We start from the raw sequence: 115,223 nt of genomic DNA, 5'->3' as shown, positions 1-115,223 counted from the left end.
GTACATCAAAACTTTACCAACACAAGCGCGCTGCAGTTTTCCCAACTAAACTTGTTGAGAGTGCTCGCAGTACGTAAACACATTCTTTGTATCAGCCCTCTGCTGTAAAGCTCATTTGATCTCTTCATAATACATTGTGCTCGCTCTGAGCGACAGCGACTGTTCTTGACCTTCAGCTAGACTGTAATCATTTCAAGCGAAACATACATAGCTGAGGTCAGAACATCCTCTGTTTACATTCTTCCATCCCAGCGCATTCGGAACCTGCAACGGCGCACATTGCGCTGCTAAATCAACAAGTTTGTGAATTATGATGCACAGTCGCACTGCAAAATGGGAAAATCCCAGTGAAGAAAACATCCCAAGTTGAATGTTTAATGAATCCGAAGGCTTTTTTTTTTTTCAAGAGTGTTCTTGTCCTTTTTTTTTAATTATTTCCACTTGATCGAAATTCTGTAAGTCTAACCCCTTTGCATTTCTTTATTCCCTTTTCTTCAGGGTGCCTGACATATCTTCATAACCGTGAGCTGCTGCGGAGACAGCGAGCGGCCCCCTTTGTCATCCCAGCCTCCGTTTCAAGGTCCTTCATTATGTCTGCGGATGACAGATGTAGATACAGCAGTGCTCTCCCCCTCCGGCTCCGTAGCATGAGGCCTGACCTTGCTCCCGACGCAGGTAATGGCCCACACCTTTAATTGTCACGAGCTGTTAATCTTTGCTAACAATAGCGGTAAGCAATAGGTCTGACAAAGACGGGCAGCCCTGGCTGAAAAAGAAGTGATTTAGCTCGGCGGTGATTTGCAAGTGGCCATTGCAGGGCCGGCCCCTTAACCACCCGTGTGTGTGTGTGTGTGTGTGTGTGTGTGTGTGTGTGTGTGTGTGTGTGTGTGTGTGTGTGTGTGTGTGTGTGTGTGTGTGTGTGTGCAGGGATGACGAGGTGTGTAGTGTAGTGTAGCGTAGCGGAAACAAAAACCAAAGACCAAAACCACAAAGCAAAGGTGTCATTTGCAGGCAGCAGGCAGGAAGTACATGGACGTGTACGGATGTTGCAGATGAGTTGTTGGCGATGTTTTGAAGTTGAAAGCCTTCTATTTACAGTGCAGGGATGGTCGTCTGGTTTTTTTTTATTGTTTTGTTTGTTGTTTGTACGGATTTTGCTGTTTCCCCATTACTTTAGTCGATGTCTCAAACGTCACCTGGTGTTCCGCGATCACAAGTCGGCTTCAGTTTGCGCATTTGTCACCACGAGAGACGACGGAGCTCCGGCGAGAAAAGAAGGAACACCAGCTCACTGGTCAAACTAGACGTGCTGCATTTTTTAAAAGAAAGGAAACAAGCGTTGATGGCAAATTAAATCGTGCAGAGGCCCATTAGAGCGACGAGACGGGAGAGCCAACGCATGTGCGAAAGCGGGATTCTTCCCTGCGCCGGCGGGGGGAGAAGAAAAAAGAAACGCCGCCTAATTGCATTCGCTCTCGTACGTCCGCAAATGTTGGTCGTAGATTCGCGACGGGAGACGGCCGACGACTGGCTTCAAGCGGGAGTGGGGGGGGGGCGTGGAATCCTGACAAACAGCGAGAGCAGTGTCCACATCGTTTCTCGCCCCTGACAGGCCTCCCCATGCATGAATTCAAAGCTGGTACAAAACCGCGGCTGGATTGGTTTCGATCTGACATCCATCATGTAGATCAGTGTTGTGCCTCCACTGTTCTGTGTCCACAATAAGACGTTGCTGGCAATCGGCCCGTGACATCTGTTAAAGCCCCTCCAGAGAACCCGGGACCAGTCTGGCGTGTGAGCTCCCGGCTCTGAGCTGTTATTTGTTCGTGTTGGAGCAGTCGCACGACGCCTATGTACAGTATCTCGGAACTCCGCGATCAAGTCGGCGTATTTTGAGCTAAACTCGCGAATTTGCGATTCTTTCAAAGAATCTTGTCCGGGGTTTCTTTCCGGTCATCCGGTGCGACAGATGGAACCTTCCCTCAATCCTCTTGAATCCATCAGATGGAGAGGAAGAGGGAGGAAAAAGCTTATAGGTGATTGGACGAGCCTTCTGTTGCGTTCAGGCCGACTGATCGGGATCTTCGCTGCTGGCTCAGCCAGGTAGCCGCAGCTCAGGGTTTCCCGTCGGTTGGTGCGAGGGGCCGGCATTAGCGGCTCTCTCCGCTGGCGCTGTGGCGGGATGCGGCGTCCAGCAGCGTTTGACTAAACTTGCCAAAAAGAATAAACAAAAGCAAAAACATTCAGGAGAGAAGAAACTGTGCTGTCCAGCGAGAAAAGCCTCCAGTGCCGTCCTTTCCTCTCCTTTTAGCATGAAAATGCCATCCATCTTTGCAAAAACAGACGGCGCTGCTCATTCATGCTAATCTCTTTGGCAGCAGCGAAGCTTTTTAGCCGCTCCCCGCACATTTCTTCTTCATCCTCTTCTTCTTCCAGGGCTTTTTAAGGGCAGCGAGTAGCAGCTGCTCCCCAGTTTTTCGTCCCAACTTGGAAAGTCGTTTTCTGACGCGAGAGCGAAAGCGCGTTTGATTGAATGTTTTGGCAGTGGAGTGAGTTTTTTTTTTCTCCTTAAATCTAAAACTGTAAAACGAGGTTGAAATCTTTAAAAAATAAATAAATAAATAAAAGTTTAAAAAAAAAATGGAATGATGACTGCATTCTGCCTCTCAGAAAAAGGCAGTCGCTGCAGGGGTCAGTCGTAGTGGTGGGAATTCCCGCTCTTTTCAGAGAACCGGTTCTTTTGGCTCGGCTCACTAAAAAGAGCCGGCTCTTTTGACTCCCAAGCGGCTCCTGAGATTTTTTTTTGAGTGGTTATATTATTTTACACACATCCACAAAACATCACAAGGTAAAAACAATAATTTGCAAAACAAACCCTGTTTCTCCTTCGAGTAATCAAAAAACACTGTGAAAAGCCGCAAGCCAACCACTGTCAGGTGATGGAGACCTTTAGTTAGCAGCGTCCGTACTGAGCACGCTCAGCCGAGATTTGGGATTGCCGATACCCCGTGCGGTATTTCTGCAGCGCCGTCTGTTGCTGAGGCAAGGTGGCGTGCGTGCGTGCGTGCGTGCGTGCGTGCGTGCGTGCGTGTGCGTGCGGAGGGCGCGAGGCAGATGGGACGTGTCTGATATCTCTCAGTCAACGTAATGAGACGGGAACGGGCCTCACCAATCTTCGGGCCCGTCTGATGGCGAGAGACACTGCGCCCACTCAGACGGGAGGGGATCTCTCCCCTCTTCAAAGATAATGAGATGACAATGTATTCAATGTATCATTAGGCAGAGGCGTGGGCGGGGCTTGGTTTGGTTTGGGGTGGGGAGGGGGTGGTGGGCGTGCGTGCGTGCGTGGGGGGGGGGATACACATTCTGCGGCCGCTTGTCTGATGCCTTTGATCAGACGAGAAAAAGCAACTGTCACTCGGCGAAGCCGGACTGAGGGAAGCTCGGCTAACTGCTTCATCACTGTCAGCCTCGGTTAGCGGCTACAGTTTCCCCAGAGCCGCTCCTCAGGTGATTCTTCAAGTTCGCTCCCCCAGACTGTTTAAGCCGAACGGGAGCCCAGATAGCGACCCCCAGCCCCACCCCCGCCCGACCCCCTCCGACACCTGTGCGCCCCCCCCCGTTAAATCTCGTGTCATTCTCACAAGCCGGCCGCTTGAAGGGTGAAGACGAGGCAGGAAGAAAAGAAAAAAAAAACAATTTTAAGAGTTTTAAAATCAATCTGCCATCATCTGGGATGAAAAGGCGCCGCGCCAGACAATGCTCCAATACGAGATGTCAAAAAAGTGCCACGTTAACGGGCTTGTTTGAGGCGGCTCTGACGAGACGGCCTTTTTCTTGGCTGACAGTCTGCCGTGGCACCGGCAGACGGACTCCTCTTGTCTTTTGTCCCCGCGGTGAAAATCATCCCCTCTCTTCCTCGACTTCTCGTTCTTTCGCGAGAAACTAGAACGGCCTCGTGTTGTGACAAATAAATCATCAAATCCTTTTTTCGTACCCGTGCATTTCTCCCCGTGCGTTAAGGCAACCGATCCACAGGAGGCATACGGTGTTTTGACAGCAAACAATTACTCAGTAGTCGTTATTTTTTATTCAGGAATCCCAAAGTCTTTTTTTCCTCTAGCATGCTCGCTTTGATCAAACCGGCGTAATCCAGCGCGCTGCCAAGACTTCTCACTCCTACCAAATCCCAAAAATACCAACGCTAAAAACAATCAATCTGGTCCGACGTTTGCAACTTGCGCTGCACTGTTGCGTCGTTCCCTCGCCACTTTTCATCTGTGCTCAACTGTCAGAAAGAGAAGAAGAAGAAGGAGAAGAAGGAGATACGAGAGAGAAGAGAGAGGGGGAGAGAGAGAGAGAGAGAGAGAGAGGGAGAGAGCGGCTCCCTCACAATATCGACAGGCCGGGACGAGAGCTGAAGAATTAAATACTCCGCCTGCATTTGTCACACAACCGCGAGAGATTGTTCCAACCGTCGTGACGACGAAAATCCCCCACTGAAGCCTGACAAATCATGCTGCAAGACTTGGGCTCCGTCTCTTCCTGGTAGACTTCATGCCTCCCCCCACCGAAAAAACTCAGCCAGATTTGGAAGTAAGAGGAGGCGCCTTAACATCTAATTTCCTTATATTTCATCAGCCTGTCTCAATAATTATGCAGGGTTATTAGCTCAAGTATTTGTCCTTGGCATTCTTAATGCCGGTTGACATTTATTATGAACAGTAACGGTATTGGAGATCTTTGATACGCGGCTCTTTGTGGCGGCGCGGCGGGCGCAGCGCGATCACTGCGGTGCAACAGCACCCCCTCTTGATAATTTATGATATGATGACATCACCGTGAAGGCGGCGGCGGATGTGAGCGTGTGATGGTGATGAATGCGTAACAAGTCGTCCCAAACTGCTCGCCGTGATCATAAGGGGGGATTAAAGGAGATCAAGATATTAATTTGCACGCCTTTAGTTGCACTTTCAGCACCTCCTGTAACACATTTGGCATTTCTTCATTCAACCTTGATGCCAACTGGATACATTTAGTACACACAATCGACTTTACTTAACAATATGTGTTGGATGAATTGGAAAGACATGAGAAGAATTTTGTTGTTGTTGTTGTTGTTGTTGTTGCTCTTTATTTACTCTCAAAAACTGCTCCGGAAGTCTGAAAGAATTAGTGATGTCACAAAGAGCCCTGATAGGTCACCCACAATTAAGACATCACCCCTGGTTATGGTGTCGGCTCTACTTTCTGAGGCCACCTCAGGTCCTCTTTGTTTTCGTCCTCTTTGGGCAAGGGCAGCGTCACGGCTAGACCAAAAGCGTCACTTTTAACAAGAAGCAAATTGAAGCGTTGCTGCAGAAAGTTGCAAACAGAGGACAGTTAAACTGGTGGAGCTGAAGGAATGAAAATAATGTCAAGCTGCTCTCGTAAAAGTCTGACTGAAGGAGGAAATAATGGGACCTTTACAGTAATGGCATTTGGAGTGTAAAACAAAAACAACTTTGTACATCGTTCTATTAATGTGCTCAGTTCTGCAGCTCATAACCACCAAGGCCATGGACACTGGGATCTTTTAGTCATGTATAGCTGGCGAAGAGTTTTGCGGTGTCCTTTTCAAAGATAGGCCAAGTACAATATGTCATGCTGTCTTTAAAGTGTTACACAACAAAAAAAAAAAATCTAACTGAGCATTATAACTACGCTCCACTTTGCAGATATCATTTGGATCCTTTTAGCCACAATAAGGCTTACAAACATGTGGAAGGGTTTGAGGTTTAACACCACAGTCAATTGACATCACTACGGTTCTAAACAAGAGTTGCAAACCAGCACAGACTGGACTGAACCGACACGGCCGCGACCCAAAGGCAAATTTTCCACATTAGCTTCTCACAAAAGAGACAATTTGAACAGAGATATCTGCCTCATTATATCTTCATGTTTCCGCAGCTATTGCACTTCCTTATTAACTGGGCTGCAAATGCACCGAGATAAGTATTTTACTTTGGGCTTGTTGGTAATATTCCATTCCACAGAACCTGGGCGATCCTTTATTAATTTCAATTACAATAGTATCTGGCAGGAGCGGATGCAGATTATTCGAAGTAATACATTCCAAAACCTCAGTTTTGGCTTTAAAAAAAAATGGAAAACACATTGGAGGCCTGATTCTTTGTCACTCTTTAGCAACTACATATTTCTCAATAATGTTTTCAAAATGAAAGATTGAGACGCTCTATTCAACAATTAATAGGAAGAGGGCTATTTTTTTTTTCTTCTGTAATTGGAACAATGCATAAAACATATGTCTCATAAGCTCTGCTGATTGTTTGGTAATGTGCATTATGCTCATTGTGAATGTCATGCTGGTAACTGGACTTACAACTAGAGGGAGACAAACTGATCCACTCAGATAACTGGCAGTTCAACACATCGGCAGATGCCTAAATTTTTGAGGCTAATTAAAAACAAATATGCCTCGTGTCTGCTTGTGTTGGTTCAAGAAGACGCTGCAGTTTAATGCAATACTACTTTTTTATTCATTTTATGCACTTATGTATATTTTCACAGTGTAGATTACTTTTAGACAATTTGAGTTTAAAAAATAAGAAGCAAATTGCTGAGTGCATCTACTTAAAAAAAAAAAAAAAAAAAAACAGACAGTGCACATTTTCTATTTTCCAATATTTCAAGCAAAGTCTTCAAATTTTTTTATCAAAAGCAAAAATGAAACATTTCGAAACATCAGCAGCTGCGGCCACTAGCGATAACATTCCACCGATGAGATGATAAGTTAACAGTGATCAACATCGAGTATTGCTATCAAAACCTTTCATCCGACTTCTTGGACTTCCGGGATGGATTAAAGTGGATAATCATCCTTTGGTCTTAAAGCGTCTGCATTACGGTGAATCAGGAAATGTGTTGCACAACATTCAAATTATTACCAATGCCAATGTAAAATCAGCCATCTGGTACATGACGAGAACGTGTCGGCGTTGCTGACAAATCTGTCACGGCACCATCAGGTGGTTACAGCAGCGCTCAGGTTTTGCAACAGCACACACATGGTTGTAAATGGGGACATTTAACCCTCGTTTTGGATTCGGAACCATCCAAGTCCAACGGAGCAAGACAGATTAGACATAAACATATTTGGAGGGTAAATAGTGGAAAAGGCAAAGACAAACAAGAGCAGCTGGTTTGGCCCTCTGTCTGTTAATGAGATGAGATGGCACGAAGAGAGCTTTGTTTAAAAAGTCAAGATAGCTTCAAAGGGTCCGTTTCGCCAAAGACTGAATCAAGTTTACTAAAAGCAGTACAAGTGGAACCAAAAGAGAACACATTCAGTTTGAAACACATGCACAGGAGTCTTTTTTTTATTTCTAAGTTTGCATGCTGTACAAAACTATGATAAAATCTTACAAAGCAACACCCAGCTACCCAAAACTCGGCATTATCAGTTACAAATTACCCCTCTATCCCTGCCCCGTATCTAATATGAGCACAATCAGCCTACAAATCTGAAGTTTTAATTAAGGTCACATCAGTGAGGTCATAAACTCATAAACAAGAGTTCTGGTTGTTTCTTGTGTGAGACGTGAAAACGACGTTATCTCACAGCTGGTTTGGGTTCAGCTGGTGCCACTCCTGGTTCATTTTTGCAATAATTCAGTTCATGTTCCATCAGTAAAAATCCCTCGGAATAGCGCAAAGAGAATAGCGACCCGGGGAAAAAAAAAACAACACACAGATACACATCAGTAAAGAATATTATATCGAATAAAACATTTGCTTAGCTTGGCATGCCCAGAAGAAAAGTCCTACCCGGGTGCAGGTGTGACTGTGACCCAATTAACTCAAAGTTCATTCAAAGAATTAAAAAAAAGAGACAAAAAAAAAACCTGTACAACAATGTATAAATATCAATATGATATATCTTGCATCATTCACAATTTTGTAAACTTTATTTGAATGCGTTACAAGACGTCAGAGACAAGCAAATGACTTTGGTGTTCAGTAGCTACCGGCTCGTAGAAAAACAAGAAAAAGAAATATGTCCTTTTTTTTTTTTTTTCAAATACTCAGCAAAAACGTTTGACTTTAATTCTCTTTTGGAATCAGTCATGGTGGACAATGTTCATGTTCAGACCACTCAAGCAAGGGAAGACGCTGGCAAAAAAATTAAACATAAAAAGTGTCTTCATTGAATTGATGAAAAAAAAACAACAAAACAAAATACATCTGGTGTGATGGCACTGATAGAAACGTCTCCGACGCTCAATGCTGTTGACGACACCGCCGCCTTTTCTTCAAATCTAACTTTCATATTTAACCTCCAGCTCAAACACTGAACTTTATAGAGAGAGAGCGAGCGAGGGAGGAAAGAAAGATAGAAAACTAGAACAAACTGGAACAACAAAGGCTTGGCTTTTGCCACAGCTTAGCCCAGTCTGGGAAAATTCTTGATCGGTTGAGAATGTGGAGAATGTGCAGCCCTCCCCAGAGGCTGGCCGTGTCCACTAATGATAGAGACAATGGTTTATAGGCTCAGCGCTCGTCTGTGTTCCCTCTGAAAAATCTGGAGAGCCGAGTTAAAGGGGGAGGAGGGAAGGGTGGCGTGGAGATGGGAAAAAAAAACTGAAAACAAAACAGAAAAATATCTTGCTTTGTTTTTGTCCGCCCCGCTCTGCTCTGCTCTTGCTTGTTTCCAGCGCCGCCGTGAGAGAAAAGCGCTCAAGGCAATTTCACCACGACCACGCAGGCGCCGGCCCGGCCGATGTTGAGGGGGACCTCCTACAGGAAGACAGAGAGGTTAACAGGCAGCATATCATGTTGGGCCACATTTGAGATGGAGATAACAGCTCAAAACTGTTCGACTGCACGCAGACAGCAAGGCTACAGCAATTAAATGCATACAGTGCAAAAGAGGAAAGACAGAAAATGTTCACAGCACTTAGTGTCTTGAGAAAAGTGTTTCCTGACCCCAAGAAAAACCCAATTTCACCCGCAGAAAACAAGCTCGGTACTTAAAAGATCCCAGATTACAAGTACTGGACTGCTGTGGAGCAGCTTCTCATGATCCAAAGGGAAAAAAAACGTCTTCTACTCTTCTCCAAAAAACAGCATGTTTAGCACTCTGTTTACAGCCTGCCAGTAAAAACATTTATTTCACTTCCTGCTAAAACCGATGCTCAGTTTGACCTTCCACATGTTTGAAAGGGAACGAAAACAAAGCAGTCTCACCCTTTGTGACATCACAAAGGCTGATATCTAAAACTTGAAAGAGGAAAAGGATGGGCATTTTTCTCATTGACAACCCTGGAGAGGTATAATCCTTTACAATACATTGTCACATGTGACTATGAGGCTCGACTGCCGATCTGACGTCCACAGCCAATCATCTGGCACCATCGAACCCAATCTCCTGCATGATCTTCCCTCATATACCAATCTCCTCTTTGGTCGTCCTCTAGACCTCCTGCCTGCCCTCAGCATCCTTCCACTGATGCACTCCCTGTCCCTCCTCTGCAAATGTACCATCTCAGTCCAACCTCCCTGAATATCTAACATGAAGGCCTTCCCCCTGATGCGCTCACCACTGATCCCATCCATCCTGGTCGCTGCCAAAGACAGGCTCAACATTTTTATCTCTGCATCCCTGCTCAGTTTCGCGACTGGAGCAAACCGGTTGGAGCGTTACCTCTGTCCACTCGTTATTCTGTGCGTCGTAGGACTCCACGGTGCTCAGGTAGGACTGGCCGTCGTATCCACCCACAGCGTAGAGCCGGTCGCCCAGCAGGCAAACACCCACAGCATCCCGGGCGATGCTCAGGGAGGCCACAGTGGTCCACGTGTCGGTCTTTGGGTCGTACCTGCAATTACAATTAGGCGATTGTTTATCCACAGTAAGAGACGGGTGATGAAAGGGGGAGAAATCTTTCATCCAATCAGCCCGGCCCGCCAAGAGGGAAACACGGAGACGTCTGTCTGCGAGCGTCGCCTGATTGCTCTCTGCTTTCAGCACCTTTCGGAGCAGACGGAAAACTAAGGTGGAATTCAGATGCAAAGTAAAATGTCCCTCAAAAATAAGCAGCTGGGGATACTTGCAGAGACAGCAGGGTGCATTAGTGACACATTAGTGTCATTAGTGTACATTAGTGAGAGAGACTTTTGATGGCTGTGGCTGTCCAGGAAAGTAAAGAAAAGGACAATATTGTGTTAAAATGTCTGAGTTCGTTTTTTTTTTTTTTGATGACAATTTGTGTAATTAAAAATCATAAATCAGCTAATGGGTTTGAAGGATAACTATGCAAATAAATTTCACGTAAACCTGAAATTAAAGGAATATCAAAACATTAGTGTAGATAGATTATAACCGTCATTGCATTACAATACAACAGAACTGTGGCACTCATTAACAGCATAAAACACCAATGAATATTATTCATTTTATTTTATCTATAAGATAAAATCTACATAAAAAATGTAAAATTTCGGCTTTGTTTTATTTACAGCGCAATGTTAAAAATCATGATTGTTATCCCACTATTAAAGGTACAAGGTTCAAAGGAGGGGGGGGGGGGGGATCTAAAATCTATTTTCTTTCTTTCCGTTAGTTAATCTACTGCGCACGCTCTGCTGCGAGTTCCATGTGGGGACGCTACAGATGGGTGTAGTGACCAGCAGATGGTGCCAGATACTGCAACATGCGATCCTGGGAGGAAACTGTGACCTCCCCGACTGAGAATCCCACAGTGGAGCCCGGACACGACTTGAAATGTGGGAGCAGCGAGTCCAGGTCCTCGTTCCCACACAGGAACCCATACAACTCGCTTATCGTGTGTGTGTGTGTGTGTGTGTGTGTGTGTGTGTGTGTGTGTGCTGGCCTGCACGGTGCTCCGTCGTACCTCTCCACACAGTCGGAGAGCCGGGAGCAGTGGTTGGAGGCGGGGGCGTCGTGTCCTCCCACGGCGTACAGGAAGTTGTTGTACGTGGCCACGCCCACCCCCCCTCTCCTCTTGGACATGTGCGCGCACATGCTCCACTTGTTGGTGTGCGGATCAAAGCACTCCATCGACCTCAGGCACGAGCTGCCGTCTCGGCCTCCCACTGCAAAAAGCCTGGGAGGGAGAGAGGGGGAGGGGAAAATGGGTTGAAATAATGTCAGGCTAACCTCATATGGAGTGGATGCAGCAGCAGCAGACGTGGCGGGAGGAGGAGGGGGGGGGGAGGAGGAGGAGGGGGAGTGGGGGAGGGGGGGTTCCAACAGCTGTCAGATGTTGACGTGAGACGCGATGACAGAACAGTGACAGCGTGACGGCACAGACACAGCGGCGAGTCACGGCTAACATTCGTCAAAGGCTCTTTCCTTGAGAGCGTCTCTCTCTCTCTCTCTCTCCCTCTCTCTCTCTCTCTCTCGAAAAGATCACACTACGCTTGTAGCTTGCGCAGGCCGACAGCGATGAAAGCAGAGGCTACAGGGAAACGCTTCCCGCCGTCTATTTTTGACCCAGATGCAGGAATAACTCGGCGGAGTCGACTTCAACCGCCTCACGCTGGATGGAATCTTCGCCCCTTCGGCGCGGTCGCCTGCCGCTTTGATTTATTTACTCTTAAATGTGAGGAGACGCATTAAATCAGGTCTCGGTGTTTTGTAAGCGCGCAGCCAAACGGCTGCGCTAATCATAACAGGAGCGCGCGCGCAACAATAACACGGCGGTCGATGTCGTTCAGTCCGCAAGTGACTGTTTACTGCCTTTGAACCACTCCTGCTCTTCAGTTTTTCCTGGATCGGCCCAGCGAGAGTTACATAAGGCCCAAAGTGACGTGTTAGTGTTACTGCTGAAAACTTTCCACAGCAAAAAAAAAAAAAAACAAAACCAAAAAAACACCCTGCTGTTTATTTATACGACTGGATTTGTGTGTGAGTTTATGTTTTAAGTGGGAGTTAAAACACAGACTCTGTGTGTGTGTGTGTGTGTGTGTGTGTGTGTGTGTGTGTGTGTGTGTGCAGAATATTCCAGTGATACATGTCGAGCTCCTTTAAGATTCAATGTATGCTGATGTATGCAAACAAACACAACTTCTTTTTAAAGGCTCCTATACTGTATTTTTCTCAAATAAAGTGTCAGTGAACTCCTCCAAAGAAGTCCATCCTTCATTTCTTTCCCTGGCTGCACCTTTGAGAAAGTTAATGCTCAGCCACACGTTTACAGAAATCAGCTCTTTGTGATGTCACACAGGGCACTGACATGCCAGAACGATGTCGTTGAATCCTCTGAATCATCTTAATGAACATGTGGACGGTTAAAAACAACAACATGGAACCAGGAAGCTAAAACAGATGAGATAAACCCGAGGTTTGTTGTGGGAGGCTGTAAACAGAGGGCTAAACATGCTGCCCAATGTGGTTGATGACGCCAGCAGCCTCAGCCCTCAGATCCAGAAGGGAGAACCTACTTTCCATTAAGGGCCGTGACTCCCATGGTGCTCCTCGGTGTCGACATGCTGGCCACGTAGTTCCACTGGCGGGCCTGCGGGTCCCAGCGCTCCACCGTGTTGAGGTAGCTCCAGCCGTCGTGGCCGCCCACGGCGTACATCGGCCCCTCCAGCACGGCGATACCTGCACAGAGGGTAAACAGGAAGTGGACGTCAGGACAAACACCTCGTCACTGTACTTCAGCGGATGTTTCAAGTGTCTGTACTTTGCTTTTTTCTTTTTCTGTCGACTTTTTACTTTCACTCGCTGCATTTCTTTGTTTTTCGACACTGGAAAAACATGCTGTTATTTTTGTCATTAAAAATCATTAAATGATACAATTTCCAATCACAGTAATTGACTCATTATTATTATTTATAGTTGCTGTTGCTTGAAGTGGAGCTATTTGAACTATGCTGTTGTGTCATCCAATATAGAAGTGGGTCATATTTTAGAGGGAGATTATTTTAGAGTACCTCAACGTTTTACTTCAATACATTTCAGAACCTGTGCCTTCTTACTTTTACTAGAGTAAAGACATTGAAGTAGTTTTATTTTTATCTATACTTTTAAGTAAAGATTTTTGCCCCCTCTGGTGGACATGCTGCTTTTCAAAACCTTTGTAACTTTATTCAACATTTGACATGGACAGAATTTCCGACTCTTTGATATTTGACCTTCAAATATTCTAATCGTGATACCGCTGCCGCTCAAATGCTAAAGCTGCGGTGCATGCCGTCGTGACTTGAGGCCTCCTCATGATTCCCCTGCAGTTCCACTAAATCCCTTGAGCAGACCCGGCGCTTTCTGCAGAGGTGTTTCTTCGACAGTCGGCGGGCGGTTGTTGTGGAAGTTGGAGGACACGGAGTCACACAGCTGAGCAAATCTCTTCAGGAAACAGGAGGTCCATAAAAACGTGTTGTTGCTTCAGCGCTTTGCCCGCTCACAGGGGAAACGGGGGGGAATGGCAGAGGAAGTTTTCACACAATGGATCTTTCTATTACCACCCATTTCCTTTGGTGAGAGTGTATTGTTTTGGCGGAAACGCCGCAGCAAGGACGCATTCGCGGAATTTCGAACCAACCGGGACGCGTTTGGAAAGCAGCTCCGTTTCATTACGAGCAGTAGTTTTCCGCAGGAGAAAGGAATCCTTTTTTTTGTCACCGTATTCAATAACACACACATACAAAACAGGCAACAGTTGGGTACGGCGCTGGCAGACTCTATCTAACGTATTCAGAACACACACCACTGGCAAAGCAGTGGGAGACGTATTTGGTGCAGGAAGGATCAAAGCCGACACAGGTAATCTGCAGAGTGCGATCTCCCGGGCGCGCCGACACCGGACGGCCACACGGGGTGAGAGCCGAAAGCTTTGACAAGATCTCGCTGTTCGGTTCCGCGGGTCTGTTTCAACTGCGAATCAAAAAGTGCCTCCGATATGAGATTTACTGCGCGGGGGTGGAGGGTGGGGGAGGAGGATGGCAGAAGAGAGAACAGCTGGCGCAGTCTGCCGGAGCCTGATAGGGAAATGGGTAAATACCAGGAGGTCTATCTCCAAAAGAAACCGGATTTTATTCTATTTCTCCTTCTTCTGGATTTCTCCCATCTGTGCACGCCGCGACTTCTTTGATGATTTTGAAACACCAGGTAGCCTGACTAAGGGAAGGGAAATTGCTCGAAGGTATCGCAGCCAGTAAACATAGTAGCAGGGCAACAAATAAAAAATTCCATTTCTGTCCCGCTTGTACGTTAGCAACTGTAACTATGCATGCGAGGAGCCTGACGAGCTGGAGGCAGTCGGGTCGCCAATCCAGGAGAGCAGCGCGCTTACAGGACCTGACGCTTGGTTCAGAAAAGGTTTCGGGAGGGCTGTCGGATTCAATGCATTCTCGGCGAAACCCAAGAAGCACACTGTTGAATATGGAGAGTGCTGAATAACGACGCCGCATGAATAAAAATTAAACTGAACACCTCTGGTTTCCGTCCCCGGGTTGAAATTGTGTTTGCGTTCAGGTGATTCAGGTTTTGGTAAAAAAAATAAGTAAATAAATAGAATAAAAAAAGAACGTTAATTTCTGTTGCTGATTTTCTTTCGTGCAGAAAAGAAAAACGAACCACATTCTGAGGTGCTCAGCTAACGTTAGGTTGCGTGGTGCGTTGACACCTGATTATTAGTTTAACATTCCGAAAATACTGCTCCATCAAATGTTTGTCCTTCCTCGGTTGCACATTCTCTTCATGTGCAGTGACTTGGAAACCTGATGAACATGTTTCAATGACTGTGTTTAGTGTTCAGAGTTGATTGCCACTCAGAACTGAAGACCGATAATGTGCGATTCAGTGTCACTAAGCAGCTGCAATTATAAACACCCAAACATTTTTAAAGCTCAGTTTTCTCAACATGTCAATCATTATATACAAGTGAAAGTAGGATCATACAGCATGAACAGTGGAGGAGCTATACCTTTATCAGTTTCACATTGGCTGTATGTGAGATTAATGCCACAAACTCTAAAAACACAACTGTGCGTCTACAATCACGGTTAAGGTTTGTTTCTTAGAATTTTTTTAACATTGCTTGTTGTGTGTGTGTGTGTGTGTGTGTGTGTGTGTGTGTGTTATCCAACTGCAGCCAAAAGACGTTTTAGTTTGCAGCAAGATCTGACATGACAGTCCTAAGAAAATACTTTCCTATGTTTCCATCTGTGTGTTTGCTGTGTCTGATGCCTTTGTTCAGCCCTCTGTCTTTGTCTTTTGGAAAATGAGACAGTAAAGAATGTGACGCTGCAGACATTCTAGCGCTTCCCGCTCAGCCAGAAATTACATTCTGGCAGACAATCAGTTTAGGGCACGGCAGCAACCCTCACCCCTGTCGGGCCCACCCTCATTTAAATCACTTTGGTGGTGAAGTCATGAGCAACCCGGGCCCAAACAAACAGACCCGGACCACCCTTGCAGCTCGGCCTGTGTCGCTACCAACAGCGTCCTCAAGGAGACTCGCCGGATCTGCGGCAGCAGATTGCGACTCATCACACGCCTACAGAGCCACGGCAGTAATAAATCTGCCCGCTGATCGTAGCCCCCCATTCGGAGTGTGATCCTCGCATTTGTCGGTGAACACGACGTACTCGTGCGTTCATCTGGAAACCATTGTCGGGCCACGCGCGCTGCTGTTAAAAGCCGTTTGTTGTAATTGTTTTCCCTGCCCTGTGTACTTAGTCGCTTCATTGGAGCCCATTATGAACTCCGTGACAGTGATCAGATAGTACAAGCCCAAAATAATTACTGCATAATCAGCCTCCACCCACCCACCCCCCTCCCTCACCCGCACACACCCTCACGCCATTGCATTTATTCATAATTCACCGCGCTCCGTTGATTTGCTGTGTAATATTTATAATGTTTCAAATCACTTATTGCTTCATAAAGTCTTTGCGACAAGGCAAACAACACTCAGTGGTTTTCCGACTGATCAGGACTGACAATAACAACTCTCTAGACTGGTCACTGATGAATAAAAATCTTGCTGAAATGAAATCAAATTATGTGAAACGTCTTGTCGAAGCAGGTTTAACTTTTACTCACAGACAGATTTTAGCAGAAGCTTTTTTCATGTTTTACAAAGAAAATCCACATGATTCTGGCTTCTGGTGAGGACTTTATAGAGAAAATGTTCCCTTTCCGGTCTTGCCAATATTACTTTAAATAACGCCCTGCTCGTGAAGTCCAGAGCCAAATTTTCCACGTCATCATTTTCAAAATTGAAAGCGAGACTGAAAACCGTGAATTGGGAGCAGGACCCATGTATGAAACCACGCTTCACCTGTCTGTCGTGATGTTATTCGCCACGGGTCTTAAACCTGACCGAGGACATGTCACTCACCAAGTCCGTGCCTGTGTGTTGACATCGGGGGCATGGTGGACCAGACTTTGTTGATGGGGTTGTAGCACTCCACCATGTTGGAGGTCTTGAGTCCGTCCCTCCCTCCGACCACGTACAGCTTGTTGTCTATGACCGCCACGCCGAACTGCAGCCGCCGTCCGTTCATCACCCCCACCTGGACCCAGGTGTTGGTCCGCAGGTCGTACTTCTCCACGGTGGTGGAGCCTTTGATAACCACACGGCGGCACACACACACACACACACACACACACACACACACACACACACACACACACACACACACACACACACACACACACACACACACACACACACACACACACACACACACACACGTTTGTTTGTGTACAGTTTAAACGCCGTTGCTGCGTTTTTGACCGTCGCTGCCCGAGCGCTGCACCTTTGGTGGCGTCCATCCCTCCGACAGCGTAAAGGGCGCCCACAGTGGACTTCCTGGGTTTGGTCCTGGGGCTCTGGAACATGGGCCGTCTCTCTGGCAGGAGGTGGTACTTCATGGCCTCCATCAGCAGCTTTTGGCACTCAAGGTCGTCGGAGAACATCCTGTTGTTTTCCAGATCAGCAAGAAGCTGGACGAAACCAGACGAGAAGGAAAGTAACAAACGTGTCACGTGTTGTGAAAGCAATGCATCACATCCGCCTCTCATCGCTGCTGTATTCTTGGAACAACAAAACCGATTGCTCTCTGATTCTCTGAGAATAAAACCAAATGCTCACTACACTTATGCAGAAATATGTCTTAAATATCATTGGCGTCACGCTGAAGACAGAGCCAGCTGCTTTTGAAATGGAACATTTTTAATGTGGTTTCGCTAAATATTTCAGAGTACATTTAATTTTCATCTTGTTGGGGCTGCCAGTGAAGCACTGCCCCGCTCACATTTCAAGTCTAAGCTCAGCTTTGACAAACAGTGTGATGACATTCTGGTGTTTATTTGCCTCGCAGCGACCGTCCCAGTCGACTCAGGGCCTGTTTCATTGTTGTTTACGAAGAACAATGCAGCGCCTTCTGCTTCTCTCACTCATGACATTAAAGTCACATGGGTTTGCTCGGGTTGGGGAAGTATCGTGCCAGTGAAATCAATGCTGCGCTCACATGCTAACAGATGCGTTTTCCTGCTTTATTGTTCTTGCTAAATAAAGTAGAAAATTAGCATTCCTCATAAATGTGAGTTGCAGCGGTTGATGTAGTAACAATGCAAATATAGGGCAGCTATTTATAGCCTAATGATATAAAATCCCACATGGCGTGGTTGTCATTTTGTCAGCTTGATTTATAACTGTAAGAGAAGCGTTGAGTTTTTCATGGTGTTCACTTTCAGCGCTGTGACAACACGAGAAAATTCATAATAAATTTAAAGCTGTAACAAAAAATTAAAGAGCAGACTGCTGTTATATTCACAAACTGCATATGTGTGTACATATGTGTGTAGGTGTATATACTGTATATATATATTTAAAAAAAAAGAAAAGATTTTCTTAAACTAACATCAAACTGAGAGGACCTTTTTTTAGTTTCTTGTATTTTGCACACTAAACATCTTGTTTTTAATTTTACATAAATGTATTTGATTAAAATCAGTCCAATATTCAGCACTCTTTTCCCAGACAGACAGACAAACATAGATAGATAGATAGATAGATAGATGCTTATGTCGATTGTGTGTTTGTCCTTTTCACCCGCTACCTCACCTGCGGAGGGAGAAGAGGAAGTCGGATGAAGGCCAGGAGCACCCCGAGGTCCTGCTGCCGGTGCTGGACGTCGTGCCGCACCCACATCATGAGGGACTGAAAGATGGTCTCCTCGTCGGGTACGTTGATGTCATCGCTGGACAGCAGTTTGACGATCTCAGCCGTGGGGAGCAACAGGAACTCCTGGTTCTGAATGACCTCCAGAAAGTGTTCCTGGAAGACAGAGGAGACGTGGAGGAGGCAGATAATCATCAGTCATTAGCTGGGGGCCGGTTGGGGAGGGGTACCGGTGCCGCACTGTGTGTGTGCGTGTGCATGTGTGTGTGTTTCTGTATCAACAGCACAAGGACAGAGAGGTGACAAAGGAAAGCGACGCAAGCGGGCAGAAAACACAATCAGACGGCTCCGTCTCTGTTGTCTCGCATGAGCAGCAGTCGAAGACTCTCAATTCCATTGTTTCAATGTTTCTCGCAAACAGATGAAGCCGTCCGTCTGTTTTGCCGTTGCTCGGCGAACACAATTATCCACGCAACAGCGGGTACAAATCAATCTGGCATCTCTCGTCGCCACCAAAAAAAAAAAGAAAAGGGGGAAGAAGAAGAAGTGGAAGAAGCTGCCTCTTAAGCTTGTAAGCTCTGATAGCTAATGATCATACACGCCAGCGTTGGGCAATTACAAGAGCTTTAATGAGAAACAGAAAAGCCCTGCAAACCAACATTACATCACGCCGACTCAGCGCTCCACCTCTGAGTTTCAGTGGAAGACGTTCTGGGCTTATTAAAGATTGATCTCGCATTCAACAGCCAGAAGCTCCAGCAATATCACAGCTCTGCTCGGCTGCCCGCTCAAGGACACCGTCTCATGGGCAGCTCCATTAGGGATGATGATATATAAAACATGCCCGCCACACGCGCGCGCGCAAGCACGCACACACATGCACGCACAGTAAATCCAAAACATATTAACGCACATGAAAGACATGTAGAGCAATCACTCGCCCGTAATCACGCCCCGCTTGGAGCAGTCAAGCATTAAATATTAAGCTGCCAGCACAACTTTGACAAATCGTGCACTCAGTGCTAGCGGATGTTTAACAATTACTGAAAACAAGCAGAGTATTGATCATCGACTCGCAGCAAATCACGGCGACTCGCGCCAGTCTATTAGCGGGGCAGGTTTTAAGAGTGTAACACTGACAGCCTAAATGAGACGAGGCACGTTTATTGATTTGCCGTGGAGACTCTATGCAAAAAATAGAAGAAGCGGAACAACAACAACGACAACAACCTCCAGCCGACCCCCCTCCCCCCTTGTTGTCAGTGTGGAGCAACAAGCCAATTATTTGCAATTACCAGGCGGAAAAAGCCGACAACTTAATTAAAAAACATTTTTCCCCTCCCTTATAATCATTTAAAAGGAAGCGTTTTCAGAAAACGGCGATCTTTGGTGGGTAAACCGTTCGGAAAACAAGATCAGCGGGACGAGACGCTAATTTATTCAACCAACGTAAGAGAGAAATTTGTGCGATGACAGCTTTTCCTTGGGGAGGGGGCCAGTGATGAAAGGGCTGGAGATCATTCACTCTAAAGAACTTGGAATGAAAAGGTCATTTTCAGAGGCAGGAAAGACCCTTTTTCCACATGCGCATGCGTGCGCGGTGTCGATGCACGAGTGTCACGCTTCTTCAGCCAAAACCATAAAAGTGCCAGTTGTGTAAAAGGAGCTCTCGTGCTGCCACAACAGGACAAGGAGAGGCGACCTCAGGATATCCTGAGCCATCTGGCACTGGGACATTACTGATGTAAAATGGGGCCGTGGCGGTCTGTCCGTGATCACCGTTCTAACACTGTCCCGAGGCTTTAATGTTCTGGCTGATCATCTGGTATCAGCGTACGCTGCTCACAGGTTTTAAAGGACCCATATCATGAAAAACAAACTCTGAATGTTTTTTTTTTTTTGTACTCTGCCTGTGAACCTAACTGAAATGAAAAAAGTCTGTCCTCTACTTCTTCTGGCTTGACTGTCCACATTAAAAGACCCTTTGTGACGTCACGAATGGCACTGACATCTCAATGGCTATATGGCTAAGCTGGGAGACCTTTGGAATGAAGGTATTCTTCTTGAAAGTATTTCCCTTGGAGGACAAACAGACAACAAAGCGAACCGGGATGTCACAGCGGGGTCTCAGCTGCTGCCCTCCAACAGGAAAAGCAGGCTTATCAAAACACTGCACGCTCTGCTCGGGACCCGGGCCGTGGGCTTCCAGGAAGCTCGGTTCTCGCTCCTCGTTAGCGAGGTGATTGAAGAGGAAGCTGGCCCTCTTGTGCAGCTTGATGATTAGATTAACCCCCTTGCTCCTGGATACGGTTTGTGTAAACAGGCCGAGCAGATGTCCTTTAGGAGATAAGGCTCGCCTCTCGCCATCACGCCGGCAAGAAGTTATCGGACAGATGTGTGCGTGAATCTTAATCCAATGCAAATATCCAAATATTGCCTCGTGCGCACACACGCACACACGCGCACACACGCACACACACAGACACTAGGGCTGCATCTAATGACACTGAATTTTTGTTGTCAACTAATTACTAAACTAAACTAAGTCACAAATTTCTTCTTTATTGTCACCGCCTATTTTGGCGTTCTGGTTAAACTAAATTGCATAAATCTTCACATCTGTGTTATACTGTTGTACTCTGACAGCATTCCTTTTATGACAAATATAACAAAAGCATTTACCTGTGACATAGATGTTATATTTTTCAACGTAAAATATGATATTAATTCACGATTTAAAGGTTATTTGCAATGTATGTTCTATTGCACAGTTAAACACCTTCAACAGATTTGTGATCATTTAAATATCGAATTAACATGCCCTAAATAACACAGTTGAGTTAAGTGATGAGTAAAAGAGTGTTCCAATTCAGTATAGACGATAGTACTGACAGGGGCGGTAATTCACTAATTACTGCCGTAAAGTACGCATTCACCTCAGTGAACTATCGTGCTTGTACCATGACTTTCCGACGTGCCAAAAAACAAAAAACTACTTGCGTCAGAGGCTGACTGTCAATTAATAAATAGGCTTGTAATTCAAAACATAACTCACAAATATCTATCCTCGACGTTATTTGGTGCGTGACGATACAGCAACTCCAGGGTGTCGGCGTTTAATGTGTTGGCGTATCACCGTAGTGCTAACTCAGGAACGCTAGGTGAGCTTCACAGAGTTTGCACCTAACGTGTTTCGCTGCTTCATTTTCTATGAAATTTTCCGAAACTTTAGTGATTTTGGGTCGGCCTTTAAGAGGAGAAGAAGAAGAAGAAGAAGCCGTTCTTCTTCTTCTCTGTTTTTTGCAGGATGTAAACAACGAGCGACACTGCCGCCCTCGGCGCTCAGTATTGCACTGCAGGTACAAATGAGCATAGCGGCCGGAGTGTGATTTTATCATTCAGCAATTAACAATAACACGACGCGTCGACGCTTCAATTTTCGGTCGACGAATTTTAGGTTGTCGACGTAATCGATTACGTCGACTAATCGTTGCAGCCCTAACACACGCGCACATGAAGATCTCTCTCACACACACACACATTCTATATCCAGCACCATACGCCATCCAACCGCCTCTCTGTGGATACTCCTTTACCACTCTGTCTGGGGCAGCAGACTAATCCTAATCAATGACTTGCAAAACTGCATTTCTCACCCACAGTCACGTAATCGTATAAGACCAGGTGAAAGCATGAAACCATTCCAGTTATATTTAAATATGCGGCACAGGACAGTTTTTCAGCTGGAATGAGGCGATGTGACAGATTCCTGAACAGAACCGTTCTGAGAACAGGGGGGAGTTGCTGTGCATGTGTTCTCCCCCACACCCACCCACCCACCGACCCACCGACCCAACCCTCCCCTCACGTATTCTCGGAAAATTGCATTTGCGGCCCAAATTAACAAAACAATCGTTATTACGGCACGGGGTGCAATCAGAGTTGATGCATGGGAAATTAAAGACATAAAGCACAGAAGAGAAGGCTGCTCCGAGTAAATCCTGTCAGCGCCATTAGATTAGGTCAGCGGGGTTCGCTCCATTCACTCGCGGGCCTCCTTTCATGTGAGAGCGCATGCGGCGGCAATTAAAAGCACATTTTTAAACACTCTTGATGCTGCTGGAGCTCATCATTACCGCCGCAGCGGTTGTGTATTCATGCGAATGGGAGTGACTTTTGAGAGCCCCGACCCCCTATCCCTCCTTATTACGAAATAAATAATTTAGCTCACTCATCCATGTCAATAGGGTATTAGCCAGCCCCCCACATCCAATATGGCGGTCCGTTCATTTCAATGGAGTTGCTCCAAAACAAAACCGCTGCGCCGCCATATTGCTAGTGTGGTATTCAATTATTATATTACATCCATAGTCTCAGCCTCCCTACCATTGTGTAGTTGTGAGCCACGGCGAGCAGGTCCGCACAGCCCTGGGCGTCGGCGAAGGAGCGTATGCCGAGGCAGTTGGAGGGATGGAGCTGCTTCATGAGGAAGTTGCAGCAGACCTGGATGACCTGCGAGAGCTGCAGGAGGCACGCCGCCGCCAATAAACTCTCAATGGTTTCCTCTTTCAGCTCAAGGACACCTGCAATGTCAGGAGACGTAAAATATATGTGTGTCAGGGCCAGGGGTGGACGGTAATGGCGGAATTTTTAATCGCACAGGGACATAAACAGTCGTTTTGCTGACAGAATCATTGGGTTATTCCACGCAGTCTAGATTCATTAGAACCCCCCCACCCCCCACCCCGCCCACGGCAGCACGTTCAAACATTCAAACAAGCATCACTTATCAAAGTGGACTTGCATTAGTTAAGTGCTGCGCCGTCAGTCACGGCGGTGATAAAGGGCCCTTATTGATCATTTTTAATCACGGCAGATTCCAAGACGTCTCATAACTACTTATAAGAGCCAGTGAATGCGTTTATGAGCACTCACCCGTGTAGGCGAAATGAACCAGAGATCGGAGGGCCTCTGGATCGACTCCCTCCATCTTGATCTCCTCCTGCTTCGCCTCCCGCACGTCGCTGGTGAACATGGCAGCAAAGTAGTCCGACACGGCGCTCAAGACAAGCCTGCCGCAGAGGAAATGTAATTGAATTAATGCTTATGTTTCACAGGCCGGGCGCGGACTATTTTGAGTGGTCACTGAATCGATATAGACCGGGCTTAAGAAAGTGACTGTGCTGACTTTCATCTTCCCGCGACGCACTGTTTCTAACGATGATTTATACAGCCTCAGCGGCTGCTGCGATGATAAACTGTGCTCCGTGTTCTGTATCATTCCTCCATGTCAGATAAATTAAATTCCCCCACATACGTCACGCTGCTAATAGCCACACCAGTCAAACCCATAATCATGCAAACTCGTTTGTCTAGCTCACAGAAAACTCTACTTGATTCATGGCAGTGCGGACAGATGAGCTGGCTGGACACGGAACTGAGAGAGAAAATTACATGATATAGTGCAGAAATACCCCCCCGCCCCCCGCCGCCGCCGCCGCTTCTCAGACGATAAAGCCTATTGTAAAATGCATCAGATTGTATTCTATTACCTCTGCAAGTCTTTGAAACCTTAAGCTCTAGTTCAGTCATTCACACTTTTCTCTGTCAAGGTTTTTTATTTCATAAGTCAGTCTGGATTGACTAAGAACACTTGGCTGTGTGGACAGGTTTACTGGCACATACACTGAGTGAAAATGCGATTGCATAGCTTTCCGTGTGTGTGTCGTGCAATCTTTTCATCACAGCCAGTGAAGTGTGCACCGGATGCCTGAATATCGACACCTTCATGGCTGACTGCAGTGTCTGCGATTGGCCGTAGCTCAGATGCAATGTGAAAATTGGGAGGGGAGGAGATGCAATTAAATCTCAGTTGAGTGCATTATTTTGATGGAAACCACTGAGCATGGAGTTTGCATATCTCCCCTGTCAAGTGAGGTTATTAAAAGCAGATGAATCTTTCTTTCCATCTCCAGGATTATTTTATTATTTCTGTGATGGACTGAACCATGGTTGGGGTGACGGCCTGACTGCACACAGCAACAGTCTAATCAACTGAATCCAGATGGACTCCTAAAATATACCGATGCACTTGTAATTAATGTAATCAGAGCTAAATGAAGCACAAACGCCAACCTGTGAGCCGGTATCTTGTGATCCCCAGCTATCAAGAGGACGTCACACAGCTGCTTGTGCTGAAGATAAGTCTCCATCTTGCGGAAAGTCTGTTCTGCATGGTTTGTCGCCTGGAAAAACTCGTCGGAGGAGTTGGTGTTCATTCTGGGAAAAGTGCTCAGAGCCAACCTGCATGAAGACAAGCAATGGGGACAAGAGATGAGAATACCAAAGCAGAAGATTATTGAGACAATTGCAGTAAATTTGACAGGGAAATAATTCCCCATGTGTTTGAATTGGATACAGTAAGAAAAAGTGCCAGCTTAATAAAAAGCAACAATCTCAAAGGGCAAAGAGAAAAACGTCTGACACCTAAATATTCCAGAAAATATCATTTACCGGGGAACAAATGTATTCATCAGGAGAATTAATTCCACTCACTGCTTCATCTCCCTTGCAATTAGCATAAAAAAACGCAAGTCAAAAAGCTGAACACAGCAAGATAAACAAGTTATTGAGCCCACAAAAGAGCTTATTTTGACACTTTGCACTACTTAATCCTCCATTCCCTGTGGTGCGTTTTTGTCTTTCTTGCCACTCTAAGCTGAATTTAAAACTGTAACATTCTAAACTCTGCGAATAAGTGGATAACTAAGCGCTGCAGTCCAGAGGGAGCAGCGAGCGCCGCAATCTATGCAACAGCTTTCCAGACAGAATTTTCCTCTGTCTGAATGCATGCGTGCCTTTGTGTCTGCTCCTATGTGCTTGTATATCTGGATGTGCATGTGCGCTTCCCAAAGACAGGGACTTAACAAGTAAACAGGCCTGCTCCTTGCAGGATTGTGCCGAGACTGAGTCCCCGTCCCCGCAGGCTGCCAGATTACATGCTGTTTTACAGGAATCCAAGTAATCCCTCTGACTTGCGGCAAATAATGCAGCTCAGTCACTCAGTGTCCTTCAAAGATCAAGTCCACTCATTGACATTCAGGGTTGTTTGTTGCACTACACAACCAGACCTCAGCCACCTCTCCGCAGAAATTTATGGCCCGCTATACCACAAGGCTCAAGATAGAAAAAAAAAAATGTCAATGCTATTTGAAGTAACATTTTATGTCCCCTCTCATGACAACTCACACGCTGATATAAGAGCTGCACGGGGTCATAAAATTACAGATTTGTCAATGTGAATGAACTGCAAAGCCTGTAATGCTTGGCAGTGCTCTGTATTGGCACACATTGAGATTGATAACCTGGGAATGGTGGGGGAGGCATATTGACGTTCTGATTAACCGACTATTACCAACTTTTGAGCCGAGCGTCTGACTTTTCTTCCCCTTTGATTACCTAAAGCAACAGCATGTTCCCTCTGGGGGTCGTTTATTTTGACCTGCAGCCGCTGCAGTATCCTTTAGTCTAATCTTTATTGGGAGACACTCAGCCGAATGTAAGAGTAATTTATTGCCTTGTCTCCATAATTCCCCACTGACTCTGAAGTCTTGGAGGGGAACACCAAACAAGACCGAATAAGCAATGGGGCTATAAAACTGAGATGCATCGCCTTTGTATTGGCTCGGAGGCATGCTGCAAGGATTTTTCATGCCTACCAATCTCTTGGACACTAATTACTTTGGTATCACATTCTGGGGAGTCGTAAATTTCTCTGAGGTGCGTATTTCGCTTTCGGTGGTGGGTTGAATCATCAGAGCTATCGCCCAATTTTATTGGGGCATTAAAATCCCAGAACGCCTTACTCTTGAGAAACTGCTGCAGGGACATTGCTGTATCACTTATTGCTATTGAGACACACATTCTGATTCACAGAGCCTATAGATTTCCTTTGTGATGTCTTTCACCGTGCCAGCTTGCATTTCTAGAAATAATGAGATGGTAAATTTGACAAAAGCAATATTGGCCTTTTCCTCCCATATTCGTTGTGACATTTCCATCTGTGAGCACTTCACCTTCAGTCTCGTCATTTCCTTCTGACACTAGATGACACCATCTGGTGACAAATTCAGTGAGAGAGAAAAATCTTGAGAAAAAAAATGCTTTCAAGCTAAACCTGAGATGAGGTGGTTCTTGCCTTTGATTCAAGGTAATACCTTATTAAAGGCTTTATAATGAGAGATTTCTGACGAAGAGCTAAAAATTAAAATACTCTTGATAATTCTTCAGGGTGAAGAAATTAACAATATCATGTTAAATTTCCCCTCCTCCGTTTCATCCGTGCTAATGAGACTGACATCTCGCTGTGCCAAAACTGCCCTCTTGGATGAACGGCCTGACGATTCAAGATGTGCTCCCTGTCACTCCAGATTATCCCGTAGCTGCAAAGGTTGTGAGTCAGACATGCTAGGAGCTCCAGTCTTATTCCAACTAGTGTCAACTCCATCCCACAGCAAGAGGGAAAGTTGTGCCTGCCTTGGCCAAAAGGGAAACGTCTCTTTCAAAATGGATTATAACAGCTATTTGCCCCTGAAGGCTGCTGAGTAGCCCGGGATGGGCTCCAAACGTTACAGCTGTGACAAAGCCTCGTGCAGCATGTGCCAAGTCTTTATGTTGCAGGAGATCTTTATACCTCTGACAGTCGGTGTACTGCCGCTCGGCTTTGTGTCGCGAGATATATATACACTAGCTGTAGTGGTTTGATCCCTGAGTGAGGCGGGGTTGATAACGGATTTTCCTCCCTGCACTTTTCCTGTCTCACAGAAGCTCACGGCAGACCTTTCTTCACTCATGCCGGATGTGGACCTGCATAATGTTGATAATGATGGGTGAAACAAAGAAGCGCGTGTTGGGACTTATTGAAAAATTGCAAATGCTTCCAGCAGTATTTTGCAAGCACATGCTATTAAAATAAAAGTAGCGGTTGTGGTGTGGGGAGGTCAGCACAATGTCTGCAATGAAGAATCAATATCTCAGCTGGAATGCTGATCCACAGGCAGTTAATGAGTGTGCAGCGAGAATGGGAAATGGAAACTGTCTGTTTGAAATTGTGCTCCATATGGTTGCAGGAATGAATCAGATACCATTTGAAAACTGGAATTAAGAACAGTCATAATTTAATTCTTGGTATGTGCCATCAAGCGGTGTCATCTTGAAATGAATTTTGAATGTTGAATGTCGTTTTCAGTAATGTCCTAGTAGATAGCCGTAGTTCAGTTTAAACTGGACAAAATTACATTACATTATAGACATCTCAAATGCAAGTTCAAGAATTTCATTTAAAAAAAAAGTAATTGCGCCTAGTCAGAAAGATGTTGTTGATATCTGTAGTGTTAAATCCAGATCACAAAATATAAAAAACAACTTGCCAGAATATTAATCATTGCACAATAGAATGAGAGCTGATGTCCCCTAACAGCTGCACAGCACGTGAAAACAGGAACGTACACAAATCTCTGACCCCAACAACTACCACATAAATCAAGTTTTAAAAAAACAACAAAAACCCTAATTGGTACATTGAAGAGCAGAGTAACTGGTAAAGAACAGATTTAGGAAGTCAGATTGAGCCACACAGCCTCAGACATAAACCTCCATTAGAATGTCCAGGTCTGTTGCCAACAGCTGCTCTAGGTCAAAGAAGGCCCATGTGTATGGCTGTTTGTGAGTGGAGTGTAGAGTGAAAGAATGTGTTTATATACATTTAGTTGAAGCCATAAGTGTGGTCAGGGGTAGACTTGTGTGTGTGTTTTTATCATGTGTCTGGAGTAGTGTATGCTCTTGTGTTGGTTTATTTTTTTGTTTTTGCTCTGTTAAGTGGCCACTTCTTTTGGAAACAACCCACCCTTGACCCTTGGATATTCACAAATTGTAAGCGTTTCTCCATGTCAAAGTCCCAAGGACACGTGAAAAAAGTATTATCATCACGATTAAGTGAAAGCCACAAGTGAAAGTTCTGGGTTTTGTTTTAAATTTTATGGTGAAATGGGTACAACTATGAGCCCACGACTGAATGTGCACATGTAGAATGAACAAATTGTCTCTCTAGGCAGTCAGGTACCCAGAGTTGGCAACTGCGGAGATTGTCTATGAGTTGGCATAATTGCCTTGAAAAGCAAAAATCAAATGCACACAAGCATAAATGCTTAAGTCTATTAAAGCTTTCAAATGCCGCTATCTAAAAACCTAAACATACTAAAAACTGTCAAAAGCAAGAAAAATAGCCCAATAACATTAACACTTTTTTTAATGACTATGCAGACATTCGCTTTACTTTGTCGCTGTAAATATTCCACAAGAGGTGAAGGCATTTTTATTGCATGGGTCAAAAATTAGTCAATACGCGATGGCATTTTCTCTCCATATTCATGGATCATCTGTGTTTACTATGCTGAACTCTGCATTTCAGTGGTGGCAACATTTGTCATTAACTGTATGTGTATTCATGTGGGCGTGTGTACTCGTTTGTTGCGTGTCGAAGGGGCCATGAAAAATGTGCAGATAAAGCGGAAAGCTCCTCGCTGCCTTGCTGATGGCAGGTTAACTGGCATAGGGGATGAGACCGTCATCAATAATTTATTTACATCTTATGCTGGAGTGTAAATAAATTGATTGGAATTACTGGAGTGGTGTGCGCCTACACTTCAGCAGTCTATAATAACATTTAGATACATGCCTACTTGCAACAAACCTAACACTCACCAGGTCTTGCATTTTAATTGAGAGGCTTTAAAACTAACTGTGTGTTTTGTCAGTGAATTCATCATGATGCACAACTAATCCCAATTGTTTTGACTCTAAGGCTTTCTGGCAAAACAAATGAGGGAATGCAAAAAGAGCCACAGCGTATTATAATAGTCCCAATGTAATATTTATTGAAACTTGTCCTAGGTATTAATTGTATTTAAGTTAAGCCCCTTTTTTTGGGTTGGCGTATGTGACATTATTTAACATTTAAACAGAAAGGAGGAAGCCTATCATAAATTGCTCCTCCATCTCATCTTACTCTTCAAAGAAAGACTAGAAGAGGTGCTACTGACTTCAGCTTTCATGAAAGGTAGCCTTGTTGTGCACGGACTGCTGAATTGGCAAAGTCAAAGAACACTCAGAATCAATGACACAGCCTCACAAAAATTCCAAGAGGAGATCCCGGAGGATGTCATTTTGAGATCACAACGGATATTTCAGGCAAAACAGTAAGCCTTACAATATCATAAGGCAGCCGACAAATATCTGAGTTACTGCAGCTGACAGGGGTTGCGGTGGTGGTAATTCTCTTCCAAGGTAAGAGAGAGAGGGAGGGAGAGAGAGAGAGAGAGAGTAGGAGAGAGAGAATTGAAATATCATTCAATGTGAACGGCGACTGGCTCAAGCCTCTATTTGTGTTTATGTGGTAGAGGTCAGGGTTTCAATTCCATTTAGGTTAACTCGTAATGTTGTTTTTGACAGCGATATTGGGGGAGGTTATTTAGATGAGGGTCACAAGGATGGAACAAATATGGAGTATATAGATATGGTAGTGTGAGGAGAGAGGTTGGGGCTGTCACACACAGTAAGCCCACCAAGGTTCTCTAGATAGTATGTATGTGTGGTATTAGTCTGGTAAGTAACTGTGGCTTCAATTAAATTCCGGTAATGTAAACGCATCAGCTTCAACAGACAGCGTGTGTTAAATTATTTTGTATATCTTTCAGCAACCCTTTTAAGATTTAAACACACATATCTTGAAAAGTGCAGCAGGTAAAGGCTTAATTCTTGGGTGTTTGTTGATCAGCTTGGGACACAGGTTGTCATTATCAGAAAGCATTTTGTGCAGTGGATTTGGCATAATAAGCAATAATAATAAATAAGGTCAAATCATTTAACATTTTATTGTTATAAGGTATATTATCATTATGTTTTGTTAAAATAAAACACAATTTTCCCCATGAGATGGAATGAGATCTTGCCAATATAATTAGTCAGCTCAGTCTAATAATAACAAAAGCTGGATGCTAAATCAATGCAAGAGTGGGATGCTGACTGATGGGATGTTTTTGTTTTTTTTCAAAGACACTGTCAATTCAGCAAACCACTGAGGAGTGTGTACCAGACATTGACTGACATATTCTTCTTCAGAGAGACAGCAAAAAGTTATTATACTTTGTCAAATGGGGCTATTGATAGCAAAAATGGGAGGCTGAATCAATGAAAGCCTGGGAAGCTGACTGATGGGATGGCTCTTTGAGGATGTTGTCAATCGAACTAATCACTGAGGGGCATGTACCAGAAAGTGACTGACACACATTTTGCTACTACAGAGGAATGGCAAAAACTTCAGCTTTTTTTTCCCACAGCCGGCAGATCTCATTTTTACATTCAGCCTGAGGGATTGTGACAAATTATGTGTCAAGGATTTATGATGTGAGACGTAATAGGGCCATCCAGCTGGTGGAGCAAATGAATGTGCATATCTCAGACAGTGACATCCCCACATCTGCTTAGAGGCAGGCGAGACTGCTAGCCGTGTTGTGTCGCTCGGTCACCAGCCATGTTTGCTGCGCAACCACATGTGCAGCTTGTGCACATAAACATAAATTGGGGCGTCAGACTTTAATAGACTTCCACTTGACTGCTTTGCCACTGAACTTTGATTTAATGTGACATATTGGTCATATTGTTATTCAATACATGGCTGTGCTGAAAATATATATTTTTTCTTTTCACGAATTAAAGACAAACAAATCAATTCACTGAATGATGATGAGCAGTTGGTGCCAAGAAGATTTATTTGTGTGTGTAACAAGGCATCGAGGATACCCTGCTCTCTAGGACAGAATATTTATGTTCTGTGGACACTGCAGGGTTAGGAAGCCACCTTTTTTGCAGTTCCCCTTAAAAATCAGTTTCCGTTGCTGGTGATCGACACCATAAATCGTAGCAATCAAGAAGAGCTCGGCCAAAGATAAATTCACACTCCAAGAAAGTGGAAAGGCTTTAATATTTCAGGGTCGTTGTCAAGCTATGGTATTTGCACTGTATTTTACATGGCCAGCATGAAGTCTGGGTCCCTGAGAGAGCTGATGAGTTACACATTTATTCTGTGGGGCACATCTTTTATGCATGGACCTCTCACACAGAGGGACCCCAAAAACATCTGCCAATTATGCGGACACGCAAAGCAGATACTCAAAAATCGTGTCTTAACTCGGAATTATTCATGCTCAGTTCCAAGGTACACCTCCTGTCTCCCTTGCCCACGGTACTCGTGTAATCCACAAATGTACTCTGTTTTTTTTTTTTTTTAGGCTGGCTGCAGGCAGAGAATGTGTATTTAAGATCATCTACTCAATCAGGGAAACCTTTTTGCTAAACAAAGAATGTTTCATTTTATTGTTCACCACAACCCCAGGTGCCTGGAACAAAGGCAGTGCAGGAATCAGCACAGCTCAAAGAGCAATCACCTCAGAATGTCACAGACAAGATGCTCTTTTCATCCTTGATGGGAGTTGCTTTGAGCGCTCTGCCAGATAACACACACACACACACACACACACACACACACACACTCACACACACACACAATAACCTATTTATTTCCTGGAAGTAGATGTAGGATCACACAGAGAGAATACTGGAGGGAAACAAGAAATGGAGGGAGAAGCCCACAGCAGTAAACAAAAACTCCATGAGAATATGATTATATTTTGATGGAACATTTCTATGGAACCCTTGACACAAAGACTAGAAACAGGCTCTTTCTGCTGAATTAATTTGATTGCACCACTACATTCCGTGACGTAATGATTCCTTCCTGCTTTTTCACTTTGCAATTCGTGTAAGAACGTTTCAGTGCAGGATTTAAGAAGCGAGTCCTCTGTGGAACCAGCTCATACTCTGGACCACATCACAGTCAAGGGAGGAGATAAAGCCACCGCCTTGCATCTACTGAATAATTAAAGTGATCCTCATAGGTTTGTCCTGGCCAACATGCTGTAGATTATGAGCTGTCCCCAGGTGACCATGTGGGCAGCTGCAGTGCGTGAGTCAAATGAAACAGAATGGCTTTCCAGTGTCAGTGAAAATGCTGCAAACATGGAAGTCAAAACTTTGTTTCTCTTTTTCCCAGATGTATTCCGGTGGAAACAATGCGCACAGACAGCCTGACTGAGCGGCCAAGTGGGTGACATCCACACTGTCAAGGAGGCACATGCTCGTCTCTCCCGATCACAGTGAAATGTGTTTATTCTCAAGAGTTGCCTCGAGAATTCTACCGCATGAACGTGACTTTGCTTAGCGGCGATACTTTCTCTTCGAGATATCAGGGGAGCGTGTGTTCCAAAAATAGCATCTGGCTGCTGCTGAATGAGTGTACGATATGCAGTGGGACTGAGGCAGAGGCGCATGATACACCTGTGTCTCATCCCTTCTCTCTATCGAAAAACACACTCAGCTACAACAGTCGTACCTCTCTCTGGCCTCCACCTCTGCCGGTTCCTCGGCGCTGCTCTTCACATCCTCCTTGCCCGTGTTGGCAACCTCCTTCTTCTTTGTGGTGCCTGGCGAATAGCCGGTCTTGGAAGACTCCTCGTTGATCTGGACTGCCTGGGTGCTGTTCTGCTGATGGTGCCATGATTGAGAACCCGCTCTGACACAGACAGGTGTCGGCCCCGGTGTCGGCGCCAGGATGCTGTGGACTGGGCTGCTGGTCTTGCGCAGACCTCCGATGCCGCGCTGTGACTTCAGCCGGCCCTGGACCGGCGTCCCCCTGTGGTCCAGGCCATCCTGTTGGATGTAGCCTCCGACCCCTCCGATGCCGCCGCCCCCGCTGCCGGCTGAACCTTGAGACGAATGGCTGAACCAGCGCCAGCGTAGCCTGAGGATCTGCTTCACGTCAAATTCCTTCTTCCCCGACACAGACATCCTCCTCTGGGTTTGGAGATGAAGGCAGTGGTACGTGGTGTCCCCAAAAACATGGAGAGCAGAGGAGAGCAGAGCCTCGGTTTTAGTCCTCGCTGACTACACTGTGCCTCTTCTCTTCCGTCACTGCCTAACTGATATCATGACCATCCCTCCCTCCCTCTCTCCTTCCTCCTCCTCCTCCTCCTGCTGCTGCTGCTGCTGCTGCTGCTGCTCCTCCGTTGTTCTTTTAGTGGAAATGAAAAGCAGTCCTCTGCAGCTTTTGTTCCTGTACCCGACACTACCAAGCTCCCTCCAACTCTCCCTTCTCTCTGCCTTCGTCTTTCTCTTTCCCTTGTGCTGCTGCTGCTGCTGCTGCTGCTGCTGCTGATGCTGCTGTGCCGCTGGAGCTCAGTTAATGCACATGCATGCTCCACACACCCTCCCTCCCCCTCAGCTGCTCTCTGTTTTGCTCTCCTCCCCCCCCACTCTCTCTCCCCCTCTCTCTCTCTCTGCACGTCCCTCTGTGTGTGTGTGTGTGTGTGTGTGTGTGTGTGTGTGCGTGTGTGTGTGTGTGTGAAGTGATAACGGGGCTGCCAGGTCTTGCTGCAAAGGGAGGTGGGGTATCATGGAGCCAGGATGATGAGGTCACACCTTAACAAAGTAAATCGCCGCTTGCTCAAGGAGGAAGCCGACCAACTGCACGGTATGATGGGCTCGTCACGCACCTGAACGTACTGCTGATCCATGCACGCCCGTGTGTCCGATCCAAGAAAAGCAGCCAGACACTAGGTGCTCTCACTACTCGCCGGCCCAGATTAACAAACACTTTAAAGCACGGCTGGTGTAATTTCTCTCACACTCGTGCATGTGTGTGCAGTCTGCCATTCTCACATCAAATGCAACCCCCATGTGGAAATGTCTCAGTGTGTGCAGCCAGGCGGAGAAAATATTCTCCTTCAGTCACCGTCTTGAAATCCCCCTGCGATTACAAGTGAGAAAACCACATACTGATGAACCGTCAAGGTCAGTAAGCTGCCACTTTCCCTGCTCAGGCTTCAGGGGGGAAAAAAAGCGTATTTTCCATTTCAAAAATAGATCCTGCCTCTTCTTAAGCTCGCTCACACACATACTCACACTCACACACACATATATACACACATACCATACCATCGCTGGTAATTGAGATCCTACAACTTCAATCACACATGCAAGGAAAGGGGCAGCGGGACAGGGCAGAAAGTAATATAGTAATTCATTTTGATCCATCAGCTAATCATTCTTCTGAGCTTTAGTAGCATTTGGAAACAGTTGCATGACTAAAAAAAAAAAATCCTGTCAGTATTTCAGGCTTTAAGTCAAGACAGTTGAATGTAGGTGTTTTAGGCACTTGTTATTTGATCCAGCTGTCAGAGAGAACTGTATGGAGTAGAAATTTGCTTCAAATGAAATCATTTTGGGCTGTGAGATATTGCAAAACACAGGACAGATTCTCTCCGCTCACTGGTGCATGCTGTCTGGCGAGAGTATGGCTTTCTCACAGAGAAATGAATTCAGCTTGAAAATTATCCGAATGAGCTGAAACAATGGGATATTTTTTGTGTTTGTGTGTGTAAGCTCACACACTGGCATCATGGGGTTACAGCTCAAATTCATCTGCCTGGAAAAGAAAAAAAAACAAAATACCACCAAGAGAGAAACTTGAAGTCAAACTGCTGGATTTCATTATGAAGCAACCTTTCATCCGCCTACACCACTTCCCACTGCAGGTTTGGAGGAGGAGAGGCAACCAGCCAGAGTGTCCACTCATATCAACCAAAACCATTAAAGCATCTGTATTGAACTTGGAGAGGATCATTTTCACAAAAAAAAAAAAGAAAAGAAAAGGTGGGTGGGTGGGTGAGCTGCATTTTGGGGTGTGGGGCTCCCAACTGTGTACTCTTAAACAAAAAAGGGCTACGCAAAATCGTAGTAGGGTTCAGTTCAACTGATATTCAATTTTCCCCAGAACACAACTGTTTTGCATTGCATTGCACTTAATGTTAAAACTGATCATTCCTGCGCCATGGATCATTGGATCAAAATACAGTAATAATTATTTGATAGTTCAAAGTATCAAGACTTTTGATATACATATATTAATGTACTTCCCACTATTTTATGGGACTGGCTTTTGAATGTTGCTTTGACAAGTCCCATGTGGGGTATGTTAAAATTTGATGTATGTTTAATGAAATTAACATATGTGTATTGCCACTGAGGATAAAGTGTAAAGGGGGTGAGAGGGCAATAAAGTTCAATGATGGGAGCTTTTCATATTTCAAGGGATCAATAAATTGAGTGATATCTTTCACTCCTCCAATAGATGGAGAATTTAAACAAAAAAAAAAAAAGAAATGCCACGAGAGAAAAGGTGAAATACTGGCTTTTATGACTAATTGTGTGCATATCAAAAAGACATGACACATAGAAACAAAACTAGTATATGTATATATTACACATATTTTCACTTTTTAAATTAATGTGTGTCTTTAACAATTAGAGAAAACAAAATAAAAGCTATAGTTTTGATTTAGCATTTAGGCTAAATAGTCTTGTTTTGTTGGTTCATGAAGCTCTTGACTTTGGTTTTAATCCAAGGATGTTAATAAGGCTTTTTCACAAAAGTGTCAGCACAAACACCTGTTTGGTTTAATGTTGAATCACAAAATATGTTGCCCTTATGTCAACAGAAAGGGAGAAAAATACTTGCTTTTATCCATTAAAAAGTTCCTACTTTGGTAGATTCAGAGTTTCCAAGTTATTAAATTTGATATATGTTAATACGTTTATTTGTATGATGAGACTGTACTGTAGCTGAGGCAAATTGTCCCTTTGTCATTTTGGTGATAATCAAAGCCCATAAAAATGAAATATGGTCTTATGGACGGTAACAAGCCATCAAAATATATTTTAAAAAAATATATATCTTTTTTCCAGAGTCAAGGACACCACATGGCTTCCCTTATGACATGTAATTTCAAACAGACTGATGTGGTATACTACGTCATTATCCAACATCAGACACAAAGCAAATTCCTCCTTTAAATGAAAACGATTCTGTTTCTTAGTTGCCATGTCTGTGAATTATTTCTCTCTGAGTATGTAGTTAAATTATAACTCGAAGTACAACAAAACTTCAATTACAAAAAAATATGGTAGAAATTTGCGTTCAGTCAGCCAAGTTCTTTAACGCAGTGAATCAGTCACGGACAGCACATTTGTTTCACTTAGAGCTCTAACTTACAAGGTAGTATTAGCTAAGCCACATCGGTGGTAAAATACATTTTTGAAGGCAATTACACATTGCAACACTCACTGATCATCTTACCTGAGAATTTGATTTTCGCGGTTACTCCTGACCATTCAGTCAAAGCTATCTTCTGAAATTGTTGAACCATCAAGGATAACAGCATGTAATCCAGTCATACACGCACATCACAAGTGTGCAGGGGTGTCTAACTTTTTTCCTCTTTCTGTGCCCCTCCTTCAGCACAAAACTGTTTGGCTTTCCAGAGGAAGGTGGTACTTTCCGTCGCTAAAGGAAACCCAGTTCAGCTCCTTCCTTTGTGGTGCAAAAACAATTGACGCAAACAAGAGCACTGGGATCACATCCTGTGACTGAGGCAGACATTCTTCCATCATGCCTAAGAATCATAGGAGCCGATTTTTGTTTTTTGCCCGTGCTGCCCAAATTAAATGAATCCCACCAAAGTGATGATTGTCACAAATTCCCTCCTTTTATAGATTGCGTTGGGAAAGTTCACTTTCTACATCAACTAGTTCAAAGTTCAGTTCACAAATGACAGAAAAAAATTAACTAGTTCTGTTCTAGGTTTTTAATTCAAAAATGTTGAACTAAGTTCATGGTTTAAAGAAAAACTAGCTTTTAGTTCTTTAATTATTTTTTTTTACGTTGTGAGCGATTATTTTTCAAAATTATTGCCACAGCCCATTTTTTCATACATTGTAACACTGAAACTACGTGTCAGATTTGATCTTGATATCCAATTTTGAATCCTTATCAATTTATCATGATTAGGGTTTATATTAGCATTGAGGGAACAGCCCTGAAAATACTGGCATTTCACCATTGTTAGTTTAACACTTAATGCCCAGTCAGTTCATACAAATAGGCAGCTGCAGCTTTCACCCCTAGCTTATTGTCAAAGAGATGAGGCCAGACTTTTTCCCCGAATGGTCTTTTTTAATGAGGAATTATTAAAGTCAAACAGGAGAATAGTAGTTATAGTAGATTTTTCCCACCTTCTTTATCACTGACCTTTTCAGAAAATTATTTTAAGTAATCATTTGAAGATGTGCGAACAGTGGACATAGCAGCGTCTGAACTAGTGCAGCTGCATTCATTTGTTTTTTACCTTAATGCTTCGTTTGCAGTTTGACTGTGGTGGCTGGTGTTGCCAGATTTAGTGTTTTTTTCCAATACAGATGAACGCCTTTTGGTGGTGTGTTTTAGCATGGTTTTCTATGAAAGTCTGGCACACTCTTGAACTAAGCTAAACTGTGAGAGAACACCATTTCACAAATGCCAGTAGGAACACATTCACAACGTTCATGATGCGGAAATACAGTGCGGTAAGTTCCCGTTTGCCCTAAATATGAACGCATTTACGCACAACATTGCCAACTTTTAACTTTACAAACTTAAATGTTACTTCTTTGGTCTGGTATGTCCTCCACAAATGACATAACCATTTTGTGCAGTAGCCTATTATAATGAATCAAGCGGGCCTGAGGCTTGACTTCTGCTGCAATAAAAGTCTATTCATCAAGCAATAGGTATAAGAATAGGTATAGGAATAATAAGTACATAAGTGCTTATTTGTCTACTCTCAGGTGTCGTCTAGAAAGAATTTTTAGTAGGTAGCTCTAGAAAATTCAAAACAAACCAGAATGGTCACATTTACTGAAAGTTTGTGTGAAATAAAGGCAAATATTTTGAATATTATTATTTTTTTTTATATGACATGCACATCATAATGACAAATACTGCTTGTTCACCCTTTTAAATTCCTTAAATCTTTTATTTGGTTCAACAGGCAGAATGCAATCATAAAAAAACATAATCATGCTTAATCATCAAAAAGAGTCTATTCACACAGATTTTCTTTGCAAACAATTGACACATTTTGCACTTATGGCAAGGCACGTGTACATAGAGAAATGAAGAGGAGGCTAAAGAGACTGAAACAAAAACAGTTGAGTATGAAAATGACACAGGGTTAATATTAAGCAAATATATATTTTGTTAATGGCACAAATTTAATGGTAAATACACTTTCTTTTCATGGTGGGACTGGCAGGACTTAAGCACAATTGTTGCAGACTTTCACAAAATTTGTAACAATTGCTGTATATATACAATGTTTTCGGTTTTACACTCATTAAAATTGCAAGAAGCCAGTTAAGTGTTGTGTATGTTTTTCTTGTGCACAGATATTTTTGCATGAAAGAGAAAAACAAAAAACATTAACACTCTGTTTGGATGTGTTCACATCTATCGCCTCAAAAGAAAAGTTCAGTTCAATAGACCTGTTAACACATCCATACAAAAACAATTCCTGGAACAACATTTTATAAAATAAAATGGGAACAACAAAACCTTTAAAGATGGTTGGTGAGATTGTTGTGAGATGGCATATGTTCAATAAATCTGGACTATGTACAAAAATATTTCTTTCTACATTACAAATCAATCTTATTTACAGTTTAAAGGAGTTTTAAACAATCTCATGCACTCTTTATTTGCCTGACAAACAAAATTGAGATGACTGTGTTAGTCCCTGTAGGACTCGAATGATTAATTTGTGGCTTTTGTGGCTGTCAAAAGTTTTCTATCTATGAATGCACATGAGAAACTTTCATCAGTGTTAAATTCATTTTTTTGGAGAAACAGAGAATTCAAGTCTTGGAAACCTGAAACCACCACCACTGTCACTGCTGGATGATGAAGATAACCTTGATTTCTTTGAGGTTAGTGAAACACCTGCATTCCCCTCCAGCCCTGCCTCACATTCTTCCCCAAGTGTCACTTCATATGAGCCCTTAGACTTTGAACCGAAACCACCAAAGGTGCCAAACTTTAATTTGCCTTTCTTTCCTTTTACCTTGCCACCTCCTAGATCTAATGAAATGTCGCCACTTTCTGCCTCTTGGTGAGATGACGGAACACTACTAACTGAGAGTCCTCCCTCATCACTTAGAGAAGAAGATCTGTGCCTTGATTTTGTCAATAGATCCAAAGAGGCTGACTTTCCTTTATGTGACACGCCGACTTTGGGATCACTTTCTAATTCCAATTTCCCACTGTGTGTTTTCCCAGTATGCATACTAAAGTCTTTCGAGACTTGGCCACCCTTTTCACCTACTCTCAATTCCACATTTGTTCCACGAAGGTCACCTGCGCTGCCACCCTTTGCTTTTGATTTGCCAAATAATTTGGGGATTTTGACATTTATTTTACTTTCACTGTACCTCTGTTGCGGAGAAGGAAACTCCAGATTTTCTGAACTCACTTTACAGCTAACAGATGGAGGCTGTATGTTTATGTCTGCACTATCTGGTAATTCTGCATTTGCTCCACCTGGCTGCTCTTCCAACTGTGGCAAAGCTATACCAAACTTTGGTACCTGTATTTTAGGAAATGTTACACTACCTTCTGGATAATGAAGACCACCACTTGCTTTAAGACCTGCAGAAAAGTTTTCTTCTTCTGATTTTAGATTTACATGAACATCAGGAGCAGGCATGGTCACATTTGGTACTTTTGGAGACTTTATTTTCACACCCTTCCCTTCTACACCAACAGCAGGACTGCCAGTGCTTGTGTTGAGGCTAGCTGAAGGCAACTCTACATCAATTTGTTCCAGCCCACCTGATCCATCCACTTTAGCTTTTGTTGATTTTAAATCCAATTCCACACCAGGAAAATGAAGTCTACCAAAAAGAGGTTTCTTCACCTTTGTTCCTTTGACACGAATGTTGGTGGCATCTATGTCAGTGTTGACTGCAGGTGTTTCAATATCAATATTAGAAGTCTTTACCTTTCCTTTCACTTTAGGGAGTTTAAATTTACCCTTGATACCTCTTCCTTTTGCATCTGTGTCAGGAACATTGACATTGGCATCAATATTTGGCTGACAAATCTCAGGGTTGACTATCATATTATCAAATGTGGGTGGTGTTACTGAAAACTCAGACTCATCATTTTCAGATTTTATTCCAAATTTTGGAGCTTTAAACTTTGGAAATTTGACACCAGTTTTGACTGTATCACTATGAACAGTGACGTCACGACCAAGATCAGGTGTGGGATATCTTTTCTCGAAACCTGCACCTCTGATGTTTAAATCTGGTACTTTGATATCACCCTCTAATTTTGGTGAATACAAGTCAATGTCACCTTTTATTTTGGGCCCACTGACATGTAAATCTGGCATGTTGGGTCCTGAAATTGCTGCCGTTTTGATGTTTGGTAGTTTGAATCCCCCCTCGATGTCAGCATCAGGTCTTTCGATATCCATTTCTGGAGTTTCAATTTCTACTTTTGTCTTTGGGAGTGACACATCTCCCTCTAACTTTGGCCCTCTCAAATTCACATTGGTGTCTGGTATCTTCGGCACTTTAATTTTTGGCATTTTTATCTTTGGAAATTCAAATCCGCCTTTTACTCCCTCAATGTTCATGTCAGGACCTTCAATGCCAACATCCGGTGCCACAATTTCTCCCTCTACTTTCGGTGCTGAAAAGTCCATGTCACCTTTTATTTCCGGCCCCCTCAAATTAAGATTCACATCTGGCCTACTGAGTTTGGGTCCTGCAATTGTTGGCATTTGGAAACTTGGACCTTTAATTCTTCCACTCGAACTACCCATTTCAATCTCAGGGACGTCGATGTCAACTTTTGGAACACTGGCATCAATGTCTGCTTTTGGGACACTCACATTAAGATCTGGGCTTCCAATCTGGGGACCCTTCATTCCAAAGGATGGAATCTGGAATTTTGGCATTTTGAATCCTGCTTTCAGGTCAGCATCAGGTCCTTCAATTTCCACGTCTGGAGTATCCATTTCTACTTTCGCCTCTGGGAGTGATACGTTAAGATCTCCTTCTAAATTGGGTCTTTTTAGGTCAAGATCAAAGCCTGGTATCTTCACTCCTTTGAGTTTTGGCATTTTTAGCTTGGGCCCCTTGCCGCTTGCATCAGGTCTTTCAATTTCAATCTCTGGAGCCTGAATACCTACATCTGGAAGGTTCATGTCAATGCTACCTTTGGGTAGATTCATGTCAACATCAGGAACGTCCCCCTTTCGACCTCTGAAATCAAGAGATGGCATTTTTATCGTTGGCATGGAAATGTGGGGTCCTGAGATTTCTGGCAACTTGAAACTTGGCCCTTTTATTTTGGCACTCGGACTACCCATATCAATCTCAGGGCCTTCAATGGCAATTTTTGGAGCATTGACATCAATGTCAGCTTCTGGGGCACTCACATTAAGATCTGGGCATTCAATCTGGGGACCCTTCATTCCAAAAGATGGCATCCTGAATTTTGGTAGTCTGAATCCCCCCTCAATGTCAACATCAGGTCTTTCGATATCCATTTCTGGAGTTTCAATTTCTACTTTCATCTTCGGAAGTGACACATCTCCCTCTAACTTCGGCCCCTTCAAGTTCACATCGGCGTCTGGTATCTTCGGCAATTTAACTTTTGGCATTTTTATCTTTGGAAATTCAATCCCGCCTTTTGCACCCGCAATGTTCATGTTAGGACCTTCAATGCCAACATCCGGTCCCACAATTTCTCCTTCTACTTTTGGTGCTGAAAAGTCCATGTCACCTTTTATTTTTGGCCCCCTCAAATTAAGATTCACATCTGGCATAGTGAGTTTGGGTCCTGAAATTGTTGGCAACTTGAAACTTGGGCCTTTGATTTTTCCACTTGGACTTTCAATATCAAGCCCAGGGCCTTCGATATCAATTTTTGGAGCATTGACATCAATTTCAGCTTTTGGGGCACTCACATTAAGATCTGGGCATTCAATCTGGGGACCCTTCATTCCAAAGGATGGCATCCTGAATTTTGGTATACTGAATCCCCCCTTCAGGTCAGCATCAGGTCCTTCAATTTCCACATCTGGAATATCCATTTCTCCTGTCGTCTTTGGGAGTGATACGTTAAGATCTCCTTCTAAATTGGGTCCTGTCAAATCAACGTCAATGTTTGGCATCTTCGATCCTTTGAATCTTGGCAATTTTATCTTGGGCCCTTTGATGCTTGCATCTGCTCCTTCCATTTCCATTTCTGGTGACTTAATGGCAACATCTGGAGCATTCAAATCAACATTGGCTTTGGGAAGATTTATGTCAACATCAGGAACCTCCACATTTGGACCTCTGATGTTAAATTTTGGCATTTTTATCTTTGGCATTACAAATCCCCCTTTTCGTCCCTCAATGTTGACGTCGGAACCTTTTACGTCAATATCTGGCCCCGCGAAGTCACCCTCTAATTTTGGTACTGAAACATTCAGATCACCTTTTAATTTGGGACCTCCCAATTGAAAATCCACATCTGGCATACTCAGTTTGGGTCCTGAAAGTTTTGGCATCTTGAATTTGGGGGTTTTCATTTTCCCAGTTGGACTATCGCTGTCAAATACCGGTCCTTTCATGTGAAATTCAGGAGCATTAACATTAATGTCAGCCTTTGGAAGACTCAGGTCAACATCGGGAGCTTCAATTTCAAACTCTGGGGCCTTGATACCAGCATCTGGAGCAGTTACATCAACATTGGCTTTGGGAAGATTGATATTAACTTCAGGAGCCTCAACCTTTGGTCCTCTGAGGTGAAATGATGGCATTTTAAATTTTGGAAAATCAAAGCCCCCTTTTGTTTCCTCCACATCAACCTTTGGACCTTTGATTTCAACTTTTGGCCCTTTTATTTGTCCTTCAGCTTTTGGAACGGATACATCCAATCCACCTTTAGTTTTTGGGCGTTTAAGGTGTAAATCGACATCTGGCATAGAGAGTTTGGGTCCTGAAATTGTTGGCATTTGGAAACTTGGACCTTTTATTTTTCCACTCGAACTACCCATTTCAATCTCAGGGACGTCGATGTCAACTTTTGGAACACTGGCATCAATGTCTGCTTTTGGGACACTCACATTGAGATCTGGGCCTCCAATCTGGGGTCCCTTCATTCCAAAGGATGGAATCTTGAATTTTGGCATTTTGAATCCCGTTTTCAGGTCAGCATCAGTTCCTTCAATTTCCACGTCTGGAGTATCCATTTCTACTTTCGCCCCTGGGAGTGATACGTTAAGATCTCCTTCCAAATTGGGTCTTTTTAGGTCAAGATCAATGTCTGGTATCTTCACTCCTTTGAGTTTTGGCATTTTTAGCTTGGGCCCCTTGACGCTTGCATCAGGTCTTTCAATTTCAATCTCTGGAGCCTGAATACCTACATCTGGAAGGTTCATGTCAATGCTACCTTCGGGTAGATTCATGTCAACATCAGGAACGTCCCCCTTTCGACCTCTGAAATCAAGAGATGGCATTTTTATCGTTGGCATGGAAATGTGGGGTCCTGAAATTTCTGGCAACTTGAAGCTTGGCCCTTTTATTTTGCCACTCGGACTACCCATATCAATCTCAGGGCCTTCAATAGCAATTTTTGGAGCACTGACATCAATATCAGCTTCTGGGGCACTCATATTAAAATCTGGGCATTCAATCTGGGGACCCTTCATTCCAAAAGATGGCATCCTGAATTTTGGTAGTCTGAATCCCCCCTCAATGTCAGCATCAGGTCTTTCGATATCCATTTCTGGAGTTTCAATTTCTACTTTCATCTTCGGAAGTGACACATCTCCCTCTAACTTCGGCCCCCTCAAGTCCACATCGGTGTCTGGTATCTTCGGCAATTTAATTTTTGGCATTTTTATCTTTGGAAATTCAATCCCGCCTTTTGCACCCGCAATGTTCATGTCAGGACCTTCAATGCCAACATCCGGTCCCACAATTTCTCCCTCTACTTTCGGTGCTGAAAAGTCCATGTCACCTTTCATTTTCGGCCCCCTCAAATTAAGATTCACATCTGGCATAGTGAGTTTGGGTCCTGAAATTGTTGGCAACTTGAAACTTGGGCCTTTGATTTTTCCACTGGGACTTTCAATATCAAGCCCGGGACCTTCGATATCAATTTTTGGAGCATTGACATCAATTTCAGCTTTTGGGGCACTCACATTAAGATCTGGGCATTCAATCTGGGGACCCTTCATTCCAAAGGATGGCATCCTGAATTTTGGTATATTGAATCCCCCCTTCAGGCCAGCATCAGGTCCTTCAATTTCCACGTCTGGAATATCCATTTCTCCTGTCGTCTTTGGGAGTGATACGTTAAGATCTCCTTCTAAATTGTGTCCTGTCAAATCAACGTCAATGTTTGGCATCTTCGATCCTTTGAATCTTGGCATTTTTATCTTGGGCCCTTTGATGCTTGCATCTGCTCCTTCCATTTCCATTTCTGGAGACTTAATGGCAACATCTGGAGCATTCAAATCAACATTGCCTTTGGGAAGATTTATGTCAACATCAGGAACCTCCACATTTGGACCTTTGATGTTAAATTTTGGCATTTTTATCTTTGGCATTACAAATCCCCCTTTTCGTCCCTCAATGTTGACATCGGAACCTTTTACGTCAATATCTGGCCCCGCGAAGTCACCCTCTAATTTTGGTACTGAAACATTCAGATCACCTTTTAATTTGGGACCTCCCAATTGAAAGTCCACATCTGGCATACTCAGTTTGGGTCCTGAAAGTTTTGGCATCTTGAATTTGGGGGTTTTCATTTTCCCAGTTGGACTATCGCTGTCAAATACAGGTCCTTTCATGTGAAATTCAGGAGCATTAACATTAATGTCAGCCTTTGGAAGACTCAGGTCAACATCAGGTGCTTCAATTTCAACCTCTGGGGCCTTGATACCAGCATCTGGAGCATTTACATCGACATTGGCTTTGGGAAGATTGATATTAACTTCAGGAGCCTCAACCTTTGGTCCTCTGAGGTGAAATGATGGCATTTTAAAATTTGGAAAATCAAATCCCCCCTTTGTTCCCTCCACATCAACTTTTGGACCTTTGATTTCAACTTTTGGCCCTTTTATTTGTCCTTCAGCCTTTGGAACGGATACATCCAATCCACCTTTTGTTTTTGGGCGTTTAAGGTGTAAATCGACATCTGGCATCGCAAGTTTGGGTCCTGAAATTGTTGGCATTTGGAAACCTGGACCTTTTATTTTTCCACTCGGACTACCCATTTCAATCTCAGGGACGTCGATGTCAACTTTTGGAACACTGGCATCAATGTCTACTTTTGGGACACTCATATTAAGATCTGGGCCTCCAATCTGGGGACCCTTCATTCCAAAGGATGGAATCTTGAATTTTGGCATTTTGAATCCCGCTTTCAGGTCAGCATCAGGTCCTTCAATTTCCACGTCTGGAGTATCCATTTCTACTTTCGCCCCTGGGAGTGATACGTTAAGATCTCCTTCTAAATTGGGTCTTTTTAGGTCAAGATCAATGTCTGGTATCTTCACTCCTTTGAGTTTTGGCATTTTTAGCTTGGGCCCCTTGCCGCTTGCATCAGGTCTTTCAATTTCAAACTCTGGAGCCTGAATACCTACATCTGGAAGGTTCACGTCAATGCTACCTTTGGGTAGATTCATGTCAACATCAGGAACGTCCCCCTTTCGACCTCTGAAATCAAGAGATGGCATTTTTATCGTTGGCATGGAAATGTGGGGTCCTGAGATTTCTGGCAACTTGAAACTTGGCCCTTTTATTTTGCCACTCGGACTACCCATATCAATCTCAGGGCCTTCGATAGCAATTTTTGGAGCATTGACATCAATGTCAGCTTCTGGGGCACTCACATTAAGATCTGGGCATTCAATCTGGGGACCCTTCATTCCAAAAGATGGCATCCTGAATTTTGGTAGTCTGAATCCCCCCTCAATGTCAGCATCAGGTCTTTCGATATCAATTTCGGGAGTTTCAATTCCTACTTTCATCTTCGGAAGTGACACATCTCCCTCTAACTTCGGCCCCTTCAGGTTCACATCGGCATCTGGTATCTTCGGCAATTTAACTTTTGGCATTTTTATCTTTGGAAATTCAATCCCGCCTTTTGCACCCGCAATGTTCATGTCAGGACCTTCAATGCCAACATCCGGTCCCACAATTTCTCCTTCTACTTTTGGTGCTGAAAAGTCCATGTCACCTTTTATTTTCGGCCCCCTCAAATTAATATCCATATCTGGCATGGTGAGTTTGGGTCCTGAAATTGTTGGCAACTTGAAACTTGGACCTTTGATTTTTCCACTTGGACTTTCAATATCAAGCCCAGGGCCTTCGATATCAATTTTTGGAGCATTGACATCAATTTCAGCTTTTGGGGCACTCACATTAAGATCTGGGCATTCAATCTGGGGACCCTTCATTCCAAAGGATGGCATCCTGAATTTTGGTATACTGAATCCCCCCTTCAGGTCAGCATCAGGTCCTTCAATTTCCACGTCTGGAATATCCATTTCTCCTGTTGTCTTTGGGAGTGATACATTAAGATCTCCTTCTAAATTGGGTCCTGTCAAATCAACGTCAATGTTTGGCATCTTCGATCCTTTGAATCTTGGCATTTTTATCTTGGGCCCTTTGATGCTTGCATCTGCTCCTTCCATTTCCATGTCTGGTGACTTAATGGAAACATCTGGAGCATTCAAATCAACATTGCCTTTGGGAAGATTTAAGTCAACATCAGGAACCTCCACATTTGGACCTTTGATGTTAAATTTTGGCATTTTTATCTTTGGCATTACAAATCCCCCTTTTCGTCCCTCAATGTTGACGTCGGAACCTTTTACGTCAATATCTGGCCCCGCGAAGTCACCCTCTAATTTTGGTACTGAAACATTCAGATCACCTTTCAATTTGGGACCTCCCAATTGAAAATCCACATCTGGCATACTCAGTTTGGGTCCTGAAAGTTTTGGCATCTTGAATTTGGGGGTTTTCATTTTCCCAGTTGGACTATCGCTGTCAAATACCGGTCCTTTCATGTGAAATTCAGGAGCATTAACATTAATGTCAGCCTTTGGAAGACTCAGGTCAACATCAGAAGCTTCAAATTCAAACTCTGGGGCCTTGATACCAGCATCTGGAGCAGTTACATCAACATTGGCTTTGGGAAGATTGATATTAACTTCAGGAGCCTCAACCTTTGGTCCTCTGAGGTGAAATGATGGCATTTTAAATTTTGGAAAGTCAAATCCCCTTTTTGTTCCCTCCACTTCAACTTTTGGACCTTTGATTTCAACTTTTGGCCCTTTTATTTGTCCTTCAGCTTTTGGAACGGATACATCCAATCCACCTTTAGTTTTTGGGCGTTTAAGGTGTAAATCGACATCTGGCATAGAGAGTTTGGGTCCTGAAATTGTTGGCATTTGGAAACTTGGACCTTTTATTTTTCCACTCGAACTACCCATTTCAATCTCAGGGACGTCGATGTCAACTTTTGGAACACTGGCATCAATGTCTGCTTTTGGGACACTCACATTGAGATCTGGGCCTCCAATCTGGGGTCCCTTCATTCCAAAGGATGGAATCTTGAATTTTGGCATTTTGAATCCCGCTTTCAGGTCAGCATCAGTTCCTTCAATTTCCACGTCTGGAGTATCCATTTCTACTTTCGCCCCTGGGAGTGATACGTTAAGATCTCCTTCTAAATTGGGTCTTTTTAGGTCAAGATCAATGTCTGGTATCTTCACTCCTTTGAGTTTTGGCATTTTTAGCTTGGGCCCCTTGACGCTTGCATCAGGTCTTTCAATTTCAATCTCTGGAGCCTGAATACCTACATCTGGAAGGTTCATGTCAATGCTACCTTCGGGTAGATTCATGTCAACATCAGGAACGTCCCCCTTTCGACCTCTGAAATCAAGAGATGGCATTTTTATCGTTGGCATGGAAATGTGGGGTCCTGAAATTTCTGGCAACTTGAAACTTGGCCCTTTTATTTTGCCACTCGGACTACCCATTTCAATCTCAGGGACGTCGATGTCAACTTTTGGAAAACTGGCATCAATGTCTGCTTTTGGGACAGTCACATTAAGATCTGGGCCACCAATTTGGGGACCCTTTATTCCAAAGGATGGAATCTTGAATTTTGGCATTTTGAATCCCGCTTTTAGGTCAGCATCAGTTCCTTCAATTTCCACGTCTGGAGTATCCATTTCTACTTTCGCCCCTGGGAGTGATACGTTAAGATCTCCTTCTAAATTGGGTCTTTTTAGGTCAAGATCAATGTCTGGTATCTTCACTCCTTTGAGTTTTGGCATTTTTAGCTTGGGCCCCTTGCCGCTTGCATCAGGTCTTTCAATTTCAATCTCTGGAGCCTGAATACCTACATCTGGAAGGTTCATGTCAATGCTACCTTTTGGTAGATTCATGTCAACATCAGGAACATCCCCCTTTCGACCTCTGAAATCAAGAGATGGCATTTTTATGGTTGGCATGGAAATGTGGGGTCCTGAAATATCTGGCAACTTGAAGCTTGGCCCTTTTATTTTTCCACTCGGACTACCCATTTCAATCTCAGGGACGTCGATGTCAACTTTTGGAACACTGGCATCAATGTCTGCTTTTGGGACAGTCACATTGAGATCTGGGCCTCCAATCTGGGGACCCTTCATTCCAAAGGATGGAATCTTGAATTTTGGCATTTTGAATCCCGCTTTCAGGTCAGCATCAGTTCCTTCAATTTCCACGTCTGGAGTATCCATTTCTACTTTCGCCCCTGGGAGTGATACGTTAAGATCTCCTTCTAAATTGGGTCTTTTTAGGTCAAGATCAATGTCTGGTATCTTCACTCCTTTGAGTTTTGGCATTTTTAGTTTGGGCCCCTTGACGCTTGCATCAGGTCTTTCAATTTCAAACTCTGGAGCCTGAATACCTACATCTGGAAGGTTCACGTCAATGCTACCTTTGGGTAGATTCATGTCAACATCAGGAACGTCCCCCTTTCGACCTCTGAAATCAAGAGATGGCATTTTTATCGTTGGCATGGAAATGTGGGGTCCTGAGATTTCAGGCAACTTGAAACTTGGCCCTTTTATTTTGGCACTCGGACTACCCATATCAATCTCAGGGCCTTCAATATCAATTTTTGGAGCATTGACATCAATATCAGCTTTTGGGACACTCACATTAAGATCTGGGCATTCAATCTGGGGACCCTTCATTCCAAAAGATGGCATCCTGAATTTTGGTAGTCTGAATCCCCCCTCAATGTCAGCATCAGGTCTTTCGATATCCATTTCTGGAGTTTCAATTTCTACTTTCATCTTCGGAAGTGACACATCTCCCTCTAACTTCGGCCCCCTCAAGTTCACATCGGTGTCTGGTATCTTCGGCACTTTAATTTTTGGCATTTTTATCTTTGGAAATTCAATCCCGCCTTTTGCACGCTCAATGTTCATGTCAGGACCTTCAATGCCAACATCCGGTCCCACAATTTCTCCTTCTACTTTTGGTGCTGAAATATCCATGTCACCTTTTATTTTCGGCCCCCTCAAATTAAGATTCACATCTGGCATAGTGAGTTTGGGTCCTGAAATTGTTGGCAACTTGAAACTTGGGCCTCTGATTTTTCCACTGGGACTTTCAATATCAAGCCCGGGGCCTTCGATATCAATTTTTGGAGCATTGACATCAATTTCAGCTTTTGGGGCACTCACATTAAGATCTGGGCATTCAATCTGGGGACCCTTCATTCCAAAGGATGGCATCCTGAATTTTGGTATACTGAATCCCCCCTTCAGGTCAGCATCAGGTCCTTCAATTTCCACGTCTGGAATATCCATTTCTCCTGTCGTCTTTGGGAGTGATACATTAAGATCTCCTTCTAAATTGGGTCCTGTCAAATCAACGTCAATGTTTGGCATCTTCGATCCTTTGAATCTTGGCATTTTTATCTTGGGCCCTTTGATGCTTGCATCTGCTCCTTCCATTTCCATTTCTGGAGACTTAATGGCAACATCTGGAGCATTCAAATCAACATTGCCTCTGGGAAGATTTATGTCAACATCAGGAACCTCCACATTTGGACCTTTGATGTTAAATTTTGGCATTTTTATCTTTGGCATTACAAATCCCCCTTTTCGTCCCTCAATGTTGACGTCGGAACCTTTTACGTCAATATCTGGCCCCGCAAAGTCACCCTCTAATTTTGGTACTGAAACATTCACATCACCTTTTAATTTGGGACCTCCCAATTGAAAGTCCACATCTGGCATACTCAGTTTTGGTCCTGAAAGTTTTGGCATCTTGAATTTGGGGGTTTTCATTTTCCCAGTTGGACTATCGCTGTCAAATACAGGTCCTTTCATGTGAAATTCAGGAGCATTAACATTAATGTCAGCCTTTGGAAGACTCAGGTCAACATCAGGAGCTTCAAATTCAACCTCTGGGGCCTTGATACCAGCATCTGGAGCATTTACATCAACATCGGCTTTGGGTAGATTGATATTAACTTCAGGAGCCTCAACCTTTGGTCCTCTGAGGTTAAATGATGGCATTTTAAATTTTGGAAAATCAATTCCCCCTTTTTTCTCCACCACATCAACTTTTGGACTTTTGATTTCAACTTTTGGCCCTTTTATTTGTCCTTGAGCCTTTGGAACGGATACATCCAATCCACCTTTTGTTTTTGGGCCACTAAGGTCTAATTCGAAATCTGGCATAGAGAGTTTGGGTCCTGAAATTGTTGGCATTTGGAAACTTGGACCTTTTATTTTTCCACTCGAACTACCCATTTCAATCTCAGGGACATCGATGTCAACTTTTGGAACACTGGCATCAATGTCTGCTTTTGGGACACTCACATTGAGATCTGGGCCACCAATCTGGGGACCCTTCATTCCAATGGATGGAATCTTGAATTTTGGCATTTTGAATCCCGCTTTCAGGTCAGCATCAGTTCCTTCAATTTCCACATCCGGAGTATCCATTTCTACTTTCGCCTCTGGGAGTGATATATTAAGATCTCCTTCTAACTTGGGTCCTGTCAGGTCGAGATCAATTTCTGGCATCTTCGGTCCTTTGAATCTTGGCATTTTTAGCTTGGGCCCCTTGCCGCTTGCATCAGGTCTTTCAATTTCAATCTCTGGAGCCTGGATACCTACATCTGGAAGGTTCATGTCAATGCTACCTTTGGGTAGATTCATGTCAACATCAGGTACGTCAACCTTTGGACCTTTGATATTAAATGATGGCATTTTTATCGTTGGCATGGAAATTTGGGGTCCTGAGATTTCTGGCAACTTGAAACTTGGCCCTTTTATTTTGCCACTCGGACGACCCATGTCAATATCAGGGACGTCGATAGCAATCTTTGGAGCATTGACATCAATGTCAGCTTCTGGGGCACTCACATTAAGATCTGGGCATTCAATCTGGGGACCCTTCATTCCAAAAGATGGCATCCTGAATTTTGGTAGTTTGAATCCCCCCTTGATGTCAGCATCAGGTCTTTCGATATCCATTTCGGGAGTTTCAATTTCTACTTTCATCTTCGGAAGTGACACATCTCCCTCTAACTTCGGTCCCTTCAAGTTCACATCGGCGTCTGGTATCTTCGGCACTTTAATTTTTGGCATTTTTATCTTTGGAAATTCAATCCCACCTTTTGCACCCGCAATGTTCATGTCAGGACCTTCAATGCCAACATCCGGTCCCACAATTTCTCCTTCTACTTTTGGTGCTGAAATATCCATGTCACCTTTTATTTTCGGCCCCCTCAAATTAATATCCACATCTGGCATGGTGAGTTTGGGTCCTGAAATTGTTGGCATCTGGAAACCTCGACCTTTTATTTTTCCACTCGGACTACCCATTTCAATCTCAGGGACGTTGATGTCTACTTTTGGAACACTGACATCAATCTCTGCTTTTGGGACACTCACATTTAGATCTGGGCCTCCAATCTGGGGCCCCTTTATTCCAAAGGATGGAATCTTGAATTTTGGCATTTTGAATCCTGCTTTCAGGTCAGCATCAGGTCCTTCAATTTCCACGTCTGGAGTATCCATTTCTACTTTCGCCTCTGGGAGTGATACGTTAAGATCTCCTTTTAACTTGGGTCCTGTCAGGTTGAGATCAATTCCTGGTATCTTAACTCCTTTGAGATTTGGCATTTTTATCTTGGGCCCCTTGCCGCTTGCATCAGGTCTTTCAATTTCAATCTCTGGAGCCTGAATACCTACATCTGGAAGGTTCATGTCAATGCTACCTTTGGGTAGATTCATGTCAACATCAGGAACGTCAACCTTTGGACCTTTGATATCAAGTGATGGCATTTTTATCGTTGGCATGGAAATGTGGGGTCCTGAAATTTTTGGCAACTTGAAACTTGGCCCTGTCATTTTTCCACTCGGACTACCCATTTCAATCTCAGGGACGTCGATGTCAACTTTTGGACCACTGACATCAATCTCTGCTTTTGGGACACTCACATTAAGATCTGGGCCTCCAATCTGTGGACCCTTCATTCCAATGGATGGAATCTTGAATTTTGGCATTTTGAATCCCGCTTTCAGGTCAGCATCAGTTCCTTCAATTTCCACGTCCGGGGTTTCCATTTCTACTTTCGCCTCTGGGAGTGACACATTAAGATCTCCTTCTAACTTGTGTCCTTTCAGATCGAGATCAATTACTGGCATCTTCGGTCCTTTGAATCTTGGCATTTTTAGCTTGGGCCCCTTGCCGCTTGCATCAGGTCTTTCAATTTCAATCTCTGGAGCCTGAATACCTACATCTGGAAGGTTCATGTCAATGCTACCTTTGGGTAGATTCATGTCAACATCAGGAACGTCAACCTTTGGACCTTTGATATTAAGTGATGGCATTTTTATCGTTGGCATGGAAATTTGGGGTCCTGAAATTTTGGGCAACTTGAAACTTGGACCTGTCATTTTGCCACTCGGACTACCCATTTCAATCTCAGGGACGTCGATGTCAACTTTTGGAACACTGGCATCAATGTCTGCTTTTGGGACACTCACATTAAGATCTGGGCCTCCAATCTGGGGACCCTTTATTCCAAAGGATGGAATCTGGAATTTTGGTATTTTGAATCCCGCTTTCAGGTCAGCATCAGTTCCTTCAATTTCCACGTCTGGAGTATCCATTTCTACTTTCGCCCCTGGGAGTGATACGTTAAGATCTCCTTCTAAATTGGGTCTTTTTAGGTCGAGATCAATGCCTGGTATCTTCACTCCTTTGAGTTTTGGCATTTTTAGCTTGGGCCCCTTGCCGCTTGCATCAGGTCTTTCAATTTCAATCTCTGGAGCCTGAATACCTACATCTGGAAGGTTCATGTCAATGCTACCTTCGGGTAGATTCATGTCAACATCAGGAACGTCCCCCTTTCGACCTCTGAAATCAAGAGATGGCATTGTTATCGTTGGCATGGAAATGTGGGGTCCTGAGATTTCTGGCAACTTGAAACTTGGCCCTTTTATTTTGCCACTCGGACGACCCATGTCAATCTCAGGGACGTCGATGTCAACTTTTGGAACACTGACATCAATTTCAGCTTTTGGGGCACTCACATTAAGATCTGGGCATTCAATGCCTGGTATCTTTGCTCCTTTGAGTTTTGCCATTTTTATCTTAGGCCCTTTGCCGCTTGCATCAGGTCTTTCAATTTCAATCTCTGGAGCCTGAATACCTACATCTGGAATGTTCATGTCAATGCTACCTTTGGGTAGATTCATGTCAACATCAGGAACGTCAACCTTTGGACCTTTGATATTAAGTGATGGCATTTTTACCGTTGGCATGGAAATGTGGGGTCCTGAAGTTTTTGGCAACTTGAAACTTGGACCTGTCATTTTTCCACTCGGACTACCCATTTCAATCTCAGGGACGTCGATGTCAACTTTTGGAGCATTGACATCAATGTCAGCTTCTGGGGCACTCACATTAAGATCTGGGCATTCAATCTGGGGACCCTTCATTCCAAAAGATGGCATCCTGAATTTTGGTAGTTTGAATCCCCCCTTGATGTCAGCATCAGGTCTTTCGATATCCATTTCGGGAGTTTCAATTTCTACTTTCATCTTCGGAAGTGACACATCTCCCTCTAACTTCGGTCCCTTCAAGTTCACATCGGCGTCTGGTATCTTCGGCACTTTAATTTTTGGCATTTTTATCTTTGGAAATTCAATCCCACCTTTTGCACCCGCAATGTTCATGTCAGGACCTTCAATGCCAACATCCGGTCCCACAATTTCTCCTTCTACTTTTGGTGCTGAAATATCCATGTCACCTTTTATTTTCGGCCCCCTCAAATTAATATCCATATCTGGCCTTGTGAGTTTGGGTCCTGAAATTTTTGGCATCTGGAAACCTGGACCTGTCATTTTTCCACTCAGACTACCCATTTCAATCTCAGGGACGTCGATGTCAACTTTTGGAACACTGACATCAATTTCAGCTTTTGGGGCACTCACATTAAGATCTGGGCATTCAATGCCTGGTATCTTCGCTCCTTTGAGTTTTGCCATTTTTATCTTGGGCCCTTTGCCGCTTGCATCAGGTCTTTCAATTTCAATCTCTGGAGCCTGAATACCTACATCTGGAAGGTTCATGTCAATGCTACCTTTGGGTAGATTCATGTCAACATCAGGAACGTCAACCTTTGGACCTTTGATATTAAGTGATGGCATTTTTACCGTTGGCATGGAAATGTGTGGTCCTGAAATTTTTGGCAACTTGAAACTTGGACCTGTCATTTTTCCACTCGGACTACCCATTTCAATCTCAGGGACGTCGATGTCAACTTTTGGAGCATTGACATCAATGTCAGCTTCTGGGGCACTCACATTAAGATCTGGGCCTCCAATCTGGGGACCCTTTATTCCAAAAGATGGCATCCTGAATTTTGGTAGTTTGAATCCCCCCTTGATGTCAGCATCAGGTGTTTCGATATCCATTTCGGGAGTTTCAATTTCTACTTTCATCTTCGGAAGTGACACATCTCCCTCTAACTTCGGTCCCCTCAAGTTCACATCGGCGTCTGGTATGTTTGGCACTTTAATTTTTGGCATTTTTATATTTTGAAATTCAATCCCACCTTTTGCACCCGCAATGTTCATGTCAGGACCTTCAATGCCAACATCCGGTCCCACAATTTCTCCCTCTACTTTCGGTGCTGAAATATCCACGTTACCTTTTATTTTCGGCCCCCTCAAATTAATATCCACATCTGGCCTAGTGACTTTGGGTCCTGAAATTGTTGGCATCTGGAAACCTGGACCTGTCATTTTTCCGCTCGGACTACCCATTTCAATCTTAGGGACGTCGATGTCAACTTTTGGAACATTGACATCAATTTCTGCTTTTGGGACACTCACATTAAGATCTGGGCATTCAATCTGGGGACCCTTTATTCCAAAGGATGGAATCTGGAATTTTGGCATTTTGAATCCCGCTTTCAGGTCAGCATCAGTTCCTTCCATTTCCACGTCTGGAATATCTATTTCTCCTTTCGTCTTTGGGAGTGATACGTTAAGATCTCCTTTTAACTTTGGTCCTGTCAGGTTGAGATCAGTGTTTGGCAACTTCGATCCTTTGAATGTTGGCAGTTTTAGCTTTGGCCCCTTGCCGCTTGCATCAGGTCTTTCAATTTCAATCTCTGGAGCCTGAATGTCAGCATCAGGTTTTTCAAGATCCATTTTTGGAGTTTCAATTTCAATGGATAAATCCACATCACCTTTTTTTTGTGGGCCGCTAACATGCAATTCCCTGTCACCTTTTACTGTCGGCCCTCTCAAATTAATGTCCACATCTGGCATAGTTAGTTTGGGTCCTGAAACTGTTGACACCTTGAAACTTGCATCTTTATTTTTTTCACTCAGACTATAAACATCAATCCCAGGGCCTTTGATTTCAACTTTTGGTGTTCTCTTACTGATGTCAGCCTTTGGATGACTGACATCAACAGCTGATTCAACTGAGGAACTTGTCAGTCCAAACTTTGGTAACCTCAGTTTTGGCATTTTTAATTCACCTTTGGCATCAATATCAGCTATAGCTTCTGATTCAGGGGCTCGTATGTCACCTGTCATTTTTGGAATTGAAGCACTGACATCACCCTCAATGTGAGAACCATTTAGGTTCACATCAATTTCTTTCTTCTTCATCCCCTTTATTGTTGGTATGTTGATTTTGGGCCCTTTCATATTTGTGGCAGAGGATTCACTGTCAAGCTCTGGGACTGCTATGTTTACATCTGGAGCACCTATACCAATACCAGGGAGCCTGAAATCAACCTCCTTGTCTTTGATACCTCTGCATGCTCCTTTAATTTCAATGTCAGATACGTTCACATCAGGTCCCTCAACCTTTACACTCTCCATTTTAATTTTTGGCATGACTAGTTTCCCATTTGGATCTTTCTTCTCCTTTTCAGGGAATTTACTGTCAACATTGAGAGCAATGACTTCCCCTGTGGTATTTGGAGGAGAAACTTCAATATCTCCCCCAATCGTAGTATTTTTCAGTTTGATGTCAACTTTTGGTTTTGTTTCTTTTATTGATGATATCTTGATATTGTGCCGCTTCATTGCTGCAACAGTTTCAGGGCCTTCAATATCAACACCTGATCTTATACTGTCTATATCTGGTGCTTTAAAACCTGCCGAAACATCCACATTATCTTTGGATTTTGGAGCTTTCATGTCTAAGTCAACATCAAGACCCTCCACATTTGAGCCTTTTAAGCTATAAGTTCCCACTTTAATTTTAGGCATTGCAAATCCACCCTTTGCTCCTTGAATATCAACCTCTTGAGGTGTCACTTGAACTTGAGGTTTATTCTTGCTTTCCCTTGTCAAAGTAATATCAGAGTCAGCTTTTGACATTGGCAACATAGAGGTAACGTTCACGTCATCCCCTAAAATTCCATCTGGTGCAGTATGATACTCTAAGGCAACATTGCCTTTGGTTACGGTAAATCCTCCTGTCCTGACATCTTTTGGTTCTGCATCAATATCCCTAGAGAGTATACCAAATCTGACATCTGGAATTTCAACATTTGCTTTCTCTACACCTTCTACATCTCTTGACATTTGCCTAATACCACCGTGTGTGCTGTCGCCGAGTGTGATGCTAGTTCCTGACACCTGAATGCTTCTACCTCTTCTCTCTCCACTCTTATCTAAACCCCCAATCTGAGGGACTTTGAATCGGGGATCCATACTCGTTTCACTCTCTCTTGTAATTGTTGTAGTACGAACACCCCCACTACCTTTCTGGGCTTCTGGCGAGATAACTTGTGGCCCAGTGTAAGAGAAATGACTTGAATCAAAAACATCCTTTTCTGGCTCCACTTTACCTGAAAGGTTTCCGTGTGGGATTCTGATACATGGAGAGCCTTCTCCTGATTCATACCTCAGCCCTCTTAACTCAGGGCTGGACAGTTCAAGTTGCTCACTTATGCCTCCAGGCACTTCCACAGTGTATGTGGTAATACGACGGGTGACGGTAGTTATTGTGCTGCCATCACTGCTTGTGCTGCTGTGCCTCTCTGTACGAACGTCGACTCCTTCGGCTAGGTCTTCAGACTTCAGCCTTGGTTTGATTTTTTTTGTGTATATTCTCTTGTAGTCTTCGTCATCACCACCCTGTCGATAGAGAGAGACACAAGACTGTATTAGTTCTATTATAGATTTTATCAGCTTACCCACAAATTCTGAAACTCCACTTTATCAAGGATCAGCATCAGATATTAAGCTCTTTGTTTATTGTTGAAGGTTGTATCTGCAGTGTATCCAGCTGTTTGATGAGCTGAGTGAGTGAGTGAGTGAGTGAGTGAGTGAGTGAGTGAGTGAGTGAGTGAGTCTGAGAAATCACAGCAATTACATTCCTAAACTTTTAAAGACTTTGGTTTCTAGACAACATTCACATAGAACTCACAAGGATGATATCAGGACTGGAACCTCCAAACCGAGCTTTTCCCTCCCATGTTAAGGTCCCCATTGGTGAACGGCATGGTGTGCTCAAAGGTGAGTAGCCTGGGGATTTGTCTCCTTTGTTCTGTAGTTTTAGTCCAACCTTATGGCGGTTTAGTGTCTTCAGTAGCTCAGCTGTTTCTTGTGGTGTCATGTTGTCAAAGTAGACAGTGGCACCGACAATCTGGTCACCTTTTAAATCAAAAAAATAAAACGATAGTCATTCAAAAGTCCGTCAAAGTGCTAAATGTAATTCATATTGTAAATTATGCAGAAAAATCTTAGTTTATAAACAATACTTTAGAATAACGAATGAATTTGCTACCTTCATACACTCTTCCAGATCGTGCTGCTGGTGACTCTCCTTTCACCTCTTTAACAAAGATTTCTCCTTCGCTTGTCTGTTCAATGGTCAGGCCAGTTTCGTCTGGACCCTTCCAGTCTGGGAAGAGTACTTCCCTGGTTTCTTCTTCATCAGCCATCTTCAAGTATAGCGTAAAAATAAAAGTTCAAGACAACTACAACCGTGGAACCAGCAAGACTTTACCATAGACTCACATGAACTTCGGTTTAATGTCTGACACTGATAAGTGTCTCCTCAACTTTATGACATACCTTGTTTTGGCTTTCCTTCAAAGTGAGATGGAAACTTTATTTTTGTGTTCCTGCAAAAATTGATATAATAATAACAGTAATTAAGATACAATCTTAACTGACAATGCAGCAATTTTGTCACATAGCAAAAGTAACATTTGAATGAAAGGCATGAATTAAGCATTGAGATTTTATGAGAAAATTTTCTGACCCCGTCCTGAACTTCACCACTAGATGGTGTTCAAGTCCCTTTGGAGAGATGCATGATCATCCTTTAAATAGCTAGACTGCACTATGCATTAGTACATATATACATTTCTAAATTCCATGTGGTCCACTCACTTGGTCAGTTGTTGTATCTTAATAAACACCTTTGCAAATTATCCACACAGATCTGTTGATACCACAGGTTGCTAAAGGTTCACCTTTTTAAAATAAGGAAACCCCCCCCCCAAGAAATTACAGAAACCCCAAAATCTAACCATGGTGTTTGTGGTCCCAAAACCCATGAAATTTAAATGTTTGTCATTCATTCAGATATTTGTTTGTTATTGAAACAAGAACTGTAGAAAAATACATTTTAAAAAATGGGAAAAAGTGAAAACATTCACCAGACTTTGCATTTTTAATTGTAAATAAATCAATCAGGTTACCCCCAACATACTGAGTGACATTTTTTCTCGAATTACTCTCCTCAGTCCATTTTTTAATGCATAATTACTTGTCATACTTGAAAGTATTTTTTTTCTTCCTACTCTGGCCTTGCTCTGTGTTGCTCGGTGTAAAGAAGTGACGGACAGAAGAGGAGATGGCAGAAAAACAACAAAAGCAAGTCGTTTGTGAAAGAGCCAGCGGGAGCGGCTAACTTCATCAAGGTCATATGATCGGATAAGCATTCTGTTCAAAGCAGATCCAAAATAACTAATCCTCTGTTTCGGGGATCACAAGACAGAGAACTACTGTGTGACTTGAAATTACAGTCAACTACTATATTCTCATACTTTGACTTTGTCTCTAAAACTGACAGTGGTGTGTCAAATTTGTCTTAAAAATCGAAGGGACAAGTAAAGAACACTCTGAAATAAATGAATAGTTATGGGAGGAGCCATGGCATTGATTGAGGACAAGGGGAAACAGCTGGGCTAACCTTGCCTGGCATGAGGCTTCTGCTGTGCATGGTAGCATGCAAACAAAAGGAACGTGGTTATAGCCACCTTAGTTGTCTGTTTTTTTTCTTGCGGGCATGCGAAACACATCGCACATGGCAATAGGTCTACGTGTATATTGCTTTCTTTTTTTATTTTCTAAGATGTTTCCCATAAAGTCCTGAGACACAAATTTTCAAAAGCAGCCAGCCACAAAGGGTTAAAACAGCACGAGCCCGGCAGGCATTTGACAAGGTTGTTTCATAAGAGGAGGGGGGGGGGACGTTTAAGCTAAGCAGGTGGTGTCTGGGGGAGGAAGAAGGGGTGCAAGGAGGAGGCACAGGAAGCAGAAGCATTCAAGTGTCAGGTTTCTATAAGGCAGCCTTTAACGGCAGAATGGCAGTGGCATGACCTTCCAGGTTCAAAGAAGGCCATGCAACAAACATTCCAACGTTTTGGAGTCTAGAAAAAGGGGACACTTGCTTAGCAACAAACTTGAGTTCTTTGGACGCTTACCTTGGATTGCTCAAGCAAAGCCAAGGACTTCAGTCTGATGCTTGTGTTTTTGAAATCTTGACTTCTGTGGACAGATGAAAAGAATGGGGTCAGAGAAGGTGAATGAATGGCAAGGTAAAAAAACAAAGAAAAAGTTTTCAGAAGAATTTTACATGCACAATTCACTTTGCATTGATAGCAGTGTCTCAGGAAGATCCTTAAACTGCCACGAACATCAAGAGTTCATTAGAACGACCTACGTTCCATTTAAAGCGTTAATCCTGTAACATCTCACCAAACCTTACAAATAAGAATGCTAAACCAAGTCATCCAACTACCCATATGGCACGATCCCAACGTTGGCAAATTAAAGGCTGATTGAACAGTTTGGATCTGTATTTATTTATTCATCATCGCTGCTTCAGTGCATTCAGTCAATCCTCAGCTTGTGCCTGCCAGGTTGTACTCGGATTATTGGTTCAGCCCACAGGCATATTGGGAAACAAAGCCTTCCCTTTGTCAGCACCAGTACAAACAGAACCCGACTTGATGTGTGTGCAGACGGGCATCTACCGGTGGGAACATGCCCCTCCGAAAAAATTCTTCAGAGACAGGCTCTGCAGCCCTGTCATTAATCTTTCCCTCTCAGGACCCCACACCCCTGACTTGTCTAAACCAAATTGCTCTTTGGTGTCTTGCCAAGTGACTGTGTTTATAAAACTGAATTACCTCTAAACAATATCATTTGGAATACCTGTGCTACACACTAAATACCACACAGACAAATGGAGCAACCGCCTAACTGGAGACAAGCCATTTATGTCTTTGTCCCTAAGAATTATTCTGGACTTTCACACTGATATAGATGCAGCACAGCCCGCATACACACCAGACAGTGCATGGGTTGCCATTGTGCTTGTGTAGGGTTGGACCACAGCAGCTGTTTACACTCCAGCCCGCGCATAGACATATTAATTAGTCTTATTATTAGCAGCGTCACAATTGGCCCATGATAGGGCGGTCAAAGGCAAGCATCACTCTTATGCAACATGTCAGAATTCTGCGTGGTGATAAGATGCCCAAAGCAAAATCAGACAAAAGAAATTACAAAACAAACAAACAAACTAAAGGACAACAGCAAACAAATTAAAGGTGCGATATTCAAGATAAGATAAAAGTTTGGCCAACACCTCGCTGAGACAATGCTTGTACAGGTACACACTCATTGAGACATGCATAGCGAGGTGACAGTGACTTGCTGTCAACGACAGAGAGACGAGACTGTGTGTGTGTGTGTGTGTGTGTGTGTGTGTGTGTGTGCTGAAGGGCGGGGCCACACCGCCTCGGCCCGTGTGGCTGATCACATTGCTTCGCCTCCGTGCAGCGGCTGAGTGCGCGGCCCCACCCAGGCCTCCAGTCACACACATTCCTTGATAGAGCTGTCAGGCCAGCTGGAAGGGAGCCCGGCCTCTCCCCGCAACTGACTAACTCCAAAGAAATGTCCCCTTTCTCTCTGACTCCGCCTCTTTTTGATGCCGCCCACCCCGCTCCCCTGGCAGAGTGCCTCCACCCCCCACCCCGCCAGGTCCTGCTCAAATAAACAAGAGCACGAAGAGTCGGGCGAGCATGTGAACACCGATGACACTTTATGGTCTAAATAATAAAATGGCTGCAGCTTTGGCAGCCTTCTGTGGCAAACAAGCAACTGCTTCCACCTCTTGCGTGCCTTCACGCTGCATTTCTGGTCAGTTTCTCATAGTTTGTTCATCACACCTGCTTGAAACTGATCAAAGTGACTCTGGTTAATTGTAAAATGTATATAATAATATATCTGCTGAGGATATAACAGAGGTAGGGTGACAATGACTAAAGCTCAGGGATAAATGAATCCGCAGCGCTAACAGAGTCATGGGATTTGATTACGACCCAATAAAAAAGGTCCTCAGCACAGCGAGGCAGAGAGTAGGATGAGAGCAGTGACCCAATCAGGAAAGTTATCAACACAGAATAGACTCCCTGTTCCTCCTGTCTCCATTGCGGCCTGCTGGCAAATGCAGCAGATGAAAGGCAGACAGAGCAGACTCCACTGCAGGCTCACTCCCCCTTCACAAAAATGCAGATAGCACTTGCAAGTGTGACACATATAAAAGGAATGCACATCAAAATAAATGGTTCTTTGCTGCTCTGTATAGTCCACATCGCCCTAAACCCAAACCACAAGGACTGAAGCATGCCCACTGACGCCAACTTGGCCTGCTGCTGATTAAAACTATTGTGACTCTGGCAGGAGTCACGCACAAAATGGAAAAAGTGAATAAAATCTGACTTTGAGATCACACACACGAGCTGTAGCTTCAAAACAAATCCTTGTCTCCATTGTGTGTGTGCCTGATGTGAATGACATTTCAGCTTCATGTTGACACAAAAGCAATAAAAAGAGGATTGTGTTCTAGATGTGAAGCAGACAGCTGGATGGCCAAATAGGGATTGTCGCAGTATGAATTTCAGATATTTTATTTGTTTTCCGAGCTGAGGAAATGTTTAAAGAACTTAAGCTGCACAGGGATGTGTTGCTGTTTTGGGGTTCCTAATCCCATGAGACTTTGCATGTAATTTTAGCAAAGCTAAAACACTTGACATTTTTCTAAATTAAAAAAAAAAAAAAAATCCCTGCAGCCAATGTTCTGTCATGAGACGCGGTCGCGTTGTAGCTCGGGGCTACGCACTTTTGTGTATCTAATAAAGTTTAAAATAAAATGATGAGAAACAGAGCTGCAAAATAACAAAGGCGGGGATGCAAATTTGGAACTGGAATAACTTGTTTTGCCGGGGGGGGGGGAGTGTGCGTTTACACAGTTGTGCTGCCAACAGGATCGAGAAAGCTCCGCAGACGTCCGTATACCAACTTTTCACTGTGCGCACCGCGCGATTGGCCGACTTTTTCCGAATTAGTCTTTGCCTTGCGCCCGCTTAATGGTTCTGTCAGGCCACCGCAGCTGCTGTTTGGACAAGAGCAAATGCCCGTCCATTCATAGAGCAGGAGACGCCGAGGTTAAGAGGTGGACTATACAGCAGAATGTGTACGTCTGTGTATGTATCTTTCGCTCTTCCTCTACATATGTATATATATATATATATATATATATATATATAAATATAGATATATATATAAATATATATATATATATATATATATATATATATGTATATATACATATATACATATATATATATATATATGTATATATACATACATATACGTACATATATATATATATATATATATATATATATATATGTATATATATATGTATATATATATATATATGTATATATATATATATATATATATATATATATATATATATATATATACATATATATATATATGCATACATGCCTTCCTTTACGCAACAATTTCACACACACGCAGCCAAAGTGATAAGACGTGTATTCATACTCAGCAGAGTGGGACAGCACTGGACTGTGATGAGTGGCCCCCCTTGAGTCTGTTGCACAAGATAAAGACTCAAACAGTGGTGAACGTGTCCCCGCTGCCCCCCGACACATATTTGCCGCCCTGACATACCGGCGGCTTCATTCCAAAACGGAGCTCCTCCGCAACAGATGCCACTCTTGGTGCGCGTGCGGCAACGTAATGGCACAAGCGGGGGAGGGATGGGGGGGGGGGGGGGGGGGGAGGAGGAGGAGGAGGACACAGCAGCGTTCACGGCTCGTTGTTTTGGCGGCGCGCTGACAGCTAAAACATTTCCACTGACATGGTAACAGTTGACTGCACTGCGCGTGTACGCTGAATGTCTTTAAAAGGAGTTATGCGGTGCCTCGAGTCCATCCAACCTCCCAATAGTGCTTTCCAACTGTAACATTCCAAACCAGCACCAGAATATATATATATATATATACTGTATACTGTATACATATATATATATATATATATATATATATATATATGTATATATATATATATATATATATATATATGTATATATATACATATATATATATATATATGTATATATATATATATATATATGTATATATATATATATATGTATACAGTATGTATATAATATATATATATATTAATATTATTTTATTTTTTACAGGGAGTGGCTGCAGGGCAGATTTTTATCCAAAGACTTTCTAAAATCACATGCTGCAGTACGAGAGGAGAGAGGAAAACAAAAACTTCCCTCACTGTAAACCCGTGTATTTACACAACCATTGTTTTATTTGCCCAGTTCCAGGGGTCGGGGGGTCAGAGTCTGTTTGGGGAAATTGAAAATTTGCCCTAGATGAAAATACAAGACAAACAGCAACAACAAAAAGAAACCCACTCCAGTTTCTTCACTACACCCGCCGCCTGCCTGTGCTGTGTGTGTGCGTCCACACTGTCCCTCCAAGTACCCCCCCCCCCCCCCCCCCAGATCCCCCCACTCCCCTTATCCACCCGCTCAACCAGCCCACGAGGAAGTGACAGCGGAAGTGCGCCGGAGAGGGGCTCCTTTCCGTTCGGCCGAAAGCCGCAAGCGACAGCGCCGCTCCGCTCTCATCGGCGGGTTGGCAACACTGTGCTTGCGCTGATTATCTTGACGCGGCCGGGCCGAGTCCCTCCGACAGCCACGGGGCTGTAGCGCCCCCTGAGGCCACTGACTGCGTTATGCAGTTTGTCAAAAGGGCGGCGGCAAGAGCGAGCAAAATTAACCAGCGACATCTTCCACATTTGTTTTTGGTTTTTTTTAATGACGTTGTTTCGGGAATTGATTGGCGTGGAAAAACGCAGCGCCGCCCTTGTGGTTGATCACTCGGCGGGGGTTCGAGGCCAACGGGTCACTGGCAGGGGGCGACAGAAGCTCCCGGCAAACACTTAAAAGATGCTGCAAGGGCCGTCAGAAACCAGTTAGGGGATCGACGCAGGTGACATAGGTTTTTGAATTTACGGCGTTTGTCTTAAAGTCGACGCCCTCGCTTCCAGCTAAACAAAGCTAGCTAGCAACTTTCTTTTGCTCGGCGTGTCGCAGGCGGAGAAAGGACGACGTGAGAAATGCCAGACGGTCACATCTGCGACACACGAGTTACGTGCGCATGGTTACAAGACGATGGTGTCGAGCCGCCCCCTCCTTCCCTCCCTCCGTCCCTCCCTCTCGGGTGTGGCAGTCAGGAGGAGTTAGTGGAGGACTCGCAGCTGCTCCAGAAAAAAAAAAAAAAGGAACTTCTAAAAGCTCGACAGCGACTGAAGCCTCCCGTCTGCTGCGGAGGTAAATCTACGTTTTACAACGCCGCCCCTCCCCACCCCCTCACCCCTCCCCCAGGGATGTGCGGCTATTGTTCTGCTGGCCGACCACACCTGGATGGAGGCCAGTCGGGCCTGGAACGTGCAGGCGGTGCGCGCGGGAGAAGGAGAAGAGGCGCCTCGCGACTTCCAGGGGGCCGACGGCACGTCTCACTCTGCGCTGCCCCGACGTGCGAAGCCTGAACTCCCTGCTCTCCGCGCCTCGGACCTGGTTTCAATTAGCTTGTCTTTCCAAACCGCTACATTCCATTACCCCCCCCCCTCCCGGCCCACCCCCTCACCTCCCGCCCCGCTTGCCCATCCCCCCCTTACTTACTCACTCCCTGACTTTCCTCTCTTGTCTTCCTTCTTCCCTCCCTCCCTCCGTCCGTCTGCACCACCCCTTCCTCCCTCGCTCCCTCCCTCCCTCCCTCCCTCTCTCGGCAACCACCCCGTCTACTGCGCACCCGGGGCGGGGAGCCTCAGGGCTGACAAGCCCAAGGTGAAACCCAAAGAAATCGTACACAACGTCAAAAGTCGCTTTAAACAAAAAGATGCACACAGAGAAAAAGAAGACACACAGTCACAGCCACATTCACAACTAAGCTGAGGTGATGAGCAATTTTCACACCCAAAACTTTTTTTTCCTCTTTTTTTTTGAGGGGGGGGGGGTTGGTCGGCAGGGAGGTGGGCGAAGAGGGGGGGAGGGGGTGGGGGGGCACGTTCCACTGAAATACTTCACAGAAAAGTTCCATATGTTTGTGGATAGGTGCGACTCGGCTGTTGGAGCAGTAAGGGTGTAAGTATGGGTGTGGACTTTGAAGGGTGTGCCGCTGGGGAGAGAAAGCGCAGCAAGAAGCAAGGGAGGGAGGGAAGAAGGGAGGGCTGGGGGGGGTGAAAGAGAGAAATCCACACCCAAGTCTGTTACTGTTGCCTCTTACTGGGAAGTCGTACCTTTACAGCTGGCGAAGATAAGACAAACAATTCAAGGTAGTCACCAAACTCTGCCAGCCAACTTTTTATTGGAGCCGCCCAGATAAAGCGGCCACCGCCGTAAAAAATAAATAAATAAATAAAGTTTGCCTCCTCTAGGACTTTTATCAGCATGGGGGCAAAGACGACCGTTCGAAAGCACAACAGTCAAATCATCGCAGAAATAATTTGCCTCACAGGTGCAGCTCAAGCCAGGCCAGCACACTCCCAAAACATGACTTGCGTCCTTGCCTGCACCTGGGATGACGACCTCGGTGAGAGGCTGAGAGGAAAAGTGAAGTGCGCAACAGTTTTGCGACTCCTCTGCATTCATGTGGCGAGTGCGGGTACACACCCACTTCTCACTGTCTGGCCTACCTTCACTCCGTCTTCAAAACTTCAACACTGAAAACACTCGCAACGGGGAATTCTTGAGAGCCAGAGGATTCAAACTCAGACAAAGAGGCAATAAAGTCGCTGGAGTCACTGCAGCGCAGCGCACATGGGCCATCGCCTGAGCGCTGCCACACCAGAGGAATGCCAGACGGGGTAACTTTGGTACTTTAAAACTTTTTTTTTACTCATCTGAAATTTTTTTAAAAAGCATTGCTAAAGACGAGGCACAGCAGGAAAGCACGCTTCAAAAACAGCAGCCAACAAAAGTATTATTCCAAAATAAAAGAAACATGGAAGAAAAGTGAAAGCCTCTTACCTCTGAGCATTCGCCTGCGCTCCTGAAGTCTCATACCAGCTTGAGCATCCTTGAAACGTGGCCTCTCCCCTTCTCCTCTGCACAAGGAACGCTGCTTCTTCCACTCACAACTCTGCAGTCTGAAAGGATTGTGTCACTCTTTCTGTTCCTTCAGCTACTGACTTTCCAGGGCGTTTTCTCCCTCCTCTCTCCCTCCCTCCTCTTCCCTGGGTTGATTTAAACTTTTTGCTTTTTTTTGCCGTTGTTTTTTGTTTTTTTTCCTTCCCGGCTCAGCGGCTGCTCCTCCGGGCTGTGAAGAGTGGTTGGCTGGAGAGCTGGGTAGGGCTCCTGCTTTGCAGAGGGAGGGGAATAATAGGGAGGGGCTGTCCACCCTGGGACCACCCACTACTTCGCATGGGCGGCTTCACTGACATGCAACGAGGAAAACTGACTTTAGCCACACGCACCAAAAAAAAAAAACATATACAAGCTGGGATAATGATTAAAAACGCTTGATTTATTGTGTAATGGTGGTTATTAAATCTTGAGGCCGCTATCAGCGCTTGTAAAGTTAAAGTGCACCACACTTCAGGCTGTCAAAGCGGACACCTCGCGGTGACAGGAGGGCAATTTTTGGCCACGTGATAAGGGCACAAATTTCCAGCGAGAATGAGGCAAAGTCGGAGTGACTTCAGCTTTTAGCTAAACGCTCTCTGCATTTCAGCAAACAGCCGCACGTTTTAAAAGTGAAAGAGAGCGTTTGACTTTGCCTTCAGTCGTTTTCAGCGGAGCGGACACACCTACACTCGCACGAGCCACTCAACAAGACCCATAAAGGTTGCCGCACCGTCGAAACACCGGGCCGTTTTACTTTTGCCAATCCGCCCGGACGAAGGGCAACGACTGTCTGCCGTGTCACAGTTTGAGAGCGTGGTTGACGGGGCAGCTGGCGCACCGCAAAATTAGTGTCTACGTGCATAGATGGGCACATGACATAGGTGTGGTATTACAGCAATCAGACTGGCGCTCGCTCAGACCTGTCATTAACCAAACAATGCAATCAGCCAGACAAAGTAATCATTTCACAAGAGTTGCTTTGATTGTATAAAAAAAAAACTACTGGTACCCAGTTAAAAAGAAATTATTTTGTCGTTGTTGTTGTTTTAATTACAAACTTTCATTCTTCCAATTTTTTTTTGTCGTTCGCAAAAGCTCAATTCAATCATGAATGGGCAACTTCGGCAGTGGCCTGTTGTTTACTGTCCCTCAGCAGGGCAACGCACTCCTCCTCGCAGTTCTTCATGTCACCACCAGAGTGTCGGAGTGTTTCTAGCCGTGCTTTTCTTCTTTTAATAAAATACTTTTCACTTCAAAAGATCCGCCAACGATCGAGCAACGGGGACAATAAACTGCGACATATGTGTGTCGCTTTCGCTTGGGTACGACAGAAAAAGCAGAAACAACAGGAGGAGGTGAGTCATATTGGGTGGGGCAGCAGAGAAATTAAGTCTGGGATTATAGTTAATATCTGGTCTGCAAAAATAAAACCTTAAAGGCTCATACAGGAAACAAAATAACAGTTCAATCATAACAGTTTTACTGGGCCTGTTTTATACCCATTTCAGTTGCCTTGTATGACTTGTATGACTTGCCTTGTATGACTGATTATCCAAAAACACTTTTTATTTAGCCCCCAGTTTCTTTCTCAAAACACCACGGGGTTTCAGATTACTGCCACAACGTGCTTTCAATCCTGTTGGATCTGCTGCGGGGCAATTGGGAGGCAGTCGATTGCTGCATCGCTGACCTGATTGGGCATTAGTGCCCTGTATGACATCACAAAGTGCTCATTTCCAAATGCAGACTCTCTAGTCGACACATTTTGTGGGACAAGGGGGAAAAAAATGATGGGCTTTTCCTCTTGTCTTTGCAGGATTATCGTGGACGTTGATTACGTTAGCTTGTCACAGGGTAAAGTTTGTTGCATGTTCAGTACGCTGCATCAATTTTAATGAGCCGGCACGTCACTTGGCTCAATGCCAGACTTTGAGTCAATCAATCATAGCGCAATTAGTTGTTTTTTTGCCTCTATATATCTATTTTTTACTCTTTTTCTAATCTTCACTCGTTTCAGTCTTTCCACAGGTCAGCTCCCCCTCATGGGGCAACCGCTAGTTTGGAGCCGTGCGTGCCAGTACGCGTCTCCTCTGATAGTAACCATGTAATACAGAGATTTCCTTTTTAAAGTGCGCACACACCGGGACTCGTCTCTTTCAGCATTCCTCCGTGTCCGCCAGGAGTCCCAGCCCTGCGCCTCGACACTGCGTCACACCCACTAGCAAAACAGCGAGCAGCATGAGAGGAGCAAAGCAAACAGCCAGCAAGTTCTGCGTGGCTTTGCGCTGATCGGCGAGGGTGTGGCCCGCCGACATGCATGTTTGCGCACATTGCTACTTGAATACTGCCACATTATGAAATAAGTCAGCCGGCCCTGATCTTCCCTGGGAAAGCAGGGTGCACCTCTCCCTCCGGAGGGGAGAAGACCCGGTGCGAGGAACACAGCGGAACGCTTCCCATCAAAGTTATAAGTTACAATTACACACTGAAGTCACTAAAAAAAAAAAGCTAACACCTGTGGTTATATTTGCTTAATAAATGTAAAATATGTTGTTTGCATGTAAATAAAGAGCGGGTTCTGCTTGTTGTGCCAACAGTGGCCCAGAATGTGGATCCGTTCACGGTTTCATTAATTTACACCGACGTCACAGCCTCTCCAAGACGTGAGATCAAGCGGAGCAAAGGAAAACAAGGATTAACAACGGCGCGGCTGTTTTTTACTTCCAATTTTTTTTTTTTTTTTGATGGAATTTGCCGATTGGAGAAAAAAAAATATTTGCAGAGTGATGTGGAAGTCACCTGCTTTCTGCAGCGCAGGCCATCCGCTGCACCAGTCTGCACGCAGTCAATCACATGATAGTCAGTTATGCGTAATACACACTGAATAAAGTACGTATTTTGATTCCTGCTGCCGAGCGCGAGGTGCACATTTTTTACACACTTTAAAAATGAGAATTGAGTGCACGATTAATACAGTGCACAAAAAGGAGAGAGGAAGAAAGGAATGTAAACACAAAAAAAACTCAACGCCTCTCAGGGTTCTGAAAGATTTCAAGACACGGGAGGAATGAGTAGGTGATTGAATTTTGCAACTGCGATGAGTGCAGACACTTTTCCATTGTTCACGTTATCTTTTTTTAAAGTTGGCCTCTCGCTCCGGGGTCGGGGGTCGGGGGTCGGGGGCGTAGGTTGAGCTTCTCGAAACGTGTTGCCTCACCGGTGGAAAAGATCAATACCCTCTTCGCGCAGAATTCACGGCTACTGCGGCTGTTTGCACAGCTCCATGCATGTTTGCCTTTTCTGCTCAGGGGCGTGGCTGTTGTTTTGTAATTTTTTTTTTGTGTGTGTGTGCCTTCGTCGGACGGCCTCTGCCCAGGGCAATTTGCTGCTTTGCGGACGGATGGCACTCTTGATGTATGTGTGCGTGCGCTTGTAAACAGCAGGCACCTCAGCGCCTCAACAACTTCTCGACAACGTTTCAAATGTTTACAGCCTCCTCACAGCTCTGTGACGAGCGCTCGCGCTGCCCCGAGCTCCTGTTTAGTGTCTGCAAGTTTGCGCCGCTGGACTCTCGCTGGAGAGATTGCTGGCTTGTAAAGAAAAGGTTTAAATAGAACTTTAAAGAATGTTGTTCACCCATTGTTTGTGTGTTTTTTTTAATGCCTTATGTGTGTTGAATCGCTCCCTGACTGCGGCGAGTCACTCGACTTGAATTCAAGGATATGTGGGAATGGGTGTGTTTCCCCGGTCCGAGGTGTGTCAGCCAGTGTGAACCAGCGAGCGCAGCTTGGCTCAGACTCACGGTGACTCACAGCCCCGACGACAATGAAAACAGGGAAGCTCAGTCTGTAAAGAGGAGGAAAATAGGAGGATTAGCTGGGGTTGGACGACTGTACGCGTGCGTGCGTGTGCGTGTGCGCGCGTGTCTATTTTGTGTCTATGATTAGTTTCTCCCGCAGGATGAAAGAAGTTAGGGGTGTAAAACTCCTGACTCGTGGAAGGCCAGAATTAGGGGTAGCCGACTCCACACCTGAATCCAACCCCCCCTCCCCCCTCCCACGTTTGTCAACATTTCAAAAAGATATTTGTGCAACTTTACCACTGACGAAAGAGGCCGGTGGCAGGGCGAGCCTTGGATATTGCGCAAACCGGTTCAATCCGACTCGAGGGCCGACACGAGAACATTTCAACAGAGTTTGAAGCCGAAGGAATTTCCATTTGCTTTGAAAGGAAGCTGACAGAGGAGGATCTGGTCGACAGCGCGATACTGTGGTACTCACAAAAAAAAAAAAGGTCAATTTATCAACGAAAATCCCCCCCCCCCCCCCCCCCCGGCGTTCAGCATCTGCTTTGCAAACGTTCCGAGTCAACGGGACGAATTCGATGTGATAAATTCATGTTGTCGCCGCACTTCTGCGAGATGAAGACGAACTTTAAGTCAAAGATCCTACAAACAGGCCGACGTTCACAACAGCGGGCGCATTCAAAGATTCCCGTCTCGATTGTTTCCTGTAATTGTGTCTCTGCTCTTAAAATTCTTTCGGCGGCACGGTTTGCATCTGGGAAGATCATTGTGAAGAGCAGACGAGTCGCCACACAGGCCGCATTGTGCGCCAGTAGAAGACGCCTTTGTGCCGCAGCCCTATTAGATTCTGCGCACAATGCAACATTGTCAATATTATGACAAGTGACTTTTAGCCAAACGGACACAAACACAGAGATAAACACTGCCGCTGCAGACGAAAGAAGTGGCACAGATTTAAAGAAAGCCACAAAGGAGCCGTACAAGAACACGCACTCTGCTGTCGTAATACAATTAGAATGCCGAAGTTCTTGCAGTTCGTACACTCGACATTATTACATTTAGGGGTTGTTTCAATCCCAAATTCAACTTTACTTGTAAAAGAGACTATTTCATCAAGCAACTAGATGGTAAGATAAAGGTAAATCTAATCAAAGAAACAAGGTAAATGCACAAGAAATGTAAGCAGCATTTTTGCTTGACAACGTCGCAGCTCAATGAATCCAAATGTTGAGCGAGAGATTAATGCTTTCACTATTAGGTTTCGTTTCATTAAAAAAAAAAAAAAAAAAAAAAAAAGGAACATCACATGTTTTGAATTAAAGTTTAAGCTGTGACGTCCGTCAAACGCATCAAGAACTGGATTAAATTATGTTTGACGCGATGAGGGGAAATCATTTGACCTTTCCGCCCTTCCACAGTATCAGTGGAAGAAGTCCAATCTGCAATTTGTAATAGTAGGCAACAATGGTGGCTGGTTTGACATGTTTCTCATGATGATAGGTCATTTGAGTGCAGTGAGATAAGGACCCTTCCCCCTCCACCCAACAAATCACACACACACACACACACACACACACACACACACACAGGATAGAGAGCTTGTTTTGCTTTTCTGATACTAAAGAACAGGATTCCAAAGACATTCAATCTGGACTAAAGCCACCCAATTTAGCGCACAAAGGCAAAAGCAAAAGCAAACACGCATTCCTCATTTGTAAAGTGAGACTTTATTTCATATTGGTCTTTTCTTCCAAATCAATGTCAGATTTTCTACCGACAAATTAAGAGTTCTACTTTTTAACCTACATTTCCAAGGAAGCCCCATGAGAGAAAAGTGAAATGCCAGACACTATTTACACTCAAACAAATACACGCAAGCTTCTGTTGTGAGACAAATAAATAAAAGTCGGCGTGAGTGAGCCACTCACTGTTCTCTTCAGAAGCGGAGGTGGTCACGGAGGGTTTGGACATTTTTCCCTCACCTTACGTGTTTTAGTAAATATGTGCTAATTTGGAATTTCATGCCATAAACATGTTTCCAACATGTCGAAACCAGGTCAATGGGAGGCAGAACACTGTGGAATGCTTAAACACCTGGGGCCCTTTTTTAGAAAGGCCTGTTTCCCTCTGCTGTTTCCCAAACCGTCAATTGTCCAAACCAGAAAAATGAAAAACTAATAATTTGGGGCTAAAAGGCAGAGTCGGTGAAAGTAAAAATTGTAAAAACTTTGGCAAATGATGGCAAAGTTGTGTCTGCGTGTGTGTGTGTGTGTGTGTGTGTGTGTGTGTGCGTGTGTCAAAAAATATGATTAATAACAATTGCACAAATCACCAAGGAAACGGCTAAATAAAGAATACAGCTTCCCTTTTTTTCTCTCTCTCCAACTGAACTTAAAAAGCACAAGCGTGATAAACAGTGGCCGGTCCGTTAAACATGTTAGGTGAGTGTTGGGCCGGTCACACAAAAGGTTGTTTTAATAACATACTAATTTCTACACAATCCAACATGAGTGTCATCACACACAAACACTTGAGTCAAATCGCAGCCCAGGTAGCGCGTTGGAGCGGCGAGGAACTCTTGCTTAACAAGTTAACGTCTCGCTTCTGATGTCTGCGCTTGTGCATGAGCGCACGCCGCTGCTATGTGCACTTGGCGGTGCAGCGGCAGGCGAAAAACACAGTGTGTGTCAGTCAGACGGCAGCCCGGGGCTCGACGAGAGAGGGGAGGAGTCAAGAGAGGGAGACAGGTACGTTCCCACAAGACACGAGAGCCGACCGGCTCCACGCTCCCAAGTTTGCTTTTGCGTTCGGAAAGAAAAACTCCACGACCCTCCAGTTCCCGGGGCCTTCGCAAACATGAGGATACGGATACGGTCCCTCGCTTGAGGGACTGCAAAAGGAACTGGGCTCTACTAGCCGCCATTGGGCGCATCGTGATCAGACATGAACAAGTTGCGCGTTTTTTTTTACAAGCGAGGGAGGTAACGAGCTCGTCTTTGTGACACACCAAACCAGTCGGGTATTATGAAATGGCCCCAGGAACAGTTTTTAAATCCACTGTTGGCATAAGAGCACTAAGGTGCACATGGTTGAGTTCGGAGTTGGACGCTCTAGGGAAAACATATTGACAAGCAAATATGTACAACGGCAAAATGAGGCGAAACAGACTTTGTATCGGGCAAAAGAGGGTTTTTTTCCCCCCAAAAAGCTTTCCACTACTGACTGCTGTCAACCCGCCAGAGCAACTGGCCAAAGCCGTATCTTCAAAACAAGTTACACAACCACTGGAGGACACACTGAGAGAACAATAAATTCCACAACAACTGAATGCTACTTTGGTTTGTGACGACATCACTGTCCTTTTTTATCTGCTGGATTTATTGCCCTGAACATAATAAAAGCCCATCACTTTTTCTTTTTTAACTCAAACACATATTTGGGAATTGTTTTTGACTACTGAAGTATTTGTATTAACATTCAGAAGCCTTTGCACATTTTTTCTTTTCTGATTTCCTCTTTGGAAGGAGCAACGAGATTTCTCATTTAATTTTCAGCTGGAATCAATTCACGGTTGAAACGATACAAATATGAATCATCCTGCCTGAGGGTCTCGTCATTTAAAACAAACACGGCCCGATTTCCTCCTCGCTGCTCGCGCACACCTTTCGCCGGAACGTCTCAGTCGAAGTGAGTTTCTCTTGAAGGGCTCGGCGATGAAAAAGCAAACAGCTTGGAAAATATGGGGCAAACTTCACACGTCCAACCGCTGTTGTGCTTCGGTGATTTAGCTCGTAGATAAGGGAGGACGGGCAGTCACTTCAGGGTTAAGCTTTTCTTCCTTCCAGAATTCCCCGACACGGGACCAGCAAACGGAGAAATTAAAGAAACATTGAAGGTCCGGTGTGAAAAATTCGTCTTGATTTATGATTTTTATGTGGGTAAAAGCTTAACATGCAATGCACATACTCGCAGTACAATAAAATAAATTTTGATTTTCCTACCCTTAGAGCGGTTCTCATGTGTATAAAAAATATACATAGAGCAATAAGGGTCTTGCTCCTAGTTAGTTGCTAACTTGCCATTTTTTAAGGAAGCTCGCCTGACAGTACGCTAGTTACGAAACACGTTGTAGACGCTTCATGAAACACCAGGCCTCATAAAAAAAAATTTGACACGCTGGACTATTAAGGAATCACCTGAATTTATGTCAGAAGTCACAGCAGTGAATTTATCAATGATTGTTGATTGATTGATTGATTTTTTTTTTTTTCTTCCACTAAATCATCATAGGCGTCGCCAATCTTTATATCCGTCACCATCACACGTAGCAATTTAGTGCTTATGTGAGTCAACACGCCCTGATGCCTCATCACAAGGAGGGCCTGAGGAAAACCGCTGAGAGCCGCCGCGTATCCAAGGAGATAGCACAAAGCACAAAGAAATCACAATCGGCTAACGAGATGTATGCAATATCATCACGCAAAGGTTCAGGTCACCGCGCCTGATATTTGCCATCGCCATGGTAACTCATCAGTGGAATTCCCCTCAGCGTGTACACAGAGAGAGAGAGAGAGCGGGGGGCGGGGGGGGGGCTGGGAGAAGCTGAGCTGTTCCTTTGCTGCGGAGAAGAGTGTAAAGGGAAAAAAGGGGAATGAGAGACAGACTGAATTGCGGTTTCCACTGCAAGTTGTGACTCACAAACACGAGGGAGGGATGGACTATTCTGGGATGTGGCTGCCATGGCGACATAATAAGCAAAAAGGGGGCAGGTACTCGCAGGCCGGTTTCCATAGCGATGTTCCTGTTTGTGATTGTGTGTATGGATAAAAAACATAAATAAATAAACAAAAATCACATGTCGCAAACAAACGAAAAAAAGGTTTTTGGCTCGGTTTCCGGGATTGTTTGCTGGAGACAATCGGAATCTCAGCGAGGCCTTGCGGTTCTCTGTCTGCACGTTCTGATCAGGCGGATGCGTGTGTGTGTTTTTTTTACGCAATCTTTCCTGTTCAGTGGGAAAAAAACCATTCGCCTGAAGGGATCAGCTGGCCACTCGGGCGTATCTCTTTCAACACATCAGGCCCCCACGATTTGAGCCAATCCACAAACAGACTAATCAATTTCTTCAGTGATCACAAGCTGCTCACTGTGTCTGCATTGACTGATCCCAGGGAGTGAGAGGAGTTGTGTCTCTCTCTGCTCACTCACTGTTGCCTCAACAGAAGCTCCGGAGCTGCGCATTCCTCTCATAGCAATAAATGTTCCAATCCTTAAACTGTCCTGGGGTGGGATGTAAACCCCAGGTTGCACCTCGAGCAAGTCAATACACGACCCAACGGATCAGTCCTTTCGTAACCGGGGATGAGGCAGCTGACGGCTCAGCTCCTCCGGGACTCAACCGCCTCGCATTCTGAGCGTCGAGCGTTTTTCAAACATCTTCGCCGGAACGATGTAGAATAACCCAAAACCGCTTCCAGAGTCTCAGCGGAATCAGGGGATCAGCCCGGACTCATGGCTGCGATCATACTTTCTGCACACGCCTCCTCACGCCATAGAGCGGTGGGGAATTCCTGAGTAACTACTAAAATGCTTTGGTATTTGGAATATGATTACGACGGTGATAAAAAATGTAGGTGTATTGATATTTCTCATTGAAAAAAAGGTTACTCCAATTCCCCGCAGCGCGCGATAGACGCCGCTTCAGTTCGACACCACCGGGGCCTTTTGCTCCACCTCCAGATTCTGGTAATATGAGCCGGAGGCAACTCTGGGGTTTCAAATCCACGATTGCAGGGGCTGCTTCCCTCTGCCGCACCTCTCCACTCTGTCCTCGTGTCATGCCCTTTTCTTCCTCCATTGCTCCAAAGCCTGCACCAGCCCATCAGTGCAAGCGGCGGCAGCGAGAGGAAACGTCTCTGTCCGTCTCTCTCTCTCTCTCTCTCTCTCTCTCTCTCTCTCTCTCTCTCTCTCCCTCTCTGTCTCCAGCAGCGCAGTTCGCCAGGCCGCCGACATGTCGACGCTGCTATGCGGCCGTGCCTGCTCGGCCACTGTGCCCTCGCATCTCATCTCTTCCCTGCCCTTTGTAGTTATTTCCCCTCGGCATGTTCCCCTTTGACCTCACTCATTCCATTCCGGTGCTAAATTACCCAAGTGAGTTTTTAGTGTCACCGTGGACCTCGCTGCAGCGTCCAAACACACGACCCGACATTCTTGTTTCCTCGTGAAAAAAAAGGGGGAAACAGAAAACGACAAAATGTTTGTAAGTGTGGTTCGCGACGCGAAGTTCAGATGCTTTTCATTCTTCATTCTTTCTTTTTTTCTTTGACACAACATTTTACGACGCGCCTTCTTTACAAGCCACCTAAAAACTTAAGTTGTCGTTGCTTGAATTCTAATTGAGCGCTGGCCGTCCCACCCCGAGGCGGTGCCTCTAATGAAAAGAGGGGACGGTAATGGCTGAAGTAGCCCCTCAAGTGCTGACTAAGGATCCATTATCCTGCCCCCATTCCTTTTGCTTTACTTAAGCGCATGTGCCTGCGTGCGTGCGTGCGTGCGTGAGTGCGCACGTGTGCATAAGCACTAGGGTTTCAGACAAGCCCAGCCCCAGAATGGAGCCAGGAGAAAACTGTGTAAACCAGCGTGGGCCGGGCCGTACGCACGGCGGCCCCAAAAGGTTGCCTCCGTCCCACCCGAACCATTGACTGACTGACTGCCTGACTGACTGACTGACTGACTGGCGCTCTTTGCTCGACTCTAAACGCGTCCGGGGGGGGGAAAGAAATATCTATTTAGGAACTCTGCGGCCAGAGATTACAGCCTTAAAAAGAGTCTGCACATTCTACCGTCTAATTATAAGCGTCTCACTCAGGCCGTCAAAACTTTTATTCTCCGGCAGCATCTGCAGCGACTGCAACGAGCTTCCCAGTGGATCCCCCCCCCCCACCCCCACCCCGGTGCTTTCACCTCGCTGTTCAAAGCCCCCCCCGCCCCCCCACCCAGCCGACCACCTCAGCTCTTTTCCAGATGTGTGTCCCGCGCTTCCCCCAAAACGCTCAGCACATGTTACGCGGGCTTCTCCAGGGGGGAGGCCGGCCGGCCCGGCAGCCACGCAAGGGACCGTGTCGGGGTGGAAACAATACAGCCCCTCTCTTTGTTCCTCCTTCACCAGTGCCTTCAAACAACACACATACACACACACACACACACACACACACACACACACACACCCCTTTCTCCCATGCATGAACGCAGCAACTGTCCGCAAAGCAAGGATGGAGGGTGAGAGAGGAAGGAAAAAGGGGCAAAGCGCACGCACGGCCAAGAGGAGAAAAAAAAAAGAGAGAGAGAGAAGGGAGAGGCTGGCAAGGCGAGCAGTAAAAATGTTGCTGTTGGCACCGCTTTGCATATTGTTTGGCAGACTGACTGCAGTCGAGCCGTTTTAACTCTCAAGTTACTAAACAAAAGTCGAGTCCTGCTTCAGAGCTTCACAGCCGTTCTAGCTCGCATTTGTCTTAAATACGTGACAACGCGAGAATGAGGCTTTCAGAACACCAGCCCTTATTGCAATGGAAGGGTTGGTCACGAGCGGCGCTTTAACTCAAGCGCCGCTCTCTGTGTGTCTGTGTGTGTGTGTGTACATGGAGTTATTTGCTCAAGTTACAGCCCTCTTCCACCACGATCCACAGGATGGGTGAGTCATTGGTTCAAGGACTTGAGCTCTATGCTGTTGTGGGAACATTTCCATTTTTTTTTTTATTTCCATGAGACCACAGAACAAACTGAACTGAAATGGCCTCCTGGATTTCAGCGCCACAGCGGAAGATGGTTGCACAAAAACTCGCCTGGCTGAGTCACCCATAGCAACTTCGGAAAAGTTTACACATGTAAGGCCAGGGTGACAAGATTCCTTCCCCACATGAATGCGATGTGTCAGAAAGACGAGGCCCACCCGAATCTTAACCTTGTGATCCGGGCTGATTTGACTGGGGGTTGGTTGTGAAAAACGTGTTACACAACTTTAAAGGGGGGGGGGGGGGGGGTGGTTTAGAGCCAAGAGCTGGGCGGTTCCAGGTATCCCTCTTTCCCCCTGCAGCTACTGCCTCCTATGACACTGACGTATATAGAAGACAAAGAGAATGGCTACAAGTAAGAAAAAAAAAATCTATAGGTGCAGGAATGCTACGAATAATCAGAAACAGGCTGACTGGCTGGGTGTGTCTGATAAATACTTTGTTGATATTCCACAGAAAACACTGTGCATTCTGTTGGGACAGGGTGTGGTTTGAGATTTTTACATGTGCTTTAAATGTTGGGACAATAGAAAAGGAGGATTTGCAATATATGAATGCACGCTAAAGTTGATGCAACATATATTGCTTTACTATTAAGGCTTTTCTCATTTTGTCACTTGAGTACAGTTGCGCATTTTGTAAAAGCGCCCAGTGTACCTTTGAGGTGGAAAAAAAAAAAGCAAGGTTCAATTAAGTTAATTACATTGGCCTTGATGATAACAGCTTAGCTCCTCTAACTGTACGTTCTTTCAGAGCTTCTTATGAAAGCAGCCTCAAAGCAGGACCAAAAGTTAGCAGACAACATTCTCATCCCCATTTGGGAAACCACAGCCCAGTAATTTTCTCCCTCTGGTGGAAATTCTGTTCAACCAAACACACGATGAAAAAGAAAACGGCTGACCACCACTGCCCTCTGCAGGGGAACGACGGCACTTCAGTATCAGCCAAAATCACAAGCAGTTCAGAGCGCCACTGAAAGCCGGCGACTCCAAAGAATTCATTCCAGTGGTTGGCTGTTCTATTTTTATTTGTAAGTCTTTTTAGCGTACTGGCACTCGCACTGCAGCAACATAAGCCAATTTCGCTCATACATTTCCAGTTTTTAATATTGCTCTTAAAAAAAAAAAAAAAACGCACTCATCAGAGTTGCAAACTCTGAGACAAGTAAGTGACATCACTTTTTTGGGTTTAAACAGAGGTCAGACCAAACACATCACATCCCATTGATGGCATTGTGGAAAATGCTTTATTTCGCAGGTCACAACAAAAACAGTTTGTTTGGGCCACCAAGACAAAAACGTTGCTTTTCCTTTGCATCACTCATTTCCAAGTCATTCTTGCAGTATAGCGAGCACGTGGTGACTTTAATGTCCAAAAGTTGAAAATACTGGAAAGCTGAAGCGCAAAGTGCTTTCGTTCACTGTTCCACAGTCTTACTTGAAGATCTTGCCTGAGTTGAATTTTTTGTCGCCCAAGTGCTTGAATTCACCCTCCCAGGCAAAGTACTCCTTCACCAAGGTTTTGCACTTCTCGCTGTCCGGGTCGAGCTTGGTCCAGCTGTATGATTCGTAGTCAGTGTCCCAGTCTTTGCTCAGCTAGGAGGCAAGCAGTCATGACAGTGTTATTCGAACGTGCGTGATTAATACGCTTCTTGGTCACGCGAGCGTCAAACATGCCATCGACCACTATAGCACGCATTGCCACGCACAGTCTTAATGTAGACAATCAATACAGTATGCTTTATTTAAAGAAAATGGTCATGATTTAGTCAAGACTCTAATCCAGCGCAGAAACTAATTCTCAGTCCACTGAATAGAGTGAAAAGGGAGCCAGACATCTTAAAATGAACAGTGTGCCCATAGCATGAACCAGCCTTTTACTCACTAAACAGAGGTGACTGGGATGAATATGGCCTCAGGTTTCTCTCCCCCTGTCAGATTAAGACTTGGTGCCATGATTGGACACTGCCTTGCCCAATGACAGGGGAACCATCAAATAGAATCCAGATGGAACCATCAAGGCTGGTTGATTTGTACATTTGCAAATCTCCAAGATGTTTTTGCAACGTATACACCGATCACATCAACGCAAACGTTCAAGTCAGTGGGAGGATTAACGTGACGGTGTTTCCCAGCTCCGGTTTTTCCCAGCTCCGGTTTTGAAACTGCTCCATTAGCTATATGATGTATTGAACCGTTTTGCATGACTGTCAGTGTAGTGCAAATGCAGCAACAACACAGAATTGACTGGCGTCATCCGTCAACAATAAAGTGATAAGAAGCGAGGAACTGTTTTGTGCTTACCGTGAAGGCCAATTCCTGCCCCCTCATGATCCAGATGCCAGTGATGGTGTTGTTGTTGTCAACGCCTGACACGATGACACTGGCAAAGGCGTTCTTTCTCAGTTTTTCCAGGCGCTGGAACATACCTGCGGACAGCATCAGCATGGTGAACACAGGCCATCACTTACAACACAAACATACTGAAGACAAATCTTCCATGATATCTTCCCACCGACCTTCAAGTCAAAAATAGTCATGGATTCTAGACTACAGATATTTCCCCCCTCAAACTTATTTCATCTAATTTCCGACATGCACGCAGATTTCTTGGTAACATCAAGGGACAAACGTCAGTTGTTGCATAATTAAGTAGTTTACTCAATAACATTTAAAAAGCTCTAAAAAGATCTGTTTGGCTACTTCATTTAGTTGGTATGCAAGTCATGTCCACATTCTCCAGTTTCACCTTCCCCTCCTCCCATTCACTCAGTGTTGCCTTAAAATGACCGTCTGTATTGTTCATTACTTTTCCCCCATTACAATTTACAATTGAAGCAGGTTGTGAAGCAATTTATCATTGAGCCAATCACTGTCATTTGTTGTTTATTAAAAGTGTTGGTCGGGAGGAAGAGGAAATGTGCAGACTAAGGATGTTGCAGCTGGCTCCGCCTCTATGATCAAGAGTAAACACACAGGTTGCTGCCTCTACTTCAGAAGTGATTACACCACTAGCTCTGCTAATAGCAGAGCATTATTCATGAAATCGCCAGAGTTTGATATATTGTTCATTAAAAGTGAATAGACTCACATAGACTTTAAAGAACCAAGAAACATGATAATAAGCAATTTATTCTTTAAAAAAAAAAGAAAAAAAATGTAATGTGCAGTATCTCACCTCCGATCAGGTTGGAGCTCATGAAGCAAAGCTGCAGTTCGTCTGAGTATTTGTACTCGGAGAACCAGATGGAGTATCCCTCGCGGTCAAAGCGCTCCCAGAAAAAGGGAATGGCTACCTCCTCAGTTGCCTCGTTGGAATAAACTTTCTTAAACTCGTCCATGACAAAGGGGCTGAAAGAAGAACACACGGTTGTTCACACCAACTGTGTAATAGAGCAAATATCACACTTAATTCTTCCAACCAACGTTGCTTTAATTAACTGTTTAAAAATAGTGTTTTAGCTTGTTTAAAAAATAATTGATGCATATAATTTTACACAATAATTCTACATTAAATATATATTGTAATAATTACTCGGTTTGCAGGGCAAAATCACGTCAAACAGAAAGTGCAAGAGCTTAAGAGTGTTGAATCTTGATTATTTCTTTAGTCAAGAGCTTAGACAACGTCACATGAGACCACGTCAGCATGAACATTGACTTAGGGTTCATCACGGTCTTGATGCGAGTGGGTCCTTAGCACTAGTCAACTGAAGAATGTAGAATTTTTACATGTTTCAGATTGTGCCCATAGCATGAACCAGCCTTTTCCTCACTGAACGGAGGTGACTGGGATGAATATGGCCTCAGGTTTATCTCCCCCTGTCAGATTAAGACTTGGTGCCATGATTGGACACTGCCTTGCCCAATGACAGGGGATGACCCATTTTAAAGGGAATGGCTACTGAAAGGATCATACCTTGTTTTAAAGCAAGGAGAATGTTCTCATCTGCAAGGGTGACCATTTCAATCAGCATTTGGGATTTTAAAAGTATCCAAGTCAAGTCTCCTCAAACACCTACCAGAAAAAAAGAAGGCATCAAAGTGTTTGTACCTCTTTGGCAGGTGTCCAAAGGGGTCCTTGGCTTTGGGCTCTGCAGCCAGAGCAGCTTCACTGGCGTCCATGTCGTCGTCTTCTGGGGCAGGCTTCTTCTCTTCCTTCTTCTTTTCCTTCTTTTCCTTCTTCTCCTGAGGTTTGGATTCCTTTGCTGCCTTCTCTTTTTTAGCTGGTGTGTCCTTCTTCGGCTGGATCTCGGCAAACTTCTTGGCTAGAAAACAAAACAAGGAAACATTAAATTTAAGATTTGTCAAATTGGGAAGAGGGGCAACCACAAAGTAAATTATTTGTTAAAAACACTTTGTTGGGCAAATACAGACACATTTATCAATAAGATTGCTAATATAATCATAATATGAGAAAATAATTCAGTTGAATGCACGACATAAAGAGACCAATCAGCCGTATAAGTAACAAGTTGCATGATCTTGGGTTGACAGTGTTTGCAGGGCCTGAACAGCATCTTAATTACACTTTGCTCTTGGAAACTCACCGTCAAACTGACTCATCTTCTCGCAGAGCTTTACCTCTCCAAGGACTGCCTTGAACTGGGGCTGGTTGACACACGTGACAAACCAGCGGGTCACATTGGGGTAAGGCTGGCGGAAAGAAGGCTCCAGGACCTGCAGGTGACAAGAGTATGGTGACGAAACTGATAAATGGGAGACCTGGGAAAATGAAATCAGCATCTTTGCTTTCACTGATGAGTGTAGTTGTCGTACCTGCTTGTACAGCCAGAGCATAGAGCAAGCCACAGTGATGTCAGCCAGGCTGACTCTCTCTCCCACCAGGAAGGTGCGGGTGATCAGGTGTTGGTTCAGCAGTGCAAGGGCTCTCTTAACATCTTCCTTGGCCTGCTCCGTGGCCTGTTTGTTGAATTGCATGATCCCCAGAGTGGGGAAGACCCACGCACTGGCTGGAGGGATGATCTCCGAGTCGGCAAAGCTCACCCACTGCATCACCTGGGCTGCAGCCTGGGGAGTGGCGCCGCGCATGGCTTCATTGCTCACTGTGGTTCGGGACATTGTTGTAAAAGAGATGCATTGGGTCAGTGACTTCATCCATTGGGTGAAACAGGGAAGCATCAACGTAATGTGCAGCATTTCTAACTTGTGTAACAGGTGTACCATGTCGCTCTTTTAGGACAACCCCGATACACACTGAGGCAGCGAGTCTTAAGTCAACAGTGAAGGGCCAATTCTTGTTCTGTCAAATACTAACTACTAAAAAACACATCATAAACACTGAGAGAAAAAAGGGCGATATTGACCTGCTTTATTTACTGTGCCCATAGCATGAACCAGCCTTTTACTCACTGAACAGAGGTGACTGGGATGAATATGGTCTCAAGTTTCTCTGCCCCCGTCAGATTAAGACTTGGTGCCATGATTGGACACTGCCTTGCCCAAGACAGGGGACACTTGACTCCTGAGAATTAAGCCATGTTCAACCTAGTGGCCCTTTATTTTATTTTTTACTACAGCTATGATAACTTTCATGGTCACATATCAATTCTGGACTGACGCCGATACAGACAGCTAAATCATTAGACAATTATAAACCATGAGACTTACAGTAGTGAGCAATGGCATTACTCTCAAACAGACAGAAGCCGTCATCTCCCTGGTAGGCAGGTACCTACAGGCAAAACAAGCACGTTAATATTATATATACATACATACATACATACATAGTCAAAAACCTGCTAAACATGCTCCTTCCAATTCACAAACATCTTACCAATTCACACTAACAACTTATTTTCAAGCACAGGCAAGTACACACCAACAGAAGTACCACATACGTGACATTTTCTTATAGCTACCTTGCCCAGGGGGAAGTTCTTGAGGAATTCAGGAGTACGGTTCGTCTGTCCGAAGGTGAAGGCAGGGCTGCTGCTGGCAACTTTGAGGCGAGCGCCACTGTACTGGGCAGCAATTTGGGCCTTGAAGGCCCGCCAGTTCTCTGGGTACGTGTACAGAGTCTGGAATTTAAAAAAAATAAATAAATAGGTAGGACAGGAAAGTTACTGATCCATCTAAGACACAACTGACATCTGTTATATACAAATAATCAGGAATGAAAAAACTGGCTTGACACAAAATCTGGCAACTTCACATGTTCATCAAATAACTTTTTCTCATCTGAAACGACCTGTGCAATAGCAGCTATTCCTCTGAAAATTGATCTTATTCCAGAACCACACCTGAAGTAATTTACACAATGACTTGCTGTATTCAGAGAACCTTAATAGTGCTAACGCGATGCTATTTTCGCAGACTCATTAGCATCCCCCCAGTCTCCTTACCATTAATTCCGCAAAAGATGCAGCCCAGACAGGGTTTTAACAGCGATTTGGCAGAAAGAATATTTTACAACTATTCCGACAATATGATTCTGCTTTAAAACGCGAACAAACATTTAGTTCCATTCACGTGGCTTTTATCTCACGGTAACATGCTACAGAACGTAGCAACCATTCCCCTCATCGTCCTGCGAAATGTTAGTGCATGGTCACTGTTAACATAAATAATAGTCCACCATGACCAGTGAGACTGTTAAAAGCAACTTCACCTGTGCCCACGACGATTACATTTTGCCGACCTAGACATACAACGTGGCATTAACTTGGAGCAGTAGAGGGGCGTCATCCAGTCTGAATGCTACGTCAGGTTAGCAAGACGCAACCTCAGTGCGACTAAACGTTGAATGAATTCTTCCGAAATAAGGCACGAAATGTAACCCATTATGCCCACTGACTCAGTTCACATTGAAAAAAACATGTTAGCTATGCAGATGGTCCTGATATTCGGTGGATTGAGCCGGGAGATGTGAAAGGAAAAGACAGTCTTGCCACCTCTCCATTTTACTCACCCCTGCCGCCATCTTCAGGACGAGAGAAAGGAAGAGCGTGAGCGCGCTGACGTATTTACGCGCATGGGCCGCGCGCGCCCTCTCGGTTTCCAGGCTCCACGCTTCCCCACATGAGCTTTCAGGGCCACCGTAGTAAAAGCGAGGTTCACATTTTAACAAGTAATGAAGTACATGTGCCCTTTTGCTACGGTATTTTAAACAGGTAATGTTTGCGATATATTATCTTATAGCAATTTGATTAAAATAAAAACAAACAGTTTGAACATATATTTTTTTTATTATAGCCACATATAAAACAACAAAAAAAAACTCCATGGTGAATGTGTAAAGTATGCATGATGCATAATATGTTAACCAGAAATTATTTTTGCATTGTTTGCCATCTGGTAATCAATTAAGAAAGACTAATTCTGACTGAGCAGTATCGCAGCATAGCTATTAAAACCCAGAAATGCACGTGAAGTACAGTAAAAACAAAAACAAAAAACTATGCAATTCCACTGCCAGTCAAAATTAATCGCCATAATAAGGATTTTTGCCATAGAAAAATAATCGATTTAACACAGGAATAACTAAACAACTTAAAAAACAAGACAAAATAAGTTTCTTCTTCGGCAGATCAGCTCACAAGGCCTAAAAAAAAAGAAAAAAGAATCAAGTGGTTAATAAACAAGAGAGTAATTCACAAAATTTCAAAAACAAAACAAAAATAATACCAAAAAAATAATAACAATTGTTTGGTTAGAAATCTAGGCCCTTTTTGGAATCAAGAAATGTCTTGTCCACCAAACAAATTACCATAATGGGGAAATGTTTAGTGTAATACTTACCCAGGTAATCGTCCATGAGAGAACCTATGGCAAACTGCAGAAAGAGGGAAATGTTTTCATTTGTTATAAATCAGTATACAAAAAGAATATTAAGGTGTGACATTTTGAGTTGTAGGGTTTTACTATTTTCTAGGTTTGTTTGTTTTTTATGACAAGCATAGATGTCAAAATTGTCTCTAACTTAAAAAGCAATTACTGAGATAATAAACATAAATGAACAAAACACTTACAATGTCGTTCTTATCGACTCTTGTTCCAACAATCTTTAGCCGAATCTCATCATCTTGCTGGATTACAATGTCCTAGAGAAGAAAGAAAAAAAGAAAAATCACCCTTAGCACTGGACTCTTTTTGTAGTTCATCATCATTAAGGTGTGGCTAAATATAAAATGTGTAATGTTTCTCTTTTTTTTTTACCTCATCAACTGTCTTGTAACAAGGAGGGTTAGAGTTTGGGTCAAACTCCATTTCTGAGGGTATTGACTGCAAAAAAAAAGGCTTGAGTTAAACAAAAACTTCATAAAAATTTTGTAAATAACTAAAAAAAAAACATAATACAATGACTTACATGGCGGGAGATGAAGCAAGACATTGGGCCGATTTCTGTGAATAAACCCACCTGCAATAAAACAGAATGCAGTGACAGTAATGAATAATATTTCTCATTATAAATATGTACATAATGGAACTAGAGGATGTACAGATATACAGTGTCAGAAAAGGCAGTTTAGCAAAATCCACTGGGGTGGCTGGAGTCATGAGTACAATATATTTAAAGATGTAAGGAAAACAAATTAAATTGTACATCAAGCCTCTCACCTTGTTAACCTGGGTGACCACAGCATCCACCACTTCCCCCTTAAATGGGCGGAAAACAATGGCCTTGTACTTTACTGGATAGAGAACAAACCCTCTCCCTGGCTGGATCACACCTGCCCCGATGTTGTCAATAGTGGTGACAGCAATCACAAAGCCATACCTAGAAGGCAAAACACAAACAGATGACTGGTGCGACCAGTGTGATCCTCATTGCTTTGTCAGCGGAGGGAGAGTTTGGGTCTGCACTCGTCCAAGTGATTATTCTTGCTGTTTAATCATGCGTTAGGAATGAGACATAAATCTCTTGCTTACTAGACTATGTATGCATTTTGTGCAAAAATTGAGCGTTCTACCTATTGCACAAAGCAGCAAAAATACTGCCATGTTATGTTGATATTTCACACAAACACCAACGGACTTATTGGCAGTTAAATCATATGCATAGTTTCATATCAGAGTCCTAAGCGACATGAACGGAAAGGGAATAACCGAACATTTCATCCTTCTCATAGATAGTATTTAAAATAGTCTTCAACTCACTTGCCAGTACAGGTACCCTCCACTTCTGTGAACAGCTTTTGCTTGACGGTATTCAGGAGGTTCGGGCCAAAATACCTGGGGTGTAGCAGGATTTCGTGTTCCAGCGAAATCTGGAAGACAAAAAACACGAATGTTGGGAAAACAAACGGATATATTATTCTAACGTTTTCATGAAGTGTTTGTTGTGGGAGCTACATTTAATATTACAAATTGTTTATTATATTTTGTCGATCTCAAGTCGCAGCATTGGAAACACTCAAAAGTCGCGAGGAGACTAAAGTTTTGTTTAGCTAAAATAAATTAGCAACGTTACAGTACTATACACGTACACAAAGGACTCAGACCTCAAAGCACTGCTTTTTGCCACCTGAGAACTTCAGAATAATATGGATACTTACATGGTAAAACATTTTTATTGAAGTGTAATATCCGTGGTTGATTATATTTGACTAATCCCGCAAAAAAATGTTTCACTCAATGAATGAAAACCACTCGCTCGTTTGCTATGAAGTATTTCCGGGGCAAAGTTGAAACGCTGTCTGTTTGCCCTCGGTTTTGTCTACAAGGTACTTGGCCGTTGTAGGATGTTACTATTCCTCTTAGTTAAAGAAAGTGTGTGCCGGGATCATCACGCAAATCTAAAACAGATACAAGACAAATTATAAAGAGTATTGTCTATTGATGGTTTTTGTTTTTGTTTTGTTTTTTTATTTGTTTTTAATTTCCCAAAAGTGATGACTAAGGTATTCTAATTTCTGCCCTAAATGTGGGCTTATTTGAAGCTCTTTTTTTTTGTGATTTATGATTGATGCTATGACTGATCACTTTGTGTTACTTTAGTTAAGGCTAATCAAAACTAAAATTGTTTGAATTATACAGGCCTGCTGTTCTTTTACATGTGTGAGCTGTTTGTTTTATTTTCACAATAAAAGAAAAACCTAACTTGTGCTGAGTTGCATTCGAGAGATCAATTTGTCATAACTTTAGGCTAAGAAGGTATTAATATGGAAAACCAGAATAAATATATAATAAACCAGTGATTGTCATGAGACGACCATTCACGTGCATGCTGACCCCTATCGGTACGGAGGTATAAGTTGCCCTGCGTTACAGGCGCGTAACAAGGCGTACCTCGGCTCCGCTGCCCGATTGGTTTGGCACTTTGTAAACGCACAACTCGACGGAAGTCAAATCCTGGCGAGTGTTTTGGTCGAAGAAGTCAGTTTTATTTTAGCTTCCAACGGCTCTCCTTTGTCTGTGATCGCGTAGCGCAGTGATATGGCGAGTAGCCTCCTCTCAAAACTCTACCGGCCGTCAGTTTTGACGCAGCTCGTAAGTTGTGAACGCGTAAACTTTAGCCTGAAATTGCTCCCCCTTTTTGTCACTCGTAACTATCGTGTCATCTGCGTAGGTGTCTCTCCGGTCGACTGTCGGACTCCCGGGGCAGTTGGTGATGGGAAGCAGACTGTGCTCCAGCGATAGCCCGTCAGAGAACATCAGTCGCTACCCGGTTCCGAGCAAAAAGGACCTTCCCATTGATATAGCGGAGCGCATGGAGGAGGTCGAATCAAAGGTACATACAAAGCAATGACGTTATCGTGCTATGCTTTGCTGCACTGTTCCACTGCCATACAGTGAATGTGCAAAAACTCGGCGTTTCCTAACAGGGAGGCTTTTTACCGAATGTCTTCAAAGTCCTCTCCCACAGACCGGCAGAGTTCAGAGCCTTCTTCTCCTACTATGATGAACTTATGAGCAAAGAGACAGGTGTGTATTTGTTTATCAGCAGAGATCATGTCATTACGTGTTCATGTTGAAATTTGTAAAGTTTTTTTTTTTTTTATGGGCAAGCTCTTGGCCATAAATGTTTAATTTCTCAGAGTTTTAACTGGATCAAGCCAATCATTTACATGCATCAGTCATCCACTAAACTCAGCTTCTTGCGCCACACTTGACGCAATAGCACAGGTATATGTAGCACAACACGGCTTCTCTCAGCATCTTGTCTGATGCAGCCCTTCATATCAGGATGATATCCTGAAAATGAACCTTTTTGAACATTGAGATATCCGTTTTTGACATTCTTTAATGCAGGAATTTTTTGTTGGGGAATTTTGTCATTTGCAAAGAGCGGCAACAACAGACTGTTATGAGTTCATTGGTTTTCAAGAACATGCAGTTCTGTATTGTCAGATCTCTCTATGCGTGCTTGGTAGTGAAATGTCTTAAGATGTAGTTTATAATTTTAAGCTCTCTTGATGCATCACACCAGATGAAGCCTCATTTGTATATTGTCTTTAAGTTCCTTGTGTTACTCCATCAATAAATGAATTCTATCTTTGTTTATGTCTGCAAACCATCATGGCAAAAATGCACTGGCATGTAGTTGTCCTTTTTCCACCTTCTCATTTCTCTGCTTGCTTTCCATGCTGTGTGTATTTATCAATGTTTAACAGTTGTGGATGATGCTTTGAAAAATTCAATTACCTGTCTGATGTCTTGCAGGCAGTTTAACCAAGGCAGACCGGGAGATGATTGTAGTGGCGACCAGTATACACAACAAGTGCCTTTACTGTGTGGTATCCCACAGTGCTCTGCATCGCATCTACTCCAAGAAACCCACCCTCGCTGATCAGGTGTCCACTTTATGAAGTTTCACTACTGTTGTTTTTTTGAATCAATTTTTCTGTCAGAACATGACATGACTTCACTTCGTTATGAATATATACATTTTTCACACTATGAAAGAGTGCTCGAAACAATAAAGTTGCTGTTTGCTTAGAACAAGAATTGACATTAACAAACCTACGATCAAACGGACATAAGAGGCACTTGTTGATACATTGCAATTAAATAATTAACATAAAGTTACAACCTTTACAGACAAATAAGTAATAACTAATGTTATATCTTGCGTTAAGACCATATTCCCTTTTACCAGGTCATTGTAAACTACAAGAATGCAGAGTTGTCCCCTCGAGAGCTCGCCATGCTGGACTTTGCAATGGCTGTTTGTCGGTGCGACACCATCACAGAGGATCATTTCACGTCTTTGGAGGAACACGGCTTTGACCGCGAGGACGCCTGGGATATCGCTGCCATCGCTGCTTTCTTTGCTCTGTCCAACCGACTTGCACATCTCACTGACATGAGGCCAAACCTTGAGTTTTACAACTTAGGTCGTGTCCCGCGAGACAAGAAGAAGGACACAGGTGACGAGAAAAAGGAGTAGAGTGGCATCTGTATTTGTTATTTGTCGTTTTTCACTATTATGTGAATTACCATATTCACATTGAAACAAGAGGCCGGTCATATCTTACATCTTAACCACAATCAACCAGTTTTATATTAAACAGGGAATGCAATAACTGCCCCGAGACCATGATGTAATTCCTATGCCAAAGAAAAGGAATTCTGTTTATAAATTTAAAGTATTGTTTTTTTTCAGTTGATGAAAAATCAAATTGAGATACAGATACCATCAAGGTTGAGTTGTTTATTTTTCTTTGGTTGGAACTCAGCCCATGTTATTGTTGTTGTTTTTTTGTCAAATAAACATATCTTATTGATAACATGTGGAGCAATGTCACTCTCAACAATGTCGCAGGTTTCCTGGGTTTGTTTTGAATACCTTTTGATGTCATCATAGATCGTGAAAATGTGTTGACAGAACCATGTGTGTGACATTCTCACTCCTGCACACCTGCAGAGCCTTACGGCATAGACCAGTCCTAAAAGAATAACATTTGATGAAACGTTGACTTAAAATCTAATGCTGGCAATTGTTCTTCAGATACGACAATAACAGAATAATGTTGATTACTTATGGTTTTAGTCTCAGGAAACCAAAAGTAGGCCGCTGACTGAGCACGAAGTGGTGGTTACCACAAGATGGCAGTACACTCCTAGAAAAAGAGAAACGGTACCATCGATTCACCGCTGTAAGAGCAGCGCATTCAAAAATGTTGTTCTGTGGGCAAGATTGCGCTCATTCTTTGGTAGTCTTTTTCACATCTTTACATGCATATGTTAAAGGTTGAACAGGATTCTGATCATCCGCGGAAGTTTTGCTGATGTGAGTCAGCGCTAGCCTATGATGAATGAAGCTAATCAAACAAACTTATCTCAATTTAAAGCACATAATCTCAATTTAAAGCACATAAATAAACCAGCTCAGCGGTCTAGTGGTAGACTGTTCACCATGAGACTCGGGGATTGTGGGTTCAACTTTAATTCATGACTCACTGCATGCAGAAATAGACATCTGATCACTCCTGATAAGGTCAGGAAGCCGCTGAAGAGTCTGTGCTGAGCTGTGTGAAAGTGAATGCATTGCATCACCTGCTCTGTTCTGACCCTATTGTCCTCGTCATCCAGGTAAAGCATCAAATGTCCCACGGCCTTCACATTGCAATACAAGGACTCAGTACACCTCCAAACTCCTGACCGCCACGTCTGCTGTTTGCAATGAGAGGAGACTACAGGCTCCAAACTTTCCGAGCAGCAGCTGCTGTCATACTTCATATTATATCTGTGACGGCAAAGAAGACAACAACAGGAAGCAAATTAAAAGTAAATCATAATACTGAATGATAGGAAAAACTAAATAAACAAAAAACCCATAGTCACTGATAACCTTAGAATAGAGGTAACAGCTTCTAGGGTCAGGCCTTCAATTGTTTTGTATTGTTCAGAGGTATTAGTGAAGTATCACAAAGAAAGGACTGATTTCCAGAACTGCATGTTGGGAGCAAATCATTTCAAATATGCCAAAAAAGCAGAACAAACTAAGTTAAGTGTGGATTTTTTTCATTTATGGGGAGGTCAATGACTTACTAGAGGTACTTGGAGAAGCTACTCAGTGAGAGAGCTATTTTAAGAGAGATGCTTTATTTACATTGCAGGAGGCTTTTGCACAGCGCGACTTACTGAAGGCAATGCAGATGGACATAAGTGCAGAATTCAAATTGAACATGCACATATGGGACATTAGCAAATAGGCAAACACAGGGACAAGGCCATTATCTTCCTTGCTCCGTGGTGTGTGCAGGCCTGCGTGCGCACGTTCTGCCCTGTTAATGTGTGTATCCAAGTCATTAACATTCTCGACAAAGTGTCTCATACCTTCAGTGAGCATTTGTCGCTGAGGTCATTTGCATTCATTTGTTTTGATGGAAATTTACATGTAGCAGAGGGGTGACTTGTCCTGGCAGTCTAATCCCAACAGGCTCGACATCATAAATAGAACGTGCAGGCAGTCACACAGCTGCGACACAGAGCCGATGAGGGGCGAAAAGGCCACAGAGCTATGAAAACAGACCTGACATTATGGAGGGGCCTTTTGGGTCCAGATCTGCTTCCCCACGATAACAGAAATTTACTTTTAAACAACATTGTTACAATCATAATCCGTCTTCATTCTATTGTTGCTTGAAACTGCCTTATTTTGCAAATTTTCCAGCACTTAAATACATCTCTAGCCTGTCAACAAACTCAACAAAATAGCTTTCAATAAAAAAAAAGTCTAAAAATGTTACTTTATTGATGTTGCTGTTGAAGAAATGAACAGAGAAAATGCAAAGGACAAGGCAATAGTGCAACTGATGGTTGCAAGGCACTAACAACAGAACTGCTAGCTGCGCAGAAAAGGATTACGACACAATCCGCCCTCCCTATCTGCAGTTCTTCTGCTTCCTGGAGCTCACGTCGAATGGATCACCTCTGCTCGACCTGATTGAAGAAACCCTGTGGATTAGAACCCATGGTATAGTCTGAGATGGGCAGATGTGCAGTTAATGGTCAGCACCTGCTCACTCGGGGTCAAAACTTTGCATATCTTTTGATGTTCATCATCCTGGCAGCTCCCAGGAATATGCCGCTGCACTGCATCAGCGTATGGCTGAAGCTCTCTCGTGGACCTCAATCAACCGCTGCGAGAAGTGTTTCAGATTAGAACATTCCAGACTGATAATCCAAATGCACATTCACAGAGATTACTCCATGGCTGTGGATTATGGCTCCCGCATCATCTCATATTTGCTGTTGAGAGTGAGCAGGAGCTTTTCAGCAGGCTGGCATCTGCTGTTAAAAGAGTGTTAAGGCATTTGAAAAGAATATTTGATTTCTCATTGATGGACCACTTTCTTTCAATGCCCAATGGCCTACAGCACGGTGAGAACATCTGTATTAGATGGAAGCCTGTTCATGTGACGACGAGCGATTGGCTTTGGCGCTATTATCAGATTATAGGTTCTCTGTTTCTCTGCTTGGATTTTTTTTTTCCTTCAGATTTTCTAAAACGCTTAACTCTTAACTGCGTTTGTCCTGAGGTTTCCTCTCCTGGCAGTCGTCTTTGAGACATGGCAAAACCACCGCTTGGCACCGTCGCTGTATATATTTGCAAAGGCTGCGCTCATTTGTTTGCGTTCTCCATGAACGCTCATTTAATTGCCAGCGTATCTCTACAGGGGGATTTGCATGTCTCACAAATGAACACTCATCATTCAGTTCAGGCCTGCCATTGGAAGAAAGAGTGCTATTCTGTCAGGAGCGACCACGAGGGATGGGAGAGGAGGCGTTGGTCTTTCATTTGAAGACGTGCCATGGTAGTATTGAGACTGTGCCGCTTGGCTAGTGTGGAAATTAATCTGGTATTATTCCGGTAATGAAAGTGCCATGGTAGAATTGGTCAAACATCGGCATCCCAAAATTACTGTAAAAAATAGCAGACAAAAGACAAGACAACAGAGTTTACGCCTCCCTTCTGAGGAGATTGCAATGCAGCAACTGAAGACTTGAATTGAAGGAATGGAATTTTGCTGTTGACTTCTGCCAAGCAACCACCGTTTTTCATCACAATCTACCTGTCCCTCACCTTGCTGCCTGGCAAGAGTGCCTCTGTTTGTGTTGCAATAATGCTGCGTGAGCATTTTAAGCAGACGGAGGTCATTGCCTTTTTGGAAAGCAATAAGATTGAGCCTCAATCCATAACTTCTCCATGGATTTCATTTGCCCCCCTACCCTTTAGCTCTCCTGACCCGTTTTTATTCCCGTTTCTAGTCTAGCTGCAATATTTCACCCTCTGGAGCTGCATTATTGAACAGGCTGGATTAGATTTGCCGTCCGTATTGTTGTGCTTTATAACTTTTTTGGCCCCCCGCATCATCAGCTTCATCAGCTTCACGCTGAGCTCAGTGGTCCGACCATTTGACACTTTCCGACCCAAGTCCAAAGTCTGGTCCTGCTGGGCCGCCACCAGGCGCAGCATGAGCCAGCGGGTCTGAGACAAAGGCAGAAAATGATGTTTGTTGTTTGCAATGCGCTGTGTGCGGCTGCTGGTGACAGCTGGGGGTTGTGCAAGTGTGAAAAATTGCGTCTAGCACCACTTCATCAAATCCACACATCGACTCTGCTGTAATTTTTTTCACAAACACAAAAGCCACAATTGTTCCTATGGCTGCATGTCGAGAAGCCTCTTCGGCAGAGGTCGGTAAGAACACCTAGAGCACAAGTCTGCCTGCTAAGTTTAATTCCTCACCGGTTATTTGACGTGTATAACAACATACGAGGTGACGTCTTGGCTTTTCAAATTAAAACACATTTATAAAGTGTGAAGAAGGACAAGCTGTTTCAAAGTTCAGGACAGTATCAAGTGCTTCCTTAGTTGCTTTTACTTCATTTGCAAGGCCTTCAGCATTTTGAATTATTCATTTTTAGAAATGCTTACATTTTTACAAAAAGCAAAACATTTTATCATAGAAAAATCATACCAGTTTGACTGGTAAGTAAGATCTAGGTGTAAGCAAGTACATGTTGTTTCTGGATCAGCTGGATATCTTTGAAAGTAAAAAACTGCACCACCCAGTCGCAGTTGTGTGAGCTCTGACTCTCTGGCTGGACTCCATCCACCAAACATCAAAAGTGCGGAACTGAGAGAAAGTCTTTGTTGGCCCCTCTAAATAAAGTAATCAGAGCCTATTTTCTAGCAGACCGCAGAAGGAAAACATGCCCCACATTTTATGCCTTGCATGGTTTGGTATTTTTTTTCCCTTTTTTTATGCAGCTTATATTTATTCCAAATATCCCTTCCTGTGTCAACCAAAATATTTGGTGAATGCCCCAGAAAAACAAAGCCCATCCAAACAAAAGGCTTCTTTTGGTCATTACTAGATTAGAATTCAAGCCATCTGTGACTCAGAAACAGGTTACTAGAGTTCTGAACTAATGGTTGCTCTGCTCATGCTGCTCTGTTTAACCTCATGGCTTTGTCAAAAGTGGGCCAGAATTTCCAGTGGGTGTTTAGGACAGGACAAATGTCACAAGCTGGAAGTAAATTAGCTGAATGGAGAAAAACAGTTGCACGCTTTAAAACAGTTTCGTCCATGTCCCTTCACATTTCCATATTCAGTCCATATATTCACCCATCAGGGGCATAAATATTTTAACAGTTGTAAATTGGAACTGATCAGATTACATAAAAAGCATCTGATTACCTCCAAACAAACTGGGCAAAGTCACAGTATTTTCATATTTTTAAAGGAAACATGAGTATTTGAATGCAAGTGGCAGTGTAGCCTGAACAACTGATAGTGATGCAGCAGGAGGAAAGAAATTCATCAACTTCACAGTACAACAAATTATTTTATTGATTAAACGACATCATTACAGTGACGGTACATCATAATGACTGTGTGCAATGTCTGTTGTGAGTTCAGAGGGACAAGAGTTGGTTCATGAGCCGAGACGACGGTCATGTACATGTATGTTGACATGGCAACACCAGCGGAGGTATGACAGAAATAAACCACAGAGGAAGAAAATGTGGACTGCGGCATTGTATGTGTCACAATGAAGTACACCAGGCTGGTTTTGTTTTGCCCAGAGGAAGAGTGCAGAAAAACACTATAAAATGTACACTGTTTTCAGGTTCAAGACAATTGACAACTACATTATCCTCCTCTTACTGACATTTCCACTCAGTGTAAAAAGAGAGAGGGAGAGCAGCAGGAGGAGGAGGAGGAGGAGGAAACGGTGCTCAGACGTGCTGCCCCAGTGGCTCACAACCTATTCAGTCTTGTCTCTTGTCGTTTCCAACAAATAAACAGGACAATACAAGTGGGCTTAATTTGAAACACTGGTATGCAAAATAACAATGTGTCTATAATGAAGTTGGTCGTCAATTATTAATGTTTCATTTCCTCATTCCATTCAGTTGTCTACATGCGTCACTGGCTTGAAAAGAGTCCATTTATTATCTTGACTTCCCCGTGATGTAATTTGTCTTCTGAAATACTTCATGCCCTTTTTCCTATTCCATTACGATGCCTAAACTCTTGCTTGGAGACCACTGCACTCGTCACTCCCCTCTCCTCCTCTCTTCTCTTCTTTTCTGCTTCCTTTTGAATCTCTTCTCTGCCTCTGGTTTCGCTCCAGCTCCTTGAACTGCCTATGTGAAGTCTTTGGAAACCGCTTCTATGAAGTTGGGCGCAGACATGAGGATGGTGAAGGTGCAGATGATGGAGAACAGCGAGAAAGCCACCAGGCAGAGCCGGTCCACCACCGCTGCGGCGAACTTCCACTCGCTGCAGATAGCCTCCGCCTCATCCTGGTCGCGGAAGCGCTGCGCTATGTACGACACCTCCTCCAAGATGCACTGGATCTCCGGGAAGGGAATTCCCACGCCCATTCCCCTTCCGACTCCCAGCCCCCCGACGCCGCCCACCCCTCCAGGTGGCTCGGACTCATCGCTGGGAGAGCCGTGGGCGCGTCCGCCCAAAGCTACCCCAGAGTCACTGGAGGGTGGGCAGTACGAGCTGTTGTCTACTGGGTGGTAATTGGTGAAGTAAAGGTTCATGGAGCCGTTGGAGGTGCCCGTTTGGCAGGAGGTCTGAGAGAGGGGCACGCTGAGGCTCGGAACGGCGCCCATCTCTATGGAGGTGGCGCTGGAGTGGTGCTGGGAGGCGTGGCGGTACTTGTACGCGCGCCGCTTGCGCTCATCGCCGGGCTGCTTCATGCGCAGGAACCAGGCGCACCAGTTCAGCAAAATCACTCGCACCTGGAGGGAGACGCTAGTTTAATGAAAAACTGCAAGAAGAGGCGGAATGAGTTGTGCAATATGGGTAATATGAGCTACGGTAGAGCCTCCTAAGGGAGATGACACATGCACGATTATTCAGTAGCTGATCAGCTCATACCTCCATTGCACAAGATCATATTTGCAGTTCATGAATAGAATAGAATGTCTTTATTTTCAGTGCACAATAATTGTGTGCAGCCTCGTCAGTACAAAAAAAACTATAAAAGTAAATAAATAAAACAATTAAAGGACTGCTAGTAAAAAGCTGATTAAAAAGGTCTAAAAAAAAAAAAATACATTCACCCACAACACTCCACCTACAGCAAACCCGGGTGTAGCACTTTTATATTTTGATATTTAACTCGCTTCAAAACTTTGCAGGTGGAATCATCTGACCAATGCATAGACTGTATAACGGGTTTATGGGTCCTAATATTTTACACAAAAACTAACAACATTTTAAATTTAATAATTCTGTAGAGTAAAAAAAAAAGCTGTGATCATACTCCCAGCTGTAGTCATGTGTTGCGGTTCCCTCTTCTCAAAAACAAGATCACAAATGCTGGAGTCACAATTCTCAGTTTAATTTGCCTATTGTTCCCTCTATTTGCATATAATATGTGTGCATGTGTAATTCTAATCAATCAATCTGAAGTTTATTATTGTTTTGTATTCTGTTTATCCCACTTACCCACTTGGGCATCTTGCCACCGTGAGGGTCGTGGTGATGAAACTGCAGCACGATAACTGTCACCACGACAGACATTCCCACAATCATCATGGTACTGGCGAAGTACTGGGCTGCGAGTGCACACAAAGACATTATTGTGTCGTCATTTGTTGAATTTTAAGAATGCTTTACTACTTGAACAACTTTCGCAGGCCACGCGCAAACCGGTAAAACAGTAGCACGAATTTGTGCTCAGAAAGAGGTCGATTTCACGCCCTCACATAAAAGGAGAAGCAAGTCCGATCGATTTGCGCAGTCGTTTATTTTGCCAAAGGGGAGAAGATGAACATTTGCACCCAGACAGGAGAAATGAAATTGGTGTAAAATTCTGACAAAAAAAAAAGTGAAATAAACTGAGGAGAAAGTGTTACAGCAGATTAGTGTTTGCTCTGGTGCACGAGAGAACAGATGGATGGTAACATACACACAGACACACACACGCATGCACGCACACGCACGCACGCACACGCACGCACACGCACACGACACACACACACACACGCACACGCACGCGCACACGCACGCGCACACACACACACACACACACGCACGCGCACACACACGCGCACACGCGGTTCGAGCAACTGTGAACCAACATGGTTTGACATGACTAAGGCTTCTGCACAAAGTCGATCTCAATGCATTTGGTTTTGTAGCCTCACACAGGCAGAATTTCAGTGTAAGAGATGTGTGTGTGTAAAGCAAATCCTAATAATTCCAAAGAGCCGAGTGAAGCAGGAGATAAGGAAACTGATCACTGTGCTCCATCATCACTTTGCTTTGGTTTTCAATATGGAGAGCAAATTAGATTGAGACGTGCTGATAAGATGGAAAACAAGTCGTTACATAATTATTGAGCCTTCTGTTATAAACTACTTGGTCGACTGGGGAAAAAATTAATTAAAAAAAACAAATTAACTGAGCCAAGTGGAGTTGAGATTGGTGGGAGAGGTCTAAATAAATCAAACTAAAGTGAATTAAATTAAATCAAATCAACATGCTGCGTTTATATGGTGATTACATTTGATATTAAAATACGCAGTCTGGATGTGGCAGCGATTCTGTAATGTGTTCACCGCCAAGTACACTGGGCAAAACTAGCAACTATAGCGTGCTAATGTAAAGGACAAGCACATTTGCATATACGCTTCAATTTATGTGCCAAATTATGCACATCCCGTTTCAATGTTTTGAGGCGGAGCGCTTTAACACACTGACTGCAGGGGCCAAAGCACAACTAAAACCTTTAACAGGTAAGAAAGGGAGAATCTCATGTCTCAAACCCACCAAAATGATTAATCCTGCCAAGTTTTAGTGATGTTAACTTTGAAAAAAATCTCACACCACAGCGCATGAACTGGCTTTTTCTCACAGGGGGCGAGATGTGGTTGCGTACAGCTCGACCAAACGCTGTTTACACTCACTGAACTGTACGGGCACATTTCATTTCACAATTTATGCAACGGTGTGAAAGAAATTGAGCAAACAAATGTAAATGGACACAAAAACATATTTCCACGCGGCTTGCTCAGCTCGTGCTTTGGAAGCGTTCACCCGGCAGGCTTTTTGTTGCAATGCAATGTTTAAAAAAAAAATAATAATAAAAAAAGCAGTTGCATATATATATATATATATATTTTTTTTTTACTTCAGACTTTGATTTTCTGCCATCACCTGTTATTTTTTACTCTGCACCTCTTTCTTTGTTGCCTCCTCAGCGGAGAATTAAACATTTCACACCTCATTAATGGTGACGACAGCTTTAGGTCTGCCCACTAAATTTACTCAACACACACACACACACACACACACACACACACACACACACACACACACACACACACACACACACACACACACACACACACACACACCCATTAGCAACATGAAGGGTGTATAGACGCCTCCAGGCTGTAGGAATCGAAGCCCAGTCACACACCAACACGGAATTTTATGCTTCTGGACCAGCACAGCCTGCAATTTCATACATTTCAACACATTTTCTGTCTATTGCCACCTATTACTGTCCATCTCTCCTATTATATCATCAACATAGCCAATCACAAATTAGTCTACATTTGTTTCAGCTGAGAAAATATCTGCAACATCTGCAAATGACATGCATGCTCATTATTAAATGGAATGATTCACAAAAAGGAGCAAATTTGAATGAGGTCAGTGTGAAAGTGTGACCTACCGATGAGAGGAACAGAGTCGGACGTGGCCGGCATGATCTCTGCAACCAGGAGCATGAAGACGGTGAGCGACAGCAGCACAGTGATGCCTGGAGACGCAGACAGAGAAGGAGAATATGACCAGATACATAATGACACCATCAAGGTCCCCGCTGTTTGAAATCCATCCTCGTATCCACCCGTGAATGCTATCGGTCAACGTCCCTATGACCGCAACCATTCATCAGCAGCCGCCTGCTGACGCGCCTTAAGTAGGTAGCTGCTTCGAAAATCCCTCAAACGCACGATGACGCCAGCGACGGCTCGTCTCTACGCAGCAATTCATCAAAACTCATTCCAGTTGCAAAAAAATGGATGATGCGACAGCACTCTTATTTTGAAATTTACAAAAAATGGCTATTACCCTACAAGTGTAAATCATTTGTACTAAGATTCATGCTTATGTGACTAACATGCCGAGATAACAGCAGGGTGTTTGCTATGGGTCAAGGACAAGCCTTACTTTCAGACACATATTAATGCATTCACCGCCTGTGGTGTTGTGGAGGTCATTTCTTCAAACGCTATTCTTTTCTTCCCTCTAACCAACAACCGTTGGAGGAAAAAAAAAATGAATTCTCTCTTTTAGGAATGAGTAACACATTTCCTAGCTTTGTAAAGGAACACCAGCTCCAGAAATGTAAATCCATGTCACAAACATGTGTGTTTCAGCCTCCTGCCTCCTCACCCAGAGAGATCTTTTCTCCAGAATCAGCAGGTAGCAGAAACACCAGCAGGGCCAAGCCAGAGATCAGCACGCAGGGTATGAGCAAGTTGAGGCCATAATACAAGGTCCTGCGTCGCATTGTGACTGTGAACGTCACGTCAGGGTAGGGCTCCTTGCAGCAGTCGTAGTACAGCTCATTGCGTTTTGCTGGCACACCTGTGGGAGGTAGAACACGTCGAGATGAATTATTGACAGGCTGAGAAAGAAAAAGGTTCCATATTAAAACGGAATAGAATGGCTTTACTGTCATGGTGCAAGTACATTGAAAATGTGCTCAAATCAAAGAACAGTCCTTAAGACTAATTAAATAAAATTATTTGAAAAGGGACGCAAGACAAGATGGCAAAGGACAGACTGGTGCTGGCTAACATTTAAGAAACACAGAGTTATTTTTGGAAATGTTGAACTTTGAAGAATGTTCAAGCAAAGTGTTGTCAAGCGAAATCAAACAACTAACTGTTCAAGTCGTGGCTGCTTGTATCACTTTTTAATCCTCTTATCTTGACTTTGCGAGCGTCATCGCTCGCTGCAGTGCAGACATGGTGCTGCCGCCCTCACATATGGCTGGGTTACACACATGCCAGCGTGTCAAACGTCCCCATTGCACACCATCTGGTGCGTCTGACACTCATTTGTAGCTCGCCTTCACCCCGAGGAAGGGTGCACAGACTCTGGGATGTGGAGATGGAGACAGCTGGAGACACCCTGTTTGGGAAGTCCTCCAAAACCTCTCCCCCTCAGCAGCTCATCCAGCGAAAATCATCCAAATGACGACAACGAACGCCACTGCAGTACAACTTACAAACACCCATACACTCAAAGAAAGTCAATTTGACCTTCTCTGAACTGCTCTGTGTTTCAGTACTGATTGCATAACTTGCTGTTCTCCAACAAGGTGATGAAACAAAAAAAAAACACAACCTGATCCATAAATCAGGCTATATTTTATATATTTACGATACATTTTATTTTTATTTACATTCAATGAGAATTTAAATTGAATCCGTCCTCTTCATCGTGCCATCCAGGCTTTGACATTATGACACCAAGACTGAAACACTGACTATTTTTGCTGCAGTTTACAAAAAACGTTCAATGGCGTTGGTTTTTAATGTATTGGTTGAGATAGTAAAACTACAAATAAAGACCCCATTTTCATGATATGTGGCATAAAAAAGCCACAGGAAGCTCTTTAACTCTTTGTGAGGAGTGTATTTCACCAGTATGAAGACCAGCACAATGTTGTTGTTTTTTTTTTCCGGTTTCTTTTTAAATCAATCTTCTGCTCACCCACGAGGTCCCACTCTCCATTGGGTATGTACGTGGACGTGTCCACATCCAGCATCTGGAGGTCCAGCAGCCAGCCGTTGTGTGTCCACGAGCCAAATTTCAGGTCGCACTTCTGCACGTCGAAGGGGAACCAGCGCACGTCGATGTAGCAGGTGCTCTTCAGGATGCCGGGGGGGATGTACTGACAGTTACCCGACGCATTGACCAGCACGTTGGTGTGGAAAGTGGCGTCGAAACGCTCGTCCGCACTGAGGGGAGAAAAAAGAGGGCCGCTTACTCCAAAATGGGCGACGCCAGCTGGTTCAATGACAGGGAAAATTGGTTATCTAAACTGGTCTCAGGTGGCCGCAGAACAAAACAAAAGCAGGAAATCTCACTCATCTTTCAGTTTCAGTTAGATTGAATGCAATGATTGATGAATGAACAGATGCCGGATGATCCACAGAACTGGGAGAGAGGAGTCTTTATAAAGCGTCTTCGGTCTTGTGGTCCACAGCAAATATTCGGCATTCACATTAATTTAATTTTGAAATATGATTTCATGCATTTGTCTAACTGAAAGACGCAAGCGGCCAGAAATGGAAAAAAAAAATCATTTTGTTCCTGAATATTCCATGTGGAACTTGGAAAATTCTGAATAAACAGAGTCTGTCGTCGTGCTATATTTGTTTTGGCTTATCCTCTTTTTGTCTGACAAAGAAAGTGATGTGATCTAATTGAGCATCTTTGTTAAAATTCATCCGGATTTGCATGGTCCCATTTACTGTTACATAACCAGCCTCCTCTTAGCTTCAGCCAGACGCTGTGATTCACATTTTTTCTCAGATGTGCTGGATTTTCTTTCACCTGTTGGAATGTCAAGCTGGCTAAAAAAAATAAATAAATAACTGTAAAAACTTGTGCCTCTAGTGTAATACAATCAAAAATATGATACAATGCCTTACTAAAGATTTGTTCTTATTTACGGAACTACACAATTGTCAAATTATCTAATATGAAATAATATAGGGGGGAAATTGGATTAGCATTTTGTTAATCAAGTTTCATTATTAATGACACATTTATCTTCACCGCTTCCCTTCACTAATGTACATCATGTTTATATAAATGAAGTGATATCCCCAATGTTAGTTGTGTTTCCACACTTTGTCATGCGCTGGCAAAGTGAAGAAGCGAGTCCAGCTGAGAGAGACGGAGTGGTGTAACCCAACCTAAACTTGTCCTTTTACAATGAGCATATATCCATTAGAACGGATAGGTGATATCCACGGGAAAAGGCACAGCGGTTGTGTTCCAGTACATGCACTCAAACACACACTCAACAGATTACTGTGGACATGTGCGTCGCAGGATGGCAACCCCAGACTGACTGACAATAGCTTTGGTGAAAAGCCGCTGCGCCGCGGGACACGAGACACTGAGCCGTGTCCCCTCAGTCACTCGACATCTGCTGATTTGAAAAAAAAAAAAGAAGAAGAAAATTCAATGGGGCTGAGAGGAAAGCCAGGGCAGAAGTGTCGAAGGCCATTATTAGAGAGTGTGATTTAGCCTAACATGCCAGGAGACAGAATCTTTTCTGTATACATTGCCATCAAAGTGAACAAAAGAGTACTGTCCAAACAGAATGCACTTCACTATTTATAAAGACAGTGTTTTCTTTTGCCTTCAGTATCCATCAACACGAGCCCCTGCAAAGGCCTCATATTATCCATCTATTCATGCAGCCGCTGACTCACCTGCAAGAAAAACAACCGAGCCCTTGAATTTGCCCGACTCGAGCCCCGTTCGTGTTTTGCTGCCTGTCAAAAAGCTTCACCTGCGCTGTACATCTACCTCCTCCGGTGGCACAATTAGGATTCCGAGCGCGGCCTTCCCGAGTCGGCCGTCCTTCGTGTGCCGCATCGATCCCCGAGTCAAATGAGACCATTGACGTTTCCGGCTGACAGCAGGGGAGGTCGCCGCTTTAAACGGGTGCCGTCCGTGTGAACGGCGCGTACAGTCACACTGGCGGAAAGGTTAAGTTCACACACCCTTGTTCTAAGTGTGCTTTTCCATATGAAGAAAAGCAATATAGAGTTGTCACGTTGAGAACAATCTTCCAAATTAAATCCATTCAATTCTTGGGTTTTTTTTCTATCAGATACTGGGTGCCTAATAGAGTGAGTGTCTGTATTTAAGCAAAGGTTCAAGGTTGGGGTGGTTCTCCAGACCTCGGTTGCAAACCCACTGTTGCCTCTTCATCGTCTCCCACCAGTTTGCCCATTCTGACCTCTGACCCCTGACTTCAACAAGGAATTTTCCCTCACGGAGCTGCTGCTCACTGGACATCTTCTCTCTTTTTGGGATCATTCTCTGGCAACCCTGGAAATGCTTGTGATGTTGTGCAAATCCCAACAGATCAGCAGTGACACACTCTCACCAGCCAGTCTGGCACCAGCAACCACCTTCAGAGTCAATTCGATCCCCTTTCTTCCTCTTTCTGAACTTTTTATCTGGATTTATCTGATAAACTGGACGGTGAGTGAATGTTTTACGATTGCCCTAAACAAAACAACCCTACACCTGCATTTCAGCTACACTACATAATTTGACTCGATTGAGTTGAGAAAGCGAGTCAGCTGTCACGCAGGCAAGACACAAATACATCATGACAGAGGATCGAGACCGTGTCTGCCACGTCTGTGACAACACGCATATAAAGTCAAATATAGCAGAGGGCATACTTGATCTGCATTTGGTAAATAAATTAAATGCGGTATCCACATATTTATGTCATAATGAGCAGTTTGCAGGTGAGCGATGAAGGACAAACGGAGCCGAAGGTAAAGCGACACCCCTCTAGTGGGAAGAGGGAAGGGATGGGGCCCCGTCACCTTGACAGATAGAGAGGCAGGTAGATGGAAAGATTTATAAAGAGAAGTCGCAGAGGGCGCGAGGCGATGAAATATGGAGAGACGGAGCTGAGTGAACGGCGTGAATTACGACGAGACAGTGAGTTATGAAAGAGAGAGAGGGGTTGGTGGGGGTGGGTTGGGGTGACGGAAATAGAACAAGACCAGGAGCGAGATGGTGGGATGCGACGAAGAGCGTGATGGAGGGAATGAGCGGCGGTGGAGTGCAAAGAGCAGGAGGGATGGCGAGGAGAGTGGGGTGAGGCTGCAGAGATTAGGATGTTAATCCTGGTCGGTCTAAAAAAACTGAGCTCTTAAAATTTGGGTTAATAGCCCAGACCTTTGTTTTGTCCAGGTCTTCTCTAGGATGCTGAGAGCAGCTCTCAGGTGTTGGGAGCCATCTAAGGTTTCTCCTCCTTCAATCGTCAGCAAAGACCAACTGCAAACCAAACGTCTTTCTCACAATTAATCTATGTCTTTATCGTTGGGATGAGTTCTTTTTTTGTTTTTTCCTCCCTGCCTTGGAACTGATCGTATGTCTCTCAAGCGCGTGCAGCGGGGAATGCAATTAGCTATTTGGGGAAAACTATGTGCCCTACATTTTTAATTGAAAGGAAAGAAAAAAAAAGTCCCAGAGAAGCATGAAGAACAGAAGGAAAAAAAAGTACACATCAAACTGACTTGGATATATATTTTTTTAAAAAATGCTCAGCGTCATTTATTATTTATTTCTCTCACCTCACCCTTTAAATCAAATCAGTCTTAATTTCCGATGCACTCGTCGCAAGACTGCAAATTCCTTTATATATAGGCAGCAGAAGAGTGAGGTGTAGATTCCTGATTCCACAGAGCTTGTTGCCACAATGACATTTGCATTGAGGGTCACAAACGCACAAACTTTGTGAAAATTTGTCACTTATCACGTGAATGTCAGTGTAAAAATCAGCCGTCTCCACACGCTTCTTTTTCGCTGCTTCTCAGCAGTGAAACTCATCGGCTCGGATGATCTTACACTTAGACTGAGACAGCAGCTCTGACCTGTTGTACAGGAGTATGTCTGGGGTCCAAATCTGGTCTGAGGGGAACCTCAAGTTCTGGACTCCAGGGTATTTTTCTGGATTCCAGCTCAGGTAGACGTCCGTCCAGTACTGCGGCAGAGAGAAGCAAGTTTAACTCCCGCCGTCCGTCGAAACTTCAGCAGGACAGCAACACGAGCACAAATGCTTGTGTTACTCTCAGACTGTGAACCTACCAGCTGCAGCCATGCGTTGGTCATCAGAACCTGATTCTTCTCATCCTGAATACAGACAAATAGGAGAGAATGTGGGAATTGCTTGGGTGAATTTTACACATCTCCGTTCAGAGCTTCTTTTTTTTTTTAAGCATCTATTTTGACTGTAGTAAAATATCCTCTCAGAAATTGTTTAAAACCTTCATCCTTCAGTTAAATTAATTGCTGGTGGGTTCAGCAAGCACAGATTAGGAAAAAATAAAAGTGTTGTAGAAACAAGAGTTTTCTTTTCCGAAATCATGCCTCACTTCTTGTTTTGAGCATCTTCATGCTACACAAATATCTGACTGTGAGGTCCTATTTTTCATAAACAGCCCTTTAGAGAAAGTTTGGACATCTGTACCTGAGGACTTGATTTAAAGATATTGTTAAAAAAAAAAAAGAAGAAAGAAATACTGATATAAAAGTTTTCAAACATAGACCTGTGCATACTGGGCCACTGTCAACTTCAGCATCTCTTGACCAACCAGACAACAATTAGGTGTTAACCTACTGGGACAGCAACAGAACAAATGAAATGAAACCAAAGTGAAAAGCGTCTCCCTTCCTTCCTCCCTCCCTCCCTCACCACGTCGATGATCTGCAGCAGCGTGAGGCCGAGCTCCACCAGGATGGCGGATGAGTCGTTGAGCACGGGACGCTCCAGCCGGGTGTAGTTCGCCATCAGCTCCTTGTACAACCTCCTCTGGTGCTCCCCCTGCAGGGATTCTGGAGGAAAACAACGGAGACAAGCGGACGATTGACTTTTGCGGTGACTAGAGTGAAAGTAAAGCAATTAAAAGAGAAGCTAAACGAGCAGCACGACGCCAGCTGAAAGTGTTCAGTGATCCAGGAGGTCCAAGAGGGAGAAATTCTAAATATATTAATTTTGTTTGTGTGCAAAGCCGAAACCTTTGTGACAGTCTTCACAACTGTAGTGGACTTGACACATGTTCATGGTGCATATCAGCAGTGACTGCAGTGTCCCCCACTTCCCTTATTGCACACACATTTCCTGAAGGGCACCCCCTGATTTATAGACGCAGAGCCAGGGCTCTTTTTGTTTGAAATGTGCCATAAATTCTCTGCAGAATTAATGAATTCCCACAAAATGCTCTCGGTGATTTGGCTTGAGCTGCCCCTCTTAACAAAAGTATGTTTTTAGGACAGAAGGTTGGCATCACTTACTTTTTCTTCGCATGCAGGAAAAGGTCAATCTGGTGCAGCCTCAGGTAAGTTTGCCACCGTCCTGCAAGTAGCTTGAAGCTGGCATATCACGTCTGTTTTCAAATCTTTTATTTGCACTAAGACTTGCATTACGTCGCCATCAAAAGAAAAACTGCACAGTTAGCCGTCTGTTTGTAGCCTTCAGCACATCTTCTGGCTTTTATCTTCCTACCAAAACAGATGCCTTGCTGTATCACCAACATGGTATGAGGGATACACAAACAAAGTGACCACCAAGTGGACTGAACACCAGGCTGGGGACGTTGTCACTGTCCTAGGAGAGGTATAAGTGCCCTCAGTGACATCACAAAAAGCTGATTTCTACAAACCTCTGCTTTAGCAGTGACTCTCTGAAATGGGGGGGAAACCTAAATGAAAACAGGATGGACCTTTCTCATTGTTGCAGAAGTTCACTCACACACACACACACACACACACACACACACACACACACACACACACACACACACACACACACACACACACACACACACACACACACAATATAAAGAATCTGATGACTTTCTTAAAAACACACACAACAAAGAATTGATCTGGTACCCACAGAGGGAGAATAGCAGGGGCAATAAAACAGACAGAATCAGAGAGAGGCGAGTTGGAGGATGGTGGGAGCACAGCATCCCTACAGAGCTGTAAAACCTAGAGTGTGGTTGGCCCGTCAGTCCTGCTCGGGTCATTAAGGCTTTAATGAAGAGAGTAACAGCCCAGCTGAGCCTGATGTCGGACACCAAGGGGCCATGTAGTGTAGGAGGCAGAGGCTTTTACACAGGTGGCTGTGTCCTGTGTCCTACTGGCACACATACAGTACACTGTATAAATAAGCAAACAACACTACAATGTCATACAAGCTGAAGCTGGACAACTATTGACACGAGCACTGCTGCATATTTTTATTTATTTATTTAATGTATGAATAGGTTGAAAGAGACAACCAGAAAAATGTTCCAACAGCCATTGTGCCCGCGGCCTCTGCCAAGGTAAAAACTCTCAGTGAATCAATACAGCCATAAATCTGTCAGTCCGTGCACACTGTAATTTGCATTTGTTTGTGCACTCAAATTTAACTGCGGTTTACTTGAACGCCGCCGTTCAGACAACACCGCCACTGCAGCAGCTCCGCTAGGAAAACTAGAGGAGGAGCCACCAGTACATTTAGACTCATTGGAAACAAATGTAGAAAGATAAAAAAAATATTTGGCGGTTTGGTTGGAAGATGGAGCACAGTAGAGAGAAGTTTTGTTCTTTATTCCTGCTTTCTTTATGAGTCAATTTATTTAGATTAAAAAAAAAAAAAACTAAAGGTGAAACATTCCAAAAACATGTTTCCACCAAATGGAATTAAAATTCTCTTATGAAACTTTTGACTTGCATTCTTTCACTTTCTCAGAAAGAGGAGGGTTCTTTAATCAGCAGCTATGGAAAATGCAAAGCACGAAAAAGCCATTCATTTGTGTATCCAGCAGGTCAAGACCTCCTAATTAATCCAAATTAATCTAATTTTAATCTATTAAAAGCAGTTACTCAAAACTTATCATTAACACCCCAACTTCCCTGATAAAGGACTTTTACAAAGCTTAGCGACACATCATTTGAAAGCAAATGAAGTAGATCAATACTTAATTAGTCCGACAACATTGTGGCAATTACGGGTAAGGTCAAGCGTTACCACTGTATCAGGTCTGCGAGAAGGTCACTGATTAGTAGACTTCACGACCACCGACTGCTTGCGCATCACTAACAGACAAACCAAAAGCTGACGTGTTGTGTACAACTCCACAGAAGTTGTCTGCACAATGAATCATTTTTAGTTTAATGACCAAGCGAGAGTGTTTCTGGGCACCTGAGGGAGTTCGAGGACAAGAGCGAATAGCAGCCGAGCAGCAGATACCATCAAAATATCAAAGTTTCAGATCTACAGAGTTTCACTTGTGATAATATGGTTGATTTTTGTTCTTACGTTTCTTCCACTTGAATATAGACAGTGTCCAAAAACGTGAAAACCTGTATTTAAAGGTGCTATTCAGTCCAAAACAAAAAACTCAGAAAGGAAGGAATGACTGTAGCAGTGGATCCAATCTTTTTTTTAAAAAAAAAAAAAGCAATCTGGTCAGCCTGCTATTTTGATTTGTCTTGTTTTGTTTGTCGGTTTGGTGTGTTGACGGGTGGAGCATTACTTGGGAGTCATAAGAGGAATTTGAAGAGCTTAGGTCATAAATCCATAAATGGCATTCTATCTTAAAATAGTTCCCTCTTCTCCTGCTTTAATGGATTTTGCTTAGTGATAATGAATGAGCTCATTCTAGGGATGATGAGGTTGTAATGAGATAAACAAAATATGACAAAAAATACAGACCTGACTGATGTCAGCAGGTCAGAAATGACTTTAGTTTCTTGAGGGTGTTTCTGAAAATACACACACACACTTTCACTCACACACATACACACACACACCCCTAAATTCCAAATACAACCAAACACAGCTGACCTGAGGGACTCATTCAACTGTGCACTCACCTCTCTGCCTTACACACACACACACACACACACACACACACACACACACACACACACACACACACACACACACACACACACACACACACACACACACACACACACACACACACACACGGGATAGCTAATTTAAGCAAAGCACCAAATGACCACCTCTTACATCAGGGTGTTTTAGTGCCAGGTGAAAGCAGATAAACCCATCCAGACTAAACCCACAGTCCAAAACACACACACACACACACACACACACACACACACACACACACACACACACACACACACACACACACACACACACACACACACACACACACTCTGGAGGATGTATTACTGTTTTGTTCTCTTTCTGTCAACTTAATCTACTTTGCTCAAGCTACTCATGTTGATCAGTAAATCTCATCAAAGACAGAAATTGATCTTTGAGAAGCTGAAGGGAAATCCAGAAATCACGTGAAGCCTCGCTGGTTGTAAAAGTACTGAGGAGATTGGCTTATAGGAAATAAGGTCAATTTGACACTCAGGATACAAAAAAAAACATACAAAGATCTGATGTTTTTGCTAAGTCGTTGAATGTAGGTGGAGGCACCCGAGGTTCACAATATAATAGACAGAATACCAAAGAAATAGAAGAAAAGCTGTAGAAATGATGATACCGTCAAAGAACAGTAAAGAAAATACTTTAGTTCAGATCTGCTGGTAAAACATGCTTGGAACCCCGTTGCCTTGCTCTTTAATACTTCAGAAAATATGCCACCTGAATAGAAGGAATGAATTTTAAAGCCAGGTTCATGAATCAGTCTGTGGCATAATGGCAGTCTGATCCCAGGGAATCAGTGTAATGGACCTGCAGGGGAGGACTGAGCCGCACAAAGGAACCAGTGAAAGACAACGACTCCCTAAGGCCCTGGACAGGTGGAAGCACAATAAATTGTGCAAAAACAACGACAACTGCATGTATTGTGTACTAAATGGCAAGACAAATAAACATTTCCAATAAAATTTTTATTTTTTTTTACTTGAAATTGTGCTAAATCAAGGACATTCAACCGTAGGTGTGCTGAGGGGCAAATTAATTTCTATGATCAAGTACACTTTTTTTTTCCTAAATAGCAAATTCTCCTTGAAGTGTGTCCCTGCAATGGGATCTCTTTCACAAAGTTGATTAAACGCACTTCTTGCATGTGAGACAGTTTGGAGTCGTGCAGCAATCACTCTAGAACACGACGTCTTTACATTAGCGTGCCAATGATCCTCTGCCAAATGTATAATCTCTAATTTGTCAGCGCTGGAAGAGTGCGTCCGTATTAATAAAGACCATCTGTCATAAAGACCTTGAAACTGTGACTTCATTGTCTGGGAAGGGGGGAATGTTTCCAAACCTACAGATACGCTGGCACTCGGAAGAGAGAGTAGGAGGTCAACAGTGAGCTATCAGCATTTTTAAGACTACATTAACCCAGTTGGTGGATATTAAGATCAAACTATTAAATCAAATAAGTTTAGAGGTGCAAAACAGAGAGATGTACTGCTGTTCAAATAAAACTGCAAAGGATGAGAAGTAAGCAAAACGATGATGCGGTTCTGAAAATTATTCAATTAATAGAATTCCATTGCTATGGTAAAAAACTGTCTGATAACTTGAATGTCCATGTTGTCAAATTGTTTGTTTTCATTTTGGCACCTAATGAAGGCAAGGGACAGTTGTAGTTTACTATACATGTACTGCATGTACATCTGCTAAATGTACAAAAAGGACGTCCAGAAGATCAGAAAAAGGGGTGGGAGACCCTGCGTGAAATCAATATCATCGCCTGCACGTGAAAAGATTTCATGACTCACTTTCACTCAGCGCAGCTCTATGTTCCAATTCAGCCGAGCACCGGCGCTTTCTATGCCAAAGCTGATATCAGCTGATATCAGCTGATAAAGCACAAGCCACATTACTAACGCACCTCTGGCAGCATTGAGTGACAGCCCCACGGTGCGGCGGCAGGAATCGGAGGCATATGGCGGCTGTGTACTAATGGAGTTTAGCAAGGATGGATACATATAGGAGAACATTTTTAATCTATGGTCAGGGGTTTAGGGGCCAAACCACTGGATGTTTAATCCTAATCCAGGGACTAAGACCTCCGACATGGTGTAATATGGCACGGGTTGGCTAGCATATACATACTTCCATCACAACAACAACAACAATTGATGCACTCTTGCTCTGTGTATGGACAGAAAAGATCTTCTGCTACTTTTTGAGCAGGTGACATCGTCTCTAAAGATCCAAAGGCACTGAAATCCTTCCCAAAATAAACGCACCGGCACCTTAGCGTGCTTTTTATGCGTGATGGAAGAACCTCATTCCCTTGTGCAAATGAGAAGTCTGAGGGACTCCTGTCCTGTCATCTGTCGGCACAAGCCCTCTGAGAACAGGCTGCACCAACACCAAGCCGCTTGTTGACAAGGAATCCGAAATGCTCTCGCTCTGCTCTCTCGCCTTTTGTTTGGTCCCTGGACGGACCAAAGCTGATTATCAATTGAACAGCAAATATAAACATACATAAGACTGCAGGCTGCCAGCTGGTTCGTGGCCTTTTCTCTCTCATCGAGTTGTTGTTCCACTGCGAGAAATGAATTGTTGATGGAAAGATGGAAACCTGGATTTTTCCATCAATGAGATCATCGTATGAATTCAGATTGTTTGATGGGTTCCTGTCAGGTGGATGACAAACACTCTCATCCAGTGTGTGTGTGTGTGTGTGTGTGTGTGTGTGTGTGTGTGTGTGTGTGTGTGTGGCGTTTTGAGCAAAAACACAAACTTTTGTTCAATCTACCTGGTGACCGCATATAAACAAGCTCTATGATGGGGGATGATAACCAGAGGCGAGTTCAAAATCTGGTGTGCACATGAAGTGGGAACACGCACAGAGCCTTAGGGAATACTTGGGCAAGGCCATCGTGTCCCAAACTGCTTGCAAACCTCCCAGATGTGGCAGCTGATCATGCGGATGCTGATGCTGACCGTAAGGAATATTGTTCATGATGGGATGGGGCTTAACAGAGAATTAGAGTGGTGCATGTAAATCTCACTAGCACATGAATGAGGGGTAGAATGTTGACGTCTAATCACACGCATGCACAATGAGACAATGGTAAAACAGCACTTGGGGGCGACACTAGAGAGACAGTTGAGAGATGATGCGAGTTAAATCAAAGCAGGGTCGATGAATCACGTGGGTGACTGAGTGTCGAAAGTAATTAAATTTCACTCAGCAAAAGTTGCCGGCGATTTGTAACTGTTGAATAGAAAAATGTCACTTTAATCCCAATGACGTCAGAGGTGTTGATTAAATTACACGGTTTGAAAGGTGACCGACTGAAATCAATATATTCCACACGCCAGAGTGATCTTGAGTGGGTTTTAAGGCAGTCTTCTACACACACCAAGCAGAATAGAGGACAACACGGAGCAGCGCACCGTCTTCAATCAAACAGCACAAACTCGTTCCAACTCCTTCGCGCCTACCTTGAAAGAGAACGGCAGCGCAAACGTAAAACACCGGCGAACCCGGTCCCCAAAACTTGTGGAGGTGCATCCTGGACTCCGCCGGCCCCGGGCAGCGGGCTCCCAGCGTCGGTGGCTTTACACGGCGCTCTGCTCCGGAAACATGAGGCGCGCGGAGAAGCGGCGAGCGTGTGAGAGCTGTGAAAAGGCAAACACACGGGAGTGAGAGTGGAGTTCAGACTGGCGCGCTCGCGCTGACGCACGCGCCCGCCCCTCACCACCCACCACCACGGATTTCGGCGCCTTGATACGAGTCCAGAAAAGGAGATCTGCGAATTGAATGGCGGGAACTTTGCAGAAATTAATTTGGAGGGGAAAAAAATAGCAATACAACTTTTATTTATTTATTTATTATGAGAAATCCTCATAATATTTTAGGTATTTTATCTTACATGTTATGCAGCCAAAGTGGCCTGTTACCCAACATGTGTGG

At 44.0% G+C, this 115,223-nt stretch overlaps 6 protein-coding genes across 13 annotated transcripts; 1 reads left to right on the top strand and 5 right to left on the bottom strand.

Moving 5' to 3' along the window:
* Positions 1–6,518: 6,518 nt before the first annotated feature.
* On the bottom strand, positions 6,519–36,621 carry klhl4 (kelch-like family member 4). Of its 2 annotated transcripts, XM_076046442.1 has the most exons (12): positions 36,466–36,609; positions 32,665–33,125; positions 24,294–24,461; positions 23,094–23,230; positions 22,545–22,741; positions 18,102–18,314; positions 16,792–16,978; positions 16,371–16,595; positions 12,466–12,628; positions 10,914–11,126; positions 9,707–9,878; positions 6,519–8,799 (listed from the first exon to the last, which is right to left on the bottom strand). In XM_076046442.1, the coding sequence occupies exons 2-12, from the start codon at positions 33,117–33,119 to the stop codon at positions 8,740–8,742; spliced, it is 2,190 nt and encodes a 729-aa protein (XP_075902557.1). In that variant the 5' UTR covers positions 33,120–33,125; positions 36,466–36,609; the 3' UTR covers positions 6,519–8,739. The 2 variants fall into 2 exon arrangements, with proteins under 2 accessions (XP_075902557.1, XP_075902558.1); XM_076046443.1 differs by lacking the exon at positions 32,665–33,125 and having other exon boundaries at positions 36,466–36,621.
* A 1,537-nt stretch (positions 36,622–38,158) lies between these two features.
* On the bottom strand, positions 38,159–67,694 carry ahnak (AHNAK nucleoprotein). 6 transcript variants are annotated; one of them, XM_076046392.1, is made up of 7 exons: positions 67,443–67,694; positions 60,487–60,550; positions 58,847–58,896; positions 58,557–58,713; positions 58,197–58,423; positions 55,993–57,904; positions 38,159–50,916 (listed from the first exon to the last, which is right to left on the bottom strand). In XM_076046392.1, the coding sequence occupies exons 4-7, from the start codon at positions 58,711–58,713 to the stop codon at positions 39,032–39,034; spliced, it is 14,181 nt and encodes a 4,726-aa protein (XP_075902507.1). In that variant the 5' UTR covers positions 58,847–58,896; positions 60,487–60,550; positions 67,443–67,694; the 3' UTR covers positions 38,159–39,031. The 6 variants fall into 6 exon arrangements, with proteins under 6 accessions (XP_075902507.1, XP_075902503.1, XP_075902504.1 ...); XM_076046388.1 differs by lacking the exons at positions 55,993–57,904; positions 58,197–58,423; positions 58,557–58,713; ... (1 more) ...; positions 60,487–60,550; positions 67,443–67,694 and adding an exon at positions 52,177–55,982 and having other exon boundaries at positions 38,159–52,134; XM_076046389.1 differs by lacking the exons at positions 55,993–57,904; positions 58,197–58,423; positions 58,557–58,713; ... (1 more) ...; positions 60,487–60,550; positions 67,443–67,694 and adding an exon at positions 52,726–55,982 and having other exon boundaries at positions 38,159–52,134.
* Positions 67,695–80,351: 12,657 nt separating this feature from the next.
* Positions 80,352–86,206, bottom strand: eef1g (eukaryotic translation elongation factor 1 gamma). Of its 2 annotated transcripts, none has more exons than XM_076046429.1 (9): positions 86,064–86,206; positions 85,015–85,173; positions 84,764–84,827; positions 83,912–84,198; positions 83,683–83,812; positions 83,187–83,400; positions 82,311–82,483; positions 81,437–81,561; positions 80,352–80,728 (listed from the first exon to the last, which is right to left on the bottom strand). In XM_076046429.1, the coding sequence occupies exons 1-9, from the start codon at positions 86,073–86,075 to the stop codon at positions 80,567–80,569; spliced, it is 1,326 nt and encodes a 441-aa protein (XP_075902544.1). In that variant the 5' UTR covers positions 86,076–86,206; the 3' UTR covers positions 80,352–80,566. The 2 variants fall into 2 exon arrangements, with proteins under 2 accessions (XP_075902544.1, XP_075902545.1); XM_076046430.1 differs by lacking the exon at positions 86,064–86,206 and adding an exon at positions 85,498–85,519.
* Positions 86,207–86,317: 111 nt separating this feature from the next.
* On the bottom strand, positions 86,318–88,930 carry polr2g (RNA polymerase II subunit G). The gene is made up of 8 exons (XM_076046432.1): positions 88,651–88,930; positions 88,253–88,362; positions 87,713–87,872; positions 87,462–87,512; positions 87,311–87,376; positions 87,124–87,195; positions 86,894–86,927; positions 86,318–86,696 (listed from the first exon to the last, which is right to left on the bottom strand). Exons 1-8 carry the CDS (start codon positions 88,660–88,662, stop codon positions 86,683–86,685), a joined length of 519 nt encoding a protein of 172 aa, XP_075902547.1. The 5' UTR covers positions 88,663–88,930; the 3' UTR covers positions 86,318–86,682.
* A 439-nt stretch (positions 88,931–89,369) lies between these two features.
* LOC142901774 (uncharacterized) lies at positions 89,370–91,836 on the top strand. The gene is made up of 5 exons (XM_076046431.1): positions 89,370–89,584; positions 89,664–89,825; positions 89,920–90,019; positions 90,758–90,888; positions 91,194–91,836. The coding sequence occupies exons 1-5, from the start codon at positions 89,531–89,533 to the stop codon at positions 91,482–91,484; spliced, it is 738 nt and encodes a 245-aa protein (XP_075902546.1). The 5' UTR covers positions 89,370–89,530; the 3' UTR covers positions 91,485–91,836.
* Positions 91,837–96,872: 5,036 nt separating this feature from the next.
* On the bottom strand, positions 96,873–114,991 carry LOC142901924 (neuronal acetylcholine receptor subunit alpha-7-like). Its single transcript, XM_076046661.1, has 9 exons — positions 114,752–114,991; positions 108,059–108,198; positions 107,452–107,496; positions 107,238–107,347; positions 103,309–103,556; positions 101,980–102,174; positions 101,255–101,341; positions 99,019–99,128; positions 96,873–98,306 (listed from the first exon to the last, which is right to left on the bottom strand). The coding sequence occupies exons 1-9, from the start codon at positions 114,819–114,821 to the stop codon at positions 97,698–97,700; spliced, it is 1,614 nt and encodes a 537-aa protein (XP_075902776.1). The 5' UTR covers positions 114,822–114,991; the 3' UTR covers positions 96,873–97,697.
* Positions 114,992–115,223: the final 232 nt, after the last annotated feature.

Source organism: Nelusetta ayraudi, unplaced genomic scaffold, assembly GCF_046127955.1.
Source record: "Nelusetta ayraudi isolate G7.1 ecotype Tasmania unplaced genomic scaffold, CSIRO-AGI_Nayr_v1 ptg000090l, whole genome shotgun sequence".
Lineage (NCBI taxonomy): Eukaryota > Metazoa > Chordata > Actinopteri > Tetraodontiformes > Monacanthidae > Nelusetta > Nelusetta ayraudi.
The sequence above is the reverse complement of the archived record's forward strand: the minus strand, read 5'-3'. Positions and strand labels throughout refer to the sequence as shown.

Bases quoted from the DNA above. Each gene is read 5' to 3' on its own strand.
- polr2g (XM_076046432.1), bottom strand. The intron at 87,873-88,252 runs GTGAGTTGAAGA...TTTGCCTTCTAG, and splicing joins GAGGGTACCTGTACTGGCAA to GTATGGCTTTGTGATTGCTG. The intron at 87,513-87,712 runs GTGAGAGGCTTG...GTTTTATTGCAG, and splicing joins TGGTCACCCAGGTTAACAAG to GTGGGTTTATTCACAGAAAT.
- eef1g (XM_076046429.1), bottom strand. The intron at 84,828-85,014 runs GTAGCTATAAGA...TTTTGCCTGTAG, and splicing joins AGAACTTCCCCCTGGGCAAG to GTACCTGCCTACCAGGGAGA. The intron at 82,484-83,186 runs GTACAAACACTT...TTCTTCTTTCAG, and splicing joins TTTGGACACCTGCCAAAGAG to CCCCTTTGTCATGGACGAGT.
- ahnak (XM_076046387.1), bottom strand. From the start codon at position 55,954: ATGGATCTTGAAAAACCTGATGCTGACATTCAGGCTCCAGAGATTGAA.
- LOC142901924 (XM_076046661.1), bottom strand. From the start codon at position 114,821: ATGCACCTCCACAAGTTTTGGGGACCGGGTTCGCCGGTGTTTTACGTT. The intron at 102,175-103,308 runs GTGAGCAGAAGA...TACCTCCCACAG, and splicing joins TGGAGAGTGGGACCTCGTGG to GTGTGCCAGCAAAACGCAAT. The intron at 99,129-101,254 runs GTAGGTCACACT...GTGCACTCGCAG, and splicing joins CGACTCTGTTCCTCTCATCG to CCCAGTACTTCGCCAGTACC.
- klhl4 (XM_076046442.1), bottom strand. From the start codon at position 33,119: ATGTCTGTGTCGGGGAAGAAGGAATTTGACGTGAAGCAGATCCTCAGG. The intron at 23,231-24,293 runs GTTGGCGTTTGT...CCTCTGCGGCAG, and splicing joins CACAAGATACCGGCTCACAG to GCTTGTCTTGAGCGCCGTGT. The intron at 16,596-16,791 runs GTGCAGCGCTCG...TGGTTATCAAAG, and splicing joins AGGGATGGACGCCACCAAAG to GCTCCACCACCGTGGAGAAG.
- LOC142901774 (XM_076046431.1), top strand. From the start codon at position 89,531: ATGGCGAGTAGCCTCCTCTCAAAACTCTACCGGCCGTCAGTTTTGACG. The intron at 90,020-90,757 runs GTGTGTATTTGT...GATGTCTTGCAG, and splicing joins ACTTATGAGCAAAGAGACAG to GCAGTTTAACCAAGGCAGAC. The intron at 90,889-91,193 runs GTGTCCACTTTA...CCCTTTTACCAG, and splicing joins AACCCACCCTCGCTGATCAG to GTCATTGTAAACTACAAGAA.